Consider the following 135191-nt stretch of genomic DNA (forward strand, 5'->3'; position numbering starts at 1 on the left):
TGGAACATTTCGTGTAAAACATATTTATAAATGACAGTACAGATCTAAAAGATTATATCAAATAGAAAAGATTATTCCACTGTCATTATCAAATGAAACTTTGAATAACGTATTCTTACAGGGCATGAGCTTTTCACCCATATTTTATTCTACGAACAGTGGGGTACGGTGACATAGTGGTTATGTTACTGGACTAGTAATCCATGGTACCTGGACTAATGATCCAGAGACATGAGTTCAAATCCCATTTAAATTAAATAAAATGAAAAACCGGGGAAAAAAAGTTAGTACCAGATTCTTGTAAAAACCCAACTAATGTCCTTCAGGGAAGGAAATCTGCTGCCCTTACCCGGTCTGGCCTATATGTGACTCCAAATCCACAGCAATATGGCTGACTCTTAACTGCTCTCCAAAGTGGCCTAGCGAGCCACTCAGTTGGCAAAGTAGGGATGGGCAATAAATGGAGGCCTCGCTGGTGACATCTACAATCCGTGAATGAATAAAAAAAACCTTTCCCTATGAATAAACTTATCGCTATCAAAACTGAAGCAATACCTGCAAGGCAGCAAAATCCACTCGGGGTGAAATTGCGTTGTGCCCTGTCTGAGGACAGTAACGTTCGGGGGACGGGACATTCTGCGCCAGGCACGGAGGTCGTGCCCAGCTCAAAAAATTTGGGTTACTGCTCCCCCCACCCCCCAAAATGAAGTGGAGTGTAAAATAACGTGCTCCACTTCTGTTCTGGGGCGGTATGTCGGGAGTGGGACACAGCGCTACGCACTGGTGCCACGTGGGAGGGGCTCTGCCCACCTGCAAACTCTGCAGGGAAGAAATGGGCCTCCATGGAACACTGGGGAGTGGGGGTACCGTGCAGGGGGCGCTAACAGGAGGTGCAATGACCCACATTTCCAGGCCGCTGTCTTTAAGCCCTAACTAATATAGAATGGCTGTCCTTTGAATGCTGGAAAAAAGTAAGTTTCTTGTTTTGAAAGCTGGACAGTTAAAGAGCCTTAACCTTTAAAAAATAGACGTGAAGAATCATCATCAACAAATAATTTAATTTGTTGATTTTTAAAAATATACATATATTTTTTAATTTAAACTGTCAGTGCTGATGACGTCACCAGGGGAGAATTAGCTGGCAGATTGGCGGAACCCAACTGCCTGAGGTTGCATTACTGAGTAACTCTCTATTGGCATTACTGAGTAACTCTCTACTGATCTTAATTCAACTTCCTCACACTGGGTTTAATATCTCCTCCTAATGCAAATTTACAATGTCATCAGCAGTGCTAAATTAACAAAACAAAAGAAAAAATTGCCCCTCCCAAACACACGACTGCTACCATCTAGAAAGACAGGGGCAGCAGGCACATGGGAACACTACCACTTCCGAGTTTTCCTCCAAGTTACACACCATTCTGACTTGGAAATATATCATCGTCCCTTCATCGTCGCTGGGTCAAAAACCTGGAACTCCGTAACTTTTTTTCATTTGTTCCTGGGATGTGGGCTTCACTGGCAAGGGCATTTATTGCTCATCCCTAATTGCCCTTGTGAATGTGGTGGTGAGCTGCCTTCTTGAACCGCTGCAGTCTATGTGGTGAAGGTGCCCCCACAGTGCTGTTAGGGAGGGAGTTCCAAGATTTTGACCCAGCGACAATGATGGAAGGGCGATATGTTTCCAAGTCTGGATGGTGCATAACTTGGAATGGAATTTGATGGTGTTCCCATGCACCTGCTGCCCTTGTCCTTCTAGGTGGTAGAGGTCGCAGGTTTGGGAGGTGCTGCCGAAGAAGCCTTGGTGAGTTGCTGCAATGCATCTTGTAGATGGTGCACACTGCAGCCATGGTGCGCCGGTGGTAGAAACATAGAAACATAGAAACATAGAAAATAGGTGCAGGAGTAGGCCATTCGGCCCTTCTAGCCTGCACCGCCATTCAATGAGTTCATGGCTGAACATTCAACTTCAGTACCCCATTCCTGCTTTCTCGCCATACCCCTTGATCCCCCTAGCAGTAAGGACCTCATCTAACTCCTTTTTGAATATATTTAGTGAATTGGCCTCAACAACTTTCTGTGGTAGAGAATTCCACAGGTTCACCACTCTCTGGGTGAAGAAGTTCCTCCGCATCTCGGTCCTAAATGGCTTACCCCTTATCCTTAGACTGTGACCCCTGGTTCTGGACTTCCCCAACATTGGGAACATTCTTCCTGCATCTAACCTGTCTAACCCCGTCAGAATTTTATATGTTTCTATGAGGTCCCCTCTCATTCTTCTGAACTCCAGTGAATACAAGCCCAGTTGATCCAGTCTTTCTTGATAGGTCAGTCCCGCCATCCCGGGAATCAGTCTGGTGAACCTTCGCTGCACTCCCTCAATAGCAAGAATGTCCTTCCTCAGGTTAGGAGACCAAAACTGTACACAATACTCCAGGTGTGGCCTCACCAATGCCCTGTACAACTGTAGCAACACCTCCCTGCCCCTGTACTCAAATCCCCTTGCTATGAAGGCCAACATGCCATTTGCTTTCTTAACCGCCTGCTGCACCTGCATGCCAACCTTCAATGACTGATGTACCATGACACCCAGGTCTCTTTGCACCTCCCCTTTTCCTAATCTGTCACCATTCAGATAATAGTCTGTCTCTCTGTTTTTACCACCAAAGTGGATAACCTCACATTTATCCACATTATACTTCATCTGCCATGCATTTGCCCACTCACCTAACCTATCCAAGTCGCTCTGCAGCCTCACAGCATCCTCCTCGCAGCTCACACTGCCACCCAACTTAGTGTCATCCGCAAACTTGGAGATACTACACTCAATCCCCTCATCTAAATCATTAATGTACAGTGTAAACAGCTGGGGCCCCAGCACAGAACCCTGCGGTACCCCACTAGTCACTGCCTGCCATTCTGAAAAGTACCCATTTACTCCTACTCTTTGCTTCCTGTCTGACAACCAGTTCTCAATCCATGTCAGTACACTACCCCCAATCCCATGTGCTCTAACTTTGCACATCAATCTCTTGTGTGGGACCTTGTCGAACGCCTTCTGAAAGTCCAAATATACCACATCAACTGGTTCTCCCTTATCCACTCTACTGGAAACATCCTCAAAAAATTCCAGAAGATTTGTCAAGCATGATTTCCCTTTCACAAATCCATGCTGACTTGGACCTATCATGTCACCTCTTTCCAAATGCACTGCTATGACATCCTTAATAATTGATTCCATCATTTTACCCACTACCGATGTCAGGCTGACCGGTCTATAATTCCCTGTTTTCTCTCTCCCTCCTTTTTTAAAAAGTGGGGTTACATTGGCTACCCTCCACTCCATAGGAACTGATCCAGAGTCAATGGAATGTTGGAAAATGACTGTCAACGCATCCACTATTTCCAAGGCCACCTCCTTAAGTACTCTGGGATGCAGTCCATCAGGCCCTGGGGATTTATCGGCCTTCAATCCCATCAATTTCCCCAACACAATTTCCCGGCTAATAAGGATTTCCCTCAGTTCCTCCTCCTTACTAGACCCCCCGACCCCTTTTATAACCGGAAGGTTGTTAGTGTCCTCCTTCGTGAATACCGAACCAAAGTACTTGTTCAATTGGTCCGCCATTTCTTTGTTCCCCGTTATGACTTCCCCTGATTCTGACTGCAGGGGACCTACGTTTGTCTTTACTAACCTTTTTCTCTTTACATATCTATAGAAACTTTTGCAATCCGTCTTAATGTTCCCTGCAAGCTTCTTCTCATACTCCATTTTCCCTGCCCTAATCAAACCCTTTGTCCTCCTCTGCTGAGTTCTAAATTTCTCCCAGTCCCCAGGTTCGCTGCTATTTCTGGCCAATTTGTATGCCACTTCCTTGGCTTTAATACTATCCCTGATTTCCCTTGATAGCCACGGTTGAGCCACCTTCCCTTTTTTATTTCTATGCCAGACAGGAATGTACAATTGTTGTAGTTCATCCATGCGGTCTCTAAATGTCTGCCATTGCCCATCCACAGTCAACCCCTTAAGTATCATTCGCCAATCCATCTCAGCCAATTCACGCCTCATACCTTCAAAGTTAGCCTTCTTTAAGTTCTGGACCATGGTCTCTGAATTAACTGTTTCATTCTCCATCCTAATGCAGAATTCCACCATATTATGGTCACTCTTCCCCAAGGAGGGAGTGAATGTTTAAGGTGGTGGGTGGGGTGTCAATCAAGGAAGCTGCTTTGTCCTGGATAGTGTCAAACTTCTTGTGTGTTGTTGGAGCTGCACTCATCCAGGCAAATGGAGAGTATTCCATCGCACTCCTGACTTGTGCCTTGTAGATGGTGGAAAGGCTTTGGGGAGTCAGATGAGGAGTCACTCGCTGCAGAATACCCAGCCTCTGGCCTTGCTCTATTTGGCAGGCTCTAACTGTGGAAGCATGACAGCATGGCTTGGCTCTGACTACACCCAACATCTACACACACGCAATTCGCAGGCAACCATCGGTAGCAGCATAACGACCATAGCCCAGGGGTTGCCGAGGACATGCGAGGGTTCCCTACCACAATCTCGGGTGAGATCAGCTAACACAGTACAGGTGGGGATTGAACCTAAAACCTTCCTCGTCTGTAGGATCGACGGTGTACTGGGAGGGCCACTGGGAGAGCTCGGTTTTTTAATTTTAAGGGACGTTCTGATGACCGGCGGCTGTAGTAGTCCAACCCATTGTCATTCTAACATGCTGTGCCAGGGAGTGGTGAGTCATGACTTTGTGGCTACAATTTCCCATATACGAAGTCGAGAATTTCAGCTGCAACTCTGTAAAGTGCGAGGCGTTGGAGGGAACATGGGCCAAAGTTCTAAGCTGCCCACTCATGCAGTCAGTTTCAGAGTGGCATCAGAAAACAGGTGGCCCGTCTATCCCCATTTGGTTGGTGATGAATTGTGGGACGGGGGGGCCCAACGATGAATATCCTAGAGAAACAAGGTCCTGGCGACTCACTAATTCAGGGCCGTTTCAAAGCCAGTGGAGATGTGCGAGCATTGCACCTGCGTCTTCAGCATCCTGGTTCTGAAGCCTTCACAGTTTCCAAGCGTAAACTGGTCCTTATGATGTAGAGCGTGAGTCGTGAGTCCGAGCAGTAACTACCTTAGTAACGGCAGCTCCCTCCCTTCTTGGGTGGTTTAGGTGGTAGCTGCCCATTGAAAGGCAGAGTGCTGGTGCTATAGTCCGGCTGACAGGGAGACACAAAATAGCATCAATGCATTAACGATATCTCTAGAATCATGGTACCTAAAGAAACCCATTGGGATTTCACTAAGATTTAATGTCAGAGGGTATTTGATAGGATGCACCAATTAAGGTCAATTATTTCTATAAATGGAAATCTATAGTTCATAGAATCACAGAATCATAGACATTAATGGCACAGATGGAGGCCATTCGGCCTATTGTGCCCACGCCGAACGACAAAGAGCTATCCAGCCTAATGCCACTTTCCAGCTTTTGGTTCATAGCCCTGTAGGTTACGGCACTTGAAGTCCACATCCAAGTACTTCTTAAATGCGATGAGGGTTTCTGCCTCTAGCACCCTTTCAGGCACCCCTTCACCCTGTGGGTGAAAACATTTCCCCTCAAATCCCCTCCAGACCTCCTATCAATCACTTTAAATCTATGCCCAATTAATTTCAGGCAGGGAGGTTTGCTCACAAAAAGGGCTCAATTTTCCCCAGTATTTGCTCTGTTTTTTTTGGAGCAGGCTGCTTTTTCTGGCCTAACTTAAAAATCCCCAGTTTCCCCAATCAATTTGCACCAGCGTAACTGACTTAGTTACGTTTTTTTTTAGGTACTTTTTTTTCTCAAAAGGGGGCCGTTACCAGCCACCCACGCCATTTCTGGCCATTTAGGCAACTTTGGTCAGCTAATAGTTACTCCATTTCTACTTAGGCCAGCGTATGTGGCCACTTGAGAAAACCCTTGCGGAGCATTAAAGAAATCGACGCAGGTAAGGAAATCGGCGCAGGTAAGTGCAGCAGATGCCCGGACAGCAGCAGCAGGAAAGGTAAGAGAGAGGGGGAGAGAGAAAGAGAGGGGGGGGAGGAAAGAGAGGGGGGGGGGGAGAGGAAGAGAGAGGGGGGGGAGAGGAAAGAGAGAGGGGGGGGGAGAGGAAAGAGAGGGGGGGGGGGAGAGGAAAGAGAGAGGGGTGGGGAGAGGAAAGAGAGAGGGGTGGGGGAGGGGGGAGGAAAAAGAGGGGTGGGGGATGGGGGAGGAAAAAGAGGGGTGGGGGGGAAGAGAGGGGTGGGGGGGGAAGAGAGGGGTGGGGGGGGAAGAGAGGGGTGGGGGGGAAGAGAGGGGTGGGGGGGGAAGAGAGGGGTGGGGGGGGAAGAGAGGGGTGGGGGGGAAGAGAGGGGTGGGGGGAAGAGAGGGGTGGGGGGGGAAGAGAGGGGTGGGGGGGGAAGAGAGGGGTGGGGGGGGAAGAGAGGGGTGGGGGGGGAAGAGAGGGGTGGGGGGGGAAGAGAGGGGTGGGGGGGGAGAGAGGGGTGGGGGGGAAGATAGGGGTGGGGGGGGGAAAGAGAGGGGTGGGGGGGGAAAGAGAGGGGTGGGGGGGGGAAGAGAGGGGTGGGGGGGAAGAGAGGGGTGGGGGGAAGAGAGGGGTGGGGGGGAAGAGAGGGGTGGGGGGGGAAGAGAGGGGTGGGGGGGGGGAAGAGAGGGGTGGGGGGGGGAAGAGAGGGGTGGGGGGGGAAGAGAGGGGTGGGGGGGGGGAAAGAGAGGGGTGGGGGGTGAAAGAGAGGGGTGGGGGGGGGGGAAAGAGAGGGGTGGGGGGGGGGAAAGAGAGGGAAGAGAGGGGTGGGGGGGGGGAAAGAGAGGGGTGGGGGGAGGGAAGAGAGGGGTGGGGGGGGAAGAGAGGGGTGGGGGGGAAGAGAGGGGTGGGGGGGGGAAAGAGGGGTGGGGGGAAGAGAGGGGTGGGGGGGGGAAGAGAGGGGTGGGGGGGGGGAAGAGAGGGGTGGGGGGGGGAAGAGAGGGGAGAGGGGTGGGGGGGGAAGAGAGGGGTGGGGGCGGAAGAGAGGGGTGGGGGGGGGGGAGAAGAGAGGGGGGAGAGGGGGAAGCCTTTCGAGTGTAGTTAGGTGCGGGGACCGAGAGGGAGGCGACCACTCAGCCTGGGCTATGGGCGGGAGAACGCACCGGCAAGTCCTTCTGCCAAGGCTAGGGGCGGGTGAGCAGACCAGGAGGCTGAAGACAGCCAAGGTAGGTGGGGGAGTGGGTCAGTTCGGCCCGGGATAGGTGTGGGCCGGCCTGCTGCCTTGCCGGGCCGTTAGGACCAGGCACTGGTCGGTGCAGGCAGCGGGTCGATAGGACCACACACCGGTCGGTGCAGGCAGCGGGGGTGCGGGGTCCTTTTGGCCTGGGATGGCAGCGGCTTCAGTTTCCATCCCAGCCTCAGCCCTTTTTCAGTCTCTAACCTCAGCCCGGCTGAGCGTCCTTCGTTCCCCGAGCAACATCAGATTTTGGCACAGGCCTTAAGCTCCACCCACAAAGCTGAAGGCCATTCTGCGCTGCTCCAAATTCAAAGTTAATTCCGGCGAAATTTGGATTTTTTTTGGCGCATTTGGGCCACTAAAAAAAAATGCATCGTACCTCTTCAACTGCGCCAAAAATCACCCATGTGGAAAATTGAGCCCACTGAATGGAGTCTGCCTGCTTTTCTACCATTTAAATAAATGAATAATTGGTATGATTATCACGATTGTGTGTTTTCTCCCCCTTTTCCCTCTATGTGCTGCACCCAGGCAATCCAATACGCAAAAGTATAATAAGAGGAAACAAGTTACATAAACCTGGAAATTAAGCCGTGCGATAAACACATAGCGTGCTTGTATCAAATTCCTTTGTCCTCTAATTTAATGGAGACGTTAAACTGTTTAAATTAAGGATGCGTCTATTTGTACGAACTGAATTGGCTTTCCAGACCCATTGCTGATTGGTCCCCTTGGAGGATAAGCCACACCCTGAAGTTCCTCTGGAATGTATAACTGGAACTGCCCAGCCCAAGTTCTGAGTGACTTTCCAATTTGTAACTCGAACCATTTTGACTTTAGAAGCCACAGAGAATAGGTCTCGCCAAAAGCCACCAAGTTCCAGCTGAAGTCCCTTACCCCAGCAATCCCTCTCACATCTGAAGACCCTTACCCAAGCGCAAAATTTTTACCTCCCTCCCCCACCCCCGCCACCATCCTCCCATAGATAGGATGTTGTGTGCGGATTGTTAACATGTTTATTGCGTATGAAATAAATAGTGACAGTGTCGTGACTTTTGGATTTCATCCACCCCAACGATGTCCCTTGTAACACACGCACCTAGCTTGCATGCACCAAAAGGTTGGAAGAACATGATCCATCTTCTCTGAGTTCCCTCTCTCCCCTCCGATCCCCACACACCTGTGTCTCTCTCTTCCTCCCATCCCCCCGCCCCTCTTTCCCCAAGCTCTCTCTTCCCCCACCTCCCAAGCTCTTCCCCCCTCCCCCCCAAGCTCTCTCTCTCTGCCCCCTCCCCCCACTAAACAAGGCCTCCCCCAAGCTCTCTCTTCCCCAAGCTCTCTCTCTCACCGCCACCCCCCCTCCCCCTAAGCTCTCTATCCCTGGCGCTATGGGGGGCTCGGGGCTGTGGGGGGCTCGGGGTCCGTGGTCCGCTCGGGGCTGTGGGGGGCTCGGGATTGTGGGGGGGCTTGGGTCTCGGGGCTGTGGGAGGCTTGGGACCCGTGGCCCGCTCAGGGTTGTGGGGGTCTCGCGGGATGCGTTTGGCTGATCAGTGGACACATGCGCAGAAGGGAGACTTAGTACAAATAGTTACTCCGTTAAGGATATGACATGAGTACAGACTCGTTAAACCTCCGAATAACAATATCCCACACAGTTGAATTTCCAGGCTGAAAATAAAATTGACATTTTAAATTTCCACAAAAGCTGACTTTTTGCAGTACAATACCTTCTGGAGGTGGAAAAACCACTTTTTATATTCGCCTGGCTTTGCACAAGAGACCTTCACCGGCTCCATCATATTACCTAAAGATAAGAATTTACATTTGTGAAAAAAATAACAACTTGCATTTATATAGCGCCTTTAACATAGTAAAACGTCCCGGGGCTCTTCACAGGAGCGTTATCAAACAAAATTTGACACAACCGCATAAAGACATATTATTACAGGTGACCAAAAGCTTGGTCAAAGAGGTAGGTTTTAAGGAGAGTCTTAAAGGAGGAAAGTGAGAGATAGGGAGGTGGAAAGGTTTAGGGAGTGAAGTCCAGAGGTTAGGGTCAAGGCAACTGAAGGCACGGCTGCCAATGTTGGAGCGATGAAAATCAGGAATGTGCAAGAGACCAGAGGTCTCGGATACTCTAAGATACCATCATATTTCTCAATCAACTGGAGTTCCACTTTAGCTTGCTGTACATTTTTGCCATGTAAGCCCCAGTCCCAGTACCACCCACGTACCTGCCCACCCACCAATGCAATCCTTATCCAGTAGATCAGGATGAACAAGCCCAGCCAGCTCCATGGATGCTTCAAAGTCCTTCAGCTGACCTGCTTGGAGGTGAGCTTGGAGCTTTGCAGGAGATAGATCGGCAAAACTACTGACCGAGCATGTGGTTTGTTAGTGGACCGATCTCAAGATCACTTTAAAAAGATGTTAATGACACTGAACAGAAAAAATAAAACTGAGCTGGGAAATATTGTACTAGGAGACAAAACCTACTAAACAAGGCCAGTCGCGGTCTAACTGGCACCCCTTTGGCTATGAACCCATGGATTGTGGGCCAGCATATTTGGATTAGGTGACGTGCATCTCTCTTGCATGGGGCATGGTTCTGTCGAGGGACTACCCCGTTTCATTAGCCAAGGAATGTGGACCTAATTTCAAAATATTTCTCCTCAATCAGTCCCAGTGAGCACATGGATTTTGACAAAGGACAAAACACATCAGTAAACGGCATCACCCACACCACTTCCTAGGCACAACCTCCAAGACCAGTCACATGCTAGTCAACCATGGATGAGCCCAACCTGAAATCCATATGTGCACTTTCCAGCACTGGATAACATTCAAGGGCAGGAACGCTGGTTGATATGAGAGGTGCTGTGGCCAATTGTAGTGCTCTAAATGTTGCCCTAGATGTGATGTGGGAGGTTTATACAGGCAGGGATCAGACACGAGACCGTCCTAGACCGTAAGGTTCAGATTGGAGCATGGGCAGGTACAGCAGGAGCGATGAGGTCGGAGCGAAGGAGCGACGAGAGATTGTAGAGCGACGTGATCGGGGCCCAGAAGAGGCAAGGGCCCAGGGGTAGCACAGGCCAGCCCACACTGTGATATGTGTGCACTGAGTTCGTGCAGCAGAGCTGGTCCCCAATCGTCTTGGTTAACCCTTGCCACTGGACCAAGACCTAGCTCTGTCAAGCCCGTGTGGTGGCTGGTGTGCAACAGTCACCGCACATTAAAAAAAAACACACACATGCATCTTCCACCCTTCAACATGTAGTTCGGGATCTGGAATGTCAGGTCCTTCATTGAAACACTTGTGAACTCATCCCTTTTTGATGGAAGCAAGTCATCCTCAATCCGAGGGACTGCCTAAGAAAGAGAAGCGAAAGGCTCAGAAAACCACAAGGCAGGACTGTTACTCACTCAGCTCCTAGTTACAAAGTCATGGGGACTTACAACGTAGACTCATTAGTGAGGTTAGAGATTTCCACCAGATATAATAACATCAAAAGTGTGTTATAATGGAAGGCATAAGAACAGAGTTCACGTAATGAAATGACTGACCTGTAATTTCAAACTCGAGGTGCCCTACACGAGCTGATCTTTCCAAAGCTCTGATGCTTTGAGTAGGAAGTCTGCCCTGTGTGGGACAGAACAACTATTAATCATGCCTTTTTCTTCAGCTCTATCACCCCACAGTTTTATTATGATCAGTAAGTTTATCTTGGCTTCTATGTCCTGGAACATTGGGATCTGACCAAATCACCTTGGCTGATGTCATCAATTTGCTTAAGGAGTAGACAACACAGTGTTCAATACAACAAAGCTGTATTTAGAAAAAAATTACTAAAAATATATATCTTCAACATGGTAGGGTTCTGAAGATGCACACTTGCCATTAATTGCACTTTTTAAAATATGATTTTTCCATATCGCTCTTGAGGGTGTCAATTATTTTTATTATTTGTTCATGGGATGTGGGCGTCGCTGGCAAGGCCGGCATTTACTGCCCATCTCTAATTGCCCTCGAGAAGGTGGTGGTGAGCCACCTTCTTGAACTGCTACAGTCCGTGTGGTGAAGGTGCTCCCACAGTGCTGTTAGGGAGGGAGTTCCAGGATTTTGACCCAGCGACGATGACGGAATGGCAATGTACTTCCAATTCAGGATGGTGTTTAACTTGGAGGGGAACTTGGAGGTGATGGTGCTCCCAGATGCCTGCTGCCTTTGTCCTTCTAGGTGGTAGAGGTCGTGGGTTTGGGATGTGCTACCGAAGAAGCCTTGGTGAGTTTCCGCAGTGTAACTTGTAGATGGTACACACTGCAGCCACGGTACGCCGGTGGTGGAGGGAGTGAATGTTTAAGGTGGTGGATGGACAAAAATAAAGTTCATTGAAGAGGCTCTTGCAGTGATAAGAACTCTGGAGTGTGGCAAATCTGTCAGGGCAGACAATTCTTGACAATTATCAGTCAGGAAAGATGATCAGTGTGGACTAGATTCAAAGCTGGTTCTCAGAGAACAGTCTACTTAAAAGGAAGTAAAGAAAGACCATTTATACAGTGCCTTTCACGACCTTAGGACCTCCTGATCTGCGACCTAACTCCATATACCCTCCTTTGCCCCATATCGCTTAATACCTTTGGTTAACAAAAATCTATCAATCTCAGGTTTAAAATTAACAATTGACCCAGCATCAATTCCCGTTTGGGGAAGAGAGTTCCAACCCTCTATCAGCCTTTGCGTGTCAAAGTGTTTCCTAACTTCACTCCTGAAAGGTCTGGCTCTAATTTTTAGACTATGCCCCCTAGTCCTAGACTCTCCAACCAGCGGGAATAGTTTCTCTCTATCTATCCTGTCTGTTTCCTTGATTTCACTGAATGGAGGAACAGGTTCGAGGCGCTGAGTGGCCTACTCCTGTTCCTACGTTAACATCTTGAAAACTTTGATCAAATTACCCCATAACCTTCTAAGTTCTAGAGAATACACCCCTAATTTGTGTAATCTCTCCTTGTAATCTAACCCTTACAGACAATGAAGTATATTTGAGGTGATCGCACTGTTGTAATGTAGGAAATGCATTGCTTGGCCACTGCAGCTCCAAAATGATTTTACTCCTAAGAAATTCCTCTACTTCTATTTCCCAATTATAAGTACCAAATATCACAATCTATTTCCTGCTATATTTTCAACAACAACAAGTGCAACAATTTACATTTAAAAAGTTTTTTAAAATTGGGAAATATCTCAATGAACTTTGAGGGGTGGGAAGAATAGATAATAGTAATAATGGAACAGTAATAATGCCATAGCAGGAGAGTTAGGAGAAAGCTTGGTTTTGCAACGATTTTAAAAGGCGCGGAGAGAAAAGTGGCGAGGCAAATGGATTCAGGAGGGGAATCTAGAGAGTGGGACTGAGGTGACTGAACGCTTTGTCACCAATGGAGGGGCGAATGGAGGGGAGATAGATAGGTGGCCAGGGTCAGACACCCAGAAGGTATGAAAGGGGATATAAGGCTGGAGGAGATTGCAGTTGCAGAGATAAGGTGGATTGAGGTGACGAGAGATTTGAAGGTGAGGATGTGAATTTAAAATTCAATGCATTAGGGAAAAGGGAGTCAATGTAGGCCAGTGAGGATGGGGTCGATAGGTGAACTGGACTGCTGGGCGAACCGGACTTGGTGCAGGTCAGGTTGCCGCAACACAGTTTTGAACAAGTTGGAGATCATGAAGGGTGGAGGATCAGCAATGGGAGCATTGGAGAAATTGAATGTTGAAGGGACAAAAGTGTGGATAAAGGCTTTGCTCGCAGTAGTGTTAGGTAGGAATGTTGTGGAGATGGAAGTATGTGGTGTTTGTGATCGATAGGATGTGGGCTTTGAAATCCGGCTCTGGGTTGAAGAGGATATCAAGGTTTCACATGGCCTTGTTCAGCCTGATCCTACTGCCAGAGAGGGGGTTTATGTCTGTGGCAACTGCATGGATTGTCTCAGTCTTAGAGATGAAGAAATCTATGAGCTCTTTGAACTTGATATTGGAAGTGTCAGTGGGGGTGGGGGGTGAGTGGGGAGGGGGGGTGGGCAGGGGGGGCGGGTGGGACAAGGGAATGGGATTTGAGAAGGTGGTCTGTCATGGTGACGAGGAGCTATGGGTTGTCCTTGCCCTGCAGGATGAACCTGAAGTATTTCTGCTGCGTGGTGCATGATTTTAAAGTAGGAGCTGACATAAAGGAAACACTTACTTCATACTGAACAGCTGTTTTCTGCTCATCCGTGGAAAGTATAATCAGATCGTCTGAGAATAAGACCATGATTCGCTCTTCAAACATCTGTATAATTTTTTTTAAAGTTAAAAGAGAAGATTAAAGCCGACAAACCGTGTTGATAATAACGAGAAATGGCGTTGACATTTATAATAGTATACGATAAGCAACGTTATTGGAGTACCATAAGATTCTTTTTTTTTATTTGTTCATGGATGTGGGCGTCACTGGCAAGGCCGGCATTTATTGCTCGTCGCTAATTGCCCTCGAGAAGGTGGTGGTGAGCCGCCTTCTTGAATCTTGCAGTCCATGTGGTGAAGGTGCTCCCACAGTGCTGTTAGGGAGGGAGTTCCAGGATTTTGACCCCAGCAACGCTGAAGGAACGGTGATATATTTCCAAGTCAGGATGGTGTGTGACTTGGAGGGGAACTTGGAGGTGGTGGTGTTCCCATGCACCTGCTGCTCTTGCCCTTCTAGGTGGTAGAGGTCGTGGGTTTGGGAGATATTGTCAAAGAAGCTTTGGCGAGTTGCTGCAGTGCATCTTGTAGATGGTACACACTGTTGAGGGGAGGTGTCAAGGAGAGGCCAGGGACTTGCCAACAGGGCTGCACTACAGATCTGTTTTAGCACGGTGTTGGTTGAGGCTGAGGTACCATGCCTCTCAGCTTCAGGCAGTACATGGGACTCCAGTGGGGACTGATTTTTTTCAGAATAGAAGCCATCTATTAGACTTCTGTGTCTTCTTTTCCTTGCTGTTTCACAATAAAATTCAACCAATATACAACAAAAGTAGAATATTCAAAATTACATGACCAATAAAACGCAAAGTAGGAATGGAATAAAACTCAGAGCTGACGGCCACAAAAATGGACAGGACCAAACCAATTACTGTCTGAGATCATCAAGTGTGCAGGAATAGGGATCACCCAATGGAGTGGAGAGTATCTGCAGAATCACTCGAAGCACAGATGTAGGACCAGTCAAGGCCCAAATGGAACAGCCACCAAGGAAGGGAAAAATATAGCCGAAAAACTAAGAAAGCTCCCTCAATAGTTTCATGGGTAAATGAGCTACAGTATGAAGAGGAGGAAGGTCCTAAGTTTGCGTTGCCTCAGCATCCCTGAGCGAAGGAGAAAGGAGAACATCAGTTTGGAGTTCCACCCCTGATACTACATTATTGAGTCCATCCGGCAGGTGCATAGTGTGATAACATCAGATGAGGACAGGACCGCAATTGGCTGTGATTGTCTCCATGGTCAACCCACTATCCAGGCTCACACTTGAATAATGGCCTCTTGACTGGGTACAAGAGAGCTGTGGTGACCGTGGGGAACTGTATTCCAGTAAGAGCCAGTGCCTTCAGGAGGGGAGAAAAATAGACAAAGCGAGAATGGGGACAGAAGCCTTCAAGAAAAAGCATAAGCATAGGGAGTCTCTGGAAGTAACTGAGAGACTGAAGTGTCTTGGAGAGGAAATAATAGGAAAGAAAGAAAGAAAGAAAATGAAAGAACGAGGCAGGATGGATGGAGGGCAGGTCAAAGAATGAGGCAGAGAAAGGTGCAGTCCAGAAAGATTCCTATGTACCTTGCAGCATGGATTTAGTATTTTGGGTGCTACAGAATTCCAGCGTCTTTGTACTTACAGTTCCCGTGTTGTTGATAGAGTGGAGGCTAAACCTCTTTTTTGGGGGAGGGACAGAGAAATAGGAGGCTGAGATAGCTCAGGCGACTCTCATGCATCGAGATAAATGTGTCCTTTTCAGAATGGCAGGAAATGACTAGTGGGGTGCTGCAGGGCTCAGTGCTGGGACCCCAGCTATTTACAATATACATTAATGATTTAAATGAAGGAATTGAGTGTAATATCTCCAAGTTTGCAGATGACACCAAGTTTGCAGATGACACTAAGCTGGGTGGCGGTGTGAGCTGTGAGGAGGATGCTAAGAGGCTGCAGAGTGACTTGGACCAGTTAGGTGAGTGGGCAAATGCATGGCAGATGCAGTATAATGTGGATAAATGTGAGGTTAGGAAAAGGGGAGATGCAACGAGACCTGGGTGTCATGGTACATCAGTCATTGAAAGTTGACATGCAGGTACAGCAGGCGGTGAAGAAGGCAAATGGCATGTTGGCCTTCAGAGCTAGGGGATTTGAGTATAGGAGCAGGAAGGTCTTACTGCAGTTGTACAGGGCCTTGGTGAAGCCTCACCTGGAATATTGTGTTCAGTTTTGGTCTCCTAATCTGAGGAAGGACATTCTTGCCATTGAGGGAGTGCAGCGAAGGTTCACCAGACTGATTCCCGGGATGGCAGGACTGACATATGAGGAGAGACTGGATCGACTGAGCCTGTATTCACTGGAGTTTAGAAGGATGAGAGGGGATCTCATAGAAATATATAAAATTCTGACGATTCTGGACAGGTTAGATGCAGGAAGAATGTTCCCGATGTTGGGAAGTCCAGATCCAGGGGACACAGTTTAAGGATAAGCGGTAAGCCATTTAGGACTGAGATGAGGAAAAAGTTCTTCACTTAGAGAGTTGTTAACCTGTGGAATTCCCTACCGCAGAGAGTTGTTGATGCCAGTTCATTGGATATATTCAAGAGGGAGTTAGATATGGTCTTTACGGCTAAAGGGATCAAGGGATATGGAGAGAAAGCAGGAAAGGGGTACTGAGGGAATGATCAGCCATGATCTTAATGAATGGTGGTGCAGGCTCGAAGGGCTGAATGGTCTACTCCTGCACCTATTTTCTATGTTTCTATGTTTCTATCTCCCAATGGGCAACTACAGAACGACGTTAGCATGGGCTTGGACCTTGGTGCCTGGCTGCCTTTTACCTTTGGTACGGCATAGAAGGCCAAAAATAATAAGCGAGAAATATGAAAAAAGGTTCAACGGGGTGACTGTGGGGGAGGGAACATATAATGAGAGGCAAAAGACATAAATACTACATACACACTTATCACAGTCATGCTAGCTAGACACAACAGGAAATATTTTTATTGTAAAGTTCATGAATTTATGAAGAATAGAAGTATTTACAGTTAGTTCTGTGTTTGATCTTTGACGTCACATTCCATGCTGTGGCCAGTACTTTCCCTCTGTCGTGCGCAATGGCAAAAATCACTCTCAATATAAATGGCTCTGATTTTCATCTATGGCTACCTGGTAATATTCTTTTATATAGTTGCATTGTGTAGACGCAGGAGCTGACATTAAGGCAACGCAGTGCCCCTCCTGTTTGACGTCAAACTTCCAGGCTTCCAGACTCCTAACCTGACAAGGAGAGGGGTCAATTTTTTAATCTGTTTTGTTTTGTCAATTCTGTGCTCAACAAGGTGAGGGGTTTTAGGATGGATGCCAGTTTGGGTGCCCAGCATCATTATCTAGCACTCCCAGATCAGGCATTCAGTTAGATGCAGATTAAAGCTCTTTCTACTTAGCCTCAACCATGTCCCTCAACACTAACTTGTACTGCACCAGTGCGATAGTTTTTTGTTTTCCTGTGACTTCTCGAATTGAGATTGCCAATTTTGTGCCAATTAGTGATGACGGGATCTCTGCGCTCCTCCAATTCTGATCTCAAGCAAATCCCTGATTTTCATCGGTTCACCATTGGCGGCAGCTACCGAGGCCCTAAGCTCTGGAATTCCCTCCCTAAACCTCTCCGGCTCTCTACTTCCCTTTCCTCCTTGAAGAAGATCCTTAAAACCTACCTCACCTGCCTTAATAGCTCCTTATGTGGCTCGGTGTCAAATTTTGTTTGCTAACACTCCTGTGAAGCACCTTGGGACGTTTTACTATGGCAAAGGTGCTACATAAATACACATTGCTGTTGTGTTGACTCAATGCTGTAGCCTTATGCCTGCAGTAACCTGAATTTCTCGTAGGACCCTTACCGCCTGCAGACAGTGCAGTCTTTCACCCTGCCAGTCGTGGCTGAATTTGAATCTTGGTCATGGAAGGAAAAAGCAAATGTCTAACCTATTGCACCCATAGCTACTAACTTAAGGGGAAGCGAGGGTGCAACTGCTTTCCACAAACAATAATGGCCCTGAAATCCCGGCCTCGTCGGGTCCGTGCGGAATTACGTGAGGACCCAGCGAGGCCCCGCAAAAGCCGGTTTTCGGTGCGCAATGCGCATGCGCCGAAAACCAGCTTTTCCAATCTGTCAAGATACCTCTTGACAGATTTTCCACATCCCCACAGCCAGGGCATTCGCACGGGCGAGATTGGCCTATTTGCCCAAGTCTTACCCAGCAAATGTCCTCAAACTCTTGTGCCTGGTAAAAGTAGGCTATCTTTTACCAGCGTAAGAATTTTAAAACACATAAAAATAAAATGTAAAAACACATTTTTATGTTAAAAACCCTGTCCACTAAGGTAACTGTATTTGTAAACCCTATTAAAACACTTTAAAAAAATCCCCCAAAATATATATATTTTCTAAAACATTTCATTAACTTTAATTTCAATGAACGTTAAATATGTGAGGTGATTTAAAAAAATGTTTTATGTTGCGTTTGGGTATTTGGGGGGGGTTCTCATTGACAATAATGGGAGCTCGTACGGAGTTCCCATTATTATCAATGAGAATACTGTACCTTCATTGGTTGTCCAGTGCCATGTGACCCCAGCTTTGCCCTCCGTATCCCTAAGACGTGGATGCACTGCAAAGCGCGGGAAGAGAAGGCCTCAGAACGGAATCACTGGAGGACGCAGGAGCAAAAGGGAGGTGCCGATCTTTTCACTTATTTTCAAGCGAACGCCCGTGGAAGCCCAGAACCGGCATTTCAGGCCCAATGTTGGAGGTGCACATAATTAGCAGTGAATCCAAATCTCGAACAGGCCAGTGAACCTTCCCCACAGCATGAAAACCTTGAATCATCCCAAGCCCCGATAACTGAGTTGATGAAGACTCCCGCTCTGCCCACTACTCTCATCGAGTTTCTTTGCCACTGGCACAACTTCAGTGGAAGATCTGCAAATGTGAGTGGAGCAGCCAGCACCTCCTCCTTGGAGACTTAGAAAGAAAGAACTGCATTTATATAGTGCCTTTCATCACCTCAGGACGTCCCAAAGCACTTTACAGCCAGTGAAATACTTTTGAAGTGTAGTTGCTGTTGGAATGTCGGAAACGCGGCAGCCAATTGAGCCACAAACAGCGATGTGATAATGACCTGGTTTTTTCGTGATTTTGATTAAGGGGTAAATATTGGTCAGGTCACTGGGGATAACTCCCCTGCTCCTAGAAACATAGAAACATAGAAAATAGCTGCAGGAGTAGGCCATTCGGCCCTTCGAGCCTGCACCACCATTCAATGAGTTCATGGCTGAACATGCAACTTCAGTACCCCATTCCTGCTTTCTCGTCATACCCCTTGATCCCCCTAGTAGTAAGGACTACATCTAACTCCTTTTTGAATATATTTAGTGAATTGGCCTCAACAACTTTCTGTGGTAGAGAATTTCACAGATTCACCACTCTCTGGGTGAAGAAGTTTCTCCTCATCTCGGTCCTAAATGGCTTCCCCCTTATCCTTAGACTGTGACCCCTGGTTCTGGACTTCCCCAACATTGGGAACATTCTTCCTGCATCTAGCCTGTCTAAACCCATCAGAATTTTAAACGTTTCTATGAGAACCCCTCCCATTCTTCTGAACTCCAGTGAATACAAGCCCAGTTGATTCAATCTTTCTTGATATGTCTGTCCCACCATCCCAGGGATCAGTCTGGTGAACCTTCGATGCACTCCCTCAATAGCAAGAATGTCCTTCCTCAAGTTAGGAGACCAAAATTGTACACAATACTCCAGGTGTGGCCTCACCAAGGCCCTGTACAACTGTAGTAACACCTCCCAGCCCCTGTACTCAAATCCCTTCGCTATGAAGGCCAACATGCCATTTGATTTCTTAACCGCCTGTTGTACCTGCATGCCAACCTTCAATGACTGATGTACCATGACACCCAGGTCTCGTTGCACCTCTCCTTTTCCTAATCTGTCACCATTCAGATAATAGTCTGTCTCTCTGTTTTTACCACCAAAGTGGATAACCTCACATTTATCCACATTATACTTCATCTGCCATGCATTTGCCCACTCACCTAACCTATTCCAACTCACTCTGCAGCCTCATAGCATCCTCCTCGCAGCTCACACTGCCACCCAACTTAGTGTCATCCGCAAATTTGGAGATACTTCATTTAATCCCCTCGTCTAAATCATTAATGTACAATGTAAACAGCTGGGGCCCCAGCACAGAACCTTGCGGTACCCCACTAGTCACTGCCTGCCATTCTTAAAAGTACCCATTTACTCCTACTCTTTGCTTCCTGGCTGCCAACCAGTTCTCAATCCACGTCAGCACACTACCCCCAATCCCATGTGCTTTAACTTTGCACATTAATCTCTTGTGTGGGACCTTGTCGAAAGCCTTCTGAAAGTCCAAATACAGCACATCAACTGGTTCTCCCTTGTCCACTCTACTGGAAACATCCTCAAAAAATTCCAGAGATTTGTCAAGCATGATTTTCCTTTCACAAATCCATGCTGACTTGGACCTATCATGTCACCTCTTTCCAAATGCTCTGCTATGACATCCTTAATAATTGATTCCATCATTTTACCCACTACTGATGTCAGGCTGACTGGTCTATAATTCCCTGTTTTCTCTCTCCCTCCTTTTTTAAAAAGTAGGGTTACATCGGCTACCCTCCACTCGATAGGAACTGATCCAGAGTCAATGGAATGTTGGAAAATGACTGTCAATGCATCCGCTATTTCCAAGGCCACCTCCTTAAGTACTCTGGGATGCAGTCCATCAGGCCCTGGGGATTTATCGGCCTTCAATCCCATCAATGACCCCAACACAATTTCCCGACGAATAAGGATTTCCCTCAGTTCCTCCTTCTTACTAGACCCTCTGACCCCGTTTATATCCGGAAGGTTGTTTGTGTCCTCCTTAGTGAATACCGAACCAAAGTACTTGTTCAATTGGTCTGCCATTTCTTTGTTCCCCATTATGACTTCCCCTGATTCTGACTGCAGGGGACCTACATTTGTCTTTACTAACCTTTTTCTCTTTACATATCTATAGAAACTTTTGCAGTCCGTCTTAATGTTCCCTGCAAGCTTCCTCTCGTACTCTATTTTCCCTGCCCTAATCAAACCCTTTGTCCTCCTCTGCTGAGTTCTAAATTTCTCCCAGTCCCCGGGTTCACTGCTATTTCTGGCCAATTTGTATGCCATTTCCTTGGCTTTAATACTATCCCTGATTTCCCTTGATAGCCACGGTTGAGCCACCTTCCCTTTTTTATTTTTACAGGGATGTACAATTGTTGTAGTTCATCCATGCGGTCTCTCAATGTCTGCCATTGCCCATCCACAGTCAACCCCTTAAGTATCATTCGCCAATCTATCCTAGCCAATTCACGCCTTATACCTTCAAAGTTACCCTTCTTTAAGTTCTGGACCATGGTCTCTGAATTAACTGTTTCATTCTCCATCCTAATGCAGAATTCCACCATATTATGGTCACTCTTCCCCAAGGGGCCTCGCACAACGAGATTGTTAATTAATCCTCTCTCATTACACAACACCCAGTCTAAGATGGACTCCCCTCTTGTTGGTTCCTCAACATATTGGTCCAGAAAACCATCCCTTATGCACTCCAGGAAATCCTCCTCCACCGTATTGCTTCCAGTTTGGTTAGCCCAATCTATATGCATATTAAAGTCACCCATGATAACTGCTGTACCTTTATTGCATGCACCCCTAATTTCCTGTTTGATGCCCTCACCAACATCACTTCTACTGTTTGGAGGTCTGTACACAACTCCCACTAACGTTTTTTGCCCTTTGGTGTTCTGCAGCTCGACCCATATAGATTCCATATCATCCAAGCTAATGTCCTTGCTAACTATTGCATTAATCTCCTCTTTAACCAGCAATGCTACCCCACCTCCTTTTCCTTTTATTCTATCCTTCCTGAATGTTGAATACCCATGGATGTTGAGTTCCCAGCCCTGATCATCTGGAGCCACGTCTCTGTAATCCCAATCACATCATATCTGTTACATCTATTTGCACAGTTAATTCATCCACCTTATTACGGATACTCCTTGCATTAAGACACAAAGCCTTCAGGCTTGTTTTTTTAACACCCTTTGTCCTTTTAGAATTATGATCTAGTGTGGCCCTTTTTGTTTCTTGCCTTTGTTTACTCGGCCTTCCACTATTGCTTTTTACCTTTCTACCATCTGTTTCTGACTCCATATTACTTCGCCCTATCTCGCTGCATAGGTTCCCATCGCCCTGCCATATTAGTTTAAACACTCCCGAACTGCATTAGCAAATGTTACCCCTTGGACATCAGTTCCAATCCTGCCCAAGTGCAGACCGTCCCTTTTGTACAGGTCCAACTTCCCCCAGAACTGGTTCCAATGTCCCAGGAATTTGAATCCCTCCCTCTTGCACCACTGCTCAAGCCACGTATTTATTCTAACTATCCTGCTTCCTCTACTCTGATTAGCACGTGGCACTGGTAGCAATCCAGAGATTACTACCTTTGAGGTCCTACTTTTTAATTTAACTCCTAGCTCCTTAAATTCAGCTTGTAGGACCTCTTCCCACTTCTTACCTATATCGTTGGTACCTACATGTACCACAACAACTGGCTGTTCACCCTCCCTCTCCAGAATGTTATAACTCTTCTTCAAAATAGTGGCATGGCTCCACCTGAGAGGACAGATGGGGCCTCGGTTTAATGTCCCATCAGAACAATGGCACCTCCAACAGTGCAGCACTCCCTCAGCACTGGAGTGTCAGCCTAGATTTTGTGTCTGGAGTGGGGCTTGAACCCACAGCCTTCTGACTCAGAGGCGAGAGTGCTACCCACTGAGAAACAGCTGACAGTGACTGACAGGCAGAGCCAGGTCTGTTCACACAAACAGCAGCACATTCAGTGCTAAATGCACCAGGAATTATTATTGTTTTATGTTACATTTTTAATTAGTATTAAAAATTAAATTTTCTTCACTTGCTATACTCTCTATCCTACAAGTCTGTACCTATGGCAGCACTGCCCAGTTTAACAGGAGTCATTAAAAAATAATTTTATCAATTTATATTTGAATATATAATATTCACAGGAGCACAATCACTTATGCAGACACACATTAACTGCGCCTAACTATTCATGGCTGTCAATTAAAATAAGAGAGAAAAAAGAACTTGCATTTATATAGTGCTTTACCGTGCCTCTGGATGTCCGAAAATAATTCAGAACCAACGTTACTTTTGAAGTGCAGTAACTTTTGTTATATATGCAAATGTAACAGTCATTTTGCACATAGCAAGGTTCCACCAACAGCGAATGAGATGAATGCGGAGCAAGGTGTGCTGCCCCTTTGACGGGCTACGCGGCCCGTTCAAATTTCCGCGCATGTGCGTTTTTTCCATTCAAAAGCCTGCCGGGAGGGTTAGGCAAAATTACTCCCAAAGTATGCTTCTACTCCTCAACCTAAGCACATAATCTAGGGGGGACAATTCACAGCAGTACTGAGGCAGTGCCGCATTGTTGGAGGTGACGTCTTTCAGATGTGATGTTAAGCAAAGGCCCTCGCTGTTGGTTCGGGTCAATGTAAAAGTCCCGATGAAGAAAGTTCTCTCAGTGTCCTGGCCAACATTCCTCCCTCAGCCAATACCACCCAAAACAGATTAACAGCTCACTCATCCCATCTGCTGTATGTGGGAATGTAGTCATGCACAAAATGGCTGCTGCATTTGTCTACAAAATAGTGCAGCTTTTCAAAAATGATTATTGACTACTGATGAGAACTTTGGGATGTCCTCAGGTCCTATATGCTTCCTGTTTGTTAAGATATTCTTGACGAATAGCCGAGGTATAATTGTTAACTTAAAGAAGAATATGCGGCAGACCTGACTCTGAGCGAAGTTGATTTGCACCATGGACAAGTAAATGATGTTTCCCAGATGTTGGATAGGGGTCCCTTCCCAGTCTTTAATGGGGTTCTGTAGCAGGTATTTCTCCAGCTCCTGCCTCTTCCAGCTCTCATCACAAGGAACCTTAGAATCAGAACCAATAGACAGACAAGATTAAATAAAATGAAGCCATCTTAGAATCATAGAATCATAAAATAACAGCACAGAAGGAGGCCATTCAGCCCATCGAGTCTGTGCTGGCTCTATGAGCAATCCAGTTAGTCCCACTCCCACCGCCCTCTCCCCAAATCTCTGCAACGTTTTCTCCTTCAAGTATTTATCCAATTCCCCTTTGAAGGCTCCCATTGAATCTGTGTCCACCACCCTATCAGGCAGTGCATTCCAAATCCTAGTCACTTGCTGCATAAAGGTTTGTCCTCATGTTGTCTCTGGTTCTTTAGCCAATCACCTTAAATCTGTGCCCTCTGGTTATCGATCCTTCAATCATTGGAAAAAGTTTCTCTTTATTTACTCTATTTGAACCCTTCCTGATTTTGAACACCTCTATCAAATCTCCTGTTAGCCTTCTCTGCTCCAAGGAGAATAGCCCGAGCTTCTCCAGTCTATACAAGGAACTGAAGTCCCTTATCCCTGGAACCATTCTAATAAATCTCTTCTCTACTCTCGTTCCCTGGTTTTATCAGTGTCTAGGATGCACTTACAGAGTTCAGTTTCTTAATATATTTCTATAGAAAATTCAAGGGAATTGGCCAAATTGCAAAGAGACCAGAAGGATTGGAGTTCCATTTAATGCTCCCTTCCAAGTCGCTATGAAGGTGATAAAAGAGTTAGCCGACCTCCAAAATTACTACTCATATAATATGTATTAATCCACAACAGTCCCATTTATCTTTACATTTTCTCTATTATCTTGTTCCTAAAAAAAAAGCCTTCAAAGTGGGAGTTGCATAAACTGATGCAATTCATGGGTACTCTTCGAATTTGCATCCTTCAATGATGAGGTGTGGGTTTGTAACTGCCCTCCCAAATAGGGAGACTCTGATGTCAGTTACGCATGACTTAAATCCCGTCGATAGCTCCTTACATGCTTACGTTTTTTTCCCCTCAAATCAAGTTATAAAATAAACAATCATTTTTGAATTAGAATTCATTTTAAATTGCAGTGATTTCCCCCTTATCTATGTCTATTGAGTTTTTGAATTGTTTTTTATCCCCAATTTTTTCTCGCCTGCTTTCCTGAAGGTGCTGACTCTTGCTGAAGTATGTTTCAATGACCTCTAACTGCCTTTGTCTACCTTGCCTGAATAACTGATCATTATGTGTGAGCATTAACACTGGGTGCTGGCAGACTAGTCCAACAAATAGGGCAGCAAAACAGAGCCCAACCCTGGACTCACCTGACATCCAGATCCATGTCAGTCTCCAGCAAGATCCATTGGATAGTGATCAGGAGCATGAACCTTGGTCGATCACCCCCTTTCCGAGCATTCACTGAGACCAATTGCAGCATCCCTAATAATGCCTTGACTGACACTAGTTGACTTAATACAGACCAGTGATTGAACCCAGGACTCTCCGAAACTATCTGATCCAATTCCACATCGGGGAACATTAAATCTTAAAGCCTGCTTTATGTGAGTGTTTTAAAAACAATTTGTTCATGGGATACGTGACGTTGCTGGCAAGGCCGGCATTTATTGCCCATTCCCCGAATTGCTCTTGAGAAGTAGCGCTGAGCCACCTTCTTGAAGTGCTGCAGTCCGTGTGGTGAAGGTACTTGTCGCGGTTTGGCACAACTGAGTGTCTCGCTCGGCCTTTTCAGAGGGCAGTTAAGAATCAACCACATTGCTGTGGGTCTGGAGTCACATATAGGCCAGACCGGGTAAGGGCGGCAGATTTCCTTCCCCAAAGGACATCAGTGAACCTGATTTTTCCGTCAATCCGGTAGCTTCATGCTCACCATTACCGATACTAGTTTTTTAATTCCAGATTTATTTAATGAACTGAGTGGATTACTAGTCCACTCCTCTGGATTACTAGTTCAGTAACATAACCGCTATACTACCATACCCCGATTGATGCTGTGAAGTCTAAACAAATAGCACATTGCTTACCAGTACAGACAGCTTGTGCTGTTTATGTGGGCGATAAAGAGAAGCCTTCTTAACTCTTCTCGGCAAATGGGCCATCCATATGCTAAACTCTTCTGGGTTTGAACACGTTATTATCCTAGAGTCGAACATTGACCCTAATGAGAAAAAAAAATCAGGGAAAAATAAAAAATAAGTCAATTCCATCATGGGACAGCACTAGTGTGCACTCTGTTAGGATAGATTCTTCTGTCCTTGAAGTATACAATGGAAGAGTCACTGGCTTCAGCCTCTACTTAGTGTCAAGGCTCCAACACACTAGAAGGTACAAAATTAACATTACTCCGTTGAAGTGCATGAGTTTGCAGCTGCCCCACCTGTAACCTTATGTTGGAGAAGCTCTTCTGGACACATCAGACTCTCCCACCTTTTGGACTTGTTGTTGAACTCAGCCATCCTGACATTCCATTGCCAAAGCCGAGCACATTACTGGGATTTTGATCACTCTTAATCCTTTACACATTGTCTCTCTTTCAGGACCCCGCTTGATCCCCGAATGGACGGACCGTATTGGCATCTTGCTTTAAACTGTATACCGCAGTATTCAAGCCTTGTAGCTTCAGGTAGACTTACCTTTGCTGCCTGGTTGGTCTCAGATGCTCTGGAAATACTCCAGTAGGACATTTTGGTTTCAAGAGGATAAACTTCCTCAGACTTGCTCCCCTCAAATAAACTTTTACTGCAGATTTAATAAGTAACTTTCATAAGGGAATTAGATATATAATTAAAAAGGAACATTTTGTAAGGCTTTGGGAAAAGAGCTGGGGAGTTAGACTATTGGTAGCTCTTGCAGAGAGCTGGCACGAGCACGATGGGCCGAATGGCCTCCTTCTGCGATGAATGATTTGATATTTTATGTCTTATCTCTGCTATCTCGGATAGCCTCACTACATCTGCCAGGAGTGGCACTAATAATGAGGAAAGAAGATCATTTGTTCTTCCTTCTCACATTGTGTGGGAGTGGGCACTCCCGTGGTCAGTGCCTGTCTCCATTTTATTGTCTATGTTGCTATTCTACTGAAACCTGAGTGGGAACTAGTAAATAAAGATTTATAAAGCGCCTTTCACGACCTTAAGATGTCCCAAAGCGCTTTACATTCAATAACATAGTTTTGAAGTGTAGTCACTGTTCTAATGTGGGAAACCCGGCAGCCAGTTTGCGCACAGCAAACTCCCACAGACAGCAACGTGATAATGATCAGATAATCTGTTTTTGTGATGTTGATTGAGGGATAAAATATTGGCCCCAGGACACCGGGGATAACTCCGCTGCTATTTTACAAAATAGTGCCATGGGATCTTTTACATCCACTTGAGAGGGCAGACAGGGCCTCGGTTTAACATCTCATCCAAAAGATGGCACCTCTGACAGTGCAGCATTCCCTCAGCACTGCACTGGGAGTGTCAGCCTAGATTTTAGTGCTCAACTTTCAGTAATGGAACTTGAACCCCAGCCTTCTGACTCAGAAGCAAAAGTGTTACCCACTGAGCCACAGCTGCACCTTGTCGATGTACTTTGCGGTCTGTCCAGTATCACAGTGGTGATCTGATAAAACCATTAACAAAATGGTTAAGATCCATTCTGGACATAAATAGAATCGGCTATGATTGACAGGAAGCACATCATCAAACTTGAGAGATTTAGTTGTGTACTTAGTTAAGTCTGTGCCCTAATTGCTTGGCTATTGATATATTTGTGTCTCTTGTTATATGTATACTTTCTACTTCTATTTGTATTTGGTCTGCGAGGACCATCGGAGTAGGCTGGGGAGCGGAAGGAGCGGCGTAGCGGCCAGCCCAGCAGTCTGCACAGCCCCTGGCCTGCGAGCACTATCGGAGCAGGCTGGGGAGCGGAAGGAGCGGCGTGTGCTGGTGCAGGAGAGCAACGGCAGCGAAGAGGGACGTCAGAAGGATCCAAGTCGGTGATTGGAGCGTGGGCAGGTACAGCAGGAGCAGCAAGGTCGGGGCGAAGGAGCGGCGAGAGACTGTAGAGCGATGTGATCAGGCCCCAGGAGAGGCACGAGTTCGGGGTCCAGAAGAGGCGAGGGCCCAGGGGTAGCACGGGCCAGCCCACACTGTGATATGTGTGCGCACTAGGTCCGTGCAGCAGAGCTGGTCTCCAGTCGTCCTGGTTAATCCTTGCCACTGGACCAAGACCTAGCTTTGTCAAGCCCGTGTAGTGGCGGGTGTGCAACAGCCACCACATGTTAAATAAATCCAAGCACAGGCATCTTCCACCCTTCAAGATTTAGTTCAGGACCTGGAATTTTAGGTTCTTCACCTGTGAATTTTTTGACGTGGAAGCAAGTCTCCTCAGTTCGAGGGATTGCCAATGATGATGGTACTTTCTACTAACATTACAACAGCGACTGCACTTCTGAAGTACTTCATTGGTCGTAAAGTGCTTAGGGACGTCCTGAGGTGGTGAAAGGCGCTATAGAAATGCATGACTTTCTTTTCTTTTAGGTTGTTTTGTGCTGTGACCCGTACCTAATTAGGAACTGGATTGAGACTCCCGAACCCATTTCAGCTCATACCTTTACAGCCAGCCAACAGAACAGATTTCAGTCAGTCTGGCCTGGAAGTGATCCCAGGTCCCAGAGGTGAATTTCACCTGTTATGAGAGATGTTCTGATGAACATGTGAAAATCTGAAGTAAATACTGGGGTGAAGTGTTATTATTTTGGAGACCAGAGCAAACCGAGCTGTGCAAGCAGCTGTAACAGCTACTCTCAGGGAAACCACAGTGGGTTTGCAGTTTGCACTTGACTGCTTGGCCGCTTTCGTTCGAAAGGCCAGCTTTGTGCAGGGTGACATTTGAAACTCTGAGTCAGAAGGCTGTGGGTTTAAGTTCCCCCCCGCCCCGCCAGAGACTTGAGCACAAAAATCGATTCTTGGCTCTTCATAAGAACATAAGAAATAGGAGCAGGAGTAAGCCATTTGGCCCCTCGAGCCTGCTCCGCCATTCAATAAGATCATGGCTGATCTAATCTTGGGCTCAACTCCACTTCCCTGCCCGCTCCCCATAACCCTTTATTCCCCTATCGTTCAAAAATCTGTCCATCTCCACCTTAAATATATTCAATGACCCAGCCTCCACAGCTCTCTGGGGCAGAGAATTCCACAGATTTACGACCCACTGAGAGAAGAAATTCCTCCTCATCTCAGTTCTAAATGGGCGACCCCTTATTCTGAAACTATGCGCCCTAGTTCTAGATTCCTCCAAGAGGGGAAACATCCTCTTAGCATCTACCCTGTCGAGCCCCCTCAGTACCTTATATGTTTCAATAAGATCACCTTTCATTCTTCTTATGTCCACTGAGTATAGGCCCAACCTGCTCAACCTTTCTTCATACGTCAAACCCTTCATCTCAAGAATCAACCTCGTGAACCTTCCCTGACATGCCTCCAATGCAAGTTCAGTGCAGTGCCGAGAGAGTGCTGCATTGTTGGAGGCGCCATCTTTAAAATGGTATGTTGAACCAGTTCAGATGGATGTAAAAGATCCCAAGGCACTATTCAAAAAAGAGCAGGGTTCCCCTGGTGTCCTGGACAACATTCCTCCCTTAACCAATACCAACAAAAACAGATGAAATGCTCACTTGACTCATTGCTGTTTCTGGGATGTGGTTGTGCACAAATTAATTGCTACATTTATCTACACAACAAAAGTCATAGGGCTAGAAATTCGGCTGCTTAGCGCCACACATTAGCGCCCGAGAGGGACACTAACTGGCCTCTAAGCTCTTACCGATCGAGCGCTATGCTGGCAGTGCCTCCCGTGACCTTCGGTGGCGGTTTACCGGCGGCGCTAAGTGTTAGCGCTGCGCACTCCAGCGCCGCCCGCTTGGTGATGTCGGTGAGTGTGCAACGCCCCCCCCGTAACGCCGCAGTCGCGAACTTGACTGCTTGCGCCTGCCACAGTGCCTGGCGCTACCCCCGACAGGGAAAGCAGGCGTCACGGAGAAGCTGCCGGGGCGATATGTCCGAGGGGGAGCAGGCGGGCAGTCAAAATTATTTTTTTCCCCCATTAATGCATCTCTCTGAGAAGCTGCACACTGTGGTTTAGCTCCCTGGGCTTTTCTGTAACTTTTCGGGCGGTGCAGGCGACCTCCCCTTTAGGCGCTGGGATGCCGGCTTCCTAGCACCAGAACTTCAGCTGCGTTCCCGCAATAGCGCTCCAGGAATCAGGGATAGCACCCGGAGAGGGGCGCACCACGCTTCCCTTAACACCCCACTCCCCTCTTGGGGCGTAAAAATGAATATCCCGGTCGGAGGCGGTAAACATCGCCCAGCGCTGAAGTTCGCGACCAGGCGGTGTCACCGCCTCAAACCGGGCTCTAACAAATTTTTAGTTCCTTCAAAATTAATTAATTGGTTTCAAAACTCTTTGGGATATCCTGAGGATGTAAATAAGGTGCTATATAAATGTAATTTTCTTTCTATTAAGTGGTCTAGCATTGCAGAGTGCCTGGCGCGGGTATCACTGCAAGTACAGAACACCCTCAGGAAGTATCACAGAAATGAAGCATTTTTGTCTAACGTGGATTATTTACTGAAGTCCTACTTGCTGGTCGCAGTGTACTCAAGGCTAAAATTAGCGAGAGTTAGCTGATTTCTCAATGTGCAGTGAATACGTATGATAGACCATAGGCCATTCACCGCCATTGATATGCCTTGTTCCTGTGTGACAAAATGTGGTTTAATAAGTTAACGTCTGTTGTGTCATCCAGTCCAGCAGCATCTCCGATAGCCGTCCGGATAAATTTCAATGTCCCCCAGCTCCAAAGGAGGCTGCAGATTAACTTTCCCACCTAACTTGGTATTTGGAAGCCTTTGGGTATCTGACCACCCAAGTGTAGTTTTGAGAAAGAAAGAACTTGCATTTATATAGCACCTTTCGCAACCTCAGGACGTCGCAAAGCACTTTACAGCCAATGAAGTGCTTCTGGAGTGTAGTCACTGTTGTAATGTGGGAAATGCAGCGGCCAATTTGCGCACAGCAAGCTCCCACAAACAGCAAAGTGAGAATGACCCAGATAATCTGTTTCCGTGATGTTGATTGAGGGATAAATATTGGCCAGGAACCCCGGGAGAACTCCCTGCTCTTCTTCAAAATAGTGCCACGGGATCTTTTACGTTCACTTGAGAGGGCAGCCGGGGCCTGGGTTTACATGGGACATCAGAAACTCGCTCCTGTTGTGCACAATTTCTTTCAAGAAGGTGTTTGCTCTTCGTTCTTACCAGTAATTTCAAAAGTGTTCTCCATTAACGTTTTGACCGAAATCCCTGACAACGGTAACAGTCCCTGGAAAATAAAGAGGAACATTCAGGAAATGTCAGTCCAGAGCCAGGAAGTGATGCGGTTCTGGTGCTTTAAGGCGCTGTGTTTATCTCCTATCTGCTCGGTTATTTTCTACTTTCGTTATTCACCAATCATTTCACAGAAAACCTTTCTCCCCAGTTTCAGTTTGCCCTCTTATCGCATTGCAGCAAGATCAGAAACATAGCGCTTACACACGTGTCTGTTACGCACGTGTCACTTACACACGTGTCTCTTACACACGTGTTACTTACACACGTGTCACTTATACACGTGTTACTTACACACAGCTTCCTTACACACCACTGCCCCCATTTTTTTCAGGTCATAAGAACATAAAAATTAGGAGCAGGAGTAGACCATTCGGCCCCTCGAGCCTGCTCCGCCATTCAATAAGATCTTGGCTGATCTTCTACCTCAACTCCACTTTCCTGCACTATCCCCATATCCCTCGATTCCCTTAATATCCAAAAATCTATCGATCTCTGTCTTAAATGTACTCAACGACTGAGCCTCTGGGGTAAAGAATTACAAAGAATGAAGAAATTTCTCCTTATCTCAGTCCTAAATGGCCGACCCATTATTCTGAGACTGTGACCCCTGGTTCTCGGCTCCTCAGTCAGAGGAAACATCCTCCCTGCATCTACCCTGTCAAGCCCTGTAAGAATTGTGTATGTTTCAATGAGATCACCTCTCATTCTTCTAAACTCTACAGAATATAGGTCTAGTCTACTCAATCTCTCCTCATGGGATAATTCCCCTCATCCCAGAAATCAGCCTGGTGAACCTTCATTGCACTCCCTCTATGGCAAGTATATCCTTCCTCAGGTAAGGGTCTGTGCAGAGGGGCGAAAAGCTGGAGGTTTGGTTGGCCTCCAGTGCAAAATGGGCGATAGTGGATCGTCAACCCCTTTCACACTCTGCCCGTTGAAGTCAACGGAAAGATGTATCGGGCAGGGTGTAAAACATGCAGCTGATTCACTGTCGCTCATCGCTGAAGACCAGTTACACCCCCTTGGTGTTCAGGTCTCACCTCTGTCCAAGGAAGGAGTAGGCTACCCCGTGGTTGTGTCAGCTGATTTAAAGTGAAAATAACACACAGGCTTTTACCTGATAAATAAACTTGTTTTCCGCATCATCTACGGCCAGAATGAGCAGGTGTAGTGGGAAGAGGGCGAGGTGCCTTTTGCTCTCCTTCTGCGGAAATTAGAGAGAGTTTTGTGAGGTCAAATTCTTCAGTCTTATTTATTGATTGGCACGGCATTCACAATTATCACATCAGTAAAGAGGTACTTACGTTGTTAATTACCAGACTTCATTTTCTGCGGTGAGTTTAATGAGAAAATGCAGCTAGTTCTTCTAAATAAGGGGGGGAGACTAAGGGCGAGGTGCTGATTGTGTGAAGCAAAACGGCGGCTGTGTTTCTTACATTAAAACAGTGACTATATATATATTTTTCAAGTACTTGACGGGCTGAAATGCGGTTTGGGACGCCCCTAGTTTGTGGAAGGTGCCCGTCCTTACGTTTTTTATCTACAGTTTTCAAACATTACTGCTGAGGGCGCTGCTGAGCTTGCAACAGTCACTGTTCTCCACCGTGCCTCAGTATTCACGCTCAGAGTGTCCCAATAACCAACTACATTCAAATCAAACATTTTCAGCAGGGCTGGGGAGGAAGAGTGTACCCAGATTGAAGGAGCATTGGGCCCAAATGCGTTTTAATCTGAGTTGCCTGCATTGGAAAAAAAACAAATTACCTCGGTGTATTGGTCGTGCAGGGTGACTGAGGAGGACCATACGATCTCACCGAGTGTCTTGATGTCCTCTCCTTCCCAGCCAATTATAGGTTCACTGTAGATCATCTCCTCCAGTTCTCTGCGTGACTTCCCCCAAAGCAACTCCGTCTACAAACATTTAGATACGCAACGAGGTAAAAAATAAACAATGCACATCTTAACGTCTCTACTTTAAAAAAGATCATCCTTGTGTTCAAAATGGCTTCGAGGCCTTGCCCCACTGATCTCTGTAGCCTCCTCAAGTCCTACAACCAAACCTTCACCCCCACCCACCTTCCCCAAACTCTCTGTTCCTCGCACTCTGCTCATCTTTACCTTGCCCCACCATAGACAGCTGTGCCTTTAGCCACCTAGGCCCCATGATCTAGAATTCCCTCCCTCAACCACTCTGCTTTCCACCTTCCTCTCTTCCTTTAAGACGCCCCTTAAAACGCACCTCTTTGACCAAGCCCTTTCTAATATCTCCTTCTTTGGCTTGGTCTCCATTTTCCCCTGATTTCAGCTGCCTTAAAGCACCTTGGGAAGTTTCACTACATTAAAGACGCTATATAAATACAAGTTGGTGTTGTGCATTTGCGCTGATGTTGCGCTTGTGTTATATGGTTGAGACACTGGGTGCCAATAATACACACAATAAGAAGCTGTTTTAAAATATATTTTCTGGTGTTTCAGGGTGCAGTCACCGCAGTCACACTGCAACGATAGCATTGGTGCAAAGTGAGGTTGCTTCACACCAACGCTGCAGTTGTGCTGTTGCGTCAGCCTGAATCCGGAGTCAGGACCCATCATGACATGATGCCAAACAGCCTAAAGGGGGCAGTCTCACTCCACTTCAGAGTTAGTTCGGGCCTTCACGCCTGGCTTACACTCCATGGCTTCAGCGTCAGTGCAAAGCCAAAGCAGCAACCGACCAACGACAACAACTTGCATTTATATAGCGCCTTTAACGCAGTAAAATGTCCCATGGCTCTTCACAGGAGCGTTATCAAACAACATTTGTCACCGAGCCACGTATTAGGACAGGTGACCAAAAGCTGGGTCAAAGAGGCAGGTTTTAAGGAGCGTCTTAAAGGAGGAGAGAGATGCGGAGAGGTTTAAGGAAGGAATTCCAGAGTTTGGGGCCTTGGCATCTGAAGGCACCGCCGCCAATGGTGAAGCGATGAAAATCGGGGATGCACAAGAGGCCGGAATTGGAGGAGCGCAGAGATCCTGCCATCACTATTTGGCACAAAATTGGCAATCTCAATTAGAGAAGTCACAGGAAAACCAAAAACTATCGCACTGGTGCAGTACAAGTTATGTCGAGGGACACGGGTTGAGGCTAAGTAGAAAGAACTTTGCTCTGCATCTAACTGTATACCTATCTAGGAGTGCTAGATAATAATCTGGGTGCCCAAACTGGCGTCCATCCTAAAACCCCTCACCTTGTTGAGCACAGAATTGACAAAGCAAAGTGGATTAAAAAAAAATTGGCCCCTCTCCATGTGCTATGTCAGACCACTGAGCACTTGTCACTAATCAGTAACAATAGTGACTTTTCTATTGGGCTCAGTGTCAGATCTTGCTCCGGGGACTTGAGCATAAAATCTAGGCTAACGCTCCAGTGTTGCACTGTTGGAGGTGCCGACTTCCGGATGAGACGTTGAACCGAGGCCCCGTCTGCCCTCTCAGGTGGACGTAAAAGATCCCATGGCCACTACTTCGAAGAAGAGCAGGGGAGCTATCCCCGGTGTCCTGGGGCCAATATTTATCGCTTAACCAACATCACTAAAAGAAAACCGAGATGATCTGGTCATTATCACATTGCTGTTTGTGGGAGCTTGCTGTGTGCAAATTGGCCGCCGCGTTTCCTACATTACAACAGCTACTACACTTCAAATAGAACTTTATTGGCTGTAAAGCGCTTTGGGACAACATGAGGTTGTGAAAGGCGCTATATAAATGCAAGCTCTTCCTTTTGGGTTTAGTGGGTCCTACGCCGGGTTTTATGCAGCCAGCAGCATGCTTGGCAGAATCCCAAAAGGCCAACCGATTTGAAGTGGATTTTCCTGCTGCCCATCCTTAGGAAATCTACAGCTTAGATTTCAAAACTAAGATTAGGCTCTGTCCAGGTAAGTGTCCTTATAAATATGGTCATGTACTGAACTGGGCAAGGGGAGTTTTGTGGTTGCAATTTCTTAAGTGCAAGGCCCAGGGAGATTAGAGTCACAGTAACTATTTCACGGGAATAGAGTTGATTAACATCCTTTGAACATTATTATTTGAATCAGTTAATATCGCAGCGAAAAGAAAAGAAGAAAGAAAGACTTGCATTTATATAGCGCCTTTCACGATCACCGGATGTCTCAAAGCGCTTTACAACCAATGAAATACTTTTGGAGTGTAGTCACTGTTGTAATGTGGGAAACGCAGCAGCCAACTTGCGCACAGTAAGCTCCCATAAACAGCAATGACTAGATCATCTGTTTTTGTTCTGTTGATTAAGGGATAAATATTGGCCAGGACACTGGGGACAACTCTTCTTTCAAATAGTGCCATAGGACTTTTTACGTCCACCTGAGAGGGCAGACGGGATCTCGGTTAAATGTCTCATCCGAAAGACAGCACCTCTGACAGTGCAGCACTCCCTCAGCACTGCACTGGGAGCGTCAGCCTAGATTTATGTGCTCAAGTTCACGGTGGGACTTGAACCCACAACCTTCATCTGCAGTTAATCATGTGCACAATTTAGATTTGTCCCTTTAAGAACATTTCTTTTCGTGCTTCTCCATCCTCCTCTTTTTTTAAACAAAAGATTTGTCTTAATTCTGGGTGACTCACAACATCCACCGATCTCCCTCCCCCCCCAGCAGCTGACGGATTGCCCGGCAAGCAGCTGCTGATATCTGTGACTGGCCACCAGGGAGCGCAAGAAAGCACCGAGGACCCAGTTTCGGTTCTCACCCACCACACACACAGGAAGCCACAATAGACCGTGTGAGGAAATTGCCTGCAGAAGGGACAACGCTTGAAACTTTCTCTGTCTTTCCGAAGATGGTGTTATTTACAGAAAGAAATATTGCTACACATTAAGAGGTGGCTCATAATTCATGAGGGGAAACCATGACGTCAGATAAAATGTAGCTTTCAGTCAAAACTAAATAGATGTAACTAGAGAAAGAGTGTGGCCTGATAGAGACCATAAAAGGAAATCTGTGTGTGGAGGCAGAAGACGTGGGTATGATTCTTAATGAATATTTTGCATCTGTTTTCACAAAAGAGAGGGACGATGCACACTTTACAATGAGGGGGGAGATGTCTGAAACATTAGCTGAGATAAACATAGTGAGAAAAGAAATATTAAGGGGCTTATCAGCTTTGAAAGTGGATAAATCCCTAGACTCGGATGAAATGTATCCCAGACTGTTAAGACAAGCAAAAGAGGAAATAGCAGTGGCTCTGACCATCATTTTCCTATCTACTCTGGTTGCAGGTGTGGTGCCAGAGGACTGGAGGACTGCTAATGTCGTAGATTTGTTTAAAGAGGGAGAAAGGGATAGACCGAGTAATTACAGGCCAGTCAGCCTAACCTTGGTGGTGGGAAAATTATTGGAAATATTCCTGAGAGACAGGATAAATCTACATTTGGAAAGACATGGATTAATCAAGGACAGTCAGCATGGATTTGCTAAGGGAATGTCGTGTCTGCCTAACTTGATTGAATCTTTCGAGGTGGTAACCATGAGGGTCGATGAGGGCAGTGTGTATGATGTAGTGTATATGGATTTTAGCAAAGTTTTTGATAAGGTCCCAGACTGATCACGAATGTAAAAGCGCATGGAATCCAGGGCAAAGTAGCAAGTTGGATCCAAAATTTGCTCAGAGGCAGGAAGCAAAGTGTAGTGTATATAGGCACCTTTAGCAATGACTCCACGAGGCAGGGTATGATACTTAAACTGTGTAGACCTGTAGTCCTTTATTTGCAGCTCCTGAGTGCCGACAACAAGCTGTGAGTTCCCTTTTATACTGGGTTACCTGCCGTGTGCAGGCAACCCCTAGGTCTCCAGCAGCAGCACCCTCTCGTGTACCGGTAAAATGTGTGCAGTATAAGGGTACATTCAACGTGGCATAACAGTGTTACAGACATCACACAGTAAACAGGCATGCATACACAACAAAAAGGGTAATGGTTGATGGGTGTTTTTGTGACTGGAAGGCTGTATCCAGTGGGGTTCCACAGGGCTCAGTGCTGGGTCCATTGCTTTTTGTGGTATATCAATGATTTGGACTTAAATGTTGGGGGTATGATTAAGAAGTTTGCAGATGACACTAAAATAGGCCCTGTGGTTGATAATGAAGAAGAAAGCTGCAGATTGCAGGAAGATATCAATGTACTGGTCAGGTGGGCAGAATGGTGGCAAATGGAATTCAATCTGGATATGTGTGAGGTAATGTATTTGGGGAGGTCTAACAAGGCAAGGGAATAAACATTAAATGGTACGACACTGAAAATCGTAGAGGAACAAAGGGACCTTGGAGTGCAGGTCCACAGATCCCTGAAGATAGCAGGCCAGGTAGATAATGTGATTAAGAAGGCATATGGAATACTTGCCTTTATTAGTCGAGGCATGGAATACAAGAGCAAGGACGTGTCCGCAGAGACACAATGTACAAATCTCTGGACAGTGGAGGAAAGGACGTTCCAAACATGGCCCTCATTCTGATGGCCACCTTTGTGTGCGGCTGCATCAAGCTGTGCACAGACCCCCGGTACGCAAACACTAAGTGTCACTACGTGCTGAGGTTCTACCTGTCCCCGGTGTTGCGAAGGATGGGCCTGGCCATGCTGCCTGAAACGGCCCCACCAGTTGGACCATGCCTGTCCACCTGTCCTTCGCGGAAAAGTTTTTCACAAAAACCCCCTTTGACCACAAGGCCATAAAACAGTGGTCAGCACGTAAGGTCCTGGACGCCCTACAAAAGAAGGAGAGGGTGGACCCTGTCGGGTGGTTCCCTGAGCGGACTGTCGAACTCGTTTGGCAGAACGTCTCATCGCCAGAGCTTTCACACAAGCACCAAGACGTAGCTTGGTTGGCGGTGAGGAGGGCCTCGCCCGTCAGAGCGTTCATGCACAGCCGGCGTCTCAGCAACACGGCACGGTGCCCCCGAGTCGGCTGTGGGGCGGACGAGACTGTCACCCATCTCCTTCAGGATTGCGCCTTCGCAAGGCAGGTCTGGGAAGAGATGCAGTGGTTGCTGTCGAGGTTCATCCCGAGCAGCTCCGTAACACAAGACTCTGTGCTCTACGGGCTGTTCCCAGGGACACAGACCGAGACAGACATCACCTGCTGCTGGAGGGCCATCAACTCGGTCAAAGACGCTCTTTGGTCTTGCCGAAACTTGCTGGTCTTCCAGAGCAAGGAGATGTCCACGTCTGCGTGATGCAGACTGGCGCAATCCAAGATCCAGGACTACGTGCTGAGGGACGCACTTAAAATTGGTGCAGCCGCCGCAAAGGCACGGTGGGGAAGGGCCACAGTTTAAAGCCCTTCTGCCACTGTAAACCCCGGGGCAGGAATCAGTACAAAACCCCCCTCGGGCTGTACTTGTAACTTCTTTTTTGTGTACATGGAGCACCATGATCTGTAAACACCTATGAAGTGCCATGTACAATGCAAGGTCTGTTTCGTAATGCACGTTGAAAAGAAAAATGTAAATGTACCGTCACCCATTCCGTGTACTGTATAGTGACACGTGTAATGTCATTTTCGAATGTACTACAATGTATCCCGTATTGAACCGAATTGTACTTGAACTGAAAAACAAGGAAATGTATCGAACGGAACTGCCGTCAGCACCCAAATGTAGTGTATGGGATTGCTGACCGCAGCTAAATGTACTGAACTGCTTTTGAATGTACTGTACAAATTTTTATATGAATAAAGTATATTTTGAAATTTAAAAAAAAGGACGTTATGCTTGAACTGTATAAAACACTGGTTAGGCCGCAGCTGGAAACTCACAGCTTGTTGTCGGCACTCAGGAGCTGCAAATAAAGGACTACAGGTCTATACAGTTTAAATATCATACCCTGCCTCGTGGAGTCATTACTAAAGGTGCCTACATACACTACACTTTGCTTCCTGCCTCTGAGCCAATTTTGGATCCAACTTGCCACTTTGCCCTGGATTCCATGCGCTTTTACTTTCGTGTGCAGTTCTGGTCACCACATTACAGGAAAGATGTGATTGCCCTGGAAAGGGTGCAGAGGAGATTTACAAGAATGTTGCCTGGACTAGAGAATTTTGACTATGAGGAAAGATTGGAGAGGTTGAGTCTGTTTTCTTTGGAGCAGAGAAGACTAAGGGGAGAACTGATTGAGGTGTATAAAATTATGAGGGGCCTGAATAGAGTGGAAAGGAAGGACCTGTTTCCCTTGGCAGAGGGGTCAACAACCATAGATTTATGCAGGTACAGAAAGTAATCAGGAAGGCCAATGGAATGTTGGCCTTTATTGCAAGGGGGATGGAGTATGAAAGCAGAGAGGTCCTGCTACAACTGTACAGGGTATTGGTGAGACCACACCTGGAGTACTGCACAGAAGGAGGCCATTCTACCCATTGTGTCTGCGCCAATCGAAATAGAGCTATCCAGCCTAATCCCACTTTTGGCTTGTAGCCTTCTAGGTTACGGCACTTCAAGTGCACATCCAAGTACTTTATGAATGCGATGAGGGTTTCTGCCTCCACCACCCTTTCAGGCAGCGAGTTCCAGACCCCCACCACCCTCTGGGTGAAAAACGTTCCCCATAACTCCCCTATAATCCTTCCACCAATTACTTTAAATCTATGCCCTCAGATTATTGACCACTCTGCTTAGGGAAGTAAGTCCTTCCTTTCCACTCTATCTAGGCCCCTCATCTTTTTATACACCTCAATTAAATCTCTCCTCAGCCTCCTCTGTTCCAAACAAATCAACCCCAGCCCATCCAATCTTTCCTCATAGCTAAAATTCTCCAGTCCAGGCAACATACTCGTAAATCTCCTCAGTACCTCTCTAGTGCAATTACATTTATCCAGAACGTGCTCTCCATCGAAGGGAGCCCTGCGCTGTCGGAAAGTGCGGTCTGACCAAGAACCTGCACATCTCATCACTGAGGCTAACTGAGCACATGGGAGTTCAAGACGGGTCTTCAACTCAGACTCTGTAACAGGGGGCTTCTGAGTTAGATTTGAAGGACCATTCTCGACAAATGTTTCTGAAGACGTTAAGAAAGTAAAGCAACATATTTTTAAGATCATTTTACCTGAGACAATTTTTCTCGACAGTTCCCTAAGAAATGGTCATTTACAGAACATTGATTCTGAAAAACAAATGGATTGGAAGGATAAACCAGTTAAACAGTTTGAACAAAGAGTCATTTGTGCAGATAATCTAACTCAGTGAATGTGTGTGTAGTGTGCGTGTAGTGTGCATGTAGTGTGCGTGTAGTCTATGTGAGGCAATGCTTATGGACATGTCCACACGTGTACCTGAATGCACCATTCTGTGACTGAAAAACACACAAATCCAAAACAGTTCAATTCTAAATCGGTTTTATCAAATCTCTCATTGCAGACTGAAATGCAGACTGAAATGTAAAGCTATCCATAACATGATTTCACAGATGCCACAGGGCACATCACTGAGAGCTTATACCCAATAATCCGCTAATGGCGAACTCCGTATCGGGAGTGGGGCTTGAACCCATAACCTTCTGACTCAGACAAGAGTGCGACAAACTGAACCAAGCAAACACCAATGGCCCAAAATGTGAAGGGGGAGGTCTTCTGAAGGACAGGATGTCCCAACCAATTAATCACTTTTTTTGAAATGCAGAGGTTGAGCAGGTTGGGCCTGTACTCATTGGAGTTTAGAGGAATGAGAGGTGATCTTATTGAAACATATAAGATTATGAGGGGGCTTGACAGGATAGATGCAGAGAGGATGTTTCCCCTTGTGGGGGAATCGATAACTAAGGGGCACCGTTTCAGAATAAGAGGCTGCCCATTTAAAATGGAGATGAAGATGAATTTCTTCTCTCAGAGGGTCGTGAATCTTTGGAATTCTCTACCCCAGAGAGCTGTGGAGGCTGGGTCATTGAATGTATTTTAGGTGAAAATAGACAGAGCAGTGCAGGGAAGTGGAGTTGAGGCTAATATCAGATCAGCCATGGTCTTACTGAATGTGGAGCAGGCTCGAGGGGCCAAATGACCTTCTCCTGCTCCTATTTCTTATGTTTTTATGTCACTGTTAATATGCACACAGTAAGATCCCACAAACAGCACATGAAATGAATGCCCAGTGAATCTGTTTTTGGTTGTGTTGATTGAGGGAGGAATGATACCTAGAATACTGGGAGAACTTTCTGCTTTTCTTGGAATAGCGTTTTGGGATCTTTTACATCCACCTAAACCATGCCAACTGTGCTCAGTTTAACATCTCATCTGAAAGATGGCACCTCTGACAACATAATGCTCCTTCATTGAAATGCCAGTGGAACTATACACACACAAATCCCTGGAGTGAGGCTTGAACCCACAACTGCTGACCTCAGAAGCAAGAGTGTTACCAGCTGAGCCAACTTGACAGTGATGGCAAGGGCACAAAAATGTGAAAACCAAAGAAAAATATTTAGGTAAAATAAGTGGCGATTAGAAGTTTCCAGCACCCTACATTTGCACTTGTATGCACAACATACATACACACTCCACGGAACTGAGGGCAATGAATTAACTTGGTTAGGAAATTGGCTGAGCGACAGCTGACAGAGAGTAGGGATAATGGGTAGGTACTCACATTGCAGGATTTGATTAGTGGTGTACTGCAGGGATCTGTGTCGGGGCCTCAACTATTCACAGTATTTATTAACAACTTAGATGATGGCATAGCAAGTCATATATCCAAATTTGCTAATGACACAAAAGTAGGCGGCATTGTAGGCAGTGTAGATGAAAGCATAAAATTACAAATTAATCTCGATAGATTACGTGACTGGGCAAAACTATGGCAAATGGATTTCAATGTAAGCACATGTGTGGTCATCCACTTTGGACCCAAAAAGGATAGAACAGGGTACCTGTACTTTCTAAATGGTGAAAAGCTAAAAACAGTGGAACTTCAAAGAGACACGGGGGTCCCGGTACATAGATCATTAAAATGTCATGAACAGATTCAGAAAATAATCAAAAAGATTAATGGAATGCTGTCCTTTATATCTAGAGGACTAGAATACAAGGGGGTAGAAGTTATGCTGCAGCTGTACAGAACCCTGGTTAGCCCACACCTGGAGCACTGTGAGCAGTTGTGGGCACCACACCTTACGGAGGGTATATTGGCCTTGGAGGGAGTGCAGCGTAGGTTTACCAGAATGATACCCGCACTTCAGGGATTAAGTTACAAGGAGAGATTACACAAATTAGGATTGTATTTCCTAGAATTTAGTAGGTTAAGGGGTGATCTGATCAAAGTTTTCAGGATATTAAGGGGAACAGATAGTGTAGATAGAGCAAAACTATTTCTGCTGGCTGAGGATTCTAGGACCAGGGGCACAGTCTTAAAATTAGAGCCAGATCTTTGAGGAATGAAATTTGGAAACACGTCTACACCCAAAGGGTGGTAGAAGTTTAGAATTCTCTCCCACAAACGGCAATTGATACAAGATCAATTGTTAATTTTAAATCTGGGATTGATAGCTTTTTGTTAACCAAAGATATATGGGCCAAAGGCAGGTATGTGGAGTTAGGTCACAGATCAGCCATGATCTCATTGAATGGCAGAACAGGTTCGAGGGGCTGAATGGCCTCCTCCTGGCCCTATGTTCCTCTGTTCCTAACACTATGTAAATAAAATAGTGTTATATTGTAGCAGAGTCTGTGCCTAGATTTGAACTAGGCTCCAGGCAAAATCTCTGCTTCCCTTTCTAATAGAAACAGACAGCAGATAATATCACACACATGATAGCTTCATAGCCAAAAGGTGAAATCTAATGAACACTCACCTCCTCAGGACCAATCAACTTATCCAGCTCCTGACGGGTGGCAACTTCACTTCCAGTCACCGGAGGTGCAGAGTGTCTCCTGGGAAGGAAAAGAGATCGCATGATCAAAGTTTAAAGTTCTGAGATGCATATTTTTATTCAAAAAAAAAGAACAAAGCCTCATAGAACAAATCCTCTAGAATGAAATCTGCACTGTCAAACTGGTATCGAATTTAGCTTGTATTTTCACACGAATCCTCATTTTTTTCTCCAAAATGGATCACAGTTAAAAGACAAAAAATGTTTTGCCAAGAAATGATTTGACACACAAATGGAGGCCGAATGACCTCCTTGCATTTACATATCACCTTTCACTACCAGTGGACGTCTAAAGCGCTTTAAAACCAGTGAAGTACTTTTTTTTTGGAGTGCAGTCACTGTTGCAATGTGGGAAAGATGGCAGCCAATTTGCATACATCAAGCTTCCACCAATAGCAACGTGATAATGACCAGATAATTTGTATTAGTGATATTGGATGAGGGATAAATATTGGCTCCAGGACAGCGGGGAGAACTCCCCTGCTCTTCTTCAAAATAGTGCCATGGGATCTTTTACATCTAACTGAGAGAGCAGACGGGGCCTCGGTTTAATGTCTCATCCGAAGGACGGCACCTCCGTCAGTGCAGCACTTACCCCCGTAGAACACTGGAGTGTCAGCCTAGACTTTTGTGCTCAAGTCTCTGGAGTGGGACTTTGAACCCACAACCTCTGGCTCAGAGGCGAGAGTGCTGCCCACTGAGCCACGGCTGACACGATTCTATGACAGAATACTGTGTCTGATATGATCCGCAACATTGTGTTATTGTGTGTTTGCACCCAAATGAGCGGTTTGGTAAACACTTTTTCAAAAAGACCGTGGCCCTTTAAGCGCTTGACCAGTCAGAAAGTTGTCTTGTCCTTTTTTTTTAGGCTGCGTATAGTGACACCACACATCCCTTGAAATTCAGAAGAATGTGAGGTGATCTTATTGAAATGTATAAGATTATGAGGGGGCTTGACAAGGTGGATGCAGAGAGGATGTTTACACTGATGGGGGAGACTAGAACTAGAGGGTACAATCTTAGAATAAGGGGCCGCCTTATTTAAAATAGAGATGAGGAGAAATTTCTTCTCCCTGATGGTTGTAAATCTGCGGAATTTGCTGCCTCAGAGAGCTATGGAAGCTGGGACTTTGAATGGATTTAAGACAGAAATAGACAGTTTTTTAAACGATAAGGGGATAAGAGGTTATGGGGAGCGGGCGGGGAAGTGGAGCTGAGTCCACGATCAGTTCAGCCATGATCTTATTGAATGGTGGAGCAGGCTCGAGGGGCCGTGTGGGGCTGTTACTATTTCTTATGTATCCCGGCCAGGATGGAGATGATTGGGTAATTCCCCAGTCAATCACGCCTGGAGGCCGCACTGCTGTAAGTGACTGGGGTTGATTTTACGCACATCATTTGCATTACGTAACTCTCCTCCACTCCCTGCATTTTGCTGGAGAAATAATCCTGATTTTATCGGGAGACTCTCAGGAGAGTTTCAGTCATGAGTTCTGTTTGCTGTAGTTCATAGAGAGTCTTTAACTAGACTCTGTTTGTTGTTTGATGAATAAATAGACACTGTTTGCTGTTTGCTGTATAAATAGATACTGTTTACTGTTTGCTGTATAAATAGATACTGTTTGCTGTATAAATAAACACTGTTTGCTATTTGCTGAATAAATCAACACTGCTTGCTATATAAATAGATACTGTTTGCTGTTTGCTGTATAAATAGATACTGTTTGCTGTATAAATAGACACTGTTTTCTGTATAAATAGATACTGTTTGCAGTATAAATAGATACTGTTTGCTGTTTGCTGAATAAATAGACACTGTTTGCTGAAGAAATAGACACTGTTTGCTATTTGCTGTATTAATAGATACTGTTTGCTGTATAAATAGATACTGTTTGCTGAATAAATAAACACTGTTTGCTGTAAGTCCAGCCGTAAGTCCCATCCTGCCTCCAACTCATTGGTTGACACAATGGTGTCAATACTCACTCCATTTTTTTTAACAGCCTTATCGACTGTTGCTGTCATCTCATATCAGCTAAGGAACATGAACATTCTTGAGGTGCAGACCAGAGAACGATGAATTTAAAGGAAGATCCAGAAGTCACTTCGATTTACTATCAGTACATACCACACAAAATGAATTCAGACTGGTCTATGCTTTAAGTCTTGGTTGTATCAATGTAGATTCCCTCAGTGGTTGTATTTGAGTTGTCAGTGTCTAATCCAATAGTATAGAGCAGCAAAGTCATAGCTTTGATCACTGGGTCCATTCTGCGTAGTCTCAAATGGGGAGAGAGGGAAGCAGTTGTGGTGGGGGAATGTTACAATTTGCCTCAGAGAGGGCGGGAAAGGAGAAAGATCAGCCACACTTCCCACTTCCATTCACGATTCAGTGACATCTGCTGGTGAATGAGTGCGTGTGCGTGTGAATGCTGAGTGAGGGCAGATTCGGGAGTTAGCTGTGTTGCCCGCCACAGCCGAATAGCCCCAAAACACAGTGAGACTCATACAAGGCAAGACTGTCCAGGCAAGGCACCGGAGGTAGTCAATAGAACTGTACCCAAGAACAAGAACAAAACCTTCAGCGGGGAAAAATCACAGTAAGATATTTGAGGATAAAAAGGTGGCCAATTACTCACTACGAGGCAACAATTCGACTCAACAGTTGTGACGGTATCTAGGCCATCATCATTTATTGACTTCATCTGACCCCAGGGACAGCTCCTACCTTAACCCTGCTACAAAGCTATTACAGTAGCAGCAGGACGCAGCTATTGTAGATGCTATAATTTCATGCTCTGTGATCCCAGTGAGTTAGGAATCGGGCCTATCTGTTGCTGGTCCAACAACATGTGCCATAGAGTTGACCACATGGATTCAGGCCCCTGATTATTTGAGTTTCATTTCTCAACGATGCCATTGGCAGTCACTTCTCCACGGAAAGGGGGAACTCAGTAGGTTAGGAACAGCAAGATCCATTTGTACACATTCTGCAAACTGCTTATAGGCGCTTCAATGCAGTTGCCCAGTCTATTACTTCAGTTAGGGAAATTGTGTTTGACAAATTTATTAGAGTTTTTTTAGGATGTAACTGGAAGGATAGTTAAAGGGGAACCAGTGGATGTAATAGAAACATAGAAACATAGAAAATAGGTGCAGGAGTAGGCCATTCGGCCCTTCGAGCCTGCACCGCCATTCAATAAGATCATGGCTGATCATTCCCTCAGTACCCCTTTCCTGCTTTCTCTCCATACCCCTTGATCCCCTTAGCCGTAAGGGCCATATCTAACTCCCTCTTGAATATATCCAATGAACTGGCATCAACAACTCTCTGCGACAGGGAATTCCACAGGTTAACAACTGTCTGAGTGAAGAAGTTTCTCCTCATCTCAGTCCTAAATGGCTTACCCCTTATCCTAAGACTGTGTCCCCTGGTTCTGGACTTCCCCAACATCGGGAACATTCTATCCGCATCTAACCTGTCCAGAACTGTCAGAATCTTATATGTTTCTATGAGATCCCCTCTCATCCTTCTAAACTCCAATGTATAAAGGCCCAGTTGATCCAGTCTCTCCTCATATGTCATTCCTGCCATCCCGGGAATCAGTCTGGTGAACCTTCGCTGCACTCGCTCAATAGCAAGAATGTCCTTCCTCAGATTAGGAGACCAAAACTGAACATAATATTCCAGGTGAGGCCTCACCAAGGTCCTGTACAACTGCAGTAAGACCTCCCTGCTCCTATACTCAAATCCCCTAGCTATGAAGGCCAACATACTGTTTGCCTTCTTCACCGCTTGCTGTACCTGCATGCCAACTTTCAATGACTGATGAACCATGATACCCAGGTCTCGTTGCACCTCCCCTTTTCCTAATCTGCCGCCATTCAGATAATATTCTGTCTTTGCGTTTTTGCCACCAAAGTGGATAACCTCACATTTATCCATATTATACTGCATCTGCCATGCATTTGCCCACTCACCTAACCTGTCCAAGTCACCCTGCAGCCTCCTAGCGTCCCCCTCACAGCTCACACCGCCACCCAGTTTAGTGTCATCTGCAAACTTGGAGATTTTAAACTCAATTCCTTCATCCAAATCATTTATGTATATTGTAAATAGCTGGGGTCCCAGCACTGAGCCCTGTGGCACCCCACTAGTCACTGCCTGCCATTTTGAAAAGGACCCGTTTATCCCAACTCTCTGCTTCCTGTCTGGCAACCAGTTCTCTATCCACGTCAGTATATTACCCCCAATACCATGTGCTTTGATTTTGCACACTAATCTTTCGTGTGGGACCTTGTCAAAAGCCTTTTGAAAGTCCAAATACACCACATCCACTGGTTCTCCCTTGTCCACTCTACTAGTTACATCCTCAAAAAATTCCAGAAGATTTGTCAAGCATGATTTCCCCTTCATAAATCCATGCTGACTTGGACCGATCCTGTCACTGCTTTCCAAATGTGCTGCTATTTCATCCTTAATAATTGATTCCAACATTTTCCCCACTACTGATGTCAGGCTAACCGGTCTATAATTATCCGCTTTCTCTCTCCCTCCCTTTTTAAAAAGTGGTGTTACATTAGCTACCCGCCAGTCCATAGGAACTGATCCAGAGTCGATATTTGGATTTTGAAAAGGCATTCAATAAGGTGCCACATAAAAGGTTATTACCCAAGATAAGGGCTCATGGGATTGGGAGTAATATATTAGCATGGATAGAGGATTGGTTAACGGATAGAAAGCAGAGAGTCGGGATAAATGGGTCTTTTTCAGGTTGGCAAGCCGTAACTAGTGGGGTGCTGCAAGGATCAGTGCTGGGGCCTCAGCTATTTACAATCTATATTAATGACCTAGATGAAGGGACCAAGTGTAATGTATCCAAGTTTGCTGATGATACAAAGCTAGGTGGGACAGTAAGCTGTGAGGAGAACACAAAGCATCTGCAAAGGGATATAGATAGACTAAGTGAGTGGGCAGTAAGATAGCAGATGGAGTAAAATGTGGGGAAATGTGAGGTTATTCACTTTGGTAGGAATAGAAAAACAGAATATTTTTTAAATCGTGAGAAACTTTTAAATATTGGTATTCAGTGAAATTTGGGTAAAGCTAGCAAGCAGGTACAGCAAGCAATATGGAAGGCAAATGGCATGTTGTCCTTTATTGCAAGAGGGTTGGAGTATAAAAGTAAGGAAGTCTTGCTACAATTGTACAGGGCCTTGGTGAGACCACACTTGGAGAACTGTGCTCAGTTTTGGCCTCCTTATCTAAGGAAGGATATACTTGCCTTGCAGACAGTACAATAGAGGTTCACTAGATTAATTCCTGGGATGAGAGGGCTATCTTATGATGAAAGATTGTGTAGATTGGGCCTATAATCTGGAATTCAGAAGAATGAGAAGCAATCTCATTGAAACATACAAGATTCCGAAGGGGATTGACAGGGTAGATGCTGAGAGGTTATTTCCTCTGGCTGGAGAGTCTAGAACCAGGGGGGCACAGTCTTAGGATAAGGGGTCGGCCATTTAAGACAGAGATGAGGAGGAATTTCTTCATTCAGAGGGTTGTGGATCTTTGGAATTCTCTGCCCCAGAGAGCTACGGATGCTGTGTCTGAATATAGTCAATGCTGAGATAGATTTTACGAGTCTAAGGGAATCGAGGGATATGGAGATTGGACGGGAAAGTGAAATTCAGGTCGATGATCAGCCATGATCTTATTGAATGGCGGAGCAGGCTTGAGGGGTCGTAGGACCTACTCCTATTTCTTATGTTTTTATGAAAGTAAGTACCTTATTTTAATTTACATAATACGTTATCACATCCTCAGGATATGTCTTAGCGCTTTAAACCCAATCAATTATAATTGTTATGCAACAACAACAACTTCTATTTATATAGCACCTTTAACAGAGCAATATATCTCAGGCGCTTCACAGGAGTATCAGACAAAATTTGACACCCAGCCACATAAAGAGCGATTCAGACAGGTGACCAAAAGCTTGGTCAAAGAGGTAGATTCTTAAAGCATCTTAAAGGAGGAGAGAGAGAGGTAGATTATCAAAAGCTTGTTCGAAGAGGTAGGTTTTAAGGAGCGGTTTCAAGGGGGAAAGAGAAATGGAGAGGTTTAGCGAGGGAATTCCAGAGCTTAGGGCCCAGGCAACAGAAGCCAATGCAGGCCTTTCGAGCATAGTGGGTGATGCAAGTCATCTGTACTCAACTAGGTCTCACAAATGAGCTGAAGTACCTCTCCGCTACCGTTTGTGAGCCCTTCGAGTGAGGCTGGGATTGTAAGGTTAGCCCTTTTATTTATTGATGAAAGCAGACAATCACATTTCTCATAGACTTCACAGGCCAGGAAGTGGTCACTGTTGCTACTTAGGCAGCTATGGCAATCAGCTTGCAAGCAGCAAGATCGTACAGACAACAAAGTCAGTGAGGTTCGGCACTCACCCAAACTCTTGCTCATTATGCGGTAAAAGGAAATAAAACGTGAAAATATGTTCAATTGGCAGCAAAAACAGAGGTACTGGAAATGCCCGTCGGCAGTTGAGGGGCTTGTTTTGCCTTTGCTCAGCCCCACCCGCTCCGCCCTCTATGTTTCGGTCGGTGCTATACAAAGGCTCTCCTCCCGTACCAGTACCACCCAAAACTTCAACTGCCTTCCATTTCACGTGCTGGCTCGCATTACCCTCCTTCTTTACCAGGAAACAATGGAACCCCCCCCCCCCAACCTCTCTCAGTCTCTTCTTCATCTTACATCTCAAGTTTAGTGTCATCTCCTCATTAGTTCCTGAGTGCCCAGCTCTTCCCCTCTACGCCTTTACATTGACGGCTATCCTGAATGTGGGCCTTGGTCCTTCAACGTAGAAACATAGAAAATAGGAGCAGTAGTAGGCCATTCGGCCCTTCGAGCCTGCACCACCATTCAATATGATCATGGCTGATCCTCTATCTCAACACCATATTCCTGCTTTTTCCCCATACCCCTTGATGCCTTTTGTGTCAACTCAGTAAAAAAAAAAAAATTCCACCCTTCCTCTCCTGTCGTGAAGCCCCGGATTGGATTTTCCACCTCACTGGCTCCCAGTTTCTGGGGGTGGGTGATGTTCTTTTGATTGGCTGACTTCAGGCACCACTTCCAGGTTTCCCCCACTGGGAGTGAGGCCACTGGGAGTAAGGCACCAGGAATGTGGGAGTGTTCTTGGTAACTGGTTGTGCTGAGGCAGCGGGGAATGGGGGGGGGGGGGAAGGGAAGAGGAGGGAGGGGTTTCAAATTTAAAGGGGCACCTTGCTTAGGAGGGCAAACTTGGGGGGCAAAATTGCCCTGCGCCCCGATCGGGGGCAGTAACCCGTTTGCTGAATTGGGCTTACCACCCCTCAGAGTAAGTGGAATGCACAATCTCGCGGGCTCCACTTCCTTTAGGGGCGGGAGCAGCGAAGCTAACGGGGGGAGCGCTACGCGGCAACGCCCCTCCCCTTCGCGTAAAGAGGAGGGATGCTGTGCACTCTGCAGGGCCTGCCAAGGCCTCCGCTGGATAACCAGGGCAGCGTGGGACCGGGCCTTGGTGGCACCTTCTAGCTCTGTGTGGTTCAGTACGACACCAGATGGCGCATTTAAGCCAATGCGGAATCCCGCTATGCATTTGACCAAAACTTTCTCAAAACTTTAGAGATTTTAATCATTGAATCATCCCCGCATCTGGTTTGGAATTCATTTCCTCAGTCCTATGAAGAACATTGACTGAGATCTTGGTTTAAGTAGCTCAAAAGTCCTACTCATTCCGTACTAAAACCATGCATCATTTCCACGGTCACAATGGCTGGTAGTTGATCAGTGAAAGTGTCCCAGTACGTACCTGGTGCTTGGTATTTGTACCAAGTCCTCATGTTCTTGCTCATTGGCAGCTCTGCAGCATCGAGGAGTGACGCTGATGCAGCCCATGTTGTAAAACACATGCGTTTGGGGTGCTCAAAGTTCAAGCCCACTCACTGGGTAGTCATGTTAACTTGCACACATCATAGATTTTCCACAAATACATCTTGTTTCAGACAGGACGTCACTAAAAAGCGATCAGGAAGTATACTCTGCGAAGTAATAAGCAACAAAGATATTTTTTGAACAGCAACGTTTCTTTTCCTCGGCTCCCCCTTGGTTGAAAAGATAGCGAACAGTCCAAACTTGACAATTTTACCAGCAATTAGCGCGCACACACACTTGATTCGCGCTGAATAGTGATCAAGCTGTGTTCCTTCCTGTATGCGTAAATCTAAAGTTCTCCCTTCGTCTTCAGTTTCCTGTTTCATCTGCCAAGCAACCACCGTTGTTTTTTTTTCCTCAGACCTCGTGCCTGTACCCAGCTCACTGGTAAACTCACTGAACGGCTTCTGTAATCCTCGGCTTGTTAATGTCATGTCAAATTCATACACAGAATTAAAGGCTAGCATTTGTATAGCTCCTTTCATGACTTCAGGCTGTCCCAAAGCGCTTTACAGCCAATTAATATTTGATTTCATAGAGGTATTTAAAATCATGAAGGGTTTAGATAGAGTAAATAAAGAGAAACTGGTTCCAATGGCTGAGGGTCGAGAACCAGAGGACACAGATTTAAGGTGATTGGCAAAAGAACCAAAGGCGACATGAGGAAAAGCTTTTTTATGCAGCGAGTGGTTAGGATCTGGAATGCGCTGCCTGATAGGGTGGTGGAGGCAGATTCAATTGTGGCTTTCAAAAGGAAATTGGATGAGTACCTGAAGGAAAAAAATTGCAGGAATATGGGGAAAAAGCAGGGAGTGGGAGCAACTGGATTGCTCGTCGACAGAGCCGGTGCAGACTCGATGGGTGAATCATAGAAACTCACAGCACGGGAGGCCATTTGGCCCATCGTGTCCGTGGGTGGAATGGCCTCCTTCTGTGCTGTACTATTCCATGATTCTATAAGTGTAGGAGGTAATTTCAACACCCCCAAAATGGGCGAGTTGTCGTCGGGTGGGATGTTAAAATGTTAAAAATCTGAATCCTGACCCCAACTGCTGCCTTGACTACACTTCAAAAAGTACTTATTTTTGGCTGTAAAGTGCTTTGGGGATCTCCCGATGTTGTGAAAGGGGGAGGTGCATTGCAGCATTCCTGAGATTAATTCTCAGGCAAGACATTGGTTGAGGTTGTGACCCGTGGCAGAAAGTTAGGGAACACCCTGACTGAGCTTTTGATGGCACCTCGTCTGATGGACTGGCTGAAATCGATAACTTACGGAATCAACCATGAGTTGGGGAGGGGGGGGGGGGCTGTGGTGTTGGTGGAGTGCCCACCAATTGCTGCAACAAAATTTAAAATGGGTCCCAAAGATAAATAAAATGTGTAGAAATTTGGCCACTAAAATATGGGGAACTTCGCTGTTACAGTCAAATTTCTCAATCCTCAGTACGTTGTGCAATTTCCAAGTTTCGTGATACCGACAGGAAATGTTGTCACACTGGAACTCTGTACCATTTTGACACTTTCTAAACTTTGCTGTTTGTACTGAAAATTATGGTTCAAACAAGAAAATATCATTTAACTGAATACTATCTGTGCAGTTATTTTAAAACCTGGGCACTCACCCACGCACTCTTTTTTCATTTCCTCTTCTGAAGGACAGCCGTGGACTCTGAGTCAAAAAGTTGTGGGTTCAAGTCCCACTCCAGGGACTTGAGCACATAAATCTAGGCTGACACTCCCAGTGCAGTGCTGAGGGAGTGCTGTACTGTCGGAGGTGCCATCTTCCGGATGAGACCATGTCTGCTCTCACAGGTGGATGTTAAAGATCCCACGGCACTATTTCGAAGAAGAACAGGGAGGTTATAGAAACATAGAAACATAGAAAATAGGTGCAGGAGCAGGCCATTCAGCCCTTCTAGCCTGCACCGCCATTCAATGAGTTCATGGCTGAACATGCAACTTCAGTACCCCCTTCCTACTTTCACGCCATACCCCTTGATCCCCCGAGTAGTAAGGACTTCATCTAACTCCCTTTTGAATATATCCCCGGTGTCCTGGCCAATATTTATCCCTCAAGCAACATCACTAAAACAAATGATCTGGTCATTATCATATTGCTGTTTGTGTGAGCTTGCTGTGCGCAACTTGGCACAAATGCACCTCCGACAGTGCGGCGCTCCCTCAGTACTGCACTGGAGTGTCAGCCTGGATTTTTGTGCTCAAGTCTCTGGGGTGGGACTTGAACCCACAACCTTCTGACTCAGAGGCGAGAGCACCACCCGCTCGGCTGACAGAAAGTAAAGAAAGAAAGTGAAATGACTCGATACCAAGATGTCCAAAGTTGTAGGTTTTAAGGAAAAGTTGCCCTCACGAGGTCACTGCACCAATTGTTTTAATGGATGTCCAAAACCTGCACCTTGAGTTCAAACCTAAACCCGTTGGCCACTTCTTGTGTTTTGTTGGGATGAGTTGGACTAAATTTTGAATGGAAAACAAATTAATTGACTGCAATACTATTATTTATTGAGTCAATTAAAGAGTTAAAAGTTCCCAGACTGGGTGTGACTTGCATTGAACTAACTTGTGGATGTTTTGTCCATTGATTGATGGCTGTGTGCTAGCCACTTACTATCTATGATGACTCTAGTTACAATGGGCTCAATTTTGGCCCACCCTTTTTCCGGCGCACTTACCGGAGATGCGGCGCTTTTCTTCGTTCATAAGTGCGGCGAAAAAATCGCTGTCCGGCCTCTCCTCGGTCGTCGTGCAGTGTGGCCAGTCGAGTCGGGGACGGAGCCATCGTCCTGCGCTGAAAACCGGGACGTCTGCACACGCGCATTGGAGTCGGGTCGCGATGTCTGCGCATGCGCAGTAGCGCCGAAATTTGGCAATCGGCCAATTTTAAAAGGAATCGTAGCTGCTTGTGTTTTGCTGTCCGGTGAGTTTGCTTCCTGCAGCCTGTGTGTGCTCCGATGTCGGCAGTTTCCGCCCCTATCTCTGGGCGAGTGGTCTCCCGGTTGTCCCGCCCCTATCCCAGGCCGAGTGGCTGCCCGCACCGGCCGGCCCGCTGCCTTCCGGGGCCAAGTTTTCAGATGAAGGTAGGACTTAGTTCTAGTTTTTATTTGTTCTTGAATGCTTATTACTTTTTGTGCTTTGTTTAGTGCTTTGTAAGTCTTGGTGCTTTAGGTGCAGGTCCTCTTCGCTTCTCTTCCCGCCCCAGGCCGAATGGCCTCCGATGTACCTATCTGCGCTCATTTCTTAACTCTCCGCAAGGGTTTTCTGAAGTGGCCACTATTGTGTTCCTAATACAAATGAGCCTGCACACAGGGAGGTTAAAGTAACAGTGACCTGAGTCTTTATTAAGACACTCCAGAATGAGGAACAGGCCTTAGGGGCCGGCTTATATACAGTGCTCCCAAGAGATGCTGGGATCCCTTGGGACATCAGGGGATGAGCTCCCTGGTGGTGGAACATGGGCGTGCATGCTTTACAGATACACATCACTCCCACCCCAAAGTCAAAGTGAAAACTATTTACAAGGTGAGGCGGTCGGGAACCTTTCTTTCCCTGGTGGACCGCCTCGGTACAAATGTCTGTTCTGGTGTGTTGGCTGTACCCTTGCTGGGCTGGTGTGTTGTTGGCCCTGCAGGGCTGCTGGGTGAGACTGGCCTTGCTGGGTTGTTGGATGTGATGGGTTCAATTTCCTGGTCCGGGGTGGTGTCATTGATCCTTTGGGTGTGTATTGTGGGCTCGAAAAAAGTGCTGTCTGCTGTGGGTTATTCAGGGCAGTCTGTGAACCGCAGCCTCGTTTGGTCCAGGTGCTTTCTGCAAATTTGTCCATTTTCGAGTTTGACTACAAACATCCTATTCCCTTCTTTAGCTATCACCGTGCCCGCAATCCACTTAGGACCATGTCCATAGTTTAGCACATACACAGGGTCATTCAGATCAATTTCCCGTGACACAGTGGCGCGACCATCGTTTACATATTGTTGCTGTCGCCTGCTCTCTACCTGATCATGCAGGTTAGGGTGAACCAGCGAGAGTCTGGTTTTAAGTGTCCTTTTCATGAATAGCTCAGCCAGGGGCACCCCTGTGAGCGAGTGGGGTCTCGTGCGGTAGCTGAGCAGTACTAGGGACAGGCGGGTTTGGAGTGAGCCTTCTGTGACTCGTTTCAGGCTTTGTTTGATTGTTTGTACTGCCCGCTCTGCCTGCCCATTGGAAGCTGGTTTAAACGGGGCCGAGGTGACATGTTTGATCCCATTGCGGGTCATGAATTCTTTAAATTCGGCACTGGTGAAACATGGCCCGTTGTCACTGACCAGTATGCCAGGTAAGCCGTGGGCGGAAAACATGGCCCTCAGGCTTTCAATGGTGGCAGTGGCGGTGCTTCCTGACATTATTTCACATTCAATCCATTTTGAAAAAGCATCCACCGCCACCAGGAACATTTTACCAAGAAACGGGCTCGCATAGTCAACATGGATCCTCGACCATGGTCTGGAGGGCCAGGACCACAAACTTAGTGGTGCGTTGCTCAACTGAACACACACGTTGCATTGCCGTACACAGGACTCTAAGTCAGAGTCGATACCGGGCCACCACACGTGGGATCTGGCTATCGCTTTCATCATTACTATGCCCGGGTGTGTGCTGTGGAGATTCGAGATGAACGTCTCCCTGCCCTTTTTGGGTAGAACTACGCGGTTACCCCACAACAGTCTGCCTGAATGGACAGCTCGTCCTTTCATAGAAACATAGAAAATAGGTGCAGGAGCAGGCCATTCGGCCCTTCGAGCCTGCACCGCCATTCAATGAGTTCATGGTTGAACATGCAACTTCAGTACCCCATTCCTGCTTACTCACCATACCCCTTGATCCCCCTAGTAGTAAGGACTACATCTAACTCCTTTTTGAATATATTTAGTGAATTGGCCTCAACAACTTTCTGTGGTAGAGAATTCCACAGGTTCACCACTCTCTGGGTGAAGAAGTTTCTCCTCACCTCAGTCCTAAATGGCTTAGCCCTTATCCTTAGTTGTGACCCCTGGTTCTGGACTTCCCCAAGATTGGGAACATTCTTCCTGCATCTAACCTGTCTAAACCCATCAGAATTTTAAACGTTTCTATGAGATCCCCTCTCATTCTTCTGAACTCCAGTGAATACAAGCCCAGTTGATCCAGTCTTTCTTGATATGTCAGTCCCGCCATCCCGGGAATCAGTCTGGTGAACCTTCGCTGTACTCCCTCAATAGCAAGAATGTCCTCCCTCAATTTAGGAGACTAAAACTGTACACAATACTCCAGGTGTGGCCTCACCAAGGCCCTGTACAACTGTAGTAACACCTCCCTGCCCCTGTACTCAAATCCCCTCGCTATGAAGGCCAACATGCCATTGGCCTTCTTAACCGCCTGCTGTACCTGCATGCCAACCTTCAATGACTGATGTACCATGACACCCAGGTCTCGTTGCACCTCCCCTTTTCCTAATCTGTCACCATTCAGATAATAGTCTGTCTCTCTGTTTTTACCACCAAAGTGGATAACCTCACATTTATCCACATTATACTTCATCTGCCATGCATTTGCCCACTCACCTAACCAATCCAAGTCACTCTGCAGCCTCATAGCATCCTCCTCGCAGCTCACACTGCCACCCAACTTAGTGTCATCCGCAAATTTGGAGATACTACATTTAATCCCCTCGTCATTAATGTACAATGTAAACAGCTGGGGCCCCAGCACAGAACCTTGCGGTACCTCACTAGTCATTGCCTGCCATTCTGAAAAGTACCCATTTACTCCTACTCTTTGCTTCCTGTCTGCCAACCAGTTCTCAATCCACGTCAGCATACTATCCCCAATCCCATGTGCTTTAACTTTGCACATTAATCTCTTGTGTGGGACCTCGTCGAAAGCCTTCTGAAAGTCCAAATACACCACATCAACTGATTCTCCCTTGTCCACTCTACTGGAAACATCCTCAAAAAATTCCAGAAGATTTGTCAAGCATGATTTCCCTTTCACAAATCCATGCTGACTTGGACCTATCATGTCACCTCTTTCCAAATGCGCTGCTATGACATCCTTAATAATTGATTCCATCATTTTACCCACTACTGATGTCAGGCTGACTGGTCTATAATTCTCTGTTTTCTCTCTCCCTCCTTTTTTAAAAAGTGGGGTTACATTGGCTACCCTCCACTCCATAGGAACTGATCCAGAGTCAATGGAATGTTGGAAAATGACTGTCAATGCATCCGCTATTCCAAGGCCACCTCCTTAAGTACTCAGGGATGCAGTCCATCAGGCCCTGGGGATTTATCGGCCTTCAATCCCATCAATTTCCCCAACACAATTTCCCAACTAATAAGGATTTCCCTCAGTTCCTCCTTCTTACTAGACCCTCTGACCCCTTTTATATTCAGAAGGTTGTTTGTGTCCTTAGTGAATACCGAACCAAAGTACTTGTTCAATTGGTCTGCCATTTCTTTGTTCCCCATTATGACTTCCCCTGATTCTGACTGCAGGGGACCTACATTTGTCTTTACTAACCTTTTTCTCTTTACATATCTATAGAAACTTTTGCAGTCCGTCTTAATGTTCCCTGCAAGCTTCCTCTCGTACTCTATTTTCCCTGCCCTCATCAAACCCTTTGTCCTCCTCTGCTGAGTTCTAAATTTCTCCCAGTCCCCGGGTTCACTGCTATTTCTGGCCAATTTGTATGCCACTTCCTTGGCTTTAATACTATCCCTGATTTCCCTTGATTGCCACGGTTGAGCCAGACAGGAATGTACAATTGTTGTAGTTCATCCATGCGGTCTCTCAATGTCTGCCATTGCCCATCCACAGTCAACCCCTTAAGTATCATTCGCCAATCTATCCTAGCCAATTCATCCCTCATACCTTCAAAGTTACCCTTCTTTAAGTTCTGGACCATGATCTCTGAATTAACTGTTTCATTCTCCATCCTAATGCAGAATTCCACCATATTATGGTCACTCTTCCCCAAGGGGCCTCGCACAACGAGATTGCTAATTAATCCTCTCTCATTACACAACACCCAGTCTAAGATGGACTCCCCTCTTGTTGGTTCCTCAACATATTGGTCCAGAAAACCATCCCTTATGCACTCCAGGAAATCCTCCTCCACCGTATTGCTTCCAGTTTGGTTAGCCCAATCTATATGCATATTAAAGTCACCCATGAATACTGCTGTACCTTTATTGCATGCACCCCTAATTTCCTGTTTGATGCCCTCACCAACATCACTTCTACTGTTTGGAGATCTGTACACAACTCCTACTAACATTTTTTGCCCTTTGGTGTTCTGCAGCTCGACCCATATAGATTCCACATCATCCAAGCTAATGTCCTTGCTAACTATTGCATTAATCTCCTCTTTAACCAGCAATGCTACCCCACCTCCTTTTCCTTTTATTCTATCCTTCCTGAATGTTGAATACCCATGGATGTTGAGTTCCCAGCCCTGATCATCCTGGAGCCACGTCTCTGTAATCCCAATCACATCATATCTGTTACATCTATTTGCACAGTTAATTCATCCACTTTATTACGGATACTCCTTGCATTAAGACACAAAGCCTTCAGGCTTGTTTTTTTAACACCCTTTGTCCTTTTAGAATTATGATCTAGTTGGCCCTTTTTGTTTCTTGCCTTTGTTTACTCGGCCTTCCACCATTGCTTTTTACCTTTCTACCATCTGTTTCTGACTCCATATTACTTCGCCCTATCTCTCTGCATAGGTTCCCATCGCCCTGCCATATTAGTTTAAACACTCCAGAATTGCATTAGCAAATGTTATCCCTAGGACATCAGTTCCAGTCCTGCCCAAGTGCAGACCGTCCCTTTTGTACAGGTCCCACTTCCCCCAGAACTGGTTCCAATGTCCCAGGAATTTGAATCCCTCCCTCTTGCACCACTGCTCAAGCCACGTATTTATTCTAACTATCCTGCTCCCTCTACTCTGATTAGCACGTGACACTGGTAGCAATCCAGAGATTACTACCTTTGAGGTTCTACTTTTTAATTTAACTCCTAGCTCCTTAAATTCAGCTTGTAGGACCTCTTCCCGCTTCATACCTATTTCGTTGGTACCTACATGTACCACAACAACTGGCTGTTCACCCTCCCTCTCCAGAATGCTCTGCAGCCGCTCCGAGTCACCCTTGACCCTTCCACCAGGGAGGCAACATACCATCCTGGAGTCTTGGTTGCGGCCGCAGAAACTCCTATCTATTCCCCTTACAATAGAGTCCCCTATCACTATAGCTCTCCCACTCTTTTTCCCACCCTTCTGTGCAGCAGAGCCACCCACGGTGCCATGAACCTGGCTGCTGGTGCCTTCCCCTGGTAAGGCATCACCCCCAACAGTATCCAAAACGGTATATCTGTTTTGGAGGGAGATGACCACACGGGACTCCTGCACTACCTTCCTGCTCTTGCCTTGTCTCTTGGTCACCCATTCACTATCTGTCCTAACCCTTACCTGCGGTGTGACCAACTCACTAAATGTGCTATCCACAACATTCTCAGCATCGCGCATGCTCCAGAGTGAGTCCATCCACAACTCCAGTGCCGTCATGCGGTCTGTCAGGAGCTGCAGCTGGACACACTTCCCGCACACATAGTAGCCAGGGACACTGGAAGCGTCCCTGACTTCCCACATAGCACAGGAGGAGCATGACACGGGTCCGAGCTCTCCTGCCATGACTTAACCCTTAAATTAATTTACTTATTAAAATTTACTTAAACACCAAACAGCTACTTAGCAGTTCGCTGCCAATTAAACCAATCTAAAAGTCAGTCTAAAAGAGAGTTATACTTACCAGTCGAACAGCCAACCACTTACCAGTTTGGCTGTGACATCACCTCTCGATTTCGCACCCCTCTATCTTTGTCTGCAACTGGTTGGGCTGGTCTCTGGGCCTCCGTCTCCTACGCTCGCACTCCTTAACAGCTGCTCTAGTGTCAGCACTGGTAGGAGAAACAAGACAAAACAACACCTGCCACCCCCGCTTGCCCGAACTCACCCACTTACCAAACTCACAAATGCCACTCTATGCTGTTACTCGCTGCTGGAACGGCTTGATTAGCTCTTGCATTTCAACGGGGATGCTGGCCCAGCTCCCATGCTGTACACAGTTTTTTTACTAGGGACAGGAGAGGATCTTGGCTGGTCCAAGTCCTAATCTGGTGGTCCGTGATGGGTGATTTATCATTTTCAGATGCTTCCATGACCATCAACAAATCTGTGGGCTGCGCCACCATCAACAAGTTTGCAGGCTGCGCCATTTCCACCCCCGTGGTGGGCAATGGTAGCCGACTGAGAGCATCCGCACAGTTCTCGGTGCCTGGCCTGTGGCGGATGGTATAGTTATACGCTGATAGCACCTTTGTATGCGGGCTGAGGCATTAGTATTTATCCCCTTGTTTTCAGCGAACAGGGATGTGAGGGGCTTGTGATCGGTTTCTAGCTCAAATTTGAGGCCAAACAGGTACTGGTGCATTTTCTTTACCCCGAACACACATGCTAATGCCTCTTTCTCAAACGTGCTGTAGACCCTCTTGGCCTCAGACAAGCTCCTGAAGACATAGGCGATAGGTTGCAACTTCCCCGCAACGTTAGCTTATAATACATATCCGACTCCGTACGACGACGCATCACATGCTAGCACAAGTCTTTTACACGGATTATACAATACAAGCAGCTTGTTGGAGCATAAAATGTGTCGGGCTTTCTCAAAAGCAATTACTTGGTTTTTTCCCCATACCCAGTTCTCACCTTTACGCAATAACACATGTAGGGGCTCTAAGAGGGTGCTTAACCCCGGTAGGAAGTTACCAAAATAGTTGAGGAGTCCCAGAAACGACCGCAGATCTGTGACGTTCTGTGGCCTGGGCGATTTCCTGATAGCCTCTGTCTTGGCGTCTGTGGGCCGAATGCCGTCCGCCGCAATCTTTCTCCCCAAAAACTCCACTTCTGTTGCCATGAAGACGCATTTCGACCTCTTCAGCCGCAGCCCTACGCGATCCAGTCGCGGGAGGACCTCCTCCAGGTTTTGTAGGTGCTCAACAGTGTCCCGACCCTTGACCAATGTGTCGTCCTGAAAAACCACCATGCATGATATCGACTTGATTAGGCTCTCCATGTTTCTCTGGAAGATTACTGCAGCTGACCGAATTCCAAACGGGCATCTGTTGTAGATGAGAAGTCCCTTGTGCGTGTTGATGCAGGTGAGGCCCTTCAACGACTCCTCCAGCTCCTGCGTCATGTAGGCCAAAGTCAGCTCGAGTTTGGTGAACGTCTTGCCTCCTGCCATCGTCACAAATAGGTTGTCTGCCTTAGGTTGCGGGTATTGGTCCTGTAGCGAGAAACGATTTATAGTTACTTTATAATCGTCGCAAATCCTGACTGTGCCATCACTTTTGAGTACTGGAAAAATCGGGCTGGCCCACTCGCTGAATTCCACTGGGGAGATGATGCCCTCGCGTTGCAGCCTGTCCAGCTCAATTTCCACTCTCTCCCTCATCATGTGAGGTACCGCTCGCGCCTTATGGGTGAATGGGTCGTGCCTCTGGGACCAAATGGATCCGTACCTTCGCCCCAGAAAAGTTTCTACTGCCTGGCTCAAAAAGGGAAGGAAATTTGTCAAGAACCTGGGTACATGAGGCCTCATTGACATGTGATAGCGCTCGGATGTCATCCCAGTTCCAGCGGATTTTGCCCAGCCAGCTCCTTCCAAGCAGTGTGGGGCCATCGCCCGGGACAATCCAGAGTGGCAATTCATGCACCGTGCCTTCGTAGGTGACCTTGATCATGGCGCTGTCCAGGACAGTGATAAGCTCTTTGGTGTACGTTCTCAGTTTCGTGTGGATAGGGCTCAGGGCTGGTCTGAGTGCTTTGTTGCACCACAGACTCTCAAACATCTTTTTACTCATGATGGATTGGCTAGCGTCAGTGTCCAGTTCCATGGCTACGAGTAAGCCATTTAATTTTACATTTAGCATTATAGGTGGACATTTCGTCGAAAATGTATGCACACCGTGTACTTCAGCATCTGCCTCCTCTCTCTGAGGCTTGAAATTGCTTTGATCCACCTTGGACTGATCTTCCTCTGCCACGTGGTGGTTAGCAGGTTTTGGAGGTGCCCCATTGTTCCACAGCTCTTGCAAACATACCCTTTGAAGCAGCATGAATAGGCTGAATGGAAGCCTCCACAATGCCAACAAGGTGTGAATGGCCTTGCATTCATCCTTTGTTGTGGACGCTGAGTCATCCGGGTCGCCTGAGGCCTGCTGGCAGTTGCAGACTTGTGGCTTCTGCCCTGTACATTTCTGTTCGCAAACACAGTTCCAGTTAATTTATGAACATTGCTAGCACTTGTGTGCTGAGAGATTTGTTTGGTGTTATCACTGGTGGACATAAACGCCTGTGCTATCGCAACGGCCTTACTGAGGGTTGGTGTCTCTACAGTCAAAAGTTTTCGTAGGATGGTCTCGTGGCCAATGCCCAGTACAAAAAAGTCTCTGAGCATTTGCTCCAGGTAGCCATCAAACTCACATTGTCCTGCAAGTCGCCTTAGCTCGGCGACGTAGCTCGCCACTTCCTGACCTTCAGATTGCTGGCACGTGTAGAACCGATACCTCGCCATCAGCACGCTCTCCCTCGGGTTAAGATGCTCCCGAACCAGTGTACACAGCTCCTCATACGACTTATCTGTGGGTTTCACCGGAGCCAGAAGATTCTTCATGAGGCTGTAGGTCGGTGCGGTGAGGTAGTCATTGTCTGGCGCGTGTGTGGCACAAATGTCACTTGCCACTTATCAGCCCAAGTCTGAATGCTATCCAGATCTTGCTTGCTTTATTATCTGTGGAGTTGTGAATGGAACTGAACACTGTGCATTGAACAGTGAACTGAGTGGCTTGCTAGGCCATTTCAGAGGGCGGTTAAGAGGCAACCACATTACTGTGGGTCTGGAGTCACATATAAGCCAGACCAGGTAAGGACATTTGTGAACCAGATGGAATTTTACAACAATTCAGCAGTTTCATGGTCATCATTACTGATACTAACTTTTAAATTCCAGATTGATTTAATTATCTGAATTTAAATTCCCCAGTAGCTGAAGTGGGATTTGAACTGCCGGCCTCTAAATTACTAGTCCAGTAACATAACCACCATGCTGCCGTATCCCTATGTTAGCAGTCTCTTATGTGAACCCTTATCGAATGTCTTCTCGAAGTCCATATAAATAGCATGCATAGACAATCCTTTATCTACCACCATAGTTACCTCCTCAAAAAATTCAACTAGGTTCTTAAGAAATGACTTACCCTTTACCAGCCCATGCTGGTTCTCTCTGATCAGGTCATATTTGTTCAAGACAGCTCAGCAGTACGTTAATTGGGAGTGCGGTCTCCTGGATACTGTAACAGGCCCGCATGGGCTCAATGGGCCGAATGGCCTTCTTCCGTGCTGTAACCATTCCATGATTCTAAGCTGAAGAGGAGTTTGATGAGAGGAAGAAAGAAATTGAAATTATTGGCTATGGCTACTTGAAATATATAGTTTGATGTAACATCAGAAAGTATATATTATAGATGTAAATTTGGGGAAAAAAGCCAGAGATAAGACCAGGAAAATGTCTATCCATTATTAATTTAAGAAAAATGACTATCTTGAGGGTCAGTGTGAATGTTGCTTTTGAGTGAACTGATTTGTCTGTGGGAAGAATGTGATTAAAAAGTCCTTTCTCATCACTTGTGGTGTCCCCACTCTCCCCACACTGAGCTCCCAGTGTCCCCACTCTCCCCACACTGAGCTCCCGGTGTCCCCACACTGAGCTCCTGCTGTCCCCACACTGAGCTCCCGGTGTCACACTCTCCCCACACTGAGCTCCCGGTGTCCCCACACTGAGCTCCCGGTGTCCCCACACTGAGCTCCTGCTGTCCCCACACTGAGCTCCCGGTGTCACACTCTCCCCACACTGAGCTCCCGGTGTCCCCACATTGAGCTCCCGGTGTCTCCACACTGAGCTCCCGGTGTCCCCACACTGAGCTCCCGGTGTCCCACTCTCCCCACACTGAGCTCCTGCTGTCCCCACACTGAGCTCCCGGTGTCCCCACACTGACCTCCCGGTGTCCCCACACTGAGCTCCCGGTGTCCCCACACTGAGCTCCCGGTGTCCCCACACTGAGCTCCCGGTGTCCCCACACTGAGCTCCCACTCTCCCCACACTGAGCTCCCGGTGTCTCCACACTGAGCTCCCGGTGTCCCCACACTGAGCTCCCACTCTCCCCACACTGAGCTCCCGGTGTCCCCACACTGAGCTCCCGGTGTCCCCACACTGAGCTCCCGGTGTCCCCACACTGAGCTCCCACTCTCCCCACACTGAGCTCCCGGTGTCTCCACACTGAGCTCCCGGTGTCCCCACACTGAGCTCCCACTCTCCCCACACTGAGCTCCCGGTGTCCCCACACTGAGCTCCCACTCTCCCCACACTGAGCTCCCGGTGTCCCCACACTGAGCTCCCACTCTCCCCACACTGAGCTCCCGGTGTCCCCACACTGAGCTCCCGGTGTCCCCACACTGAGTTCCCGGTGTCCCCACACTGAGCTCCCACTCTCCCCACACTGAGCTCCCACTCTCCCCACACTGAGCTCCCGGTGTCCCCACACTGAGCTCCCACTCTCCCCACACTGAGCTCCCGGTGTCCCCACACTGAGCTCCCGGTGTCCCCACACTGAGCTCCCGGTGTCCCCACACTGAGCTCCCGGTGTCCCCACACTGAGCTCCTGGTGTCCCCACACTGAGCTGCCGGTGTCCCCACACTGAGCTCCTGGTGTCCCCACACTGAGCTCCCGGTGTCCCCACACTGAGCTCCTGGTGTCCCCACACTGAGCTCCTGGTGTCCCCACACTGAGCTGCCGGTGTCCCCACACTGAGCTCCTGGTGTCCCCATTCTCCCCACACTGAGCTCCTGGTGTCCCCACACTGAGCTCCTGGTGTCCCCACACTGACCTCCTGGTGTCCCCACACTGACCTCCCGGTGTCCCCACACTGAGCTCCTGGTGTCCCCACACTGAGCTCCCGGTGTCCCCACACTGAGCTCCTGGTGTCCCCACTCTCCCCACACTGAGCTCCTGGTGTCCCCACTCTCCCCACACTGAGCTCCTGGTGTCCCCAGTCTCCTGCGATCTCAGCATATATCTCAGCCTTGTCACCGCTCAGTTTCTGGGCTACGAGCTTACATCTCTCCTATCTCCTGGGCCGAAGCCTATTTTATTTCTCACAGAAGGATGGGGAGCCAAGGGGGAAAAGAGTCACAAAGGAAGATAAAGGGATGACGAGAGAAAGCATGCGTCAGAGAAAGGTGGAGACAGTGTGAATGGAAGACAAATAAAAAGAGAAAGAAAAAGAATTAGAGCGGGGAAAACAAGCAGATAATTTATCGGAATAAGAGACATTCTTTTTTTTACTATTACCTGTAAGAAAACGCCATTGGAAATCAATTAGTTATCCTGTGAAATTATATTATACTTTCAGAAATAAAGCCATATCTGATGAAAGCTAATGTCGTGTAATAATTTGGATGTTTATCGTGGCGGAAATGCATAGAAACATAGAAACATAGAAAATAGGTGCAGGAGCAGGCCATTCAGCCCTTCTAGCCTGCACCGCCATTCAATGAGTTCATGGCTGAACATGAAACTTCAGTACCCCCTCCCTGCTTTCTCGCCATACCCCTTGATCCCCCGAGTAGTAAGGACTTCATCTAACTCCCTTTTGAATATATTTAGTGAATTGACCTCAACTACTATAGAAACATAGAAAATAGGTGCAGGAGCATCATCTGCATTGATGTAAAATAGGAAAAAAATACTTTTCTATTGACATGAGAATGAAGAGATGACAACATAAATGGGACAGATTTTAATTTGCCAAGATGAATCAACAGACAGGGTGCTAGCAAAGCTTTCTCTTTCTTCACCCACAGCGGCAATCCAAACACTGCACTTTTACTTAGTACAGGTGAACAATTTATGCCTCTTACAGTCAAGCATGGAATCGACCAGTGTGGGTCTCATTGGAGCTAACTTCGCTCCTGAGGCACAGGGAGCTGACTAGCGATCACCTTGCTGGGATGTCTCGTTCCAGATGGTTTTGACAAGCTGCACTTGATATCGAGCGAGTGGGAGGAAGTCCATGCTCTACTTGGAGAGCAGACTACAGTCCAAACTCTTACTCTTTTGAGGAATAATACCAAACTTTCTGCTGAATGCAGGTACGATGGGCGCAGTCACCATTAGCGCATTGGAGACACTGGTTTGCAGTTGGTTCCATTCTTTCGAACAGGCGGGTTGACTTCTTGAGAGTGGGTTGGTTTTAACTTTGTCTCCCGTGCAGCACAGGCTCTGTAGCTGGGCAACGACTGGCAGCTGTCCATGGGATAGCAATGAAACGGCTTTCTGAACCGGTTTCCTCTCAACGGCAGCCTGATCCGAGAGCGACATAGTCGCTGACTGTTTCCTCACGGGCTTTTTCGGCAAACGTTTCGCAACACGCGGATTCAGCTGGGAAGGCTGCTTAACAATTGTTAGCGAGACCCTTTCCGCTCTTATTGCTCTCGCAACCAGGTCCTTGCGGCAGCCGCTGTATATCAGGACAAAATCTTTTTGTGACTGAATCGGTAAGATTAATGCTCCTTTACTACTTTTTTTGAATATCTCAATGACCAGATCTGAGGAGAGAGAGAGAGAGAGAAGTCTGTTGAATGCACGCCCATTGGATCACTTATGAAATGCTCGTTTCAGCGCTTGAAAACTGCCAATGGCTTCCGCAAATCTCCCTCTGTAGCAACGAGAGTGAAACAACCATCTTACCCAAAGTTTCGGACACCAATTGAGGGATAACTGTTCTCAAAACCGAACAGTGTCTCTGTAAAGATGGATTGGCGTTCATCTCCAGTAGCCACACCTGCAAACAGATCCAACACAGAAATGTTAATCCATGTGCTTTTGCTCCATCTCAAATTCAGGACAGAGAAATATTTTGGATGGCACTAGGTCCCGTGGCTCCATTAGATGCTATTATTTCATCTCTGGAACCTGGGCTGAAATCCAGAGTTGGGATAAAAGTTTGCCCTGAAATCTAGCCATAGTGATAGAGTGTGGAATTAATTTGGGAAAGCCCAATCTAGTTCCCTGTAGGTGTGGGCCTTCAGCACAAATTGACCTGAGTTCGATACTAAATTAGGAACATTTAGCAACCAGATAGCTGGTCTTGGGCAAGGAGAAATTGTCACACTGGTGCAGAAGTGAGGGCTCGTGGAGCAGAGTGCGAGGGCTTTTATCCGTGTCTAACTATATGACGCCTGGACCGGGCCTGCTTGCTGTTTATGCAGGGGACAAGTAGCAGAATGCATAGCAAGCTGGCTACACAACAGAAGACAGAAAGTAGGTAGTTACTTGGTTTGGCAAATGGTGGGAAATGGTGTTCCACGAGGTTCGGCGCTGGGGCCACTGATGTTCACCATTTACATAAATCATTTGGACTCAGGAATCGGAAGTACAATTTCAAAAATTGGTCCTGGGAATAAAGGGACAGGTCATGTAGTGACCTTGTCTGCAGTATCTGCCTCGTGTGACTTTATAGTACAGTGCAGAGACACTACAGGTAAGGCCAAATTGAAGGGTGTAGTTAATACAGAGGAAGACTGCGACAAAATACACAAAGGTATTAATGAACTTGCAGAATGGGCGTGTAATTGGCAAATGAACTTCAATACAGATAAGTGTGAGGGAATACATTTTGGTAGGAAGAATAAGGAGGCCGCATACACCTTGGAAAATAATAGGTCAGCAACCAGCTGGGCCGGGCTCGGCGCAGAATTCCTCCCCCCCGCCGCTGAATTGGGCTTACCGTCCCTCAAAGGAAGCAGAGGGCAATCTCATTCGCTCCACATCCTTTGGGGGTGGTTCCGGGGCGCTACTGGGGCGGGAAGCGGCGCGCTGAGGCGCTTCAATGCCCCTCCCCTTCACGTAAAGGGGAGGGCCGGTGCACTCCACTCTGCAAGGCCTCTGATGGCCTCCACTGGTCCGCCAGGGCAGTGTGTGATCGGGCCAGCCGCCTGGCACCCTAGATGGAGTGCCGGGCTGCACGATGGCGGCCTGGATCATGCCAGTGCCACCATCGTAGAGCCAACCCGAGAGTCGGCAGTCCAAAAAAAGATAGCGGCCCAGGACACTGGCACCCTCCCCTTTAACCAGCGTCCCGCGAGCAGATGTTGGCCAGCCTCGCGGCCCGCCGGAGGCAATTTCCCCTGTGGGGCAGTGAAGGGTCGCTGCGCACGGCTGCGTCTCCACAATCTCCCGGGCAATTTCCCAGGAGGCGGTCACACCCCCCCCCCCCGTCTCCCCCGGGCAAAAAGTCTCCGCCGCCTGTTAGTGCTCCCGAGGCGCTAATGGGGCTTTAAATTGGGACAATTTCATCCCCTAAGTGTCTAAATTGGGTAGAGGAACAGAGGGATCTGGGATACGGATACACAGATCACTAAAGGTAGCGACACAGGTTAATAAGGCCATAAAAAAAGCAAGCAAAGTGCTGGGGTTCAATTCAATTTTCATTGGACAAGTAGAGGTGGCACTGGGAACCCCAGTGTCATCAGAGAGAAATCAGTACCACGAGTGCTTCCTTTGGGATAGCATCACTATAAATAATCTAATCACGGTCCAGTCAAACTAATAGAAGTTTAAAGTAAACAAAAGCAGTATTTTGTTGTGTTGACAGTTTATGGAATGAACGTTCTTACGGTGCCCACCGGGGTCGCAGAAGGCCTCAAATGTACCGACAGGAATCAGATGTTCCCTATCTAGGGCCTTTCAAATCCTCAGGTCATCCTAAAGAGCTTTACAATTAATGAAGTACTTTTGAAATGCAGTCGCTGTTGTAACGTAAACACAGCAAGGTTCCACAAACAGCAATTAAATAACTGACCAAATCCCCCTTCTCTTTAATACACCATTTATATTACATGGCTATAATATTCATGTCTGTTAGGGAAGTAACCAATAGATGGTTTTGATGGGTGTTCTTTGCCCCCAAATTAAATAGTCTTCCTACATTTTGACCCATGTGCACTGACACTTAACAAAAGTCCGTCGCAGAAGAGAATGAAAATTGCAATCACCTTGAAATTTTGATCAATAATAAAGTCACAGCCCATGAGGTCAAAGAAGCCCAGCTTGCAATCCAGTTTGGCCTTGGCAATATTGAAGCAGGTTGTCATAATCTCCTGCATTCTTTTCTGGAAGAAAACGTTAAAGTTCTCATTCGCATTTGTTAATCAATGTTCCAGTTCTGACGAAGGGTCACAGACCTGAATCGTTAACTCTGTTTCTCACTCCACTGAGTTGTTTCCCAGCGTGTGGTTGTTGCTATTACAGTTCCAACTGTTAATCTCACGCATTTGTTTGTGTGTTCGCAACTAGATTCCTTTTCCCATGAGTGGATTGAGTCAGTCATGAATTGAGAACTGCACTTTAATCCTTTGCCTTGTGCAGGTCAACCTGTCCAGGTTTAACAGTTAACTGCAGATTACGGTAAATTCCTTATCAGAGATTATGTAGGATGCCCACCATTCTCTCCCATTTCCCAATAAAATCCCTGGTTTGGATGAGTACAAAAGTTTAAAAAGAAAAAAAGTCAAAAAGTTTAACTAATTTACTGGAATTCTTTGAGGATATAACGAGCATGGTGGATAGAGCACTGATGGATGTGGTGTATTTAGATTTCCAGAAGGCATTCGATAAGGTGCCACACAAAAGGTTACTGCAGAAGATAAAGGTACGCGGAGTCAGAGGAAATGTATTAGCATGGATAGAGAATTGGCTGGCTAACACAAAGCAGAGAGTCGGGATAAATGGGTCCTTTTCGGGTTGGAAATCGGTGGTTAGGGATCGGTGCTGGGACCACAACTGTTTAGAATGTACATAGATGACCTGGAAGAGGGGACAGAGTGTAGTGTAATAAAATTTGCAGATGACACAAAGATTAGTGGGAAAGCGGGTTGTGTAGAGGACAGAGAGAGGCTGCAAAGAGATTTAGATAGGTTAAGCGAATGGGCTAAGGTTTGGCAGATGGAATACAATGTCGGAAAATGTGAGGTCATTCACCTTGGAAAAAAAAAGTAAAAGGGAATATTATTTGAATGGGGTGAAATTACAACATGCTGCGGTGCAGAGGGACCTGGGGTCCTTGTGCATGAATGCCAAAAAGATGGTTTGCAGGTGCAGCAGGTAATCAGGAAGGCGAATGGAATGTTGGCCTTCATTGCGAGAGGGATGGAGGACAAAAGCAAGGAGGTCCTGCTGCAACTGTACAGGGTATTGGTGAGGCCGCACCTGAAGTACTGCGTGCAGTTTTGGTCACCTTACTTAAGGAAGGATATACTAGCTTTGGAGGGGTACAGAGACGATTCACTAGGCTGATTCCGGAGATGAGGGGGTTACCTTATGATGATAGATTGAGTAGACTGGGTCTTTACTGTTGGAGTTCAGAAGGATGAGGGGTGATCTTATAGAAACATTTAAAATAATGAAAGGGATAGACAAGATAGAGGCAGAGAGGTTGTTTCCACTGGTTGGGGAGACTAGAACTAGGGGGCACAGCCTCAAAATGCGGGGGAGCCAATTTAAAACCGAGTTGAGAATGAATTTCTTCTCCCAGAGGGTTGTGAATCTGTGGAATTCTCTGCCCAAGGAAGCAGTTGAGGCTGGCTCATTGAATGTATTCAAGTCACAGATAGATAGATTTTTAACCAATAAGGGAATTAAGGGTTACGGGGAGCGGGCGGGTAAGTGGAGCTGAGTCCATGGCCAGATCAGCCATGATCTTGTTGAGTGGCGGAGCAGGCTCGAGGGGCTAGATGGCCTACTCCTGTTCCTAATTCTTATGTTCTTATGTTCTAAATGGTCAAAGTTTTGAATAAGTCAAAACTTTGGTATGAAGAATAGAAAAAAGGAATATTTTTAAAATGGTGATAAACTATTAAATGTTTGGAGAGATTTAGGTGTCCTCATGCACGAAATGCAGAAAGTTAGCATGCAGGTACAGCAAGCAATTAGGAAGACAAATGGCATGTTTGGCCTTTATTGCAAAGGCAGTTGCAGTACAAGAGTAATGAAGTCTTGCTACAATTGTACAGGGCCTTGGTGAGACCACACCTGGAGTCCTGTGCACAGTTTTGATCTTCTTATCGGACGAAGGATATACTTGCCTTAGAGGCGGTCCAAGAAAGCTCATTTGATTGATTCTTGGGATAAGAAGGTTGTCCTAGAAGGAGAGATTGAGTAGATTGGGCCTATACTCTCTAGCGTTTAGAAGAATGAGAGGTGATCTCATTGAAACATGTAAGATTCTAAGGGGGATTGACAGGGTAGATGCTGAGAGGTTGTTTCCCCTGGCTGGAGATAACTAAGGGGTACAGTCTCAGAATAAGGGGTCGGCCTTTTAGGACTGAGATGGGGGGCAATTTCTTCACTCAGAGGGTTGTGAATCTTTGGAATTCCCTACCTGAAAGGGCTGTGGTTGCTGAGCCATTGAGTATATTCAATGAGCAAGATAGATACATTTTTGGACTCTAGGGGAATCAAGGGGTATGGGGATAGGGCAGGAAAGTGAATTGAGATTGAAGAACAGCCATGATCTTATTGAATGGAAAAGCAGGCTCGAGGGGCCAGATGGCCTACTCCTGCTCCTAAACTTTCTGTTCTTATCATCACATGGAGTATAGGTATTGTCGAATGTTGATATATGAAGCTGATGTGAAGTTCTATAGGGTATGCCTGATCACCTCATAGTTAATTCCCAAGCTTGGCGGGGTTATTTGCAGGACTATGGGGAAAGGGCAGGGGAATTAGACTAATTGGACAACTCGTTCAAAGAGCCAGTAGGGGCACGACGGGCCGAATGGCCTCCTTCTGTGCTGAACAATTCTATGATTTGGGGACAGAGGGAGGGAGGGGCATTGAACAGAGAGGAAAGATTTCCCAAGAGGAAGGAAGCGACAAAGTCTGGGAATAGGTTGCCTGTTGGAAGATGTTCAATCGGCGCGAGCAGAACCTAACCTGGAAAAATAAACATTTATGAAACAGGGAGGATTTTGACTTCAAAGAAAGAATAAATAAAAATAATATAAGCAAAGGTAAAATAAAAATCCATTAATTGGCCATTGACCTATTTAATAAATTAGGACTCTGTAGCACTGCAGTAAAATGTTTGTGGCACTGTACAGTTTTGCTGTGGTTATTTGGTGGAACAGGCTCGAGGGGCTGAATGGCCTATATTCCTAAATTCAAATATGGGGGCCGAGAAATTCGTCTGCAGTCAAATGGAACTGAATATCAGGTGGGCGAGACGAATTTCTAGGTTGTGCAACTTTTAATTAAAGTCAGTTTGCAAAATACCCTACGAACATACGAACAATGACGGACAAGTAAAGACCCTCTGGTCCATCCAGCCCGTCCCACACAATTGCGATACCTTGTGCATCACAATATATATACTCTCCACCCCACCCGGAACCCTGTGATCACTTGGGAGAGGCAAAAAAATGTTTTTTAAACCCAGGCCAATTTGGGGGAAATAAAATCTGGGAGTTTCCTCTCCGACTCATCTAGGCGATCAGAGCTAGTCCGGGAGACCACCCTGGCCCCAAATTCCCTACCCTTCTGTAAGAGGTGATCCCCGCCCCAGCCAGAAACAGGTCCAGCTCGCGCTTGAAGGAATTCAGCGAATCTGTATCCAGGGGTTCACTATCCTCTGGGAAAAGAACCACCTTCAAACATCTAATCTAGATCTAGCTCTACACAACTTAAATTTGTGACCCCTTGTCCTGCCAAACCTATTTAATTGAAATAAACTCTCAGCTGGAACACCGTCTATTCCCTTCATTATCTTATAAACCTCAATCAAATCCCCCTAGGCCTGTGCTTCTCTTAGGTGTACAGTCCCAACTCTTTTAGCCTATCTTGATAACTAAGATGATTTAGACTTGGAATTAGTCTCGTGGCCCTCTTCTGCACCATCTCCAAAGTCACATTATCACCCACCATGTGAGGAGACCAAAACTGGACACAGCGTTCTGAGATTGGCCTGACTAAGGTCTTGTATTTTGTCACTGAATTTATAAGAAGCTTGTTTCTCTGAGTCAACACACGCGGTGGTCAAAATGTTACTATGGCATTGCATGCCATCTCTAATCAGTCAGCCTGAGTCCCTCACTCCTCTGATGGTAACATGACCGAATCCCGTTAATTCGAGCCTGGCGAAAACCGCAGCACAAACTTACCGCAAAAACGGTGAAGACCCAGTCCTTTGGGAGATGCTTTACTTTCATGTACCTCTCATTAATATAGTCATTCAAACGCTCCATGGACCAGATTGTGTCTTCTTTCATGTCATTGTACCGGGGGTTCTTTTTCTGAATGAACTGTGGATAAGAAAACACAAAGCTGTAATTAACGGAACAAAAGAACTCCATCCTAGCTGTGGCGGGGGTTACATCTCGCTTCTGAGATTACTACACATGCAAAAAGTCACTTTAAGTACAAGAGGTCCAGCAAGTTCACAGGCACTCTGGCAGATACGGGGCACAAACAGACTTAGCAGGCCCGGCAAATCCGGGAGGGACCCGAAAGTGCCGGGTCCACACTCAGAGTGTCGCAGCGTTAGTCAATTTGCACAGGGGCCTGAGGGCATGGAAAACTTCTGTCTGCCCCCAACATGGAACCTGGTATCAGGGGAGGTGGTGCCAAGTGGAAGGGATATTCCAACCTGGCCTACAACTCAACTGAGGGAGGCTGGAGTCTTTAAACCCTGGCCCAGAGGTTGGACTATTCCGTTTATAATGGGGGCTGAGCCACTTGCTTTCCTGGACCTCTGGGTGGGGCTTACTAGCAGCCCTCTGGCTCAGCGGAAAATAACAATGAAGTCAAGTTGTGCTACTCACAGGCATGTTTCATTACAAGCAATACTGTACGACACTCGGGATTTTCTGTTGATGAGTTGTATGGAAGGAGGAGGGAGAGCAGCAACATTTTCCCCATATTCAACTTACCTGGTTGGTTAGGTGACTTGTCAGATCATCGGAATATATGTCATACATGTTGCACGTTGATTTGGCGTAACCGTGATGAAAAAAGGCCATATAAGGGGAGGTGCAGGCGATCAGGAAGTAAGAACGGACATCAAACTTTCTACCATCCAGAAGCAAGGGCCTGACAACATATCTGTTTGGGTAAAACGCGCAGGCATTTCAGTATAATTCTACCGACGGGTATTTCATGCTCAGAGCTTCTAATCCGAGTTAAATTAAAGAACTCTTTCAAGAATCCTGATTTCTTTTGTGGGCATCAGGGGCAAGTGATGTCACTTCCTGCCTCCTCCTGCCTCACCATTGAGCTGAGAATCACATGTCGAACTGGAAAGACTCTGTTGGGGGGTGGGGTTCACATTAATGCTGTCATCGCTCTGCTTTGCCCTCATGTTGTGGTTACTCGCACTGATTGCCACCGCACTGCCAGGGTTAAGCCCCGGGCAGCAGGTGAGGTCGGCGGCACTGAGCCGGCCGTATTATTTGAACATAACAAATTGAAGGGGGGCGGGCAAAGACCAGCTTGTCCCACACTCATCGCCGGAGCACCATGGCCAGACACTTCGGGGTGGAAATTCGCTCTTCGGCAGGCCCTCGCAGCGACGGCAAGCACTTTGCGTCAGGCCGGACAGTTTCCAGCGCCTCACCGGGACATTTGGTGCCGGTATCGAGGGGGCATGGAGCAGTACCGCCCGGGAGAGGCGCGCCGGTGTGCAATGCCCCTGGTTGTGAAACCGGCTCGATTTTTGGCCGCCGCCCGATCCGTAGCTCCTGCTGCAACTGTACAGGGTATTGGTGAGGCCGCACCTGGAGTACTGCGTGCAGTTTTGGTCACCTTACTTAAAGAAGGATATACTCGCTTTGGAGGGGGTACAGAGATGATTCACTAGGCTGATTCCGGAGATGAGGGGGTTACCTTATGATGATAGATTGAGTAGACTGGGTCTTCACTCGTTGGAGTTCAGAAGGATGAGGGGTGATCTTATAGAAACATTTAAAATAATGAAAGGGATAGACAAGATAGAGGCAGAGAGGTTGTTTCCACTGGTCGGGGAGACTAGAACTAGGGGGCACAGCCTCAAAATACGGGGGGAGCCAATTTAAAACCGAGTTGAGAAGGAATTTCTTCTCCCAGAGGGTTGTGAATCTGTGGAATTCTCTGCCCAAGGAAGCAGTTGAGGCTAGCTCATTGAATGTATTCAAGTCACAGATAGATAGATTTTTAACCAATAAGGGAATTAAGGGTTACGGGGAGCGGGCGGGTAAGTGGAGCTGAGTCCACGGCCAGATCAGCCATGATCTTGTTGAATGGCGGAGCAGGCTCGAGGGGCTGGATGGCCTACTCCTGTTCCTAATTCTTATGTTCTTATTATGTTCTTACGGCTAAGGGGATCAAGGGCCATGGAGAGAAAGCAGGAAATGGGTACTGAGGGAATGATCAGCCATGATCTTGTTGAATGGCAGTGCAGGCTCGAAGGGCCGAATGGCCTACTCTTGCACCAATTTTCTATGTTTCTTTGTTTCTATGTTTCTATGTAGCGCCCCCTGGTGGGAACGCATGTGGAAGCGGGCGTTCCCAGCTGTAGCGGCCCAGTGAGGTAAGTAATGCTGACCTGAGGTAAGTCTGATTGTTTAAAACATTTTTTTTTCGCGATTTATGTTGTGGTGGCGTGAGCTATGAATTGGGAATTTCTGGTGGGATTTTTTCATTCCCCCCCACCCCCCGGCCTCTGTTATGGCTCCGAAGCTGGCTCTAGAGCTCGGGATTTTCCCTCGCTCAGCCGGCCTAGCGCCCTAAAAGACCCGTGCAACGCCTCCCTTAGCGCCCCGCTCCAAACTCCGGGCCCAGCTGATGAATTTTGCGGTGGCAGATGCCAACCATTTGCCGGCGCAAAATTTACCGCTCCGCCCGGGACCCAGCCCCAACTGAGGCACGGCCGAACTTCCGCCCCTTCCCCTTTCATTTCAAATTGAGCCTCGGGTCACTGGCCAGGAGGAAATCTGTATGCCTGCCCCAAAAAGAAAAGTGTAGGGGAAAAGGCAGAACATTTGAACTCTGTTTACACTGGTGTTGATCCTGCTGCAGGTTTGTGTGTAACAGGGCATGGCACTAACTAAATCCACATCACTAAAGCAGATTATCTGGGCATTATCACATTGCTGTTTGTGGGAGCTTGCTGTGCGCAAATTGGCTGCCGTGTTTCCTACATTACAACAGTGACTATGTTTCAAAAAGTACTTCATTGGCTGTGAAGCGCTTTGGGACGTCCTTAGGTCACGAAAGGTGCATGTCCTTTTAACGCAACAGGGGCTTTTACCCACAGGGAATAGTAGCATAGCGGTTATGTTCCTGAACTAGTAATCCAGACAGCCCGGATTAATGATCTGGCAGAAATGAGTTCAAATCCCACCACGGTAGCTGGGGAATTTAAATTTGGTTAATTAAATGAATCTGGAACCAAAAAAGCTAGTATCAGTCAAGGTGACCATGCAACTTCCGGATTGTCGTAAGACCCATCTGGTTCACGAATGTCCTTTAGGGAAGGAAATAAGAACATAAGAATTAGGAACAGGAGTAGGCCATCTAGCCCCTCGAGCCTGCTCCGCTACTCAACAAGATCATGGCTGATCTGGCTGTGGACTCAGCTCCACTTACCCGCCTGCTCCCCATAACCCTTAATTCCCTTATTGGTTAAAAATCTATCTATCTGTGATTTGAATACATTCAATGAGTTAACCTCAACTGCTTCCTTGGGCAGAGAATTCCACAGATTCACAACCCTCTGGGAGAAGAAATTACTTCTCAACTTGGTTTTAATTTGGCTCTGTAAAGCCCTGTCACCTCAGTACAGATTCATATGAGGCTCAAGGTCACTCTGGACCTGCATCTTTATTTCACAGCTCTGGAATGCTGCACTTGCCTGAGACCTGCCTTATATACCTGTCTCTTGCAAGTGCACCCCTGGTGGTAAGGTATGCTGGTGGTTATAGGTCATATCTTATTACAGTCATGTATAGCATGTTAGGATACAGTTATATATAATAATGTAAGATACATGACTTCACCCTCCCCCAAGGTCTTATTGTCTTTATAGGTTCAGTCTCTCAGGTGGTCTACGCTCTCGCATCGAGCGTCTGAGTTGTGATTCAGTTGTTTGCCTTGGTGTCTGTTTTTCTTTGGGTGTGGTTGCTGGTATCTCGCCTGGGTTGTCTGTTTCGATTGGTGTGATTGTTGTTGACTCGCTTGGGCTGTCTGTTGGGATTGCCCTTTCCTCAGGTTGTTCCCTCTGTTTGTCCACCAGGTGTGGTGCGAGTTCCACATTGTAGTCTGCCTCTGGTTCCGCAGTGTTGTTGGTAAATCTGCTTTTGACTTGGTCTACATGCCTCCGGCAGGTTTTGCCATTGTCCATTTGTACTACCAGTAGCCTGTTTCCTTCCTTGCCCATTACTGTCCCTGCAAGCCATTTGAGACCCCTGCCATAATTTAGTACAAACACGTTGTCCCCTATCTCATTCCATCTCCCCCTCGAATTTCTGTCATGGTACTCAGTCAGCTTACGGCGCTTTGCCTCAACGATTTCGTGCATGTCTGGGAGGATTAATGAGAGCCTTGTTTTTAAAGTCCTTTTCATCAACAGTTGCGCGGGGGGATCCCAGTCAATGAGTGCGGACGAGATCTGTATGCCAGCAGCAGTCGCGACAGGCGACCCTGCAGCGTGGGACCTTGGATTTTAAGCATGCCTCGTTTAATGATTTGCACTGCTCTCTCCGCCTGGCCGTTGGAGGCCGGCTTGAACGGTGCCGTCTTGACGTGATTTATGCCGTGGTCAATTATAAAGTCTTGGAATTCTGCGCTGGTGAAGCATGGACCATTGTCACTGACCAATATGTCAGAGATTCCATGCGTTGCAAACATGATTGCGAGGCTCTCCACAGTGGAGGAGGTTATGCTCGAGTTTAAAATGGTGCATTCGATCCACTTTGAAAATGCATCTACAACTACGAGGAACATTTTGCCCATGAATGGGCCCGCATAGTCTATGTGCACCCGCGACCACGGTTTTGTAGGCCAGGGCCAGGAGCTCAGTGGAGCCTCCCTGGGGGCATTGCTGAGTTGGGCACAAATGGTGCACCTTCGGACGCAGAGCTCCAGGTCCGGGACGATACCAGGCCACCAGACATGGGATCTGGCTATGGCTTCATGAGAATGATCCCCGGGTGCTCGCGGTGGAGCTACCGGACAAATGCCTCTCTGCCTAGCAGAGGCATGACTACTCGGCTGCCCCAAATCAGGCAGTCTGCTTGTACTGATAGCTCATGCATGCGCCTGTGAAAGGGTTTTAATTCCTCGGGGCAGGCATCGCGAGCCTCTGCCCAGTCAGCGGTTAGGACATATCTTTTTACTAAGGATAACGTGGGGTCGCTGGCCGTCCAGGCTCTGATTTGGCGAGCCGTCATGGGCGAACCTGTGGACTCAAAGGCATTTATTGCCATGACAATCTCTCAGTCCTGTTCGTCAGACCCTTCCGTGGTTGCCAGGGGTAGCCTGCTGAGCGCGTCGGCACAGTTGTCTGTGCTGGTCTGTGCCTTATGGTATAGTCGTAGGACGCCAGTATGAGTGCCCACCGTTGAATTCGCACCGAGGCGTTGGCGTTTATTGCCTTGCTCTCAGATAGGAGGGACGTGAGGGGCTTGTGGTTGGTTTCTAACGCGAACTTGGCCCCAAAAAGGTATTGGTGCATCTTTTTGACGCCGTACACGCACGCGAGCGCCTCCTTCTCTACCATTCCGTACCCGCGCTCCGCCTGCGAAAGTGACCTGGAGGCATAAGCTATGGGTTGTAATTTGCCCGCACTATTGACATGTTGCAAAACGCTCCCGACCCCATACGCTGACGCATCGCATGTGAGAACTAGCTTTTTACCTGGGTCAAAGAAAGTCAAAACACTGTTGGAACACAGAAGGTTGCGTGCCTTATTGAAGGCGTGTTCCTGTGTGTCCCCCCAAAACCAATCGCAGCCCTTTCTGAGTAGCACGTGGAGAGGCTCCAGCAGCGTGCTTAAGTTCTGCATAAAGTTCCCAAAGTAATTGAGTAGCCTGAGAAAGGCGCACAGTTCTGAGACATTCCGGGGCCTGGGTGCCAGGCGAATTGCTTCTGTTTTGGACTCTGTTGGGTGGATTCCATCAGCGGCAATCCTTCTGCCCAAAAATTCAACCATGGGTGCGAGAAACAGGCACTTGGATTTCTTGACTCGTAGGTCTACCCGATCCAACCGCTTTAGTACTTCCTCCAAATTAGGGAGTCGGTGTCCCTGCCCGTGATAAGTATGTCGTCTTGAAATACAACCGTCCCCGGGATGGACTTGAGCAGACTCTCCATGTTGCGCTGGAATATGGCAGCTGCCGACCTGATGCCGAATGGGCATTGATTGTACATGAAAAGACCTCGATGTGTGTTGATGGTGGTGAGTAGCTTGGATTCCTCGGTCAATTCTTGCGTCATATACGCAGATGTGAGGTCTAATTTTGAGAAAAGTTTACCTCCAGCCAATGTGGCAAATAAGTCCTCTGCACTGGGCAGCGGGTACTGGTCCTGTAGGGAGACTCTGTTTATGGTAGATTTGTAGCTCCCACAGATTTGTACGGATCCATCAGGCTTCATGACTGGGACGATGGGACTTGCCCAGTCGCTAAATTCCACAGGTGATATAATGCCTTCTCGCAGAAGCCTGTCTAGTTCGTGTTCAATCTTTTCCCGCATCACATAGGGTACAGCTTGGGCCTTGTGATGGACCGGTCTAGCATCCTGTGTGATGTAGATTTTGACTTTGGCATCTTTGAAAGTGCTCACACCTGGCTGAAAGAGATGTTCAAATCGCTTTATAACTGTTGAGCAGGAGGTCCGTTCCTCTAATGACATGGCATGGACATCATCCCATTTCCAGTTTAGTTTTGCCAGCCAGCTTCTCCCCAACAATGCTGGGGGGTCGCCGGGGACAATCCACAGGGGAAGTCGGTTCACTGTCCCTTTGTGTGTGACAGAGAGCATGGCGCTGCCGAGGACTGGTACAATTTCTTTGGTATAGGTCCTCAGTGTGGTGTCGACCCTTGTGAGTTTTGGTCTGTCTCTTTTATGCGGCCACAGTTGTTCAAATTGTTGAGCACCCATGAGAGATTGACTCGCTCCCGTATCCAGCTCCATGTTGACAGATATCCCGTTGAGTGGGACCCTCATCATTATAGGAGGCGTCCTGTTGTAGGAGCAGTGGCCATTGATCGTGTTGACCCGCTGTACACCGGTGTCCCGGGTACTGTCCCCACCATCTTCTGGTCCGCTTTCCGACCCATCCGATTCGTATACCAGCCGAGCTGCCTTTTTTTGCACATGCGGGCCAAATGCCCTGTATATTCACAATTTCTGCAAACAGCCTGCTGAAATCGACATCCCCTTGCCGAGTGCCCACCCCCACACCTCCAGCACAGACCTGTTCCATTGTTCAAAGTGTTCCCAAAGAATGAGCTGCGTCTGGCTGATCTCTCTTGAGCTTCTCTCAGTTTGTAGTTGATTGCTCGCATTGTGGGTTGATGAGGTGTGAACGGCCGTTTCTGTGGCCCTTGATGGCTTCTGCCTGCTGTCGAGAATCTGTTCTCCCAGTTTTGTCTGTGTGGGGGTAGCAGCTTGTTTCGTGCTGTGAACTTCTTGTTCCAATATTTCGTTAGTTGTCGTACCTGCATTGTAAATCAACCTCGTTTCTTCTTCCCCGACCAAGAATGTCTGTGCAACCAGTGCTGCTGCCTCTAAGGTCAGGTTCTTGGTCTCTTTGAGCTTTCGGAATATGCCTGCGTGGCCTATTCCTTCAATGAAAAGGTCTCTCAGCATTTCTCTCCTCAGTTCATCGGAGAACTCATATAAACTAGCCAACCTCCGAAGTTCCGCCACGAAGTCGGGTATGCTCTGGCCCACACAGCGTCTGTAGTTGTAGAACCTGTGTCTGGCCATGTGTAGGCTGCTCGCTGGCTTCAGGTGGTCTCTTACCAGTGTGCTCAATTCTTCAAACGACTTGTTTGCTGGTTTTTCGGGTGCCAACAGATCCTTCATTAAAGCGTATGTTTTCGAGCCACAGCTGGTCAAGAGATGGGCTCTTCTCTTGTCTGCCTTATCGTCGCCTAACCAGTCTTTGGTTACAAAGCTTTGCTGGAGCCTTTCTATAAAGTCCTCCCAATTGTCTCCCACATTGTACTTTTCATCTGATCCGTTGTTCGCCATTCTGTGGATTCTATAATCCCGTAACCCGTCGCCACTGTAAAGTCCTGTCCCCTCAGTACAGATTCACACGAGGCATGTAGTGAAGTCAAGGTCACTCTGGACGTGCACCTTTATTTCACAGCTCTGCAATGCTGCACTTGCCTGAGACCTGCCCTTATATACCTGTCTCTTGCAAGTGGTAAGGTATGCTGGTGGTTACAGGTCATATCTTATTACAGTCATGTATAGCATGTTACGATAGAGTTATATATAATAATGTAAGATATATGACAGGCTCCCCCGTATTTTGAGGCTGTGCCCCCTAGTTCTAGTCTCCCCGACCAGTGGAAACAACCTCTCTGCCTCTATCTTGTCTATCCCTTTCATTATTTTAAATGTTTCTATAAGATCACCCCTCATCCTTCTGAACTCCAACGAGTAAAGACCCAGTCTACTCAATCTATCATCATAAGGTAACCCCCTCATCTCCGGAATCAGCCGAGTGAATCATCTCTGTACCCCCTCCAAAGCTAGTATATCCTTCCTTAAGTAAGGTGACCAAAATTGCATGCAGTACTCCAGGTGCGGCCTCACCAATACCCTGTACAGTTGCAGAAGGACCTCCCTGCTTTTGTACTCCATCCCTCTCGCAATGAAGGCCAACATTCCATTCGCCTTCCTGATTACCTGCTGCACCTGCAAACTAACTTCCACAATAGTCTGAAAACGCCCGATCCCGTCTGATCTCGGAAACCAAGCAGACTGAGGCCTGGTTAGTACTTGGATGGGAGACTGCCTGGGAATACCAGGTGCAGTAGGCTTTGGCCTTGTAAATGTCTGGTGTGTCACCCAGGTCGGGTGGCACAGTTTAATGTTTTATGTTTTGCAGGTAGACTCTAAAAGAGTTTCATGCACAAGGACCCCCAGGTCCTTCTGCACCACAGCATGTTGTAATTTCTCCCCATTCAAATAATATTCCCTTTTACTGTTTTTTTCCCAAGGTGGATGACCTCACATTTTCCAACATTGTATTCCATCTGCCAAACCTTAGCTCATTCGCTTAACCTATCTAAATCTCTTTGCAGCCTCTCTGTGTCCTCTACACAAACCGCTTTCCCACTAATCTTTGTGTCATCTGCAAATTTTGTTATACTACACTCTGTCCCCTCTTCCAGGTCATCTATGTATATTGTAAACAGTTGTGGTCCCAGCACCGATCTCTGTGGCACACCACTAAACACCGATTTCCAACCCGAAAAGGAGCCATTTATCCCGACTCTGCTTTCTGTTAGCAAGCCAATTCTCTATCCATGCTAATACATTTCCTCTGACTCTGCATACCTTTATCTTCTGCAGTAACCTTTTGTGTGGCACCTTATCGAATGCTGTTTGGAAATCTAAATACACCACATCCATCGGTACACCACTATCCACCATGCTCGTTATATCCTCAAAGAATTCCAGTAAATTAGTTAAAGATGATTTCCCCTTCATGAATCCATGATTGCACTATTCCTATCTAGATGTCCCGCTATTTCTTCCTTAATGATAGCTTCAAGCATTTTCCCCACTACAGATGTTAAACTAACCGGCCTATAGTTACCTGCCTTTTGTCTGCCCCCTTTTTTAAACAGAGGCGTTACATTAGCTGCTTTCCAATCCACTGGTACCTCCCCAGAGTCCAGAGAATTTTGGTAGATTATAATGAATGCATCTGCTATAACTTCCGCCATCTCTTTTAATACCCTGGGATGCATTTCATCAGGACCAGGGGACTTGTCTACCTTGAGTCCCATTAGCCTGTCCAGCACTACCCCCGCTAGTGATAGTGATTGTCTCAAGGTCCTCCCTTCCCACATTCCCGTGACCAGCAATTTTTGGCATGGTTTTTGTGTCTTCCACTGTGAAGACCGAAGCAAAATAATTGTTTAAGGTCTCAGCCATTTCCACATTTCCCATTATTAAATCCCCCTTCTCATCTTCTAAGAGACCAACATTTACTTTAGTCACTCTCTTCCGTTTTATATATCTGTAAAAGCTTTTACTATCTGTTTTTATGTTTTGCGCAAGTTTACTTTCGTAATCTATCTTTCCTTTCTTTATTGCTTTCTTAGTCATTCTGCTGCCCTTACCTGGTCTAGCCTACATGTGACTCCAGACACACAGCAATGTGGTTGACTCTTAACTGCCCGTCTGACATGTCCGAGCAAGCCACTCGGGTATATTCAAGAAGCAGCTCACAGGTAATTAGGAATGGGCAATACATGCTGACCTTGCCTTGACACTCACATCCCGCGAAAGAAATTAATAAAACCCTGATTCTAGTTGATTTCCTATGGCACTGCAAAGGGAGAGTCAGGAACAAGTGTAGTTCTCCGATGAAGCAGGATTCGAGGTGGGGGAAAGCAGACCGGGGCATGCAGACATAATTCAGTCCCCATTTAAAATGGATAGATTCTGCCCTGATCTTTACCATTCCAGTATGAATACACCCCCCGCCCCACTACAAGTGCTGATGATAGTGTCTTCACAAGGCAGTGTGACATGATTAGGCAGGCAATTTTCATTATAAATGTGGACCTAGAAATAATGAAAAAGCTGACAGGAAATGCACCAGATGTAGGAGTACAAAAGCAGTGTAGACATAGAAACATAGATATAGGAGCAGGAGTAGACCATCCGGCCCTTCGAGCCTGCACCACCATTCAATAAGATCATGGCTGATCATTCCCTCAGTACCCCTTTCCTGCTTTCTCTCCATATCCCTTGATCCCTTTAGCCATAAGGGCCATATCTAACTCCCTCTTGAATATGTCCAATGAACAGGCATCAACAACTCTCTGCGGCAGGGAATTCCACAGGTTAACAACTCTCTGAATGAAGAAGTTTCTCCTCATCTCAGTCCTAAATGGCCTACCCCTTATCCTAAGACTGTGTCCCCTGGTTCTGGACTTACCCAACATCGGGAACTTTCTACCTGTATCTAACCTGTCCAGTCCTGTCAGAATCTTGTATGTTTCTATGAGATCCCCTCTCATCCTTCTAAACTCCAATGTATAAAGACCCAGTTGATCCAGTCTCTCCTCATATGTCAGTCCAGCCATCCCGGGGATCAGTCTGGTGAACCTTCGCTGCACTCCTTCAATAGCAAGAACGTCCTTCCTCAGCTTAGGAGACCAAAACGGAACACAATATTCCAGGTGAGGCCTCACCAAGGCCCTGTACAGCTGCAGTAAGACCTCCCTGCTCCGATACTCAAATCCCCTCGCTCTGAAGGCCAACCATGACCCCATTTTATTTTTACATACATAGGATAAAGGGCACAAAACCAGGCCATTCGGCCCAACCAGTCCATGCCGGCATTGATGCTCCACTTGAGCCTCCTCCCGTCTTTCCTCATCTAACTCTATCAGCATAACCCGCTATTCCCCTCTCCCCCATATGCTTGTCTAGCCGCCCCTTAAATGCATTGATACTATTCGCCTCAGCCACTCCCTGTGGTAGTGAGTTCCACATTCTCACCACTCTCTGGATAAAGAAGCTTCTTATGAATTCCCCTATTGGATTTCTTGCCGACTATCTTATACTGATGGCCTACAGTTATGCTCATCCCCACAAGTGGAAACGTTGTCTCTGTATCCACTCTATCAAAAGCTTTCGTAATTTTAAAGAACTCTATTGGGTCACCCCTCAGACTTCTCTTTTCAAGAGGAAAGAGACCCAGCCTGTTCACCCTCTCCTGTACGAGTGCAAGCAGAATTGAAATGTCTAGGATTTCAGGGTCGGATTTAAGTGCTCGTGAGCTGGGTGTCGTCCACGGGCCACAGTTTGAACACCCTGAGATACATCTTCTGCCATCCTAAAGACAAAAATACATTCCCAGCTCTCATGTACCCTTCCCCAGTACCACATACAATAATCAGTACCTAAATCCCCCAGCAGGGGGTGCCAACACTCCAAGACTGATTGTTCTTATTCACCTTTGCACCACTCTGTGAATGATGGAATTATACTGAGATGGTTTAGTTATCGGGTTGTCTGCCACACTTTCCAGCTTTGCACGGAACACTGAGAGGTCTTCCCGAGACCTCAGGAGGAAGATCCCTCGGCCCTCTTGTAAATTGGAAGGTTTGCAAATCCAAATCTGGCCATCTGCGTCAAAGGGGAAAAGTGTAAAACAAAATATGTAAAACAGGAAGCAACGTTTTCCAGCGATCGTTATCGATAAGCAGCCAAACTGCACGTTTGGGCCAAGCCCTCTACAGCATGCTATCGAGGGTGGGTTTGGGTCAGAGATTTTAGCTTGGTTTGGACTAGTCCGGGTTTGGTGATGATGCACGGAAGGTGCATGGCAGGATGTGATGGGAGCTATGGGCTTCAGGAAGGGGAGAAGATTCACTTTGCTTGCTCTTTTCTGTGAAATTGTAAAGATAGCGACCGGAGCAATTTACTCCCCAGGGATGAGGGATAGATGAAGGATTCTCATCCAACGGACCATGAGTCGGGCAACATGAAGCCTGATCCTCAGTGCCTCGCCCCTACTAATGGAAGAGGCAGGCAATGCCTGAATTCAAATGTAAAGTCTCACTTCCAAACTCTCCTGTTGGGCTAATGAGTAAATGCATTGCTCAGTGCTGTACCAAGCCACAATGACCAAGGGAGCGCCTGGCTCAATACCCAGTCTATGCTGAGCTCATTGGCGGAGACGGGTAGTTGGCTGAGGCGGAGGGATGGTTGTGTTGGGTGGGGAATGGGGGTGACAGAGGGGTGGTTGGGTTGTGTGGAGTGGGGGGGAGGGCGGAGGGGTGGTTGGGTTGGGTGGAGAATGGGGGACGAAGGGGTGGCTGGGTTGGGTGGAGAGTGGGGGGCAGAGGGGCGGGCTGTGGGGGCGGAGGGGTGGTTAGGTTGGGTGGAGAGTGGGGGGCAGAGGGGCGGTTGGGTGGGGAGTGGGGAGGGTTGGTTGGGTGGGGAGTGGGGGCGGAGGGGTGGGGAGTGGGGGGGCAGAGGGGTGGTTGAGTGGGGAATGGAGTGACAGTTGGGTTGGGAGTGGGGAGGTGTGGTTGGGTGGGGAATGTGGGGTTGGGTGGGGAATGTGGGGTTGGGTGGGGAATGTGGGGTTGGGTGAGGGTGGTTGGTTGGGAATCAGTCCAGGTTGCTAATCCTGACTGTTCTCCAGTGACCCATTCAAGAATGTGCGACAGGAACATTGTTTGGTTTGTGGTGCCCTCCATAGTCTAATAGCCCGCGACGTTCATTGTTGAGGCTAACATACAGATAAACAAAGCCCACAGATTGATCAGCAAATGTTGGTGATTTTAGATGTATCCATCCAACTATGAAGCACTGTAGCAGCAAGTGAAACAGAGAGAAGAGTCCCACAGCTCATTCAGCGTCTCTATTAGCCATTCAGAATCATCAACATTATGAAGGATGTGCCGGATGTGCAAAGGAATAATGGCCTAGGTATGATGTATTTATTTGGGAGCTCGGAAGGGCTTGTTCACTCACCATTTATATTAATATTTAAGGCAGCATGGTGGCACTGAGAGTTAAGAGTCATGATGGAGTGGGCCCGAACAGAGGTTTGATCCCTGTGAGAAATAAAGATTAAATGTTAAATTTAATCATCATTCCTTGTAACCGATGTTTTTTAAAGAGGGTTCATGCTGGTGGAGTTATGCTTTGACTCTGTTTGGAAAATGCTCGGTGATTAGATTCTGCGCATTTGTCTAAATGCATTTCTGGTCGCGTTTGGGCAATTCCACGGGAGGAGGAAGAAACGGACAACGAGTCGGTCTCAGCCATTCTTGCTCACCTCCTGACGCTTTTCTTTCCCTGCTTCATATATTTCTGTGCATTTTTTAAATAATTCTCTGCTTAGTTCTCCTGACATCACCCAGCAGTCTCCACCTGAGGGGGTGAGTCAGTGCATTGTAGTCGGGCCTCCGCAAACAGAGTCAGGAGAGAAGGTCCGTACATTTACCTCTTTCCTTTCATTTTTCAAGTCTTTCAGTAAAGGTCAAGCCACAGACTCCCCAACCGCAGCCCTCCATCGGCCTTTCTATACATCAGGTCACGGGACAGTTTAACTGGAGTTTTCCACTGTTCCTGTCAAGGTTATTCCATATTACATAGAATAGACAGACCATTCAGCCCATCTAGTCCGTGCTGGTGTTTATGGTCACTGGCTGTGCTCCCAACTAATCTTGAACTCGAAATTTCTGATTGGGTGTCACAGCAGGGGGTGGGGAGTAGAGAGTGGGGAGGTTGACTGATTTAGTGTTTCTCTCAGTGCAGGCTGAATTAATCAGGATACATCTGAATACGGCTCCATAAAGTGGACCGATGGCATCACACCGGCAGTGGGCCTTAAGCCTGTGGTCTCATAGGCCAATTTCTGATCCCACGCTGTGCTGAAGAAAAGCCGCCAATAGGGGCAAGGCGTTTGTCTGCAGGAAGTGGGATCCAAATCTGGGCCACAACAGCTGCTTCCTCGTAGAGGGGCAAACACTGAAAAAATGCCCAGCAGACTGAGAGACAGGGATTACCTTGACTCTTCGCCATGGTTACGCTGCAGAGGCATCCATTTTGTGGGGCTGCCAATGACAATTTACAATAGGCCCAAGAAAGGAGAGGAGCGGGCAGAACAAAAGATTAAGGTTGGGAGTTCATATCTACAAATAACGTTCAGAAAAGGGCAGCTAATGGGCTCTTTGGTCTGTTAACAGATGGAAAGGGGTGTGAAGCAGGGTGTGTTCTAAAGGGATGACTGGGCCACAGTTGGAAGGGAAGGGAAAGCAGCAGGAGCAAATCATGTCCTTTTAATCTTGTGAAATAGAAAGTAGTTTGACTACTCCTGCATGGTGACCTGGTGACTCACCAATGTGCCATGCACTGGGCCCAAGTTTCTGCCCTCTGGAAAAACAGCACATCTCCATAAGGTGCGCCGACTTTCTGGAATAAAAAGGGCACTGAAAACTTACTTTGTGATTCTCCTCAGGACGTCTTTGGGCTCGGCGTGACGCAGCACAAAGGGTCGGGGGCGGAGCCAGGCCCCGGCGCTGAAAACAGTGCCGGGACCTCTGCACATGCACGCTAGAGTGTGCGCACATGTGCAGTAGCTCCAGGTCCCCGAGGCTGCGTGGGAGGGGCCCGACCCTAGCCCTGACTGAAACGGGCTCCCCGGGCGAAGATCGGGACTTGGACCTCTGTCCTGTTCAGCTCCCTCCCCCACCCCCCCCCCTCCCTCGCTCCCGTTCAGCCTCCCTCCCCCTCTTCTCCCCCCTCCTTCTTCTCCTCCCCTTCTCTCCCCCCTCCCCCTTCTCCCCCCTCCGTCTTCTCCCCCCTCTCTCTTCTCCACCGCCCCCCCCTCTTCTTCCCCCCCCCCCCCCCTCCTCCCTCCCCGTCGGCGGTGGGGCTCGCCCGCCCAGCATCTCACTGGGGGCGGACCCCACCCGAAGTGTCGACGGCAGCGGCGGCCCGGCCCGTTCAACCTCTCCCCCCCCTCCCCCCTCCTCCCCCTCCCCCTCACCCCCCTCTCTCCCCCCACCCCTCGCGGTCAGAAACACAGAGACACTGACAGAGACACTGACAGGGACACTGAGAGGCTGACAAAAACACCTTCCCTTCACATAAAGGTAGGACTTCTATTTTTTATTTGTTATTGATTGGTTGCTTATTACTTTGGTCTTGGTGCTTTAGGTGCAGGGTTCCTTCTATTTTTTATTAATTAATTGTTTATTACTTTTTATGCTTCGTTTAGTGCTTAGTGCTTAGTGCTTTAAATGTTCTTTGCTTCTTTAATGTTGTTGTGAAGGTGTTTATGGAAAATCCTCTAACTTCCCTTCCCCCCCACCCCCCCGTTGTGATGTTGATGTGTCCTTTGTGTTTAATGCTTCCCACCCCCTGTCTCTGGCTGTGCCTGCACTAAACTTAACTCTAGGTAAGGTTTTTCAGAACTTACAAAAGTGGACACTAATTCCATCCTAAGTTAGTTTGGAGTAAGTTTTCGCTGCCGAAACTTGCAAAACAGGCCTGAGTGGCTGGACACACCCCCTTTTGAAAAATAAATACCTGAACTAAAACAAACCTGAACTAACTCACTAGAACTGGAGCAAACTAAGTGCCGAGAATTGCGATTTCTAAGATACTCCAAACTAAACTAGTTGCTCCAAGAAAATTGGAGCAATTCCACCCGAAACTTGGGCCATGTACAGTGTGGTGGAACGTAAGTTTATGCTTACAGCTCCAAACATGGCGAGTTCCCAATCTCAGTCAGACTGTCTCAGGCTTGCACTGATCCTAGGCAAGACACATCTGCACAAGGAGCAAGGGAAAGCTGGGGCAAGAGTCAATTTGTTCAGAGCTGTGGAAGCCTGGGAGTGACATGGAAGCTGTGTTGCATGGAGCCACACGAGAGGAGAAGGAGGAGGGAACACCTTTGTTAAAATGGGAGGAAGAAAGACGTTACCTCTGAAGACATCAAAAAAGGTTTGGCGTTCAGTTTTCACATCGATGCGGTAGGTCTCTGGGAAAAATTCATCCAATTTCACGGCCTTACTAGATGACACAATAAAAAGAGAAAGTCACAATGTGCAGACATGGGCAACTATTTAAAAAAAAAAAGCCGAGAAATTCATTTGCCACCGAAAACGGGCGCGGAGGTTGCGATGCGCGAGCAGCCCGTACCCGCTCGGAGGACTGCGGGCCAATGTCCCCCCTGTGTCGCACTGCCTGCTGCGTGGCCTGCCTCCCCCAATGTGCGGCTCAAATTTATCGCACGCACGGTACCGACAATGTCACAGCCGGTGAGCAGCCTGCGCGGGATCTGACAGATGGTGGCGTGGTCATGCAGCTTAGCGGGAATATTGCCACAGGCAGCGTGTGAACCAGAATTGTGCGCGCGCGCGGCTTGGATGCCATTTTGGACCCAAAACGGCACCCGTAGTGCCCCCAAAAAAACGGGCGCTACGCAATGGAATTTGTAGCCCTAAAACCTATAGAGCAGGTGAAATTTTTTTTTTTTTTAAACAGGGCAGGTGAGCAAAGTGAGCAAAACCAAAAGCAATGGTATGAAGCTATGGGTTTTGTTACACAAGGCGAGAAATGACTGTCGGTGGTAGCAGACGTTAGTCTGCCCGCCAATGGAATGTTGGCTTAGATCCCCTGTTAATGCCCCCAGTAACACATCAGGCAGAGCAATGTCATTCGAACACACGAAGTCTTGGTCCGCTAATTATCACCAACAGTCAATGCTATCTTGGGTTCACTAAACCGGGGTAGATAAATCTCAATTGTCAAATTAGTAGGGTAAATCCCTGAAGTCATAAGTGTATTACTCAAGCCATGGTGACACTGACTAGGACAGAAGCCTACAGGCAAGAAGACTTACTGTGAATACACGCCTTTTGAATACTTAATTGCTATTCGCTCGTACTCCTTGAGGGAACTGCAGAGGCCGCCCTTGGTGGTCAGGATCCTGTTGTTTGGGATTTGGTTTAATATCTGCCGACCTGTCAGAACGGCAGAAAGCAAAGGCACAGGCATTAGATGGAGGTCAGTCAACAAGACACATTGGCCCACAATTTGCTGAAATTGTTATAGAGGATCTTAAAAATATCAAATTTTACATTTTTTTTCTCCTTACTTTTCCTTTCTGTCTTAATCCAATCTTTCTTTCCCTGTCTTTATTTCACTTTCTGTACCTGATTTGACATTGTATGCGCCCTCTCGAATTCACCCTCCCTCTCAGTCCTTCCTCTGTTTATTTCTCAATCAGTGGTTAAGGAGACAGACGGTTGGTCCCATTGTTCACCGAGGTCCCAGGCGCCCCACTGCTCTCGCCGGCCCTTATCAGCTCACACTTCCAGCAACTGTGCGGGCATTTTTGTGCTGAGGGTTGTCGGAACATGTCTAACTTATCGCACACCCTGAACTGCCTCACTCCAGCAAATTCTGGACCATTATTTAGTTAGAATGCTAAAGGCTTCCAATTCTCAAACCTTTTTGGATTCCTGGATACCTTTGGCCAATATTATTAATTATTACATAGATTTAGGGGGGGGGGGGGGAGGGAGGAAATAGCGCAACGTTTGGAGACGGGAACAGCTGCGAGACGGGAGTTTCTGCGGAACATAAGAACATAAGAACATAAGAATTAGGAAGAGGAGTAAGCCATCGAGCCCCTCGAGCCTGCTCCGCCATTCAACAAGACCATGGCTGATCTGGCCGTGGACTCAGCTCCACTTACCCGCCCGCTCCCCGTAACCCTTAATTCCCTTATTGGTTAAAAATCTATCTATCTGTGACTTGAAAACATTCAATGAGCTAGCCTCAACTGCTTCCTTGGGCAGAGAATTCCACAGATTCACAACCCTCTGGGAGAAGAAATTCCTTCTCAACTCGGTTTTAAGTTGGCTCCCTCCGTATTTTGAGGCTGTGCCCCCTAGTTCTAGTCTCCCCAACCAGTGGAAACAACCTCTCTGCCTCTATCTTGTCTATCCCTTTCATTATTTTAAATGTTTCTATAAGATCACCCCTCATCCTTCTGAACTCCAATGAGTGAAGACTCAGTCTACTCAATCTACTAAGTCCCGCCCCGCGATCTGTATTCGGGTTACCGCCCCCAAAAGCAAGTGAAGCGCAAAATAACACGCTCCAGTGGCGCTGTCGGGCGCGAGGAGGGCGGAAGGACTCCGTGAGGGGCGCAGCGCTGCGCGGTGCGACATATAGCACTGCCGCCTATACAGGTCCCCACCCGCTTCGATAAAGGAGAGGGCCAAGCTGCCGAGACTGCGGGGGAGAAATGGGTCCCTAATTGGACCACCGGGTAGCGGGGTGTCATGGCATCAGATTGCGGCACTCAAGCGGAGTACCGGGCTGCGAGATCGCGGCACGGACACCTGATCCGACGTGAAGCAGGCCGCGACTGGTGAGTCGGACGAATTTTTGTTTTTTCGCCCCATGAGGGGCCTACAGCCCGGTACTCGCCCCCTGAAGCGGTCGCTGGCATCGCCCTCCACTGCTTCAGGGAGCAGTACCCAATTTTTGCTCCGGGGCGAAAACGGGTTGCTGCGCTCGGGGATGACATCGTGACCGCCAGCGCAGCAGAGTGGGGCGCTACCGGTTACCGCCACCGCTAAACTCCTGCGGGATTTCGCAGGAGCCGTTAGCGGTGCCGTGACCACTGCCTCCTACTGGCCGACTGTCGCCCACAGGAAAACCAGAAAGTTGGCAGAGGGATATGGAAGCTGAACGTGAAACTGTTGACTCCGGAAAACGTTGAGGAACTCAAGAGGGATTACAAAGGTTGGAGAACCATACAACCCCTCTGCGATTCCCCGATGCACTGGTGGGAAACAATCAAGACGAACATCAAGAGGTTCTTCATCATCAAAGGTGTTCAGGAGGCAGAGGGAATTGTCCCAACTCCAGAAGAGCATGCAAAACCTGCTCCTGTTGCAGTCGATGGGGGTCGATGTCGCGGAGGAACTCGAAGAGGTGAAGGGCCAGCAAGCCTCGCTCTTTGCCTCAGAGTCCTCCAAAATCATTTTCCGCTCCAGAGTCTGCTCCGTCGAGCAGGATGAGACGTGTTCGCGTTTTTTCTTCCAAAAGGTACACAGGGGGAGCTCTGTGATCACCAGCCTAAAGGAAGAAGACGATTCTGTGACGTCTTCGCAGTCTGACATGCAGAGGATCAATAAATCCTTCTATGCCAGGCTGTACGACGTCAAGCCCACAGACCGTGCGGCCTCCCAGTCTTTCCTTTCGTCTATCTCGGAGGTCTTAGACGACAGCAAGCGGGAGCGTCTGGACCACCCGCTAAGTCTGGACGAGATGACAAAGGCTGTCCGGTCCCTCGAGACGAGTAAAACTCCCGGAAGCGACGGCTTACCGGTCGAGTTGTATTGGGCTCTGTGGGACTGGATGGGCCCAGACCTGCTGGGGGTATGCTTCTGGCTGGCAGCATGTCGGAATCGATGAGGAAAGGCATCATCACCCTCATCTACAAGCAGAAGGGGGAGAGGGAGGAAATCAAAAACTGGCGTCCCATTTCGCTGCTCAATGTGGACTACAAGATCCTGTCAAAGGTCATCGCCAACAGGGTCAAGTCTGCTCTTGAGCTGGTGATCCACCCGGACCAGACCTGCGCTGTCCCCGGCAGGAAGATCTCTGATAGCCTGGCGCTACTCAGGGATACGATCGCCTATGTGCGGGACAGGAGGGTGGACACCTGGTTAATCAGCTTAGACCAGGAGAAAGCCTTTGACAGGATATCGCACACGTACCTGATGGACGTGCTCTCCAAAATGGGGTTTGGGGAGGGTATCCGCAATTGGGTCCAACTACTCTACACAGACATCAGTCGTGCAGTTCTAATCAACGGGTGGGAAACTGAAAGCTTTCCGATCAGATCTGGAGTCAGGCAAGGCTGTCCCCTCTCGTCTGTCTTGTATATGTGTTGTATCGAGCCCTTTGCCGAGTCCATCAGGAAGGATGCGGGCATTAGAGGGGTGACGATCCCAGGCAGCGGAGGCGCTCAGGTCAAGACCTCCCTGTACATGGACGACGTCGCCGTCTTTTGCTCGGATCCGCAGTCGGTCCACAGATTGCTCACAATCTGCGACCAGTTTGAACTGGCCTCAGGAGCGAAGGTCAATCGCAGCAAGAGCGAGGCCATGTTCTTTGGCAACTGGGCCGACCGATCCTTTATTCCTTTCACCGTTAAGCCAGATTACCTGAAGGTGTTGGGAATATGGTTCGGAGCGGACGGGGCGTGCGCCAAAAACTGGGAAGAGCGTATCGCCAAAGTGAAGCAAAAACTGGGATGGTAGAAGCTGCACTTCCCCTCCATGGCAGGAAAGAACCTGGTCATCAGGAGTGAGGTGCTCTCGGAGTTGCTGCACGTGGCACAGGTCTGGCCCATCCCTCGCTCCTGTGCCATGGCAGTCACCCGGGCCGTCTTCCACTTTGTCTGGAGGTCCAAAATGGAACGTGTCCACAGAGACACAATGCACAAATCTCTGGACAGTGGAGGAAAGGATGTTCCGAACGTGGTCCTCTTCCTGATGGCCACCTTTGTGTGCGGCTGCATCAAGCTGTGCACAGACCCCCGGTACACAAACACCAAGTGTCACTACGTGCTGAGGTTCTACCTGTCCCCGGTGTTGCGAAGGATGGGCCTGGCCATGCTGCTGCGAAACACCCCCACCAGTTGGACCATGCCTATCCACCTGTCCTTCGTGGAAAAGTGTGGTCAGCACATAACGTCCTGGACGCCCTACGAAAGGAGAGGGTGGACCCTGTCGGGTGGTTCCCTGAGCGGACTGTCGAACTCGTTTGGCAGAACGTCTAATCACCAGAGCTTTCACACAAGCACCAAGATGTAGCTTGGTTGGCGGTGAGGAGGGCCTTACCCGTCAGAGCGTTCATGCACAGCCGGCGTCTCAGCAGCACGGCACGGTGCCCCCGAGTCGGCTGTGGGGCGGACGAGACTGTTACCCATCTCCTTCAGGATTGCGCCTTCGCAAGGCAGGTTTGGAAAGAGATGCAGTGGCTGCTGTCGAGGTTCATCCCGAGCATCTCCGTAACACAGGACTCTGTGCTCTACGGGCTGTTCCCAGGGACACACACCGAGACAGACATCACCTGCTGCTGGAGGGCCATCAACTCAGTGAAAGACGCACTTTGGTCTTGCCGAAACTTGCTGGTCTTCCAGAACAAGGAGATGTCCACGTCTGCGTGTTGCAGACTGGCGCAATCCAAGATCCAGGACTACGTGCTGAGGGACGCACTTAAAATTGGTGCAGCCGCCGCAAAGCACGGTGGGGAAGAGCCACAGTTTAAAGCCTGTCTGCCCCAGTAAACCCAGGGGATGGAATCAGTATAAAACCCCCCTCGGGCTGTACTTGTAACTTCTTTTTTGTGTACATGGAGCACCATGATCTGTAAACACCTATGTAGTACCATGTACAATGCAAGGTCTGTTTCGTGATGCACATTGAAAAGAAAAATGTAAATGTACCGTCACCCATTCCGTGTATTGTATAGTGACACATGTAATGTAATTTGTTGAATGTACTACAATGTTTCCCGTATTGTACAGAATTGTACTTGAACTGGAAAGCAAGGAAATGTATCGAACGGAATTGCCGTCAGCACCCAAATGTAGTGTATGGGATTGCTGACCGCAGCTAAATGTACTGAACTGCTTTTGGATGTACTGTACAAATTTTTATATGAATAAAGTATATTTTGAAATAAAAAAAAACCTCGTTAGACAGAGTGCTGAGTGCTTTGAAGTGTTGCTGCTCAATGGCACTCTCTGCTGGCTCTTTTCATGCATTCTTGCTTCTTGGCCTTTTGGCTAAGATCAAGTGTAGTATCTGTTGATTGGGCGTTCAGATGCAAATTGACTGATTGCAGAAACTCGTTTTTCCAGTTTTGCTGGCTCTGGCCTTTTGGCTTGGGGCAAGCGCCAATTGGAGAGAAGAGGAAAATCTGCATGTCGACCGACCAGTGGGTAGGCCCGAAGGCCGCCAACGTGCCGGACTGGCACCACAACAGATTGAAGGCTTCGGCCAAAATACACATCGAAAGGAGGAATCTGCAACCCGGATGGTGGCCAGCCGAGCGGCAAACCAGGGCGTCCGAAACACCGTCCGAGTGACGGTGAAGAAAGTGGAAGGACAGGCAACGATCAACCGGGACCTGTTCGTGAAGAAAATCCGGCTTGGAACATGTGGCATGAAAGTCGCCGACATCTTCGCCTTGCAGGACCTCCCGAAGAGAGGTTACTTCGATGTGACCTTCAGAACCGTCACCCTCTGCCTGATGTTCCTGAAGGGACTGAAGGAGGCGAGTGAACCACTGCGCTCAGTGCTGACTTGGGAGCCACTGTTCACCCTCCCGTCGCAGAGAAGACGCACTATCACAGTCCCCCACATCCTGGTCATTGATGTGCTGACTTTCCTCGCCAGGTATGTCGATGGGGCAGGAAACAGCAGCGACTTAAAAGACTTGCACGGGATTTGGACCAGCAAGCGCCAGATCCAGGTCACCATGAAGGTGGACACCAGCGGAACCATCCTGCACCCCCCCCTCCAGCTTCGCCATCGGAGGAAGTCGGGGCTACATGGTGTACGCTGGCCAACCCAACGTGTGCCGCACCTGCGGGAAGGCAGGCCATGTGGCGGCAAGCTGCAAAACTGTCATCTGCCGAAACTGCAAGAACGAAGGTCACCAGACAAAGGACTGTAAGGAGACCAAGTGCTGCAACCTCTGTGGTCTGGCTGGGCACCTTTACAAAAACTGCCCCAAACGCAACTTCAGCTATGCGCAGGCAGCAAAGAACATTACACTAGAGGAGGAGGAAGCTGAGGAACACAACGCTCCAGAGGAGACCCACACCCTCCCCCTGACCAACGCCCTCATGGACTCGGAACAAGTCAGCGAGGAAAAGAACCCTACTACGACGAGCTGCGAGACACCAGCAGCCAGCAGCGAAGCTCTCCCCCCAGCGCACCGAGTCCAGGAACGAGGAGACAGCAGACGATGAAGCAGGATGGGAGACCGTCAAGAAAAAGGCCCGCAAGCGTAAGAAGAACAGGCGAGCAAGGGCCCCTGCGGAAACGACAGGGAAGAGGCGGCTAGCTACCACGACAGACAACAGCGACGGCAGCTCGTCTGATGAGGAAAGGCGAGAAAAAAACCCTCACTACCGCCACCAAAAAAAGAGGCAATACGCCAACCCACAGCCACAGGCGACCAGGAGCAGTGAAGCGACCAGCACAGACCCCCTCCCGGAACACCGGGAGCAGCGAAGCGCCCAGCGCACACGAGCTCCGGAACACCGGGAGCGAAGAAGCGACCAACGCAGACCAGCTCCGGGATAACGGGAGCAGCGAAGTGTCCAGCACACCCCACCTCCGGAATACCGGGAGCGACACAGCGATCGAAGCACACCAGCTCGACACCGCTGCGACTGAGGAAAAGAGGGAACTACCAACACCAGGCGAGGACAGTGCAGAGGACATATCGGACCTTATCACAGCACTGCAGCAGTCCCCTGGTCGAAACACCCCCACGGCAGAGGATGATGACCACGCCAGCCCAGGTGCAGTAGACTTTCATAGTAATAACCTACGCATGCTGGAACTGGCCATTGAGCAGATCTCGGACTTAAAGGATATTTTATCTGAAGTGTAATGTTTGTAACTGTAAACAATAGCTTTAAAATGGATTTAAAAATTGCTACCATTAACGTGCGCAGCGTAAAATCTACTGCGCGATGTGTTTCCACCTTGGGGTACTTCGCCAAGGTCAAAGCGGACCTGCTGTTCTTGCAGGAGTGCGGTCTGTCACACTTCAGCAGTTACCGGCAGTGGTCACGATGGTGGGCCCATGGACCATCCATATGGTCAGGAGGCAACGACAGCCGGGCTTCTGGCCTATGCATTCTGCTGTGGGGAGGCCACTTCACCATCACCAAAGTTAAGGAGGTGGTGGGTGGCCGCCTTCTCGTAGCAGACGTAATGTACAAAAACTCCCCTCTCGGGTTAATTAATGTTTACGCCCCAGCTCACAAGAACGAGCGACTGGCCCTCTTCCAGCAGCTCCCACTGCTACTGGCAACGTCCAGGCCGGTCATTCTGGGCGGTGACTTCAACTGCATCATCGATGTGGCTGGACGATCCAGCAGAGCCGACAGCAAGCTGGGCACCACGTCCAGACTCCTGATGGATGCGGTAAAAGACGCCAAGCTGTGCGACGTCTTCAGCAACCCTGCAGACGGAGCACCACTCAGATACACCTGGTCGAGACCAGACGGGTCCGTCCGTTCCAGAATAGACTTCCTGTTTGTGTCCCACACGCTCAAGGTCAGATCCACCGACGTCACGCCGGTGTTCTTCTCCGACCACTGCCTCCGACTGGCCGACTGTCGCCCACAGGAAAACCAGAAAGTTGGCAGAGGGATATGGAAGCTGAACGTGAAACTGTTGACTCCGGAAAACGTTGAGGAACTCAAGAGGGATTACAAAGGTTGGAGAACCATAAAGCCCCTCTGCGATTCCCCCATGCACTGGTGGGAAACAATCAAGACAAGCATCAAGAGGTTCTTCATCCTCAAAGGTGTTCAGGAGGCGAGAGGGAGACAGAGGGAATTGTCAAAACTCCAGACGAACATGCAAAACCTGCTCCTGTTGCAGTCGATGGGGGTCGATGTCGCGGAGGAACTCGAAGAGGTGAAGGGCCAGCAAGCCTCGCTCTTTGCCTCAGAGTCCTCCAAAATCATCTTCCGCTCCAGAGTCCGCTCCGTCGAGCAGGATGAGACGTGTTCGCGCTTCTTCTTCCAAAAGGTACACAGGGGGAGCTCTGTGATCACCAGCCTAAAGGAAGAAGACGGTTCTGTGACGTCTTCGCAGCCTGACATGCTGAGGATCAGCAAATCCTTCTCTGCCAGGCTGTACGACGTCAAGCCCACAGACCGCGCGGCCTCCCAGTCTTTCCTGTCATCTACCTCGGAGGTCCTAGACGACAGCGAGCGGGAGAGTCTGGACCACCCGCTAACTCTGGACGAGCTGACAAAGGCCGTCTGGTCCTTCGAGATGAATAAAACTCCCGGAAGCGACGGCTTACCGGTCGAGTTGTATTGGGCTCTGTGGGACTGGATGGGCCCAGACCTGCTGGAAGTGTACGGGGGTATGCTTCTGGCTGGCAGTATGTCAGAATCGATGAGGAAAGGCATCATCACCCTCATCTACAAGCAGAAGGGGGATAGGGAGGAAATCAAAAACTGGCGGCCCATTTCGCTGCTCAATGTGGACTACAAGATCCTGTCAAAGGTCATCGCCAACAGGGTCAAGTCTGCTCTTGAGCTGGTGATTCACCGGACCAGACCTGCGCTGTCCCCGGCAGGAAGATCTCTGATAGCCTGGCGCTACTCAGGGATACGATCGCCTATGTGCGGGACAGGAGGGTGGACACCTGCTTAATAAGCTTAGACCAGGAGAAAGCCTTTGACAGGATATAGCACACGTACCTGATGGACGTGCTCTCCAAAATGGGGTTTGGGGAGGGTATCCGCAATTGGGTCCAACTACTCTACACAGACATCAGTCGTGCAGTTCTAATCAACGGGTGGGAAACTGAAAGCTTTCCGATCAGATCTGGAGTCAGGCAAGGCTGTCCTCTCTCGTCTGTCTTGTATATGTGTTGTATCGAGCCCTTTGCCGAGTCCATCAGGAGGGATGCGGGCATTAGGGGGGTGACAATCCCAGGCAGCAGAGGTGCTCAGGTCAAGACCTCTCTGTACATGGACGATGTCGCCGTTTTTTGCTTGGATCCGCAGTCGGTCCGCAGATTGCTCACAATCTGCGACCAGTTGAACTGGCCTCGGGAGCAAAGGTCAATCGCAGCAAAAGCGAGGCCATGTTCTTTGGCAACTGAGCCGACCGATCCTTTATTCCCTTCACCGTTAAGCCAGATTACCTGAAGGTGTTTGGAATATGGTTCGGAGCGGATGGGGTGTGCACCAAAAACTGGGAAGAGCGTATCGCCAAAGTGAAGCAAAAACTGGGATGGTGGAAGCTGCGCTCCCTCTCCATGGCAGGAAAGAACCTGGTCATCAGGAGTGAGGTGCTCTCGGGGTTGCTGCACGTGGCACAGGTCTGGCCCATCTCTCGCTCCTGTGCCGCGGCAGTCACCCGGGCCGTCTTCCACTTTGTCTGGAGGTCCAAAATGGACCGTGTCCGCAGAGACACAATGTACAAATCTCTGGACAGTGGAGGAAAGGATGTTCCGAACGTGGCCCTCATCCTGAAGGCCACCTTTGTGTGCGGCTGCATCAAGCTGTGCACAGAACCCCGGTACGCAAACACCAAGTGTCACTATGTGCTGAGGTTCTACCTGTCCCCGGTGTTGAGAAGGATGAGCCTGGCCACGCTGCCGCGAAACGGCCCCACCAGTTGGACCATGCCTGTCCACCTGTCCTTTGTGGAAAAGTTTTTCACAAAAACCCCCTTTGACCACAAGGCCATAAAACAGTGGTCAGCACGTAAGGTCCTGGACGCCCTACGAAAGAAGGAGAGGGTGGACCCTGTCGGGTGGTTCCCTGAGCAGACTGTCGAACTCGTTTGGCAGAACGTCTCATCGCCAGAGCTTTCACACAAGCACCAAGACGTAGCTTGGTTGGCGGTGAGCAGGGCCCTACCCGTCAGAGCGTTCATGCACAGCCGACGTCTCAGCAACATGGCACGGTGCCCCCGAGTCGGCTGTGGGGTGGACGAGACTGTCACCCACCTCCTTCAGGATTGCGCCTTCGCAAGGCAGGTCTGGAAAGAGATGCAGTGATTGCTGTCGAGGTTCATCCCGAGCAGTTCTGTATCACAAGACTCTGTGCTCCACGGGCTGTTCCCAGGGACACACACCGAGACAGACATCACCTGCTGCTGGAGGGCCATCAACTCGGTCAAAGACGCTCTTTGGTCTTGCCGAAACTTGCTGGTTTTCCAGAACAAGGAGATGTCCACGTCTGCGTGTTGCAGACTGGCGCAATCCAAGATCCAGGATTACGTGCTGAGGGAAGCACTTAAAATTGGTGCAGCCGCCGCAAAGGCACGGTGGGGAAGGGCCACAGTTTAAAGCCCTTCTACCACGGTAAACCCGGGGGCAGGAATCAGTACAAAACTCCCCTCGGGCCGTACTTGTAACTTCTTTTTTGTGTACATGGAGCACCATGATCTGTAAACACCTATGTAGTGCCATGTACAATGCAAGGTCTGTTTCGTGATGCACGCTGAAAAGGAAAAATGTAAATGTACCGTCACCCATTCCGTGTACTGTATAGTGACACGTGTAATGTAATTTGTCGAATGTACTACAATGTATCCCGTATTGTATCAAATTGTACTTGAAATGAAAAGCAAGGAAATGTATCGAACGGAATTGCCGTCAGCACCCAAATGTAGTGTATGGGATTGCTGACCGCAGCTAAATGTACTGAACTGCTTTTGAATGTACTGTACAAATTTTTATATGAATAAAGTATATTTTGAAATAAAAAAAAACACCGGGCTGCAAATTGCCTTTTTCCCCGATTGGGGACGGCAACCTTCCAGGGCCGGGACCTCCTGCACCCGGATCGGAAGGCCCACCCCCGACGCGGAGCCGGGCCGTAAGCCCCTCAAAGGAAGTGGAGCGCTGCCTCCGGCACTCCGCTTTCTTTGAGGGGGACTCCCGGGGTGTAGCGTGTTGCTGAGAAGGCCAGCGCTCCGTCCCTCCCCTTCGATTAAAGGGGCAAGCCACTGCGCACTCTGTAGGCCCTTTGATGGCCACCACTGGGCCACCAGGGATGCGATCGACTGGGCCAGCAACCCTGGCACCCAAAACGGAGCGCTGGACTGCACAACGGTGCCCTGATTGACGCGAGGGCCGCCATCGTTCGGCCGACACAAGAGTCAGCTGATAAGTAAAGATGGCGACCCGGGGCGCTAAAGGCCTCCCCCTTCGCAACCTGCGTAGCTGGTATTGATATCCGCCCGTGCCAGCCTCGCTGCCCGCAGGGCAATTTCCCCTGTGGAACGCAAAGGGGTTGGCGTGATGATGTCACCGGACGGGGGCGCTAATCGCGGGGCGTGGCGCTGCCGGGACAGGGCTGCCGAAACCTCCGGGGCAATTTCCCGAGAGGCGGTAGCGCCCCCCTCCCCCAGGCGAAAACGCCATTGCGCCCTCCGGAGGCGCTAACGGAGCTCTAAAAAGGGCCAATTTCACCCCATTCGCCTCTAATGTCACTGTGTCTACTCCTGTTCCTGTGTCTTTAACTGCATAGCCTTTGATAAGTTTGATGGATTTATCCAACTGTTACCAGCATCTATTACACATTTAAAATCAACTTTCATCCATGTTTCAATCAAATTGGTACCTAGGGTTAGGACAGCTCCCAAGTTTGGCTCTTCAGATTTCCTTCTTACCTGGACGGAAGTTTTGGTAGTTGGAAACCATTTTGTATTCTGACCATTTGAATATGTAGTCCCCTCTGTTGTTGTCAAAGATGCGCTTCCATCCCTTGTTCTCGCAGTATTGGGCAACCCTGCATTAAAGAGAAACAGCGCGGGGTTTCAACAGACGTGTGTACCAGGAGGAGAGATGAGCCGAAACAGGCCTTCCTCGTATAGAATCATAGAATCTTACAGCACAGAAGGAAGCCATTCGGCCCGTTGAGCTTTTCAATTTAATCCCAGGCCCAGCTTCTGCCCCATAACCCTGCAAGTTAGTCTTCTTGAAATACATGTCTAATTCCCTTTTGAAAGTTGTATGGAATCTAACTCCACCACCCTTTCAGGTAGTGCGTTCCAGATCTTAACATTCCTGTGTGTGAAGAAATTTCTCCTCATTTTCCCTCTAGTTCTTTTGCCAATTATTTTAAATGTGACCTCTGGTTACCAACCCACTCACCAGAGGAAACAATTTCTCCCTATTTGCTCGATCAAAACCCCTCAACATTTTGAATATCTCTAATGGGTCGCCCCTGAACCTTCTCTGCTCTAAGGAGAACAATCCCAGCTTCTCCAATCTCACCACATAGCTGAAGTCCCTCATCCCTGGTATCAACCTGGTAAACCTCCTCTATACCCTCATTTATTTTCTCTCCCAAGAGCTCTCTCATGTGCTCCATAACATAGAAACATAGAAAATAGGAGCAGTAGTAGGCCATTCGGCCCTTCGAGCCTGCACCACCATTCAATATGATCATGGCTGATCCTCTATCTCAACATCATATTCCCGCGTTTTCCCCATACCCCTTGATGCCTTTTGTTTCTAGAAATCTATCTATCTCCCTCTTAAATATATTCAGTGACTTGGCCTCCACAACCTTCTGTGGTAGAGAATTCCACAGGTTCACCACCCTCTGAGTGAAAACATTTCTCCTCATCTCGGTCCTAAATTTCCTACCCCGCATCCTAAGACTGTGACCCCTTGTTCTAGATTTCCCAGCCCGGGGAAACATACTCCCCGCATCCAGTCTGTCCAACCCAGTCAGAATTTTATACGTTTCAATGAGATCCCCTCTCATTCTTCTAGTGAATACAGACCTAGTCGAACCAATCTCTCCTCATACGACAGTCCTGCCATCCCAGGAATCAGTCCCAGCTGACCACACAAGGGCCAGTAGATTTTTTGTGGCTTTAATGACCACTTGCCCCCCGACCCATATGACTGCTATACTCCCGACACAATACCAGTCGCTGAGACCAATCATTTGGTAGTTCCTTACATTTGACATGAAAGGCAATTTACATATTCTATTTATTTTTAGACATAGTTATTATTATTTCAGTGTTAAATCTTCGGTATTCTGTGCAGAGAAAAAGCAGAATAACATTTTGGGTTGATTTAAAAATACAACTACAGATACTGCAATCAGAGAAAAGATATTAATCATTGAATCATAGACATTTACAGCACGGAAGGAGGCCAATCCAGCCCATCAAGTCCGCGCTGCCCGACCAAGGGCTACCCAGCCTAATCCCACTTTCCAGCTCTCGGTCCGTAGCCCTGTAGGTCACAGCTCTAAGTGTACATCCAAGTACTTTTTAAATGCGAATCAGGTTTCTGCCTCTACCACCTTTTCAGACAGTGAGTTCCAGACCCCCACCACCCTCTGGGTGAAGAAATTTCCCCTCATATCTCCTCTAAACCGCCCCCCAATTACTTTAAATCTATGTCTCCTGGTTGTTGATCCCTCTGCCAAGGGAAACTGGTCCTTCCTATCCTCTCTATCCAGGCTCCTCATAATTTTATACACCTCAATTATGTCTCCCCTCAGCCTCCTCTGTTCTAAAGAAAACAACCCCAGCCTATCCAAGCTTTCCTCAGAGCCAAAATTTTCCAGTCCGGGCAACATTCCTGTAAACATTAATGGCTCACATGAGCCAGAAACTGCTTAATAGATGCTATAAAAGAACATCTCAATGAGGCAATGGAAAGACATTACATAGGATTACATAGGATATAAGGCACAGAAACAGGCCATTCGGCCCAACCAGTCCATGCCAACGTTTATGCTCCACCCGATCCTCCTCCCGTCGTTCCTCATCTAAATCTATCAGCATAACCCTCTGTTCCCTTCTCCCTCATATGCTTGTCTAGCCTCCCCTTAAATGCATCGATACTATTCGCTTCAACCACTCCCTGTGGTAGCGAGTTCCACATTCTCATCCCTCTCTGGGTAAAGAAGTTTCTTCTGAATTCTCTATCTGATTTCTGGGTGACTATCTTATATTGATGTCCTCTAGTTATGCTCTTCCCCACAAGTGGAAACATTCTCTCTGTATCCACTCTATCAAAACCTTTCATAATTTTAAAGACCTCTGTTAGGTCACCCCTCAGCCTTCTTGTTTTAAGAGAAAAGAGACCCAGCCTGTTCATTCTTTCCTGATAGGTATACCCTCGATTTCTGGTATCATCCTTGTAAATCTTCTCTGCACTCTCTCCAGTGCCTCCTTTTTATTAATATGGCGACCAGAACTGTACGCAGTACTCCAAGTGCAGTCTAACTAAGGTTCGATACCAGTTTAGCATAACTTCCCTACTTTTCAATTATATCCTTCTGGAAATAAACCCTGGTGCTCGGTTTGCTTTTTTAATGAGGGGAACAAAAGAATGTGGAAATAAGTAAAATAGTGGAAAGGCCTGGGAGAGGCCTACGTAAGGAAAAGGGAAAGGAAATAGGGGGAAAATCCTGTAGCTCTAGGATCCAGAATCCTCCACTACTCACAGAGTTCCACTGCTGGTTATAATGATATCACAGCCTCCAGTTGTTCACGGTTAATTAAATACTAGTATTTCACTTGCACAATAAGCCAATTGCTGTGGTGAAAACCTAATTGAACTGAGGCAGCTAGCCATGAATACCTTTGTACTTGATGTGTGCGTCGCGAGTGACGTTTAAACACAGGTTGTACGGGCAGGCCTCCTTGAGCCTTGTTAGTGAGTAGCAGCAAGTCATGGGCATAAAGTGTTTAGTTTAATGAAGGCAGCAGTCAGAGAGAGCAAAGGAAAGAAAAAGGACTCTGGAAGACGAGGATCTACAAGCCAAGCATCATAACAACATATGAAATAGGAACAGGAGTAGGCCATACGGCCCCTCGAGCCTGCTCCACCATTTAATACGATCATGGCTGATCCGATCATGGACTTGGGTCCAATTCCCTGCCCGCAGCCAGCAGCAATGCCTCCGTTATATTCATCTCTGGGGCACTTGCCTCCAGAATCATGCTGACCTGTAAGCAACCTCTTTGACACCGTCTCACATGGAACTGCAAAGGTGGCCGACATTTTTCACAGATGGCAACTCTCGAGACTTCAGCAACTCTAGAAAAGTGGTGGTGCGCGGAGGGAGAAACAGTCCGCTTAGCTACGTCCTCGCGAATACCACAGAAAATTAGGGTTGCCAACTCTGGTCGGGAGTATTCCTGGAGATTTGATCACATGACCTCCCACCTCTGGGCGCACTGCCTCCCCACAGCCAATTGGACAGGGAACCGACGCTTTGTTACCCAATTGGAACGATCTTGTCTGTCGGTCAAACAGCCTTTTCCCCAGCTCCAATATTTTTAGAACTAATAAATGAAAGTGTTGAAAGGAAACAAATGAAAACACAATTTTTTTTAATGCCCCCTATGATTTTTCTCACGGGTGTGGCTCGCGGCAGCGTCCTGGAGATCGGTCTTTAATTCCTGGAGACTCCAGGGGAACCCTGGAGGGTTGGCAGCTCAGCATATGGGGGGGGGGGAGTTGGTGGGGTGGTGGGGTGAGGAGATGGAAATTGGGCCGGTAATGGTGGCACCCTGAATCAGCCCAGTGAGACAAACAATTGCTCACCTGAGACCATATACCTCTGGTTCATGTTGTGGATAGACAAGTGACTGTACTGCTATATACACTGCAACACACAGGGAAGGAAGTGTTACAGCTGAGAGGAGGAATCATCTGCATGGACTGATATCGGTTCTGACGAAGGGTCATCGGCCTGAAACGCTAGCTCTGTTTCTCTCTCCACAGATGCTGCCTGACCCACTGAGATTTCCAGCATTTTCTGTTTTTATATCCTGGAGTCCCTGCCTGCAACTGCGATCCCTGTGATTCAAATGGACAGAAGCGCCTAAGGCTTCTATGGCAAAAGAAAAAAAATAAAAACAAGGGCAAGAGCAAGCCATCTTGGGTGTCCCAGACAGTTAGGTGCTTTAATTTAGTAGTTTGGGATTAAATATTCAGAGTGACTCCTGCCAACGAACCAAAAGCTACCAGAAGGTCCCAAATTAGCAATCCAGGCTCAACTTTATCTCAAGTTTAACACGTTCCTCTGTTTCTTTAAAAAAGATCTTTCCTATCACCTAAGCAGAGTGCATGCTCATCTTTGCCGTCTTTTTAAAAAAACACTGGAACTGCGTATGTGCAACTACTTCCGGTTCGTTGGCAGCAATCGTGTCTTTAAATATTACATAAGAACATAAGAAATAGGAGCAGGAGTCGGCCATTTGGCCCCTCGAGCCTGCTCCGCCATTCAATAGGATCATGGCTGATCTGATCTTGGCCTCAACTCCACTTTCCTGCCTGTTCCCCATAACCCTTGATTCCCCGATCGTTCAAAAATCTGTCTATCTCCACCTTAAATATATTCAATGACCCAGCCTCCCTCCACTGCTCTCTGGGATAGAAAATTCCAGCGATTCACGACACTCTGAGAGAAGAAATTCCTCCTCATCTTAAATGGGCGACCCCTTATTCTGAAACTATGCCCCCTAGTTCTAGATTCCTTCACGAGGGGAAACATCCTCTCTGCATCTACCCTGTCCAGCCCCCTCAGAATCTTATATGTTTCAATAAGATCACCTCTCATTCTTCTAAATTCCAATTAGTATAAGTCCAACCTGCTCAACCTTTCTTCATTTCAGGAATCAATCTCATGAAACTTCTCTGAACTGCCTCCAATGCAAGTATATCCCTCCTTAAATAAGGAGACCAAAACTGTACGCAGTACTCCAGGTGTGGTCTCACCAATACCCTGTACAGTTGTAGTAAAACTTCCCTGCTTTTATACTCCATCTCCCTTGCAATAAAGGCCAACATTCCATTTGCCTTCCTAATTACTTGCTGTACCTGCATGCTAACTTTTTGTGTTTCATGCACAAGGACTCCCAGATCCTTCTGTACCGCAACATTTTGTAGTCTCTCTCTGTTTACATAATAATTTTACGTAATGAAAATTCCTCTGAGGGTTGGATTGCTTATCATTGCACTCGTAATACTTTTCAGCATCTGTGTGCGTGGGCAGCAAGAAAATCAAAGCTGTTGATTTTGGTAAATACTGCAGGGAATAGAATACGGCCAGGGTGATCTCCTGGACTAGTTTCGAACACCTGGATGGGTTGGAGAGGAATTTTCCTAGATTTTTTTCTCCATAAATTGGCCTGGGTTTTTGTCTGATTTTCGCCATTCCCAGGAGATCACATGGCTCCGGTTGGGGTGGAGTGTAGAATGTTTTGGTTTAAGGGGTGTCGCAGTTGTGGTGAGGCGGGCTGGTTGGGCTGGATGCTCTTTGCCTTTCCGTCATTGTTCATAGGTTTAAATGTAACCTTTAGGGCTGCTGACCAAGAGCCGTGTGGCTCTTTGTCAGCCGGTGCGGACACGATGGGCTGGAATGGCCTCCTTCTGCGCTGTAAATTTCTATGTTTCTATGTTCAACCCTTGGAAAGAGTTTCCTTGAACCTACTGGCAGGCTAAAGGTTAACATTTACATTCTCCAATACTTCCCCTTTTAGGCCATCCCGCAGTGTCCAATTAAAGTGGCTGGCAGGTAGCTTTTTCTCTTGCTTGGTATATAATAGCTTGTCTAATTTTCTCTTCATCTATCTCTGTCTTTAAGTGTAACAGTAACAGTAAAACGCACTGAGCCACAAGGCCACAGTGTCAGCTATGGCTCAGTGCGTAGCACAGTCGCCTCTGAGTCGAAAGGTTGTGGGTTCAAGTCCCACTCCAGGGATGTCTGGTAGTTGTGAAAGATGCTATATAAATCCAATGCTATATTACGTTCAGTCCGTAAGTGTGACCCTGCACTTCTGGTCACCTGTCATTTTAATTCTCCACTCCACTCCCACTCTGATATCTCCATCCTTGGACTCCTACACTGTTCCAATGAAGCTCAACGCAAGCTTGAAGAACAGCACCTCATCTTTCGTTTAGGCACTTTACAGCCTTCTGGACTCAACATCGAGTTCAACAATTTCACACCATAACCTCTGGTCATCTTTGGCTCCCTTTCCCCACCACTCCCATCTTATGTTTTTTTTCTCTTTGTCTCCAATGGCAGCTGGTCATTATTCCGCCATTCACATCCGATCTAGACTAACCTTTTTCTAACTCCTGCCATTACCATTTCAATGCGGCCCATCATCCCTTTTGTCTCTCTAATCTCTCCTGCCTTCCACCCTATCACAGACCTTCCCTTTTATTCTTTCTTCCCCTCCCTCTTTCAGTGCTTAAGGACGTGCCTCTTTTCGAACATTCGGCAGCTCTGACAAAGGGTCGTCGACCCGAAACGTTAACTTTGTTTCTCTCTCTCCACAGATGCTGCCAGACCCGCTGAGATTTCTAGCATTCTGTTTTTATTTCAGATTCCAGCATCCGCAGTATTTTGCTTTTAGATAAATCCAAGTCCTTCTTTCTTTTTTTAAGCCATGTGGGACTTAAAATGTAGCTTGTTGGGGCCCATTTGCGGCTCTTTCCATCATTGCATGGGGCTCTCGCCAACAGCTCTGATTTTAACTAACTGGAGGCGAGGGACAAGTGACAGGTCCTGGCCATTTTAAACAAACCAGCTCTGACTCCCGTCCAAACTCTGACACACAAGGAAAGCTTTCATTTTAAAGCAACGACTTATCTTTTTGCCCCTCCTCTGTGCCGGTAGCTCCTTGGTGCTGTGTTTCCCTGGTGTGACTGGCACCGGGCAGCGACCTCGCGACACGAAGGTAAAATAGCAGCGGAGTTTGATTGACAATTTTTGCGTTTCTCGCACCCCTTCCTGAAAACCCCGGGAGTTAAAATACCAGCCAGAGTGAGTGAGGCATCAAACAGGAAGGCAGGACGCTGCCTTTAGTTTACACCCTTGCACGCCTCTTTCTCGTATTAGCCCAAAGTTCCATCCTTCACTCACTCTCATATCTCGCAAAGTGTTGGTAGAAAGCAAAGAGAGAGATAGCGAGAAAGGGAAAGAGTGAGAGAGAGAGAGAAACAGATAGACATTGGGATTGTGGCCTTTGACAAAAGGTTTGGGAGAGACCCTGGTCTCTGTGTTGATGTGTGAGAATAAAACTGCATCAGATTGAAGTTCAGTGTGAACTAGAGGCACAGCTGCTTTAATGTATATTCATAACTTGCATCTTTTGAAAAAGTAATAAAAGTTGGAATTATATGAACTAATATTCATCAAACAGGATATCATAGTCGGACCACCTATTGATTGAGGAGATGTCAAGCTGCATGATGTGCATTGAAACTTTACTTTTATACGTACAAATCAGCTCCATTTGTGCCTCCAGCGTAAAAGAAAGGCCCATATTCTCTGATGTCATCCGATTTCCTGTGCTTGATGATCCTGGAATTCGCATTGTCTACCGTTTTCTGATTGGTGTTACTGGTAGATGCCGTGACATTTTCCGAGCCTCCAGTTTGGAAAGCATTGGTTGTTGCAGGATGGGGTGTGGCAGTTCAGAGGGAGACAGAGCAAAAAGAAATGTTAGCCAAAGGTTACCAGGAACTGAGTACTTGCATAAAATTCTAAACCAATAACCCTAATTGCCTTTCGCTGTGGGATAACCTCTTTGTGATTAGTGCTGAAAAGCTCTGCTCTGTACCTAGTTGTTGTTATGAAGACTGTCCCACCGGGTCATGATGAAAAATAGCATCTTACCAGGAAAAGATTGTAACAGAAGAATTGAAAATAAATAATCTAGAGATAGAATCACATCAGATGCGAGTTATATGCATCGCCCAATAATCATAGGATTACACAGGATATACGAGACAGAAACAGGCCATTCGGCCCAACCAGTCCATGCCAGCGTTTATGCTCCACTCGAGCCTCCTCCCGTCTTTCCTCATCTAACTCTATCAGCATAACCTGCTATTCCCTTCTCCCCCATGTACTTGTCTAGCCTCCCCTTAACTGCACCAATACTATTCGCTTCAACCACTCCCTGTGGTAACGAGTTCCACATTCTCGCCACGCTCTGGGGAAAGAGGTTTCTTCTGAATTCCCGATTGGATTTCTTCATGACTATCTTATATTGATGGCCTCTAGTTATGCTTTTCCCCACAAGTGGAAACATTCTCTCTGCATCTACTTTATCAAAACCTTTTGCAATTTTAAAGACCTCTATCAGCATTTCTTTTCAAGAGAAAAGAGACTCAGCCTGTTGATTTTTTTTAAAATTTCAAAATATACTTTATTCTTATAAAAATTAGCACAATACATTGGAAAGCAGTTCAGTACATTTGGATGCGGTCAGCAATCCCATACAATACATTTGGATGCTGACAGCAGTTCTGTTCAATACATTTGCTTGCTTTACATTTCAAGATTCAATTCAGTACAATCCAGGATATATTGTAATACAGTCATCAAACTACGGTACATGTGGCACTATACGGTACACGGAATGGGTGAGGGTACAGTTACATTTCTTTACAACATACATTACTAAACAGTTGCTGAACTTGCATTATACATGACACTACATAGGTGTTTTCAGATCATGGTGCTCTATGTATACAAAAAGTTTACAAGTACAGCCCGAGGGGAGTTTTGTACTGATTCCAGCCCCTGGGTTTATCGTGGCGGAAGGGCTTTAAACTGCACCAATTTTTAGTGCGTCCCTCGGCACGTAATCCTGGATCTTGGATTGCGCCAGTCTGCAACACACAGACGTGGACATCTCCTTGCTCTGGAAGACCAGCAAGTTTCACCGAGTTGATGGCCCTCCAGCAGCAGGTGATGTCTGTCTCGGTGTGTGTCCCTGGGAACAGTCCGTAGAGCACAGAGTCCTGTGTTACGGAGCTGCTCGGGATGAACCTCGGCAGCAACCACTGCATCTCCTTCCAGACCTGCCTTGCAAAGGGGCAGTCCCAAAGGAGATGGATGACAGTCTTGTCCGCACCACAGCTGACTCGGGGGCAGAGTGCCGTGTCTCTGAAACCCCGGCTGTGCATGAAGGATCTGACGGGTAGGGCCCTCCTCACCGCCAACCAAGCTACGTCTTGGTGCTTGTGTGTAAGCTCTGGCGATGAGATGTTCTGCCAAACGAGTTCGACAGTCTGCTCGGGGAACCACCCGACAGGGTCCACCCTCTCCTTCTTTCGTAGGGCGCCCAGGACCTTACGTGCCGACCACTGCTCTATGGCCTTGTGGTCAAAGGGGTTTTTTCTGAAAAACTTTTCCACGAAGGACGGGTGGACAGCCTGTTGATCCTTTCCTGATATGTTTACCCTCACATTTCTGGTATCATCTTTGTAAATCTTCTCCGCACCCTTTCCAGTGCCTCTATATCCTTTTTATAATATGGTGACCAGAACTGTACACAGTACTAAATGTAGTCTAACCAAGTTTCGATACAGATTTAGCATAACTTCCCTACTTTTCAATATTATACCTCTAGAAATAAACCCTAGTGATTGGTTTGCTTTTTTGATGGCCTTGCTAACCTGTGTCGCAACTTTTAGTGATTGGTGTATTTGTATCCGAGATCCCTTTGTTCCTCTACTCCACCTCGACTCGCACCCTCCAAGTAATAAGTGACCTCCCTATTCTTCCTACCAAAATGTAATACCTCACATTTGTGTTGAACTTCTGTCATGGATGTACTTTTGGGATCACTAGCCACTAGATGGCGTCATTGTTGGAGGCCATTGGGCTGCACGCACGTGTGTGCAGCCCAAGTATAAAAGGCCAGCCATTTTGTATAATATTCATTTTGAGCCTTAATAAAACAGAGCCAAGGTCATACCTCTTGGAGTTAAACATTACTCAGTCTAACAGTTATTGCACACACAACATTTGGCGACGAGGCAACAAGAACCTTTGCATGCAAAAATGAGCACAATTGGATTGTTGGAGCGATTTGTGGAAGGCGAAGATTGGGCAGACTTTGTGAGCCATTTGAGCCAGTTCTTCGTGGCAAAATGGAGGAGGTCGGCGACGCAGATCGGCGCCGGGCGGTGTTCGTCAAGGTTTGCGGTCCAAATATTTATGGTCTGATAAAGAATCTATTCCTGCCTATGAGTCCAACAGAGAAGAGTATGAAGAATTGTGTACACTGGTACAGGACCACCTTAAGCCAGATGAAGGCATCATCATCTCGAGATACAGATTTTACACGCACGTTTGCTCAGAGGGTCAGAATGCGGCGGAATTCATCGCCGACCTGAGACGCCTAGCGGGATCGTGTAAGTTCGGGGCTGTGTTGGCAGACATGATGTGGGACTTCTTTAGAATCGGCATCAACCACGAGGTGGTCCTGCAAAAACTACTGGTGGTGGAGACGTTGGACTTGAACAGGGCCATCACGATCGCTCAGTCATCCATGACGACAGATAGAAGTCTAAAGCAGATATCAGTGAAAAATCGAAACTTGGCAAGTACTGTAAATATGACTAATTCGGCGTTTGGCAGAGCGGCACATGGCAGGGCCTAGCGGACTGTGTACGCGAAACCTGTGGCTGCCCAGTCTGCCAGCGGGAATGCATCCGATTTCTCCGTGTTTGCCTTGTGGGGGAAATCACCGGCACCAGCAGTGCCGATTTAAGCAATATAGTTGCAACGGCTGTCTGAGAGTGGGGCATCTCCAGCACAAGTGTCTGCAGATGAGCAAGCGTGCTGCAACGCACCACATGGAGGATGATGGTCAGACTAACACGGATCCGGATATGCAATCCGAGATACCAGAGGAGGAAGTGTATGGACTGTACTCGTTCCTAACTAAGACCAAACCGATAATGATCGATGTGACATTTAATGGGGTGCCTGTATCTATGGAACTGGACACGGGGGCGAGTCAATCGATAATGAGCCAGAGGGCATTTGACAAGCTGTGGGACACTATGGCTGTGAGGCCCAGGCTGAGTCGAGTCAATGCCAAGTTGCGCACGTACACCAAAGAATTCATAACGGTGATTGGCAGTGCCACAATGAAAATGTCGTATGACAGTGCGATTCACGAGTTGCCGCTATGGATTGTCCCAGGCAATGGCCCAACGCTGTTCGGCAGGAACTGTCTGAAAAAAAAATCAGATGCAATTGGAACGCCATCAAGGCGTTGTCGTCAGAGAAAGATACATGTGCCCAAGTCCTGAGCAAGCTCCTCTCGCTGTTCGAACCGGGTATCGGCAACTTCACGGGAGCCAAGGTGCAGATCCACGCGGACTCGGATGCAAGACCCATCCATCATAAAGCTCGGGCAGTGCCGTATATGAAAAGGTCGAAATTGAACTGGACAGACTCCAGCGTGAAGGGATCATATCACCGGTTGAATTTAATGAATGGGCCAGCCCCATTGTTCCTGTGTTGAAAAGTGATGGCACAGTCAGAATCTGTGGAGACTACAAGGCTACAATCAACAGGGTTTTGAAACAGGATCAGTACCCGTTACCGAAGGCTGATGACTTGTTTGCAACGCTAGCCGGGTGGGGAAGTCGTTCACCAAACTGGACTTGACGTCGGCCTACATGACTGGTCGAGATGTCGAAGAGACTTACGTGGATTAACACACATACAGAACTGTTTATTTATCACAGGTGCCCTTTTGGAATTCTCTCGCTGCAGCAATATTTCAGAGGAACATGGAGAGTCGACTGAAGTCTGTTCCCAGAACCGTCGTGTTCCAAGGTGACATCCTGATCACAGGTCGTGACTCCGAGGAACATCTGAACAACCTGGAAGAAGCTCTACATCGTCTGGATAAAGTGGGACTCAGACTGAAACGCTCGAAGTGCATCTTCATGGCACCAGAGGTCGAATTCCTGGGGAGGAAAATTGCTGCTGACGGCATCAGGCCCACGGACGCGAAAACCAAGACCTTCAAGAATGCACCCAAGCCGCAGAATGTGACGGAGCTGCGTTCGTTCCTGGGTCAACTCAACTACTTTGGTAACTTCCTACCTAAATTGAGCACCTTATTTGAACCACTGCACATGCTGCTATGAAAAGGCGACAATTGGGTGTGGGGTGCATCTCAAGGCAGAGCTTTTGAGAAAGCCACTAATCTGCTTTGCTCCAACAAGCTGTTGGTACATCATGACCCATGTAAATACTTAGTATTGGCCTGTGATGCTTCATCATATGGAATTGGTTGCGTACTCCAACAAGCTAATGAGTCGGGTAAACTTCAACCAGTCGCGTACGCTTCAAACCATTTGTCTAAAGCGGAAAGAGCCTACAGCATGGTAGTGAAAGAAGCACTAACCTGTGTGGATGGGGTTAAAAAGATGCATCAGTACCTGTTTAGTCTTCGGTTTGAACTGGAGACAGATCACAAGCTGTTCATTTCACTGTTCTCTGAAAACAAAGATATCAATACCAATGCTTCATCCCACATCCAGAGGTGGGCGCTGACCTTCTCCGCTTATGATTATGTAATTTGCCATAGATCTGGCACCGTAAATTGTGCCGATGCTTTGAGCCGTCTGCTGTTGCCCACACCGGAGGTGGAAACGCCACAACCGGCGGACCTATTGTTAGTTATGGATGCTTTTGAGAGTGAAGGAACCCCTGTCACGGCTCAACAAGTTAAGACCTGGACCAGTCAGGACCTGATTTTATCGGTGGTGAAGAGTTGCATCCTCAAAGGTGATTGGTCTGCCATACCCAAGCAAATGTGCGAGGAGACCAAACCTTACATTCGTCGCAAAGACGAACTGTCTATTCAGTCAGATTGTATACTGTGGGGCAATTGTGTTGTTATGCCCAAGAAAGGGAGAGAGAAATTTGTACGTGAACTACATAGTACACATCCCGGCATTGTAATGATGAAAGCCATCACCAGGTCTCATGTATGGTGGCCAGGAATTGACTCTGAGCTGGAATCATGTGTGCATCAGTGCAACACTTACATGCAGCTCAGCAAAGCACCAGCGGAATCGCCACTGAGTCTGTGGTCGAGGCCGTCCAAACCACGGACCAGGATCCACATCGACTTTGCAGGTCCCTTCCTGGGAAGATGTTTTTAGTTGTGGTGGATGCATATTCGAAGTGGATAGAGTGTATATCATGTCATCCAGCACATCCACAGCTACCATTGAGAATCCCAGTGTCATATTCATGACGCATGATCTGCCTAACATCGTTGTTAGCGACAACGGAGCGTGCTTCACCAGTCAGGAGTTTCAATAGTTCATGAAACTCAATGGTATCAAACATGTAAGGTCAGCACCGTTCAAACCTGCATCCAATGGGCAAGTAGAACGTGCTGTCCAAATCATAAAGCAGAGTATGAAGCGAGTAACCCAAGGGTCACTGCAGACCCGCCTGTCATGCTTACTGCTTAGTTACAGGACAAGATCACACACACTTACTGGAGTCTCGCCTGCTGAACTAATGATGAAGAGAGGTCTTATGACGAAACTATCTCTTGTACACCCTGACTTGAATAATCATGTTGAATATAGAAGACAAAGTCAGCAAGGGTATCACAATCGCGCAGCTGTGTCATGCGATATTTCTGTAAATGATCCTGTATATGTTCTGAATTATGGTCAGGGTCCCAAGGAGGGCAACAGAGTATTTATTGTCAAGCTGAAAAATGGGCAAACATGCAGGAAACATATGGATCAGACAAAGCTGCGGCACACAGACGAACCAGAACAGTCGGAGGAAGAGACAATCGACGACCAACCAACCTACCCCCAGTCATCAGAGGACTCAGTGGTCATCAGTGAATCGGGACCTTCAATAACTGACATGTTCAATGAAAATGGACTTTCAATCTCTAACATGGCCATTGCCATTCCCACCAGATCAGCCACCCAGCCACCAGTCACAACAGACTCTGAACACTCACCCAAGGCTGGAGTTGAACTGAGACAGTCAACCCGGGAGCGTAAAACACCGCACCGTCTCAATTTGTAAAAGACTGTGTTAATATCTCAGAGAGGGGTATTGTCATTTGTGTACTTTTGGGATCACGAGCCACTAGATGGCGTCACTGTTGGAGGCCACTGGGCTGCACACACACGTGCAGCCCAAGTATAAAAGGCTAGCCATTTTGTATATTAGTAACTTTGGGCCTTAATAAAGCAGAGCCAAGGTCATACCTCTTGGAGTTAAACAGTACTCAGTTAAACAACTTCATTTGCTAATTATATGCCCATTCTGCAAGTTTATTCATGTTCTCCTGTAATTTGTTGCAGTCCTCCTCAGTATTGACTATCTCCCTCAATTTGGTGTCATCCACAAATTTAAAAATTGTGTTGTTAATTCCAAAGTCTAAATTGTTAATATAAATTGTGAACACCAGAGGTCCCAGCAGTGATCCTTTTGGAACACCACTACCCACCTACTGCCACTGTGAATAGCTACCCTTTACCCCTACCCTCTGCTTTCTGCCTTGAAGCCAGCCTGCAAACCATTCTGCTACTTGCCCCCTGACCTTGTTTATCAGTCTATTCATCATCATCATCATCATCATCATCATAGGCAGTCCCTCGAAATCGAGGAAGACTTGTTTCCACGCCAAAAGTGAGTTCTCAGGTGACTGAACAGTCCAATGCGGGAATTACAGTCTCTGTCGCAGGTGGGACAGACAGTGGTTGGAGGAAAGGGTGAGTGGGGAGTCTGGTTTGCCGCACGCTTCTTCCTCTGCCTGCTCTTGATTTCTGCATGCTCTCGGCGATGAGACCGAGGTGCTCAGCGCCCTCCCGGATGCTCTTCCTCCACTTAGGGTAGTCTTGAGCCAGGGACTCCCAGGCGTCGGTGGGGAAGTTGAACGTTACCAGGGAGGCTTTGAGGGTGTCCTTGTAACGTTTCCGCTGCCCACCTGGGGCTCGCTTGTCGTGTAGGAGTTCCGAGTAGAGCGCTTGCTTTGGGAGTCTTGTGTCAGGCACGCGAACAATGTGCCCCGTAAGCTTGGTGCCAGATTTGAATTGGATATTTTTCCATACCTCGGGAGCCTACTATCAGCCAGGGCAGACATCGATGACTAGGTCCAACACCGCCTCCAGTGTGCCAGCGCAGCCTTTGTTCGCCTGAGGAAGAGAGTGTTCGAAGACTAGGACCTCAAATCTGGCACCAACTTCATGGTCTACAGGGCAGTAGTGATACCCGCCCTCCCGTATGGTTCAGAGACATGGACCATTTACAGTAGACACCTCAAAGTGCTGGAGAAGTACCACTAGTGCTGCCTCCGCAAGATCCTGCAAATCCACTGGGAGGACAGACGCACCAACTTCAGTGTCCTCGCTCAGGACAACATCCCCAGCATCGAAGCACTGACCACACTCGACCAGTTCCGCTGGGCAGGCCACATTGTCCGCATGCCCGACACGAGACTCCCAAAGCAAGCGCTCTACTCGGAACTCCTACATGGCAAGCGAGCCCCAGGTGGGCAGAGGAAACGTTACAAGGACACCCTCAAAGCCTCCCTGATAAAGTGCAACAACCCCACCGACACCTGGGAGTCCCTGGCCCAAGACCGCCCTAAGGGGAGGAAGAGCATCCGGGAGGGCGCTGAGTACCTCGAGTCTTGTCGCCGAGAATATGCAGAAAACAAGCGCAGGCAGCGGAAGAAGTGTCTGGCAAACCAGACTCCCCACCCACCCCTTCCTTCAACCACTGTCTGTCCCACCTGTGACAGAGACTGTAATTCCCGTATTGGACTGTTCAGTCACCTGAGAACTCACTTTTAGAGTGGAAGCAAGTCTTCCTTGATTTCGAGGGATTGCCTATGATGAGGCTTAAATCAAAATGTTGAACTAAATTTTGCTATTTACAGTTTCTACTTACCAATCAGTTCCAATGACATCAGTGGAAGGTTTCGGTAGCAAGTTTCAGAGCTTGGGGCCCAGGCAGCTGAAGGCACGGCCGCCAATGGTGGAGCGAAGGAAATCAGGGATGCTCAAGAGCGCAGAATTGGAGGAGCGTAAAGTTTCGGAGGGTTGTGGGGCTGGAAGATGTTACTGAGATAGGGAGGGGGCGAGGCCATTTAAGGTTTTGAATTCGAGGATAAGAATTTTAAATTTGAGGCGTTGTCGGACCGGCATCCAGTGTAGGTCAGCGAGCACAGGGGTGATGGGTGAGCGGGACTTGGTACGAGTTAGAGGAAGCATGGGTGAGGGTTCCATCAGCAGATGGGCTGAGGCAAGAGCAGAGACGGGTGGTGTCACGGAGGTCTTGGTGATGGAGTGGATAATGGAAATAATTAATTAAGGGATTCAAACAGTATAAACATTTGTGAAAGCAAAATCACAGACCATCGGATACTGGCCCGATAACACGCGATCACCAGCCGGTAAGATTTACAGTTTAATTTCTAGTCTAAATGCTTTTTTTATTGAGTCCCTGGGCTCTGTGACAGTGGTGCTGACAGGAAGGATAGTCTTTGTGATGTAAGCAGCATGTGACAGGAAAAGGGGCCTTTAGAAGAAGGGCTGTAACAACATCAGCTGACAGGAAGCCACAACCATGCGTTACGATCGATCCCTTTCTTCCTGTCATATGATGCAAGGTCACATGGCAAAATGTACTGGTCCCATCTGGCACTTAATAATTTGTGAGAAGACGAGTACTTTCGAAGGCAAAAATGGAAAGATGAATCCTCACCAACGGAATGATATGGAGACTGTCGTGTCCTTCGATGCTCTAGTAATGACTCCACCGGGCAGTGTGTTGTACTTGAACTGTCGTGACCTTATTAGTTAACTCCAGAGTGAGGATCACACCTGGTGGCCTGCCTTTTACACTAGGCCAGGCACACCTGTACAGGTAACCTACGAGTCTCCCACTGCTGTGCCCTCTGGTGGCACACCTTGTGATGGTACCAACATGTAGGATACATGTAGCCATGTAGGATACATGTAGTCATGTAGGATACATGACAGAGTCTGTCTTCCTCGCACAGATTTAAAAATGCCTGGAGCATATTCAAAGATGTTACAATCTTGAGAAGGTGCCTTTTATCATTTGGGCAGGGGGCCGACAGAACGCATAGGCCGATCGACCGGGAGGAGCAGCGGCAGACCCAGACCATTTCGAGGATCTGGATCTCATTTAAATTGAAGGGGTGAGCTGCCAGTTCCAAGCAGACGTCCCGATGCAACAGGCCGGATTCGGGCCGGTGTATTACCGGGCCGCCTCGGAGGCAACCCAATCAGCAGCAAGGTAAGTTCTTGAGGCGGGGTGGAGGGGGGAGGGGTTCGTGATTGGAGGGGGGAGGGATGGGGAGCTCGGGCAGCAGCGGCCCAGATTATTCTTGATGGCGGCCCAGCTCCACCTGGCCCCACAATAATAACTTTTCTCACCTACCTTTGCGGGCCTCCACGCTTTGACAAACAGTACTGAGCGGCGGGCCCACAGAGGTCATGCCTCCCAATAAGCTGTTGAAATGGTTTTGGGGTCCTAGCTGCATAATAGGAGTTGATATCCCCTTTGGTTTCCTGACAATGCATACTTGCATACTTCACAAATTTCACCCATCAAAACCCAACAAGCGTCTTACAACCCTTAACCTAGTGCTCATGATTCTGTATCCACTGGTGGTGCAAAAACAATCATACTGTAATATGATAGTCATTTGTCTACATTCTTGGTAAGGCTTGAAATATTTTACCATAATATGCTCTCATTTTTCTGTTAGGCCCTACACAACTGTAGCATCCCCGTTGGAATGTTACGATGTCAAGAAAAAGTTCAAACATTTGCGGCTACAGGTCGAACAGCAAGGTATTTGGGCATTTGACCCTCTTCTCTTTCTGCTTACCACCCTGGCTCCCACACTTGCATACACAGCATGATAACTTGGGGCCACATTGCACTGCCACTCCTCCGCCATTGCTTATCCTTGCCTTTGGCAGGGGAACAACGGTCACCATTCTCTCGGTCCTCAATCCCTGTTACTCCAAGTTACTCAATCCCTGCAGCCACACAAACCAATTCTCCTGGAGATGTACCACCACTTGCTTGTACCTTTCCAACACCAGTACGGAAACCAGCACCCAGGTGGTATTGATAGCAAGTCAGAGGGGTCCCGCACAGGGTGATTCACAGAGCACAAGTGCGCAGGAGCAGGTGGCTGCAGTGTGCACCATCTACAAGATACACTCCAGCAACTCGCCAAGGCTTCTTCTGCAGCACCTCCCAAACCCGCGACCTCTACCACCTAGAAGGACAAGGGCAGCAGGCGGACCGGAACACCACCACCTCCACGTTCCCCTCCGAGTCACACACCATCCTGACTTCGAAATATATCACCATTTTTTCATCATCGTTGGGTCAAAATCCTGGAACTGCCTCCCTAACAGCACTGTGAGAGTACCTTCACCACAGCGGACTGCAGCGGTTCAAGAAGGCGGCTCACCACCACCTTCTCAAGGGCAACTAGTGATGGGCAATAATTGCGGGCGTTGCTAGCGACGCCCACATCCCGGGAACGAATGAAAAAAATCAGAAAGGACAGCCTAGGAAGTGACTTGCTGGAAGGGAAACTTGGGTCCTCGTTCTGCTGAAGAGGACAGAGGTGCAAACTTTATGAGGGCCAAGCCTTTAAAAGGAAAATGCATTTTGTGCGCCAGCAACTGCTGAGCACATTGGACTGGCTGCCAGGGAGCTACTGCAACATGTTGGAGATTGTGGAGGAACTCGCTACCAACTTGTGTCTGACATAAATGTCAATGTTGGGCAAATTGAAAGGTGGAATGATTTACAGATGTTGGACATGACTGTTAAAGCAGGGGAGCAAGGTTTGTTCAGCTTGAAGCACTCCATGAGCTGTTACCCAAGTGTTCTTGCAGGCAGAGGTGTTGACTTCCCTCCCGTTTCTCCACCTTCCTCTTGGTCGTCGGTGCCGTCTCCTTCACCTTGCTAAAGGCTCTCGTCCAATGGTGGCTCCAGGTGTTGGTCACCATTGCAGAGCAAAGTTATGCAGCACACACCAAACAGCCCTCGTACAGGACACTCCATCTGGGCTGTAGTGGAGGACGCCAGCAGAACGCCGATGGTCTCGATAGGGATCTACTGGAGCCATGGATCTGATTGGAGCGCAGTTCAACTTCCGCAGGTGGGTTCCTGGGAGGAGCCGTGAGCCCAGGCGGGCCGGGAATTGTCCCCAAGCTGACAGCTGTGAAGGCCGTGCCAATGGAGGATTGCTGTAATCTCAATGGGTTGTGGTAGCTGCCAGGAAAGCGGGCACAGACCTGCACAGTGTGCTGCTGATGATCACACCCGTCTCACATTAATGGAGCTGAAGCCCTTGCGGTTTGTGAAAAGCACGGGGCTCGTCAGAAATAGCTGGAGGGCAATATGGATGGAGTCAGTGACCCCTGGACTTGGGGAAAACCTGCAATTGGTGCAAACCCCCGATCTCTATCCCATTGTTCGTGGTTGTCCATGGGGAACGTGATGAACGCATTTGTTCTGGCAGACATGGGGTCAAGTCAGACTGACTGTTGCTGCTGATATCCCCTGTTGCAGCTTGGAAGGAGCAGGTATGTTGTCGTGGGCCTATAAAGAGTCTGTTGAGAGAGTAAGGATACATTTGAGCTTGCCTCCTTCTAACTGTTCTCCCACCAGCTGCTGCTCTTCATGTTGCTTCCACAGTTGCTGCAACTCCTCTTCCTTCAGCCGCTGAGGAATTGCGAGAAGGACCACCAATTCTGATTATTAAAAAAGAAAGGTGCGTCGCCAGATTTCTGAAGGTCGTATTGCCATTACAAGCAGTTGAAGCTTAAATATGTTGCCAGAAATCCACAATAAACCATCAGCAAACTATCTCACAAACCTTTGCAGCATTGTAAATGGGAGCGGGTGAGGATCCCGTTAATTAGCGCTGAAAATGGCCGCCTCCCGCCCTGCACCGCGGGTTGAGGAAGTAACAGACTGACACGAAGCCGGCATTTTGAGCCCTACTTGCACACGTTAACGAAGCCCACCACCGGCGACAACGCCGGCCGGCAAATCGAGGTCCGCCCAAAAATAGGGTCCTCCTGCAGTAAGTTGGCAGCTTTTATTTTCGTCTGTGTTTCATCCTGCACCCGCCCACATTCAGTCCTAAAAGACGTGGTGGTAGTAAGATGTAAATTGCGCCCCCCCTTCCCCCACCCACCCCGACTCAAAAAAAAACTTGCATGCACATGCCTTTGCTCAACCTCTGAAGGGTCCCATAAATGCTTCGCACACAACAGATTACTGTGAAATGGAATGACTGTAGGCCAACTCAGCAGCCAACATGTCACGATCCCACAGACCCCCCCCCAAGCGCTGCACTGGACTGCCAGTTTAGTTTGCGCGCTCAAGTCCCTGATGTGAAAACTTGATGCAAAGGGGGTGGGGCGAGCAGCTAAAGTCCGGTGGTGACAGTGTAAGTTCATGCTTTGAGACATGCAGTCTCACAAGAACATAAGAAATAGGAGCAGGAGTCGGCCATTTGACCCCTCGAGCCTGCTCCGCCATTCAATAAGATCATGGCTGATCTGATCATGGACTCAGCTCCACTTCCCCGCCCGCTCCCCATAACCATTTATTCCCTTATCACTCAAAAATCTGTCTATCTCCGCCTTAAATATATTCAATGACCCAGCCTCCACAGCTCTCTGGGGCAGAGAATTCCACAGATTTACAACCCTCTGAGAGAAGAAATTCCTCCTCATCTCAGTTTTAAATGGGCGGCCCCTTATTCTAAGACTATGGGCCCAATTTTGGCCATGACTTAGAAACATAGAAAATCGGTACAGGAGTAGGCCATTCAGCCCTTCAAGCCTGTACCACCATTCAATAAGTTCATGGGTGTTCATTGCCATCAATTTTTTTGGAGTAAGTTGTTTTTTCTGGCGTTAGTTAAAAAATACCATTTCCCCCCCCAAAATTTGCTCCAGAGTAAGTCAGTTAGGTACGATTTTTTTTCGTTCCGTTTTTTTTTTCAAAAGGGGATGTTCCCACACACTTACGCCAGTTTTGGCCATTTATGCCACTTTGGCCAGCAAAAACTTACTCCAAATCGACTTAGGTCAGCGTATGTGGCCAGCTCTGAAAAACATTGTGGGCAGTTAAGAATTCAGCTCAGGTTAGTACATTTAAGCACCAAGACTTACAAAGCACTAAACAAACCACAAAAAGTAATAAGCAATCAATGAATAACAAATAAAAAATAGAAGTCCTACCTTTATGCCAGAATCAAGTTTTTTTTTTAAAGTTCCCCCCGCCATCAAAACGCTTTTTCTCCGCCCCCCCCCCCAAAAAACTCTCCTCCTCCCCCTCCCCCTCCCCCCACCTCCCGTCGCCCAATCAAAACTCTCAAGCACAAGCATCAATAAATAAAAAATAAAACTGAAGTCCTACCTTGGCCCAGGAAGTCAGCGGGCCGGCCGGCCGGTGCAGGAGACCACTGGGCCGGGGATAGGGTGCGGTGAACATCGGGTCCTGCTCACAGCCTGCAGGACACACTGGGAGGGCAGGTGCATGCGTGCAGACTTCACTGCGCATGCGCGCAGCTGCCGGCAGTGTTTTCTGTGCTGACCTGTTGCTCCGCCCCCCACTTCACTAGCTACACCACGCTGGGACACCGGAGACTCGGCAGAGTGGGCAGGATGGGGCCACTTTTTTTCGGCGCCGTTTCCAGCGCACAAAGTCGGCGCATTTAAGGTCAGTGCACCAAAAAAAGAGGTTGGGGAAAATTGGGCCCTATGTCCCCTAGTTTTAGTTTCCCCTATGAGTGGAAATATCCTCTCTGCATGCACCTTGTCGAGCCCTCTCATTATCTTATATGTTTCGATAAGATCACCTCTCATTCTTCTGAATTCCAATGAGTAGAGGCCCAACCTACTCAACCTTTCCTCATAAGTCAACCCCCTCATCTCCAGAATCAACCTAGTGAACCTTCTCTGAACTGCCTCCAATGCAAGTATATCCTTTCTTAAATATGGAGATCAAAACTGCATGCAGTACTCCGGGTGTGGCCTCACCAATACCCTGTACAGTTGTAGCACAACTTTGCTGCTTTTTTACTCTATCCCCCTTGCAATAAAGGCCAACAGTCCATTTGCCTTCCTGATTATTTGCTGTACCTGCACACTAACTTTTTGTGTTTCATGCACAAGGACCCCCAGGTCCCTCTGCGCTGCAGCACTTTGCAATCTTTCTCCGTTTGTCTGCCTGTCTTGTGCAGCAGCTCAGCGGGTTAGATTTTTCACTGACCTGTTGGAACTTGGCGAAGTTTAAGTTCTGGAAGGAGCAGCAGATTGCTTAAGAAGTTGTTGTGGAATTCACCTGTGTTGGAAAAATAAGGTCCACCTGGACTTGAAGCCATGTCATCGTTAGCCTGGATGTCCCTTTAATGAAATGCTTCAGCCCATGTCGTAAGCCAAAGACGGCAAAACATGAGTGGTTTATGACACGTGCCCAAAGCTCGAGATCAAATAGCAGCATTATTCCTCACTCAACAGCTGCCTGCTGCGTATGACAAAATGGTCTTAATCAAATAAAAACAATGTCAGGCCCCATTAAAGATCATGGGGAAACAACGTATATGGAGTGAACACAGCGAGGGGCTACTGTGATGTCAACACTGTATTAGAACGGGCAGGAGGGGAGCAACAGAATATGGGACATTGAATATAGCTTTATAGCATGAGGTACCTTTGTAACTGAGCCTTTCTGTGCAGCGGTGCGCTGTTTTCACCAGCTGTTTCTGCCAATGTTAATTCGGCGTAGGGATCAAAAGAGCGGATAAAAGAGACTTTTTTTTTGAAGACAGCCTGTTCGACCTCTCACCTCCCGAAGGAAGGAAAGAAAGACTTGCATTTATATAGCACCTTTCACTAACCACAGGACGTCCCAAAGCGCTTCAAAGCCAATGAAGTATTTTCGAAGTGTAGTCACTGTTGTAGTGGAGGGCATCCAACCTGCTGAAACACCAGCTTGTTCATACTGATAAGAGACCTTTTAAGTGTTCTGACTGTGAGAAGAGCTTTAAAAACATAAATGAGCTGCTGAATCACCAACGCACACACACTGGGGAGAGACCGTTCACCTGCTCGGTGTGTGGGAAGTGTCTGTGAGATCATGGAGCGACGTGGTCGGTGCCCAGGAGAGGTGTGAGTTCAGGGCCCAGAACAGGCGAGGGCCCAGGGGCAGCACGGGCCCAGCCCACACTGCGATATGTGTGCGCACTGGGTCCGTGCAGCAGAGCTGGTCTCCAGTCGTCCTGGGTAATCCTTGCCACTGGACCAAGACCTAGCTCTGTCAAGCCCGTGTGGTGGCTGGTGTGCAACGGCCACCCCACGTTAAAAAAATCCACGCACAGGCAACTTCCATGCAGTTCGGGACCTGGAATATTAGGTCCTTCATTGAAACACCTGTGAACTCATCCCTTTTTGGTGGAAGCAAGTCATCCTCGATACGAGGGACTGCCTAAGAAGAAGTGTGGGAAGGGATTCAGACGTTCATCCAACCTGCCGACACACTGATGAGAGCGAGACCTTTTAAATGTTCTGGCTGAGAGAAGAGTTTTAAAATGAAACGTGATCTGCTGACACACCAACGTACTCATACTGGGGAGTGACCGTTCACTTGCTCTGTGTGTGGGAAAGGATTCACTCAGTCATGCCAACTGCTGAGACACAAGCGAGTTCACACCGGGGAGAGGCCATTCACCTGCCCTGTGTGTGCGAAGCGTGGCAGCCCCGACCTGCAAGGACCATCAGCAGGTCGGGGCCTTCAAAGGAACATACCACTTCAAGGTACAGCGCGTGCTGGAGAGCGACGGCTGTGAAGAGAGCTGGATTGGACGACACCAAGGTCCAGGCGGGTGGACAGGGACAGCAGGACCTGCCACAGGATTAGAGGTTAACTACAGTACTACACTCATTCAATATTACAGGTATAGAGACACTAGATATTTAATAAGCTAGATGTATACTTTGGATACAGGCAGTGCAATATTAGATACAATCTTGTGATGTCAGTCCAGCAATGTGATCCAACAAAAAGTTGTTCACGAGATGCATTGTGAAGCATATTTTAGTTCAACAATGGATGGTGTTGCATCAGGGCACCCATCAGTGAATATCTGTGATGTAGTTCATCTCTCTCAGTCACCAACGGCTGACTGGAGGCAGTCTAGCAGGCCCGTGATGTCATAACCTTTCCGTTGTGACATCATAACATGACATCACCGGTACGGAATACCCCCAGAATCCAATGTCCCTATTCATGATGTCACTCAATATTTACTGCATGATGTCACCATTGGGGGAGGGGTGGGGGAGGGGCGGAGGTGGGGGAAGAGCCTGCACAAAACGTCTTCCCATAACTGACCTCCAGGCAGCAGTCTAGAAACAGGTATTTGTGGCGTTAGTCAAAACTCTGGTCTGTTTTGGTAATATCAACCATTTCAAAGAGAATTTGCGATGTGGATCAAGGCTTTCCAGTTCTGTCTCTCCGGTTTTCATGCCCCTCTGCCCATATGTGAGCAGGTACATACAGATCACAAGATAATGAGGGAAACACGGCCTCCACCATGTTTCTCACCGTGGCCCGATTCGAACACTTGCCTGTTAAGGCCCTGGTTTTCGGCACTCAATGGGGAGAGGGAGCTTCAGTGTCTTTTATCAGTGCTCTCAGAACACGGCCATGCACAGGTCTCATCAGCAAAGGTAAAAGAATGTCAACCAAAGAAGACATTTCTTCAGTCCGCTCAGAGGCTGCCTCTTCCTACCTCCTGTGGCAGGCAGGCCTGTCTCCTGTATGTAAATTACTCCAGAGCCAGAATTAAGTTCGAGTCAGCCGGGGGGGGGGGGGCGGGGGGGCATCACTGGAGATGGCTCCCAGTTGTAAATCCTAGACCTATGTTGTCCAGCAATTGACAAGCTTCAAGGTTTGTTTCAGTGCTGTACCCTGATAATGCCAGCAATAGTGTACTAATAACATAAGAAATAGGAGCAGAAGCAGGCCACCTGGCCCCTCGAGCCTGCGCTGCCATTCAATAAGATCATGGCTGATCTGATCATGGACTCAACTCCACTTCCCTGCCCGCTCCCCATAACCCTTTATTCCCTTATCGCTCAAAACTCTGTCTATCTCCGCCTTAAATATATTCAATAATCCAGCTGCCACGTTCTCCGGGGCAGAGAATTGCATAGATTTACAACCCTCAGAGAAGAAATTTCTCCTCATCTCAGTTTTAAACGTGCGGCCCCTTATTCTGAAACTATGTCCCCTAGTTTTAGTTTCTCCTATGAGTGGAAATATCCTCTCTGCATCCACCTTGTTGAACCCTCTCATTATCTTATACGTTTCGATAAGATCACCTCTCATTTTTCTGAATTCCATTGAGTATAGGCCCAACCTACTCAACCTATCTTCATAAGTCAACCCCCTCATCTCCGGAATCAACCTAGTGAACCTTCTCTGAACAGCCTCCAATGCAAGTATATCCTTCTTTAAATACAGAGACCAAAACTGCATGCAGTACTCCAAGTGTGGCCTCACCAATACCCTGTACAATTGTAGCAGGACTTCTCTGCTTTTATACTCTATCCCCCTTGCAATAAAGGCCAACATTCCATTGGCCTTCCTGATTACTTGCTGTACCTGCATACTAACTTTTTGTGTTTCTTGCACAAGGACCCCAGGTCCCTCTGTGCTGCAGCACTTTGCAATTTTTCTCCATTTAAATTATAATTTGCTTTTCTATTTTTTCTGCCAAAGTGGATAACCTCACATTTTCCCACATCATGCTCCATCTGCCAAACTTTTGCCCACTCACTTAACCTGTCTATATCCCTTTGCAGATTTTTTGTGTCCTCCTCACAATTTGCTTTCCGGAGATGAGGGGGTTGACTTATGAAGATAGGTTGAGTAGGACTATACTCATTGGAGTTCAGAAGAATGAGAGGTGATCTTATCGAAACATATAAGATAATGAGGGGGCTCGACAAGGTGGATGCAGAGAGGATATTTCCACATAGGGGAAACTAAAACTAGGGGACATAGTCTCAGAATAAGTGGCCGCCCATTTAAAACTGAGATGTGGGGAAGTTTCTTCTCTCAGAGGGTTGTAAATCTATGGAATTCTCTGCCGCATTGCACTCGGTCCTTTCACCCAAGTCATTAATATAGATTGTAAATAGTTGAAGCCCCAGCACCGATCCCTGTGGCACTCCACTAGTTACTGTTTGCCAATCGGAAAATTACCCATTTATCCCGACTCTCTGTTTTCTGTTAGTTAGCCAATCCTCTACCCATGCTAATATATTACCCCCAACCCAGTGAACTTTTATCTGGTGCAGTAACCTTTTATGTGGCACCTTATTGAAAGCTTTCTGGAAATCTAAATACACCACATCCACTGGTTTCCCCTTTATCCACCCTGCTCGTTACATCCTCAAAGAACTCCAGCAAAATTGTCAAACATGATTTCCCTTTCATAAAACCATGCTGACTTTGCTTGATTGAATTACGCTTTTCCAAATGTCCCACGACTACTTCCTTAATAATGGACTCCAACATTTCCCAAAGACAGATGTTAGGCTAACTGGTCGAAAGTTTCCTGCTTTTTGTCTGCCTCCTTTTTTAAACAGGAAATAAATCAATTGCTATGATTCGTCATAAACTGACAGAATCCCTTATCAACCTAGAACTGTTACTACTGATGCTATCTCTCCCATATATAGGTTGTTTGCACAGAATTCTGCTACCAACTGCCCTGAGAGCAGTGTGGTTAAAGCGATCAGCCACAGGAGTGCCAGGTCTCACTTCCTTTCAGTGGGGGTTGCTCATGTTTATGTGAAAGACATGTGTGACCTGTTTCTGGGTGTCTCAGTGACAAAAAAAAAATGAACCCAGCTCGGATTATTTCGATGGGTTTGGAGTCAGTCAGTCTTTTCATGAAGTGATGAGGGAGATTGTTTAAAAATAAAAGAGGGCGAGCAGAACAGCACCTTGTCAGCAATATCTCCCAAACCTGTGACTTCCACCACCTAGAAGGACGAGGGCAGCAGGCGATTGGGAACACCATCACCTCCAAGTCACACACCATCCTCATTTGGAAATATAACGGCCGATCCTTCATTGTCACTGGATCAAAACCCTGGGACTCCCTCCCTAACAGCACTGTGGGAGTACCTTCACCACACGGGACTGCAGCGGTTCAAGAAGGCGGCTCACCACCACCTTCTCAAGGGCAATTAGGGATGGGCAATAAATGCCGACAGTGCCAGCGACGCCCACATCCCGGGAATTAATTTAAAAAAAGAACAAATGGAGGAGAGGAACATGTTTAGACAAAGTCAGGGTCATTTGTGACTCCATGTCTGGGCGTTAACCTGACCGGATCGAGCCGATCAGCCCACCAGTTGTAGAACCCACCCGATTTTCACTCCATTGAAATCATCGGACTGATAACCGGGCATTGCTTTAATGGTCAGCCAATCCGACTGGATGTAAAGTTGAAAATGAATCTTTGTGATTCCAAAACAACAGAAAGTGACAAAATGGAGACAGCATTTCACTTTCTGTTTTGGTGAGGCATGTTTGTGCTGGGGAGAGGAATATTCTTTCATTTCAGGCTCCCAGTCTCAGCATCAAGCAGTGTCAAGTAGACTAAAGCAGCCTCTATTTTGTCTCAACAAAATGCTATTGGTCCAAACCCAGAGGATGGTTTTATACTGCACACGACATGTTTCCACTTACAGAGAATTTGATAGAGTAAATAAGAGAGTGTTTCCATTGGCAGGAGGTTCGATAACCAGAGGACAGAGATTTCAGAGAATTGGCAAAAGAACCAGAGGAGGAGAGGAGGAGAATGTTTTAACGCAGCGAGTTGTGATCTGGAACGCACTGCCTGAAAGGGCGGTGGAAGCAGATTCAATAGTAACTTTCAAAAGGGAACTGGATAAATAATTGAAAAAGAAAAATTGCAGGGCAGTGGGGAAAGAGCAGGGGAGTGGGACTAATTGGGCAGCTCTTACGAAGTGCAAACACAGACCGAATGGCCTCCTTCTGTGCTGTAAGATTCTATGAAGTGTTAATGAAACAAGGTAGAGAATGTGAAACGGGGATATCCAGAAGCTGTAACTTTCCGAGAACTGCTTGGAACATTGGTAAAAATGTGATTTAAAGAGGGACAACGATGGAGTATGTCGATTTGCATCTAAGAATTTCATGTCTGATGCAAAGTTTGACTCTTAGGTTGCCGTACATGCACCAACTCCATTAGAATGATCCAACCACAGTTCTTCCAGCAAGTACTCTCTCTCTCTTCGGCGGTCCCTCGTGTCGAGAATGACTTGCTTCCACACCAAAAAGGGATGAGTTCACAGGTGTTTCAATGAAGGACCTGACATTCCAGGTCCCGGACTACATGTTGAAGGGTGGAAGATGCTTGTGCGTGGATTTTTTTTAACGTGGGATGAAACGTCAGTCGCAGGTCGGGGCCCATAAAAGGAGCGGAGGTGCGGCAGACCGGGAGCAGCATGGAGACCCAGGAGTAGGGTGGAGGCCCGGGAGTAGGGCGGAGGCCCAGAAGTAGGGTGGAGGCCCGAGAGTAGGCTGGAGGCCCGGGAGTAGGGCGGAGGCCCGGGAGTAGGGCGGAGGCCCGGGAGTAGGGTGGAGGCCCAGGAGTAGGGTGGAGGCCCGGGAGTAGGGCGGAGGCCCGAGAGTAGGCTGGAGGCCCGGGAGTAGGGCGGAGGCCCGGGAGTAGGGTGGAGGCCTGGGAGCAGCGTGGAGGCCCGGGAGTAGGGTGGAGGCCCGGGAGTAGGGTGGAGGCCCGAGAGTAGGCTGGAGGCCCGGGAGTAGGGTGGAGGCCCGGGAGTAGGCTGGAGGCTCGGGAGTAGGGCGGTGGCCCGGGAGTAGGGCGGAGGCCCGGGAGTAGGGCAGTGGCCCGGGAGTAGGCTGGAGGCCCGGGACTAGGGCGGAGGCCCGGGAGTAGGGTGGAGGCCCGGGAGTAGGGTGGAGGCCCGGGAGTAGGGCAGTGGCCCGGGAGTAGGGTGGAGGCCCGGGAGTAGGGCAGTGGCCCGGGAGTAGGGTGGAGGCCCGGGAGTAGGGCGGAGGCCCGGGAGTAGGGTGGAGGCCCGGGAGTAGGGCAGTGGCCCGGGAGTAGGGTGGAGGCCCGGGAGTAGGGTGGAGGCCCGGGAGTAGGGCAGAGGCCCGGGAGTAGGGTGGAGGCCCGGGAGTAGGGCAGTGGCCCGGGAGTAGGGCGGAGGCCCGGGAGTAGGGTGGAGGCCCGGGAGTAGGGTGGAGGCCCGGGAGTAGGGCAGAGGCCCGGGAGTAGGGTGGAGGCCCGGGAGTAGGGCAGTGGCCCGGGAGTAGGGCGGAGGCCCGGGAGTAGGCTGGAGGACCGGGAGCAGTGTGGAGACCCGGGAGTAGGGCAGTGGCCCGGGAGTAGGGCGGGGGCCCGGGAGTAGGGCGGAGACCCGGGAGTAGGGCAGTGGCCCGGGAGTAGGGCGGGGGCCCGGGAGTAGGGCGGGGGCCCGGGAGTAGGGAGGAGGCCCGGGAGTAGGGTGGGGGCCCGGGAGTAGGGTGGAGGCCCGGGAGTAGGGTGGAGGCCCGGGAGTAGGGTTGGGGCCCGGGAGTAGGGAGGAGGCCCGGGAGTAGGGTGGAGGCCCGGGAGTAGGGTGGAGGCCCGGGAGTAGGGCGGGGGCCCGGGAGTAGGGCAGTGGCCCGGGAGTAGGGCGGGGGCCCGGGAGTAGGGCGGAGGCCCGGGAGCAGGGCGGAGGCCCGGGAGCAGGGCGGAGGCCCGGGAGTAGGGAGGAGGCCCGGGAGTAGGGAGGAGGCCCGGGAGTAGGGAGGAGGCCCGGGAGTAGGGCGGAGGCCCGGGAGTAGGACGGAGGCCCGGGAGTAGGACGGAGGCCCGGGAGTAGGGAGGAGGCCCGGGAGTAGGCTGGAGGCCCGGGAGTAGGCTGGAGGCATGCCAGCAAGTACTGCATACACATTAAACATCATTTAGCTCTTAATGTGAGGGGCTGAACAGGACAAAATGTGATGTATTATTCACAATTATTTTATTTCACCACTTCTATATGGTCAATGCGATTACAATTGTCAACACAACGATTACAAACAGAACTCTTCAAATTACAATTACAGATGAACAAACACATTATGTAGACTCTTTTAAAACCTCAGGATAGAGGAATGTAGAAATATAGAAACAGGAGGAGGCCATTCAGCCCCCTCGAACCTGTTCCTCTATTCAATTAAATCACAGCTGATCTGTACAATTAGGTCACAGTCTCAGGAAAAGGTGTCAACTATTTAGGACTGGGATGAGGAGACATTTCTTCACTCAGAGGATGGTTAATCTTTGGAATTCTCTACCCCAGAGAGCTGTGGAGACTAAGTCTTTGAGTTTATTCAAGACAGAGATTGATAGATTTTCGGATATTAAGGGAATCAAGGGATATGGGGATAGTCCGGGAAAGTGGAGTTGAGGTAGAAGATCAGCCATGTTCTTATCGAATGGCGGAGCAGGCTTGAGGGGCCGAGTGGCCTACTCCGGCTCCTAATTCGTATGTTCTTATTATGTTCTTATGTACCTCAACTCCATTTACCCGCCCTTGCTCCATATCCCTTGATAACCAACAAAAATCTATCGATTTTAGCGCTGAAAATTTAATTTCTGCCGCCTTTGGGAGGAAGAGAGCTCCAGATTTTCACTGCCCTGTGTGTGAAAAAGACCTTGGACACAACTGGTGAACAATGTTGTCTCTAATTTTTTTTTATTCGTACACGGTCCCTTTAACTGGCTGCGCGGCCCATTCGAGTTTTCTTGCTTGTAATAATCGTGAGAGTCCTGCACGGGACCTCGAGACCGCAGGACAGCCGCATGGCCGCACAGCTTAGCGGGAACGTTGCTGGTGAGGTTAGCAAAATGATTTTCAATCCTTTGATTTCAATGGACAGAAAATTACAGGCAACCCACCCACGTTTCTGCCACTGCATCTGGCAACAGACTCTGGCAGCTCTCCGATACCTTGACAAATGGCCCATCGTTTGTGGGTCAGCCAAAATGTGAGTGTCAACAGCCCATTTGACTATTTGACTGACCCTCTCATCGCCTGGTGTTCACATACATGCCCTTCCCGGCAAGGGGCCATTGATTGGGGACCAGGAACAGGAAGTCTCGCTGTTTTTGTCCTCAATTATTGCCCCAGGTGAGATCAGCGAAGTTAGCAAAGACCAGAGGAGCACAAACTTGCAAAAACAATACCTTCCCCGTGCCAGTTATGTTGCACAATAAGGTGATTATTCTGCTCCATTATCATTGTATCATTGTGACTACCAGGGTGGTAGAAGACAAACTAGATGCACCTCGATGGGGGAATCCCTCATGGGGGGATCTAGAACTAGGGGGCATAGTTTCAGAATAAGGGGTCACCCATTTAAAATGGAGATGAGGAGGAATTTCTTCTTTCAGATTGTCATGGATCTATGGAATTCTCTACTCCAGAGAGCTGTGGAGGCTGGGTCATTGAATATATTTAAGGTGGAGATAGACAGATTTTTGAATGATAAGGGAGTCAAGCGTTTTGGGGATCGGGCAGGGAAGTGGAGTTGAGGCCAAGATCAGATCAGCCATGATCTTATTGAATGGCACAACAGGCTCGAGGGGCCAGATAGCCTACTCCTGCTCCTATTTCTTATGTTCTTATGGTTTCGAGCAATTCCTATAATCTCACAAGGACAATGAAGCTACACTGCCAGGTATACAGGCCTCTATATTACCATCCAGACAGGCCTATCCTATCTTAATTTTCTATTACAATGAACTCGTTGAATATCAGAACATTTTTTAATTCATGTTTTAATCTCAGCAACTCAGCTCCTGAAGGCACGGACTCATGCCAGGATTTCGGCACTGGATGCCCACAGATACATGACCCAGCTGGCCATTGGCCCACGTGTGGGCAGAGACTGCGAGCATTGACAGGCTATTTGATCATAAAGGGGAGGGCAAGGGCGAGCGGCACCGCAGCGGGGTCCAACACTGTCCTCACCTGACTTTGCCACACAGACACTTTCCAGTAGATGACCAAGAGCAGGAGTCCCAGTTAATTTGCATTGTCCAGACTCTGAGTCTGGGCCATTGACGCCAATTGTGAGTCTTTGGCTGTTGCGTTGACTGAAATCAGCAAACTAAACTCTGGACGAATCCTGGGGCCGTCTTGCCCTGTGCGGCCCAGTTATCACTGGAGCCGCCATCTTGGAACCTCAGGTAATCACTTCCACCATGGTCCCTGGGTGGACTTATTTCCCCGTCTCAAAATACTTATGATGTCATCAGAATTACTAGATAGAATTACTTAGAAAATACAGCACAGAAACAGGCCATTTGCATTGTTGTGTATGCAATAACTCAATAGACTGAATACTGTAAACGCCAGACAGGTACAAACCTGGCTCCACTTTATTAGGACCCAAAGTGATTACATTACAAGATGGCTGGCCTTTTATACCTAGGCTGCACACACGCGCACACAGCCCAATGACCTCCGACAGTGGCACCACCTGGTGGCTAGGAAACCCAAGCATACATACATGACATGGCCCAACTAGCCTATGCTGGTGTTTATACTCCACACAATGTTCTCCCATTCCATCTACCTCATCTCAGCCTTTCTATTCCCTTTTCTCTCATGTACTCGTCTAGTTTCCTTTTGAAAGTATCCCAGCTATTCGCCGCGACCACTCGCTGTGGTATG

At 48.0% G+C, this 135191-nt stretch overlaps 2 protein-coding genes and 2 pseudogenes across 2 annotated transcripts; 2 read left to right on the forward strand and 2 right to left on the reverse strand.

The window, feature by feature from the left end:
* Positions 1-3985: 3985 nt before the first annotated feature.
* On the reverse strand, positions 3986-50972 carry LOC139229323 (probable pleckstrin homology domain-containing family N member 1). The gene is made up of 12 exons (XM_070861019.1): positions 50695-50972; positions 42758-42836; positions 40025-40081; positions 32701-32847; positions 32054-32140; positions 30865-30928; positions 25585-25718; positions 23447-23593; positions 13486-13572; positions 10814-10889; positions 8974-9050; positions 3986-5223 (listed from the first exon to the last, which is right to left on the reverse strand). Exons 1-12 carry the CDS (start codon positions 50778-50780, stop codon positions 5140-5142), a joined length of 1125 nt encoding a protein of 374 aa, XP_070717120.1. The 5' UTR covers positions 50781-50972; the 3' UTR covers positions 3986-5139.
* Positions 50973-66050: 15078 nt separating this feature from the next.
* On the reverse strand, positions 66051-112857 carry LOC139229079 (protein polyglycylase TTLL10-like). The gene is made up of 11 exons (XM_070860736.1): positions 112718-112857; positions 109813-109893; positions 102209-102327; positions 90640-90751; positions 89710-89798; positions 85220-85391; positions 73958-74129; positions 73190-73330; positions 69029-69145; positions 66723-66816; positions 66051-66580 (listed from the first exon to the last, which is right to left on the reverse strand). Exons 1-11 carry the CDS (start codon positions 112855-112857, stop codon positions 66051-66053), a joined length of 1767 nt encoding a protein of 588 aa, XP_070716837.1.
* Positions 81942-82060, forward strand: LOC139229569 (5S ribosomal RNA; annotated as a pseudogene).
* LOC139229479 (U2 spliceosomal RNA) lies at positions 95585-95721 on the forward strand (annotated as a pseudogene).
* Positions 112858-135191: the final 22334 nt, after the last annotated feature.

This window comes from Pristiophorus japonicus, chromosome 18 (genome assembly GCF_044704955.1).
Source record: "Pristiophorus japonicus isolate sPriJap1 chromosome 18, sPriJap1.hap1, whole genome shotgun sequence".
NCBI lineage: Eukaryota > Metazoa > Chordata > Chondrichthyes > Pristiophoridae > Pristiophorus > Pristiophorus japonicus.

Bases quoted from the DNA above. Each gene is read 5' to 3' on its own strand.
- LOC139229323 (XM_070861019.1), bottom strand. From the start codon at position 50,780: ATGGGCTGCATCAGCGTCACTCCTCGATGCTGCAGAGCTGCCAATGAG. The intron at 30,929-32,053 runs GTAAAAGCCTGT...TTTATTTTCCAG, and splicing joins AAAACAAGTTTATTTATCAG to GGACTGTTACCGTTGTCAGG. The intron at 25,719-30,864 runs GTAAGAACGAAG...TTTTCTCATTAG, and splicing joins GAACACTTTTGAAATTACTG to GGTCAATGTTCGACTCTAGG.
- LOC139229079 (XM_070860736.1), bottom strand. From the start codon at position 112,857: ATGGCCCTGTTCAAGTCCAACGTCTCCACCACCAGTAGTTTTTGCAGG. The intron at 85,392-89,709 runs GTAACGTCTTTC...CCTTTGACGCAG, and splicing joins CTTTTTTGATGTCTTCAGAG to ATGGCCAGATTTGGATTTGC. The intron at 69,146-73,189 runs GTAAGTTTGTGC...GTTTTCTTCCAG, and splicing joins GGGTCTTCACCGTTTTTGCG to AAAAGAATGCAGGAGATTAT.